The following is a 131,272-nucleotide window of genomic DNA, read 5'->3' as shown; positions in this document are numbered from 1 at the left end:
AATTGCAGCTCATGATTTTTTAACAAAATATATATCCAAGCAAATTTAACACAGTAAATTTCATCTTAACTAAACCATATAATAATAATAATATTAAAATAGCCTTCACCTATTGCAACGCACGGACATTTTTTCTAGTATAAGTAGAATATGAAAAAAAATCAACAAAATGATATATAATCATGTTTTCCAAGCGTTCCGGTGATATTAGAAAAGTTTGATATATAAGGATTTTTAATTATCTAGCTTTCAAACTATATCTCACGCATGTCCCTATTTGATGTCATCATACTTTAAAAGACAGATATTAATTAGTTTATTTAAACTCCATGTTAGTTTCCAATGAAAAGAATGCTGCGTAGTATGCCTTTTCATGGGGAAATGGTAAAAACAAACCTACAATATGACAATATATAGTACGGAGAAAGTATATAAGATATACACTGGTATATACAACTATAGTTGTCAGTAATAGTAAGGGGCTGAACGTCCTTCGGAAAAAAAAAAAAGGCCTGATAGCCCATTTCGAATACAGCTCAATCGAACTTAAATGGGTTCTCTACGTGGCCACGGTGCAATCTAAGCCTTTACCAATTGCAATAAGTTTATATTAGGTCCCTTAATTTGTCACTGAGTTTGAAGTCCATCCTAAGTCCCTAACTGCAATACCAGATATCACACATTCATTAACTTCCAAAACCAGTACAACCAATGTGGTTTGGATGACGATTTCGGCTAGCTACCGTGGTACATACATAGCATTGACGTGGCACGAAAATCCATGGGACCCACATATCAACGAGTGCCAGTTAATTTTTTTTAAAAAAATTACAATGGGTCCCGCCTTTCGTTTATTTTTTTCCTTCTATTTTTCTTTCTCTTTTCACCTTTCTTGCTTCTTCTCCTTTCAACCTCGCCATCCATATCCGCCGAGCAACGACTTGTTCTCCCTCCGCAGCGCGTTCGTCCGCTCCGCGAAGGCGGCCTCGCCGCCGCTGGGTCACGAAGGCGACGGGATGACTAGTAGAGGAAGTATGACGTGGTCTCCCACCCAGTGGCACGGCACGTCGAGGAGCAGTCACCTCCACCGATAAAGCCGTCATCCTACAATGAGTTCCGCCTCTCCCTTAGCCCCGAGCCGTCAAAGACCCTCCTCACGCTGGATCTCACCGAGTGCAGTGACCTCTTCCTCCGACAACAGGGTGCTCCCGCGGCTGAGCGCCGGAGTTCACCGCTGTGCATCTCAAGTTCATCGTCCTCGCCAGGATGGAAGATGGTTGTGCCCGCCTCCGCTTCCCGGTGGCAACCTGAGCAGGTTTATAGTACTAGGATGTTGCACATTTCATGTTAGGTTTGGTTTTTACGAAACGGAGTTAGTAGTGCGTAATTGGTTCTTTTCACGAGCATTGTATTTAGTGAATTTTTATTATTTTCTTAACCTTTTCAATTTTAAAAATAAGCTATTATAAAACTTATTTCTAAAGTCAAAACATTTTAATCACGCTATCTTGTCTAGCGTGACAAGATAATACTATTATATCACCCACAACAGGCGTGGTAGATCAAGCTTGTATGGTCAAAGAACGTAGTCACTTGCCATGCCCGTTAAACTGGCATTAAAAAAAAAAGGCATTCAAAAAAAAAACTGGCATGTCAATATTGTTTCGCCACGCCAGTCTGATTGATGCGGCTAGAAGGTTTAGATTTTAAAATAAATTTTAAAAGAGTTTAAATTTTAAAATAAAAAATTAAGATGGTTTAAAAAGATTAAAAAAATAGCATGCAGCTCGGCGTGGACGTAACTAGCTCTCGCTAAAGACTATCCATATTTTCAACGTTTCCCTTCTCAATTAATTTCTCATCTATGCGATCTTGTTCCTGTTTTACGCGATAACAGGATGAGCGCTACAGCGATTGACGGTGCTAGTAATCAATTAGCATGCATTGCACAAAAGAAATAAGATGACAAATTAAAACGGCAGCACAGCTAGCTGGGATACTATAAGTGCTTTAAATAGCGGGTTAAAATATATTGCAGTACGACCTCTAAAAAAAGTATATAATGAGCTAAATGAAACTATAGTAATTAAATTATACATTAGAGTGCGAAGTGAGTTTAGCTCAACCGGTTAGGTTCCTTGTTGTGGAACCAGCCCATCCGGGTTCAAATTCTAGATTTGACACGATAGCGAGACGTCTATGGTTACTTCGTCAATCTCAAGACATGCCGGTTCAGTCTTCCGGAAGTGCTCATAGGGGTAGGTTGTGAGCGCATCACCTTGAATACAGATACTCAGTCTTTCGGAGGTGCTCATAGGGGTAGGTTGTGAGCGCATTACCTTGAATACAGATGCTCATAGGGATAGGTTGTGCGTGTATGTGTTTATAGGGAGGAGTGTACGCACGTTGGGAGCACATTGGATACAGATACACTGTTTGATAATCCCCCGTTATAAAACCACCATGGTCGATTGCCTCCCACAAGCATGTGCTTATCAGGCGTGTAGCCAAGTTTGCTTACCGGACAAGACATGCTAAACTAATTTAATTAGTACTACTTATTACTTCCTCTGTTTCACAATGTAAGTCATTCTAGCATTTCTCATATCAGTCTAGATTCATTAACATCAATATGAATATTGAAAATGTTAGAATGACTTGCATTGTGAAACGGAGGGAGTACATAATAAAAGCATGATTGTGTTTGTATTTTTTATATATGCAAATATATACAAAGTATTTTTTAAAAAATATATTACTGTTACTCTATTCAATTATATGCCATGGATTTTGGATCGGCGAAACCGCGGAAGCTTAGCCGCCGGTTTCCTTTCGTTTACACGGTGATCGACAAGGGCATATGCTTTCCGAAAAGCCTAATGGATGATTGATCGCCCCGAGCGATTACCCTCTTCTCCACGTGGTTTTCTTTTTAGCACCGTATTACTTTTCTATTTTAGTAAATTTATGCACCTAAAATTTGTACACCTCAAGTTTACATATCTATTTCCTCTGTTTCAAAATATAAGTCATTCTAGCATTTCCCACATTCATATTGATGTCGATGAATCTAGACTGTCTAGATTCATCGACATCAATATAAATGTGGGAAATGCTAGAATGACTTACATTGTGAAACAGAGGGAGTAAAGTTTATACCTGCAAAGTTTAGAAACCCAAAGTTTATAAGTCAAAAAGTTCATATATCCGATTCAAATTTGAATTTGAATTCCGAAAAGCCTAATGGACGATTGATCGCCCCGAGCGATCACCCCCTCCTCCACTTTCCTTTTTTAGCACCACATTACTTTCCTATTTTAGTAAATTTTTGCACCTAAAATTTGTACACCTCAAATTTACATATCTAAAGTTTGTACCTATAAAGTTTAGAGACCTAAAGTTTACAAGTCAAAAGTTCATATATCCTATTCAAATTTGAATTTGAATTCAAATATTATATATATATAGTATTTTCTATACATCTAAAGTTTATAGACCCAAAGTTTATAAGTCAAAAGTTTATATACCCGATTCAAATTTGAATTTGAATTTAAATATTTTTTATATATAGTATTTCTATACATATTTTTTTTCTAATTTTTTTTTATTATTTTTAAAATTTAAGGTGTAGTATGAAGAGAAGAAAAGGAGGAGGAAAGAGGAGAGGAGCCTGTTAGGAGGGAGCAATCACCCGCTCGTCAGCGACACCCTATGTTTTCTGCTGATAGCTTCGTTTACTTGCCGCGACACCACATCAGGCGAGCTGGCGTCGTGAGTGAGAGGGATATGCTGTCGCCATAGCTACGTACTGCGTGTGTTCTATGCATGCATATACTTTATTTTAAAATAAATCAAATTATATACTCCCTCCGGGTTGATAATACTTGTCGTTTTAAACAAGTGTACGGTCTCCAAAAAATAACTTTGACCATTATTTTCTATTATAATATGTAAAAAAGTGTTAACAAATATATGATCTTATTAAAGTACTTTTTAAAACAAATCTATATATGTAGCCACCGTATTTGAAAGACAAATATTTTAAAAATAATTTATAATCAAAGATTCTAAAGTTTGACCTCATCCTTGTCTAAAACGACAAGTATTATCAGTCTGGAGGGAGTACATAATTTAGACATAGCTTTTATTTATATGTAGAAATTGAAGCTGGGATGGAATTAATCGACCAAATCTGACCAATCGATCGACAGGGTGTGAAAAGCGCAGAGCAAAGTACTATATGCTGACATGCAGTATATTGTATATAGGATGGTAGTGCCGCAAGCAATCTTTTATAGAGACGTAAAGATATTACTCCCAGTGAAGGATAGGATGCTTGCTAAAGTACTCCCTCCATTTCAAAATGTTTGACACCATTAACTTTTTAGCACAAGTTTGACTGTTCTTCTTATTTAAAAAAAATTGTGAAATATGTAAAACTATATGTGTATATGAAAGTATATTTAACAATGAATCAAATGATATTAAAAGAATAAATAATTACTTAAATTTTTTGAATAAGACGAATAGTCACACATACTAAAAAGTCAACGGTGTCAAATATTTTGAAACGGAGGGAGCATATATCTAGCCAACCGATGCATCTACATATTCCCAAGCCACAAAGGCAACTAAGTTGGGCCAACCACCACCAAAAAAGGCTAGCTTATGTTCCTCTGATCAAAGCTTGCACCTCTACAATTCCAGCCCCAATTTTGCTTGGCCTATCTTTATGATAACAATTATTTCGTGATTGTGACATATATTAGATGTGATTCATATTTCATAACTACGGTATCTTGCAAATTACTACTAAACAAAACGTGACATATTATATGAATTGAGCATAGTTCAGTTTGCACTGCTCGCATATTTACGATTAATTATTATTTTAATGGTTGGTGATGTGCAATCCATAACTAAGTGCATGTGGTAATAATCTCGTTGATCTCAAGGTACGTGTCGACACAATCTCTCGGATGCGCTCATAATAGTAGGGTGCACATGTTGTTTATATTGCAATTACTTTCGTTAATCTTAAAATATGTGGCACAACCTTTTATTAGCGGTGCTCATAAGCGTACACACATTGTATATGAGTTTTTTTCTTTATTTTACCATGTTTTGGAAAAATATGACTTAAGTTTCATGTAACTCACAAAATTTTGCTAATTATCAAGATAATTCTTGTGGAGCAGTGCTAAACATACTTAAAAACTCGTATAAATATAGCTCTCAACCATTTTATTTAACTAGGCGAGAGTTATAACGAATCTAGATTTACTCATATATATATATATATATATATATATATATATATATATATATATATATATGGAAGTAGTGCATATGCAGAATTCTTGGATGGGTGAAAACATCGTTCTTGGCGCCACAACGTCCGTGGATATGTCGTTTTGGGAGAATGCATGATATGGTGATATCATTTTCCCGGCGATATCCGGTTTGGTGCTAGGTTCCTTTTGCATTGTTTTGTGTTTGTGTGGTTGGCACGTAGTTACTGGGTATGCACTTCGATGCACAACCAATCTCGGTAGCCTTTGGTTGATAAAATGTGTTTCTTGTAACTTTTTTTACTTGATATTAATAACGTGTGGATAGTTCTCATCCCATCACTGTGGCAAAAAAAAAAAGATTTACTCGTAATGTGTCTGTGTGTCACATCAATCCTTGTGAGGGTTTTGTGAGGTTGTTAACTCCATTCCCACTGTTAACCTTCCTATATTTTAGTAGGGTAACTATTAAATACTCCCTCCTTTTCTAAATGTTTGACGTCGTTGACTTTTTTAAATATGTTGACTGTTCGTCTTTTCAAAAATTTTTGTGAAATGCGTAAAACTATATGTATACATAAAAGTATATTTAACAATAAATCAAATGATAGGAAAAGAATTAATAATTACTTAAAATTTTTTGAATAAGATGAACGGTCAAACATTTTTAAAAAAGTCAACGGCGTCAAATATTTTGGGATAGAGGGAATATGTTCTTACCATCCCTAACCTACTCAATCTTGAAGTACCGAAAGTTTCCTCTCTAAAAACACTATATCAAATTTTAAAAAGGTTTCAAACTAAACATATCCGATGCTACCAAAGTTTGATATATAATGCCATGAAAAAGTACGAATTACCCTCTCGAACTATCGAGTTCGACCGAATTACACCCATAAACTCGAAAACCAGATATTCTACACCCTCAACTATTGAAACCGGACAAATAACCCCCCGACTCAATCCGGAGTGGTTTTGGGTCCACATGGCAGTCCAGTCAGCATTTTTTTTTTAAAAAACAGTGGGCCCCACCTGTCAGTTCTCCACCCCTCTATCTCTCTCTACTCTATCCCAATCTCTCCCCCTCTCTCTCTCATCTTACCAACACGGTGGCGGCCGTGCGAGGACGGGAGCAGGCTGAGCTTGCCCGGGCGCTGCCGGCGGCGGAGGGCGGCCGCCGGCCACACACGCTTGCTGCTGCGTCGCCGCCGCTGCCGCCCTCCTCCACGACGTCCTCGGTCGCTGTCACCGCCACCGAGTGCGGGTGCCTGGACGACGTGAACGCGTACGCGGTACAATTCTACGCCGCCGCCAAGAAACTCCTCGAGCGGCTCAACGCGAAGCTCCCCGGCGCGAGCATGTCCCTCGCCGACTGCTACTCCATCGTCATGGAGCTCATCGAGCACCCGCAGAAGTACGGGCTCAAGTTAGTTACCATGCAAGTAAACTAATCACATACTTAACTAACAGCCACGGCAAGCGAGTCTTACGCCACTTCTCGCAACATTGCTGCAGCATGCACAACGTTTAGATGCCATCAAGACTCCACTCCTATTTTCTCGCCGTCTCGCAGCAGGAAATCACATCTCCTTGCTTTTGATCAGGACTGAAGAACTTCTTTCACTTTGTGCTCTGTGACAGCCGCACGGCGTTCGTGTTCTGGGACGCCTACCACACCTCTGATGCCGCCAACCAGGTCATCGCCGACCGCCTCTACACCGACATGGTGAGCGCTAGCGCCGTGCAGGGGAACAGGAACGCCACCACAGCCTCCACCCGCGCGCCTCGCGTTGTCGTCGACGGCGGCACGCCACGCCGCCTCCAAAGCCTTGAAGTACAGACAACAGATCGATCGGCCGCCGTGCGCCGGCACAACGCCGTCGCCTTTTCGGTACGACGACGATGAGCGTGGCGGCGTGGTCTGGGCATGGACGTCCGAGGAGAGGAATTGGCGTCGCCGCCCCACCCGCGGCGGCCGCGTCGTCGGTTGATGAGGAGGAGGTCGGAGAGCACCTTCCGCCTCCGCCTCCACCACCGACTGCCCGTGCGAACTCCGGCTCCCGCTGCTGGCCGCCCGCCGCCCTCCGCCGCTGGCAGCGCTCGAGCAAGCTCTGCATGCTCCCGTCCTCGCGTGGCGCCGCCGTGCTGGCGAGAAGAGAGAGAGAGGGAGAGATTGGGATAGAGTAGAGAGAGAGATAGAAAGGGGTGGAGAACTGACATGTGGGGCCCACTGAATTTTTTAAAAAAATTATGCTGACTGGACTGCCACATGGACTGAAAAACACTCCGGATCGAGTCGGGGGGTTATTTGTCCGGTTTCAATAGTTGAGGATGTAGAATGTCTGGTTTTCAAGTTCGGGGGTGTAATTTGGTCGAGGGGCAATTCGTACTTTTTCCTATAATACCAACACGTGCTACAATTTAGCATTGCCAAAAACATTGATAAGTTTGGTTTTGGCAATAAAGTCAACAAATCCCGTATAATTTTTTTTTGGGGGGTTTTGTATGAAAAAGGTTTGTCCGTATATAGACATAGTCTTTCCCATTCTTGTACGCCTTCCATTTATAGCTTACCGCCCGCATTTGTAAGGTCTGCCCGACAATTTATCATCCCTACACAGAAAGAAAACCGTTATTCTACCCGACCAATTATCATCCTACACCGTACAAGCAGATAGTGAGATAGAGGTACCAACAGAACTGAGATCTCCACATCTGGTACAGGCACCTAGGTGTATATGCATGTACTTTAAACAATTATATGAAAAGTTTACAAAATTTAAAATAAGATAGACTACGATAATATATAAGACACTATACAAACACACAAGTCTAAATTCGATCTATAGATGAATAAACAACAATAACAAATTTTATATGCGTTATATGAGTACTATTCGGGTACTATTCACTGTCTGATTTTATTATTTTTGTTTCTCTATATGTAGATCAAATATAGTTTTACGTGTTTGTGAAAACTTATATCATCACAATTAATGTTACTATTTTTTTTAAAAAAAATCTATAACTATTTAAGTCGTATGTAAATGATAGGTGCCATAATAACTATTTAGATGTAGAAAATCCTTGTCCACACCTGTCGGTGATATGGGCCCGGGGGTTTCATGTTTAGAGGCCTAGAGATTGGACGGAGGAGGCTGCCCCCCAATGCCACGTGGCCTCCCCGAGGGGAGTGAGGCCCGAGGTGGGGTGGCGGCCACTCCTTCCCAAAGACTAGTCGGAGGAGGCCGCCTCCCAATGTGAGCTTCTTCCCCCAGCCGAACTAACAAAAGGGGGCCTCACGGCCTCCCACTAGAGAGGGTCACTCCTCGACAGCTGGCGCGCCAGGTAGGGGGCGCGTTCGTGATTTTTGAGGTTCTTTCGAGCGCCGGCGTGGTGAGTGTCGCGCCGCCGCTACGGGGGAAGGCGCAGCATCCTCAGGAGTGTCGCGCTACCCCAGGCAGGGGGCAAGGCCATCCACATCCCCACCAGGTAAGCTTGGCTACCAGGTCTTTGTGGCGAGTCTTCGGAATGTCCGAGGGCCCCCAAAGCTCCAGCCCTGCCTCACCGAGAAGTACGACGATGGCACCGACCCCTCCGAGTCCCTCCAGATCTGTACGGCGATCATAGAGGAGGCGGGGGGTGGCGACCGGGTCATGGCGAACGTCTTCCCCATGGCCCTCAGGGGCCAAGCGCGGGGTTGGCCCATGAACCTGCTGCCGCCTCGGTTCACTCCTGGGAGGACTCTTGCAGTTTTGAGCTCCGGGTACCGTCAAAGCCCGGGACCCCCTGTGCTGGCTCTTCTGTAGCGGCTGGCTTTGGTCCCGCCGGCTGGCTACGGTGCCCGGCCCAGCTCAACTGATCGTCCTTTCAAGCTTCAAGTATTTTCAATTTTTCAATTCATTAGCTTAAAATCTTATATTTAATTTCCCCCATTCTATTCTCATGGCCCTGCGACGCTCGTGTGTTGCGCATTTGTTTGGCCCTTCGGTGGTAAGAGCCCAACCTCTCTCCCATCTACATGAACGATTCTTCGCTAAGTGTGGGGGCTAAGTCTTCTAGCCTTATCCTAGCCTTAAGTTGAGCTGCGGGTGCCGTCGAAGCCTGGGACCCCCTGTGCTGGCTCTTCCGTAGCGGCTGGCTTTGGACCCGCCGGCTGGCTACGATGCCCGGCCCGGCTCAACTGTGGACGGGGATTGCTGGCTCTAGAATTTTTCGGCTCTCACACTCGTGCGAAAGTAATCATCCATGAAGAAGGAAGAGAGATTGGAAGGAGGCCACCGAAAGGAAAGAGCGAACAAAATGTGTAGCGTTGGGACGCAGGCTCATGGGAGCTTGACCTCGTTTGCTAAGTGGTCGCAGGCTTCCCTAAATGGTTCGGAGCCCTCTTCGAGCCAAAGGTTTGAAAGGTCGCGATGTGTAAACATGGATAAACAAAGGTAACAAAGGAGGTGTTACAATACCCGGACCAAAGCAGACCTCTTTGGGAAAGCTCAGCGTTGGCCGGGGACTCTTTTTGAGCATAGCATTTGTAATACTTCCTTTAAGTATATATCTTCTTTATTCATGCTTATTAGCAAAATTATCATGGCTTATATTTATCTCTCACCCATCTCTTCCTCGCGGTACCACGATTCCCACGTGTCGCATGCTCATTTGCCCCCCTTGGTAACAAAAAGTTTGTATTCACTTCACCCATTCAAATGATTCTTTGCTAAAAGTGTGGGGGCTACGATTCCTGGCTCTATCCTAGCCCTGCGTCGAGCTCTGGACGCCGTCGACGCCCGGGGCCCCTGTGCTGGCTCTCCCGTAGCAGCTGACTTTGGCCCTGCCGACTGGCTATGGCACCCAGCTTGGCTTAATCGCGGGTGAGGATTGCTGGCTATGGAAAGTTCAGTCCTCACACTCACGCGAAAATAATCGTTTGAATAGATGAAGTAGAACATGAACAGAGGTTAACAAAAGGCAGGGGCAAGTGAGGTGCGCAGCATGAAGTCGCGGGCCCGAGAGAATCTAACAACGTTTGCTGAATATATACAGAAAATAAGTTCACAACCTAAGGTACGGGCCGGCGAGTCGCCCTCAAGTTGGGGCGAAAAAGGCGCATGGGCCCTAGTGCCAGCAAAGAATGGAGAAGAGACCAGGCCCACATCGTTAGACTAGGAGAGTGGCGTCAACCCTGGCCACCGGGGGAAGGTTTTGGTTAGGGCTAACGCCGGGGGCTACTGTCGGTGATATGGGCCCGGGGGTATCATGTTTAGAGGCCTAGAGATTGGACGGAAGCCCGAGGTAGGGCGGCAGCCACTCCTTCCCAGAGACTGGATGGAGGAGGCTGCCCTCCAATGCCACGTGGCCCTCCCCCGAGGGGGGTCGGGCCCGAGGTAGGGCGGCGGCCACTCCCTGGCCGAGACTAGAGGGAGAAGGCTGCCCTAGGCGCCACGTGGCCCTCCCCCGAGAGGGGATCGGGCCCAAGGTCGGGCGGCGGCCGCCCCCTCCCGTGACTAGGGGTCGGGCTCCCCCGACCCCCTCTCTAGGTCACTGCGTACGGTGGGTTAGGTGTCCGTCTACAGGTGCCCACCTACCCACATTTATGGTGACCCGAGCGGTCACGCTACACCGCATTTTACTGGGTAGTGCGCCTGTGACCGGTATACTCAACCGGTCTGTGACCAGTCGAATGACCGATGGGACTGGTAGTGCACCTGTGCGTTGCTCGCGTGTCAGGCGGCGTGCAGCCTGACATGTCCCATCAAATAATGATGGTGAGAGGTTCTCATCCTCTTATCCCAGCCAGAGTCGGTCCTCTCGCTCTGGTCAAAGCTAGGCTCCCGTTTCCCGATGTAATAGGAGCCCAGAAGTCTTCACTCATTAAATGGTGAATGACATGGGCGCCCCCCCCCCCCCCTGTGTCAGTCGGCATGGTGTGGTAGGCCCCACGACCGAGGCGACGTGTATGCAGCTTCCAAGTTAAGGAACAAAATATGCATTTAATGCAAAGATTGTAATACTTCTCGACGAAGTTAGGGTGTTGGGCCTATGTGGTAACCCCTTGAGATATAAAAGGAGGTCCAGGCCTAGTAAGAGGTGGGGGGGGGGGGGACTTCCGAGCGAACGGGCGCTTAAATCTCGCAACCCCAAACACTTGTGTTCTCCACTCAATCAATTAAGCACAGGAGTAGGGTATTACGCTTCTCAGCGGCCCGAACCTGTATAAATCCCTTTTGTCTCATCGTCTTTGGGGGATTGAATCCCCTCAAGATCACACAGCTTCGCTCACTGTCGAAACAAGATTTCGGCAATACTAAAAGGGGGTGGCTATCAAGCTAGGAAAGTGGATGGGTTTGGAGACGAAGAATTTTATACAGGTTCAGGCCTTCTTATTCAAGAAGTAATACCCTACTCCTGTCCGGGGATGATTCCGCCGAGTGTATTATTGATTGTATAATCTAGGTCAAAAAAACCGTGTCCCGAGAGGCATCCGGACCCCTCCTTATATAGGGGAAGGGGTCCGGACCCCTCCTTATATAGGGGAAGGGGTCTGCTTTACAAAATACAGTCCATATCCCAAAAGAACATGGAATTACAGATAAAATACAATCGTAACCGACTAGGATCTTGGGTATTTCCTTGACATACAAGTTTAGAATCTAACCCGAGTCCTCATGAAGATATTCTATCTTTATTCGGTATCCTGTACCCAGCTGGAATATGACCGCCATGTAGATATGGGGTATCCATAATCTCCACACTCACCAAGCCTTCGAATCTCACCCGCTGCCCCCGGCCAAACTCTCAAAGGGGGGCCTCACGGTTTCCTGGTGGAGGAGTTCATTCTCCGACAACACCACATCTATAAAATCCATGCACGTAGCTGCGTCCAGTGCACCACAACCGAAAACACAAAATCGCACGGGCTGATCAGTGATCGCTTGTCAATTTGTCATATATACATGGCGGTGGCCGGAGGCGCCGGCGGCGAGCCGTTCCCGGCGGTGGACAAGTGCGACGTCGACGCGTCCTACCGCCGGGGAGGACGACGCGCCGTCGTCGTCGTGTCCGACCTCGACGGCACGCTGCTCTGCTCCCGGAGCGCGTTCCCGTACTACGCGCTCGTCGCCTTCGAGGCCGGCGGCGCGGCGAGCCTTGCCCTCCTCCTGCTCCTCGCGCCGGTGGCGTGGCTGCTGCGCCGCGCGGCCGCGTCAGAGTCCGCCGCCGTCCGGGTGCTGGTGTTCGCGGCCACCGCGGGCGCGCGCGTGTCGGACGTCGAGTCCGCGGCACGGGCCGTGCTGCCCAGGTTCTACGCCGACGACGTGCACCCGGCAGCGTGGCGCGTGTTCGCGACGTGCGGCGGCGGGTGGAGGCTGGTGGTGACCGCGACCCCGCGGGTGATGGCGGAGCCGTTCCTGCGGGACTACCTCGGCGCCGACGCCGTCGCCGGCACGGAGCTCGCGGCGTGGCGAGGGCGCGCCACGGGGATGGTGGACGCCCGCCGGGGCGTGCTCGTCGGAGAGAGGAAGGCGGAGGCGGTGAGGGAGATGGTCGGCGACGGCGAGATGCCGGACATTGGGCTGGGTGGCCGGAGGTCCGACTACGCCTTCATTAGCCTATGCAAGGTCACGTAATCCACGACCGCTAGTACTAGTTTTAACAACGGATACGCGTTAATTTGACGTTGACGTATTTCACTGCATCCCGCCTTCGAACATCGAAAACGGGCCATGACATTTCCATCAATCAGGGAACTGAACGGAGCCATGAGCCATCGTTTCGCTTTTTGCCATGAGCCATAAACAAAACGACATATTTATAAATAAAAAGTAATTTGTAAATAAAACTTTTATATACGTGTTTTTAGCAATTAGAAATTAGAGAAACTATATATTTACAAACAAAAAGTAATTTATAAAAAATAAAACAATTACAAATAGAAATAAAAAAATTTCAAAGTAACAGGGACGTAGTCGCTAGCAATACACATGCTAAGGGTAAGTACTATGGGCATCCAAGCACAATCTATTAGATGCCACATAAGCTAAAATAGTGAGGTGGAGGAGAGAAGAGATGAGAGAGATAAGCAGCCATCTCTCATGCAAGAGTCAACCACTACACAAAATTCAAGATAAAAGTAGAGAGAGGAAGAGTAGATTGGGCAAACAAACATTGGGGCTAGTGTATTAGAATTAGTATAGATGTGATATATTGTACATGTTACCTCTACATTTATTTATTTATGATGTGGTCAAAATTAGATGTAACATTCATCTCTTTTATAAAACTTGCCCTAATGCAGGAAGATTTTATATCTTTTATTATTTCTCTAGCTAAGGTATTATATGGGCCAACCCACAGTAAACGCCACCATTAATGAAATATCAATCTCTGGATCTCATATTATATTAGTACTGCGATAAAAAGAACATCAATAAAATATGTCCAACGAACCAACGCTATGTAGCAGAGAGTAGTTGTTTTGGATCATGACTCGTGACAAAGTTGAGAACTCCAACGGTTGTCGTTTACGTTACTTCCGCCATTTTTGCATGCCTTTCTCCTCACAAGTTTATCCTTTTAGAGTTTTATTAGGTGCATCTAGTTTACACCAACTAAATCAGGGTGCATAACTTTCCATGGTGTGATGAGTTAGTGATGGTATATTAGCTAGCTTAGCTAGGAGTGCTGGTGCGCTATAGCGAGAAAATAATCATACACTCATTGATTGAATTTGAGTTTTCATGTTTCGAACCAACCATGCATGAATTTGCTAGAATCTCCGAGTTTGATCCAGTCTCTCCCTAAGGAGAGTATGAGAGAGAGCTGGGAGCCTGGGAACCTTTTCAGTTTGTGACGAGGGAAACTCTTTTAAATGATCACTCGTTTATTATATATCATTTAAAATAATAAATTTAATTTTAAATATACGTAAACTAATTAGAAGTTTAATTTGACTATGAATAAATGTCCTTTCGGATGATTAAAATCTCTCTCCTATGTGAAGACTCGCACAACAGTATATCCTCCTCTTCTTGCATGTTACCTCTTTATTGTATTTTATAATAAACAATAAGATAGATTAATACATAATATATCAATTCACAAATATATAATTTTAAATTTAACTTTTATAAGTTATAACAAAATAATTGTGAATGTACGTTAACTATTATTAGTTTAATATTTTTTTAACTCGTAAAGTTGAACGTAGTTTTATATGCATAGTAATATATTTTATATTAGTCTATATTAATATTATATTAGATATTTTTAATAACTATTTAGGTGACACGTGAGAAATGATGGAATGATTAAAATTCATCTCTTTTTACAGGATGTCTCGTGAACAGTTCTGAACTGACGAACTGACCCGATTTGATTTGTAACTGCAGGAGGCGTACCTCGTGCCGCGGGATCCCGTGGAGGCCGTGCCCGCGGACAAGCTGCCGAGGCCGGTCATCTTCCACGACAGTCGCCTCGTCCAGCGCCCAAGACCGCTCGCCGCGCTCCTCGCCGTGGCGTGGTTCCCCGTCGGCTTCCTCCTCGCCTGCGTGCGCATCGCCGCGGGCGCGCTCCTCCCGATGCCGTGGCTCCGCCGCGTGTTCGGGGCGCTAGGCGTCCGCGTCGTCTTGCGCGGCGCGGCGCCTGCGCTGGCGCCGATGCCGCCGAGCGCCGGGGACCGCGGCGGCGTGCTCTTCGCCTCCAACCACCGCACCCTCCTCGACGCCGTCTTCCTCTCCGTCGCGCTCGGCCGCCCCGTGGTGACCATCACCTACTCGGTCTCCCGCCTCTCCGAGCTCCTCTCGCCGATCCGCACCGTGCGCCTCGCCCGCAACCGCGCCACGGACGTCGCCACGATCAGGGGCATGCTCGATGGCGGCGACCTCGCCATCTGCCCCGAGGGGATGTCAGGATGTCTGCAGATGGTGATCTGGGCGATGGCAACAGCTCCAAGGAGGAGGATGCTGGCGGGACGAGAAGAAGACTTAAGAAAGCTAATACTAGAGTATCTGGGCCGGAGTGGGCCGTCTAAGCGTGCGTGTGCGTAAGGGCCCAAGGCCTTGTCTGTAAGCAGGAGCAGGTGAGAGAGAGAGAGAGAGAGAGCTAAATACAGAAGCAAACTCTGTTTGTTCATCTATCAAATTAGTAAAATCTAGAGGCGATTGGCGGCGGCGGCGGAGGAGGAATTCGTAGGAATCCCCGTTGATCTATCTGTTCTTGAGTGTTTGGTTCCATTTCTCTGTTGGATTCTTAACAATTTGGTATCATAGCCCTCCTATTTTCTCTTGGTTCCTTGATTCCCTTGATCTGGCCGTAAAATTCCATGAGATAGGTGGGAATTCGCTGCTTGCAGTGTGATTCCGCAAAAGCTCTTGGGGCTCCCTTGATCTGGTTGGCTGGATTCGGGGTGGACCGTGAGAACATCCTGGAGCGACCTCGTTACATCACCAAACAGGCGGCTCAAAACATGGCTCAAGACGGTAAACTCAATCAATTGTTGAAGATGATGGAGGAGGCAGAGAAGAAGAGGGAGGAGATGGAGAGGAGACGGGAAGAATCAGAAGCTTTGAGTTTAGCTGAACTTCAGTCATTGAAGGTGGCGGTAGAATCACGGATTCCGTTGGTGGAAAAGAAGGTGAGCGAGTTGGGAGGATCTGTGAGCGATCTGGCGAAGAAGGTGAGCTTAATTCAGGCTGGGTTGGAGAAGTGTCAACGTGAGGTTCAGCAACGGACTATGTTCAAGGGAGAATCAAGCCAGGGAGCGAACCACGTCCTCACCGAGGAAGACCTCAATGGTAATTCCCCAAATCCCTTCCTGTACACTCCTAACCAAGGTTGGAGAAATCCTCAGTTCAATTCTGTGAGCCCGTTCACCCCCGATAGCTCAAATTATCAGACGTTTGATGCTGGAATGGTCAGTATTGGTGGCAATGTTCCACCCATGTCATGTCCGCAGTTTGATGGAGAGAACCCGCAAATGTGGAGGGATAATTGTGAAATCTATTTTGATGTCTATGGGGTGCATCTGGCTAATTGGGTCAAGGTTGCCCTGCTTAATTTCACTGGTAACGCTTCGTTTTGGCTACAGCCAGTTAGAAACCAGTTGGTTGGTATCTCTTGGATGGAATTATGTGATAAGGTGTGTCGTAAGTTCACGAGGGACAGGTAGGAGCACCTAATTAGGCAGTGGTTTCATGTGGGGCAGACTGGAAGTGTAGCAGAGTATGTGGAGCGGTTCGATGGGTTGATGCACCAGTTGCTTTGTTATGACAATGCATTAACACCTCTCTACTTCTTGACCAAGTTTGTCGATGGACTGAAAGAAGAGATCAGGGGAGCAGTCATGCTTCAGAAGCCGGTTGATCTAGATGCTGCTTGTTCAGTGGCCTTATTACATGAGGAGATTCTTGAAGGCAGCAAAAAGACAAATTATAAGAAAGGGGAAGGGACTGGTTTGCACAGGGTTTTCTCTCGACCTACCCTGAACACTGCTTTTCCTAAAAGTCCTGTAACAAGCCCTGTGGAAGACAAAAAGGGGGTTGATTCTGTGAGAACCAATTTCAGAGATGATAAGGTTTCAGCTCTGAAATCATACAGAAGGGCTAAGGGGTTATGCTTCACTTGCGGAGAGCGCTGGGGTAAGGATCATAAATGTGCACAGACTGTTCAATTACAGGTGGTAGAAGAGTTACTTGAGGCCTTCCAAATTGATGAAATTGATAACACTATGGTCACATCCCCTGAGCCTGTGTTAGAAAACAACCAATTGATGGCAATATCACTCAATGCTTACAATGGAACTGACTCAACTCGTTCATTGAGGGTTAAGGGCTTAGTTCAGGGAACATAATTGTTGATGCTCATTGATTCTGGCAGCACCCATTCATTTTTGGACACTCAGATTGTTCATCACTTGCAAGGAGTAGTGAAGCTTCCTGTTCCTGTTAAGGTTACGGTTGCTGATGGGGGGCTTTTACAGTGTGAAAAACAACTTCCTGATTGTGCTTGGTGGCTGCAAGGAAGATGTTACAAGTCTAATTTTAAGTTGCTGCCTTTATCTGGTTATGATGCCATCTTGGGCATGGATTGGCTGGTTGGGTTGGGAGTTATGAAGATTGACTGGGAGCAGAAATGGCTGGAGTATCTGGACAATGGTTTTCCTGTTAAAATTCAAGGGGTACAGTCCAAGGTGGATGAGTGCCATCTCATTTCTAGGGATCAACTAAAAGGATTGTATAAGGCTGGGGGATTGATGCATCTGTTTCAGGTTGCTCGGGACCATAGTAACTTTGTTCCTGTTATTCCAGATTCTGTGCAGCATGTCTTGACAGAATTTGCTTCAGTTTTTGAAACTCCACAAGGATTACCTCCAAGAAGGCAGTGTGACCATTATATTCCTTTGCTTCCGGGCTCAAAACCAGTTAACATCAGACCTTACAGGTATAATCCAACTCAAAAAAATGAAATAGAGCAACAAGTTCAAGAAATGTTAAGATCTGGAGTCATTTAGCAAAGTATGAGCCCTTACTCTTCCCCAGCATTGCTTGTTAAGAAAAAAGATGGTACTTGGAGACTTTGTGTGGATTACAGGCAACTTAATGCTATTACCATTAAGAGCAAATACCCCCTGCCAGTAATTGATGAGTTATTGGATGAATTGGCTGGAGCAGCCTGGTTTTCTAAGTTGGACTTGAGGGCTCGGTACCACCAAGTTAGGTTGGTTGCTGGAGAGGAACCTAAAACTGCATTCCAAACCCATTTTGGGCGGTTTGAATTTAAGGTCATGTCGTTTGGGTTCACTGGTGCACCTGCAACCTTCCAGGGGGCTATGAATGACACTTTAGCACCCGTTTTGAGGAAATGTGCTCTAGTATTTTTTGATGACATATTAATTTACAGCCCTGACTTGCAGACCCATGTTCAAGATCTTAGGAAGGTGTTGCAACTCCTACAGAATCATCAGTGGAAGGTCAAGATGAGTAAATGCTCTTTTGCTCAGCAGGAGCTTAATTACTTGGGTCATACCATTGGAGTGCATGGTGTATACACTGATGCTAGCAAGGTACAGGACATTATTAATCTGGTTGTTCCAACCAACCTGAAGAAGTTGAGGGGATTTCTGGGCATTGCTGGGTATTACCGCAAGTTTGTGAGAAACTTTGGTGTTCTTAGCAAGCCACTCACAAATCTGTTAAGGAAGGGAGTTGAATTTAAATGGACTCCAGAGGTAAATTAGTCCTTTGAAGCACTCAAACAAGCTTTGGCAACAGCCCCTGTTTTAGCTTTACCCAACTTTAACAAGCCCTTTGTCATTGAAACCGATGCAAGTGATGTTGGCATAGGTGCAGTATTATCTCAGGATAAGCACCCCATTGCATATGTGAGTAAAGCATTAGGTCCCAGAACCAAAGGGTTGTCTACGTATGAAAAGGAATGCTTAGCAATTATGTTGGCTGTGGAACATTGGTGATCTTATCTTCAATATGCCGAGTTTCTGATATTAACAGACCACAAGAGTTCGATGAATTTAACTGATCAACGATTGCAAACCTATTGGCAACAGAAGGCTTATACAAAATTGTTGGGGTTGCAATTTAAGATCTGTTACAAGAAGGGAATTCATAATGGAGCAGCGGATGCTTTATCCAGGTGTGACCATACTGATCAATTGGAAGCTGTGGCTCTGTCAATTTGCAAGCCCACATGGCTGGAAGAAGTTTCTCAAGGATATTTGCAGGATGAGAGAACTGCTCAACTATTGGCTGAGTTGTCTATTCACACTAAAGAAGGATCTCTCTATCAGTTAAGAGATGGCCTCATTAGATACAAGGGAAGGATTTGGGTTGGACATAATCCTGAACTTCAGCACAGAATATTTCTTGCCTTGCATGATAGCTCCATTGGAGGCCACTCAGGATTTCCTGTAACCTATAGAAGAATCAAGGCTCTTTTTGCCTGGTCGGGAATGAAAAAGCAAATTAAAACAAAGGTGCAAGAATGTTCCATATGCCAACAAGCTAAACCTGATAGGTCCAGATATCTTGGCCTATTGCAGCCATTGCCTGTCCCAACTGGCGCATGGCAAACGGTGACCATGGATTTTGTTGAAGGACTCCCGGTCTCCAAGAGGTATAATTGCATTATGGTGGTTGTTGATAAGCTGTCCAAGTATGCTCATTTTTTGGCACTATCCCACCCCTTTACTGCAGCTGATGTAGCTCACTTATATATGGAAGGTGTGTTCAAATTGCATGGGTTACCCTTGGCCATTGTTTCTGATAGAGATAAAATTTTCACTAGTTACTTTTGGGAACAGTTGTTTCAGAGTGTGGGTACTAAACTTCACATGAGTACGGCTTACCATCCACAAACTGATGGCCAGACAGAACGGGTGAATCAATGTTTAGAAACTTACTTGCGTTGTTTTACTCACTCTTGCCCCTCTAAATGGTCCACTTGGTTATACTTGGCTGAGTATTGGTACAACACCAGTTACCATTCCACCCTTGGCAAAACCCCTTTTGAGGTCTTATATGGCCACACTCCAAATCAGTTAGGCATCACTGTCAATTCCTGTGAACTTCCAAATGTGCAGCAATGGTTGTCTGATAGAGGATTAATGATGCAACTCCTGCAGCAACATCTGAACAGAGCACAACAAATTATGAAGGCTCAAGCTGATAAAAAACGCAGTCCCAGGACTTTTGCTGTGGGGGATTGGGTTTATTTGAAGTTACAGCCGTATGTTCAGACTTCTGTGGTTGCCAGGGCCAATCACAAATTGAGCTTCAAATATTTTGGTCCTTATGAGGTGCTGCACAAGGTGGGGGCAGTTGCTTATCATTTAGCATTGCCTGCTGGGAGCTCTATTCATCCGGTCTTTCACGTGTCACAACTTAAATCAGCTCGGGGTTTTAAGGGATTCTCTTCTGCACATCTTCATGTTCAACTTGAGCGGAAGCAAGTTCCTGTGGCTGTTCTGGATACACGGGTGCGTAAGTCAGGTAATGCTGTCATTCAACAAGCTTTAATTCATTGGTCTGATTGTCCAGTTGAGGAAGCAACTTGGGAGGACTTGGAGGATCTTCGTTCCCATTTTCCTCGAGCTTTGGCTTGGGGGCAAGCCAATTTTCAAGGAAGGGGGAATGTCAGGATGTCTGCAGATGGTGATCTGGGCGATGGCAACAGCTCCAAGGAGGAGGATGCTGGCGGGAGGGGAAGAAGACTTAAGAAAGCTAATACTAGAGTATCTGGGCCGGAGTGGGCCGTGTAAGCGTGCGTGTGCGTAAGGGCCCAAGGCCTTGTCTGTAAGCAAGAGCAGGTGAGAGAGAGAGAGAGCTAAATACAGAAGCAAACTCTGTTTGTTCATCTATCAAATTAGTAAAATCTGGAGGCGATTGGCGGCGGCGGCGGCGACAGAGGAATTCGTAGGAATCCCCGTCGATCTATCTGTTCTTGAGTATTTGGTTCCATTTCTCTGTTGGATTCTTAACAGGGGACCACCTGCCGGGAGCCCTACCTGCTGCGGTTCTTGGCGCTCTTCGCCGAGCTCACCGACGACATCGTGCCAGTGGCGACGGAGTGCCGGACGAGCATGTTCCACGGCACGACGGCGAGGGGTTGCAAGGCGATGGACCCGTTCTACTTCTTCATGAACCCGTTCCCAGAGTACACCGTCACGTTCCTCGACAAGCTGCCGGCCAAGCTCACCTGCGGCGGCGGCGGCGGCAAGTCCAGCCACGACGTGGCCAACCATGTCCAGAAGCTCATAGCCTCCACGCTCTCCTACGAGTGCACCAGCCTCACCAAGAGGGACAAGTACCAACACTGGTGGAGAAATGCTTTTTAGTCCCGGTTCGTAACCCCCCTGTAGTCCCGGTTTTTCAACCGGGACTACGAATCCGGGACTAAAGATCGCTATCTTTAGTCCCGGTTCAAATAACCGGGACTAAAGATATTTTTTTCTTTTTTTTTCTGCTTTTAATATTGAATATTGATTTCACACCATCCCCTCCCATATCCAAATCATCACATATCACAGAACATCTCCAAATCATCAAACAAATCATCTCCAAATACATCACAAACTCTTAAAAAAATTACATCACAGGGTTCTAAAAAATTCATCACAGATTCACATCTCACACAAAAATACATCACAGATTCACATTAAAAAAAAAGAAAAAAAAATCCGGCCGGCGGCCACTGCCGCCTCCCCTCCTCCCATCCGCGCCGGCCAGCCGGCGCCGCGCCGGTCGCCGCCGAGCGGCCACCCACCGCAGCCGCCGCCTCCGCGCGGCCCCCGCCGCCGCGCGGCCTCCCGCGCCGCCGCACCGGCCGCCCACCGCCGCCGCCGCGCGGCCCCCCGCGCCGCCGCGCCGGCCGCCGCGCAAGCCACCTCCGCGCCGTCCCCCGCATCGCCGCCTCCGCGCCGGCCGCCTGCACTGTGGTGAAGAAAAAAAGGAAGGAGAGGAGGGGAGTTAGAGATAAGGAAAGAGATAAGAAGTTAGAGAGGAAAAAAAGAGATAGAGAGAGGAGTTTGTTGTATGGACAGAAAAAGAGGATCGGTACTATGGATTATATAGTGTGTTTTGATTTTTTATTCCCGGTTGGTGTTACTAATCGGGACTAAAGATCATAGGGCCCTGACACGGCCTGACATGGAATCAACCGGGACTAAAAATCATCTTTAGTCCCGGTTGGTAACTCCAACCGGGACTAAAGATGATTTTTAGTCCCGGTTGGTAACAACAACCAGGAGTAAAGATCTTCCTCTTATTAACCGGGACTAAAAATCATTTTTAGTCCCGGTTTTTAATGGAACCGGGACTATTATAGATTTGGGTTGACCGATCAAAGATGGTTTCTCTACCAGTGCAAGCACTCGCCGGCAACGACGGCATTGTCGCCGTCAAGACAGCGAAGGCCAAGTAATCAGCTCAGTGATCAGCCTATCTGCCGATCTCCTCTTGCAAGAACAGTACAAATTTATAGGAATAAAAGGGGAGTGTTTGCATGTCAATTATATAGTTATGGAATTTTTTTTAAAAAAAATTGGAAATATGTATTAACATGTAATATATCATTTCACAAACATAAAAATTCAAATTCAACTTCTGCATCTCGCAACGAAAAAAAAATAAACTACAACTAGTTAACGTATATTTACAGTCAAATTTGTTTTTTCGTTGTGAGATGTACAAGTTGAATTTTAACTTGCATGTTTGTGGAGTGATACAACACATATTAATATATCTTCTCAATTTTTTTTAATCATTTGAGTGACATGTAAGAGCGATCAAAATAGTTTCTTGAATAAAAGTATATATGAAAACATGGAATCAAACGATAGGAGTAAGAATAAAATATGTATTTATTATGATTATTAGTCGATTAGTAGTCTGAAACTACGATGTACATACGTTGCAACTCTTCCGGCAGAAGCCAGGGGATTCACTGGTGCCGACCATGTAACCGGGGTTCTTGGCACACTCTCCAGCAGCAGCCCAGCTGGAGCAGAGAGCATGTTCATCCTCGCATTTGTCCGAGGATCTCCGGCCATTTTCGTCGTAGGATCTCACATGGATCCATTTCGTCGCCGACCACTTCTCGCCTTGTATGACAGGGCAGCTTCCGTGCAGGCTGCCTGGGTCGAACGTCGCGTTGGGGTAGAGGCTGAAGAAGAGCACCGCACTGCCTTTGGTAGGTTTCACTGCCAAACAAAATCCAAACATTGTTACAAGCGGACAAAAAACAAAACTGCATGACGAGCCCAACAGTTGCGAGTTCAAACTCTTATCTTCGAAATTGCACATTATTACATTTGAACAAACCAAAATTTGTAAATATAATTTTGGTTTGCGAGTGTCAACCATACCTGCGAAGCCCTGTTCTGCGCAGTCGGACCATGTCTCGTCTTTAGGCTGTGATAACCTAGCCTGTGGGGAGAAGATAAATTGTAATGAAATTTTGCAGCAAAATCAAACGAGGCCAGAAGGTGTAAAATACCTCTGCATCGGGGAAGACGGTCTCTCCACCCATCTTGACATTGGACAGGTACATGAGCACAGTAGCAATCCGATGACCTCCACGAGCTGAGGCTTGCCGTCCGCGAATGTAATCAAAGTGTGGCTCGTATTTCTCACCTTGCCCATAACGTAGCATTTGCATAGATTCACCGTTTTCTGACCGTTCAAGAATCACAAAACGGGCAAAGCAATAGAAGGTGATGCACTCTGAAGAACATTTGGAGCAAGGTCCAATTAAGCAGTTTTCCAGTGTTCTGTGCCCTTGCACCATACCTGCTGGAAACATGGTCCAAGCAGCAATCCTCTCCTCTATTCTTGCAACGACTTCATCCTTCAGATAAATAAAACATTAGAGGGTCAGAAGCAATTTTTATTATCCCACAAATCACTGCAATCAGAAAATTCAGTATAGGTATATGCAACGTGCATAGAACATTGGCTATTTTAGCCCTTTAGGAATACATGAAACTCGATTAATTCCTGCGTATTCACATGGTAAAAGAAAAATCCTATAATCCAAATGTGGACTTTGACCTCATTTTGGAATGAAGAATTTTGGAAGAATTGCACCGATGATCAGTCCAAAACCCCTGTGAAATTCTTACGTTTCAAATGAATCCTTGCTCAACAAAGACTTGAAAATTGAAATTGTTTGGATGCTTATGTGATCCGGACAAGCGACATTGCTTATTTTCCAGCCTTAAAGCGACCCTCGCTCGTAGCCTCACCTGTTTCCTGATGAGGAACATGCCGGAGCTGGTCCTCGTCTTGCTCATCACGCTCTCCCCCGACTTGCCGTTTACCACCGTCGACCTCTCCATCCTACCCTGCTTCGCCTTCGCAATTCACACACGCACACAAAAATAGAAAAAATAACAACTCAATGAACGCACGTATCAGATTTCCCAAGAGGGGATTTGATTTGAGCGCAACCTACCAGCGCGATGAGGTGTTCGCACTCCGCATCCGACAGGAACCCCTCGTACAGGAACACCCTGCCACCTCACAGAATGGAGAGATCAACGGAAAGCCGCCGGCTCGCCGCCGCACCTGAGCCCAGAGATTCGCGGCGGTCGATTAATTTACCTGGGGCTCCACGAGACACCGACTGCGCGGGAGGCGTCGAATCGCCCGCCTTCCCCGCCACCGCCGGTGGCGGACGTCTCGCCGGTGGCGGACGTCTCGCCGGTGACGGAGAGGAGAAGCAGTAGGGCGACGAGGAGGACGAGACGAGCCATGCCCGTGCGACGGCGGCGGCGGCGGAGACGAGCGCCGCCGGCCTATCTCCCTTGGGCGGCGGAGGGGGGTCGGAGACGATGAGGTTGATCTGTGGGGCCGACGCGCCAGTGAGAGTGAGAGGGTGTTTATACCGTGGGGCCCACGTGTCGAGTGCGTCGTCGACGCGTGCTCCGGAAGCTCCGAAATGGCGGCGCTCTGTCAGTAGGGCCCAGTGGACCGAACAATTGGGCTTGACTTTTTTTCTCTTTCGAGAAAACGGATAGTGGGGCTTGGACCTTAAACCCTCTCAACTTAGAGTTGACCTTAAACTTAGAGTTGATAACAACCCGTCAACTTGAAATGGAGTTGCTAGAAATATGGCGCCATATGCTATAGTCGATTTTTTTTCAGCCACTTACACAGTAGTTACACCTTATTTACACCCCACTTACATATGTAATTAGTATGTAATTTTTGAATTTACATATGTAATTTTAGTACTTACATATGTAATTTTGAGACTTACATTGTAAATACACTAAAATTATATATGTAATTTAGGAACTTACAATGTAAATACATGCCGACTATTTTTTGATGAAAAATATGACGCCATAAATATAGCTACACCCACTTGAAAAACAGTACAACTCCTAGAAGAAGGGTGTAACTATATTTATGGCGCCATATTTTTCATCAAAAATTCCCAGAGAAGAGTACTCACAACTCACACAATGACACAAACCTAAATTTCTTGTAAGAATAGTACAAATTTATAGGAAGAGAAGTATATATGAGAGTGTAGCTCAATTAGATATGTTTCTTGTGGTGGAACTAATTCACTTGGTTTTAGGTTTCAAACTTAATATGAGTGCTCGATTATTTATTTTTTTAGTGGTATCTTCGTCAATATTAAGATATATCGGTCCGATCTTTTGAAAGTGATCATATTGGTAGGGTGCGTGCGTTGTGAACGTTCATTTTTGTACTGTATTTTTTTTGAAAAATAATTACTTATTTATTGTGATTATTAGTCAATTAGTAGTATGAAACTACTTTGTACATACGTTGCAACTCTTCCGGCAGAAGCCAGGGGGGTAGTCACTGGTGCCGACCATGTAACCGGGGTTCTTGGCACACTCTCCTGCGGCAGCCCAGCTGGAGCAGAGAACATGTTCATCCTCGCACTTGCCGGCGGATCTCCGGCGATAGCTGTAGGATCTCACATGAATCCACTTCGTCGCCGACCACTTCTCGCCTTCTATGACAGGGCAGCTTCCGTGCAGGCTGTCTGTGTCCAACGTCGCGTTGGGGTGGAGACTGAAGAACAGCACAGCACTGCCTTTGGCAGGTTTCACTGCCAAACAAAATCCAAGCATTGTTGCAAGTGAATAAATCAAAAGTGCATAATGAGCCCAGCTGTTGCCATGGAGGGTACTGTCTGTGTATGCCGAGCTACCAGTTTATTCAAGAAATCGCATAAAGACCGCAAGAAATGATCTCTGCTGGAGTTGCTCGTAGCGAATGCATTGCAATTTGTAACAGATTTTTTGTCTGCCTTGGCAAGTGTCAACCATACCTGCGAAGCCCTGTTCTGCGCAGTCGGACCATGTCTCGTCTTTAGGCTGTGACAACCTAGCCTGTGGGAGAAGAGAATCTGTAGTAGTCGCAATCATTTCATTCTAGTAACAAAATCAAACAATGGTAAAAAGGTGTAAATTACACCCACCGCTCCAGGAAAAACTAACTTCCGAGAATGAATGTGGACAAACGCTAATCTAAATTCATTTCAAAAGGTGTTTTTTTGGGTGGAGAGAGTACCTCTGAATCAGGGAAGATGGTCTCACCACCCATCTTGACATTGGACAGGTACATGAGCACAGTGGCAACCCGGTCACCTTCACGAGTTGAGCCTTGCCGTCCGCTAATGTAATCAAAGTGTGGCTCGTATTTCTCACCTTGCCCGTAACGTAGTATTTGCATCGATTCACCGTTTTCTGACAGTTTGAGAATCGCAAAATTGGCAAAACAATAGAAGATGATGCACTCTGCAGAACATCGGGAGCAAGGTCCAATTAAGCAGTTTTACAGTGCTCAGTGCACCTGCACCAAACCTGTTGGAAGCATGGTCCAAGCCGCAATCCTCTCCTCTATTCTTGCAACAACTTCATCCTTCAGATAAATAAAAAAATTTGAGGGGTCAGAAGCAATTTTTACTACGACAGATCACAGATGTGCTGGCAAATCACTGCAAGTCTGTAAGCAGAAAATTCAGTAGGCATGCGCCATGCAGAGAATTTTCCGGTTACTACGATTCAGAAAAGAGAAAATCATATGATCCAAATGGGGACCTTGGGATCACTTGGAAAGAAGGAACTAGGGATCAATTTTATGTAGAATTAATCACACCAATGCTACTGAAAGTTTTAAACATATTTCACCTAGACCCACGAACTTACAAAGCGCATATCGATGTCTCTAAGCTTGGATTATTGTATCATCGCGGTCCAAAACACGTTTAACCATGATCTTATCTACGTGGCATACCACATGAAAAACATTCTTTTATATGAATTGGACTGATCGCTCTAAAACTCCTATAAAATTCTTACGTCTCAAAAGGAATCCTGGCTTTACAAAGACTTGGATTATTTGGATGCTTATGTAGGACAAGCGACATCGCGACAAGGACATGGATTTTCCAGCTTTACACCAACCCTGGTAGCCTCACCTGCTTCTTGTCGAGGAACATGCCGGAGCTGGTCCTCACCTTGCTCGTCACGCTCTCCCCCGACTCGCCGTCCACCACCGTCGACTTCTCCATCTTACCCTGCTTCGCCTTCGCGATTCACACACACACAAGACGCACCAACCCAGTGAACACACCAACACAGATTTCCCAAGAATAGAGGATTTGATTTGATCCCAACTTACGAGCGAGATGAGGTGGTCGCACTCCGCATCCGACAGGAACCCCTCGTACAGGAACGCTCTGCCAACCCCCACGCAACAGAGAGATCAACCGCAAGTCGCCGCCGCCAGAGATTCGCGGCGGTTGATTCATTATTTACCTGGGGCGCCACGAGACATCGACGGCGCGGGAGGCGTCGAATCGCCGTCCTCCTCCCCCGCCGCCGCCGCCGGCGGCGGTGGCGTACGAGTCGCCGGCGACGAAGAGGAGGAGGAGAGGTAGTACGGCGAGGAGGACGAGACGAGCCATGCCCGTGCGACGGCGGTGGAGACGATCGAGCCCCCACTTCGGCGACGGAGGATAATGATGGATTGTCGGAGACGACGAGATGATTTTGTGGGGCCGCTTCGTCAGTGAGAGTGAGAGCGAGAGGGTGTTTATAAACGTGGGACCCATGTGTCGAGTGTGACGTCGACGCGTGTTTCGGAAGATTCGAAATGGCGGCGCCGGGTAGGACGGTAGGAGCGTACGGTACATGACGCTGGTTGGGCCTTGGTTTTTGGTTGAGCTGGGGGCACTGGCCCGCGTGGGTCAGTGGGCCTAGCGGACCGAACAGTTGATGGGCTTTGAGTTTATCGTTTGAGAACGGAGTAAGTTCACTCTGGGTCCCTTTGTCGCCCAGTCCAACCTCGCCTATGTGATTGTCATTCTTCTATTTGTTTCATTGTGCAAATGTTAATGTACTAACCTAGTTATTTGTATTTTTAAATAAAACACCTTCGAAGGTCGATGGATGATGGTGTTATTTATAAGAATGGATTATGGTTTAGATATTAATACATATTATATTATAAATACAACAAATAGCAACTTGGAATAAGTAGTATAAACAATGTTGTCATGTAAAGTTCGTTTTCTGAGTAATCATATTTTTAAAATCGTGGTAAGGATGGTCCGCGAATGATACTATCCAAAAATAATAAATAGTTTGCCACGGATAATATTTTATGGCAATACCCTTAATGCCACATGCGAGTTATATTCAATGTAAGTAACCAATGAGAACATCAGTTGGCAACTTGGCATAAGAGAAATATATGAATGCACATGCTATTTTTCAATGAAAAGGTGACCTAATCTATTGAAAACCTAAAAAAACTTATTTACACGGGAGCTTTAAAGAAAAGGAGAAATTCCATATTTCCATTGAAGCACTATCAGTCAATAAAGCATCAACCGGATGCCAAAACGTGTCCTGAAAAAGGCAATTCTCGATTTAACACTAATCATCATTATCCTAATAACCATAGAGAAGCATAACAATATTCCAAAGCCAAACAAAGCGAGACTTAGGCTGCGTTAGAACAAAGGGAGTTTGTTTGTTTCGTTTTCCGCGCGTATGCTTTCCAAACTACTAAATGGTGTGTTTTTTGTAAAAATTTTCTATATAAAAGTTGTTTTAAAAAATCATATTAATCTATTTTTAAAGTTTAAAATAGTTAATACCCAATTAATCATACGCTAATGGCTCACCTCGTTTTGTGTATCTTCCCAATCTTCTCAATCACCTCACTCTCAAACACAGCCTTATAGTACTTAAAGAAAATTAAAAAAAATAAAAGTACGAATCTCGAGGCAGCCGGGTGATCCCTCTCCATCCGTTGCGGCTGCCACCCGCGGATGCCGTTAAACCCTAACTCCCTCCACTCCCCCCTATTTCTAGGGTTTTAAGCCTCACCCAAACCGCCTCAGCCGCTCCCCTCTCCCCTTCGACAACAGCAGCGCCGCCGCCGCCGCAGGAGCCGCATCGCCGGTGGTTCGCCGGAGGGAGGGAGTAGCCATGGATCGGTACCAGCGGGTGGAGAAGCCGCGGCCCGAGGCCGCCGCCATCAGCGAGAACGAAATCCGCATCACCACCCAGGGCCTCATCCGCAACTACGTCACCTACGCCACCTCCCTCCTCCAGGTACAGCGAGCCCCCTCCCCCCAGCCGCCGCTCTTCCTGCTTCGCTCCCGCGATGCCCCCCTCTTGCGGGTGCCCCGCGCCTAGTAGCGGGTTCTCCGGTTAGATCTTGCTGTACCTTGTAAGAAAAAAAGGTAGTAGTAGTAATTTTTGGGATGAGGCGAATGCCCGTTGGTGTGGTGCACTCTACGGCTTGGAATATATTTGGGGAAGCATGAGTTAGGCGCGTGAGTAAGACGAGGTGTGGATTTGGTGCATTGTGTGCTGCTGCTGAGTTGCTGATTGGAATCTTGGTGATAAGGGTTGTGTTGAGCTCACAAAGTTCCTGCCTCTGTTAGTTTCGATGTGCAAAAACATGAAAGATATTAAAGATGAGTTCTTTTTTGTTGCGTCAATGCCTAAAGGAACAGCATATGGGGATTATATTGGTGCCGTGCAATGCATTGTTTTTCAACAGTGAGGTAGCAGGGCTGTGACCTTTGTACTCACATAGCAATGAGTGATGAGGGAGCTGTTTTTCTGCACGGCTATAGTAGGCACATGGGATTTCTCTTGCTGTGGCTTGAGTTAAATTTTTGAGATACTCTTGTTATTAATGTGCCATGTGCCAAGTGCCAATTGACGACAAGAACTCTCTGATATAGGTTTATGCATGCCCGATTTAAGTTGAGCGCAATATACAAGTTTTATGTTTAATATGCAAACTAGCGCAACTTTTAATGCCTCTTTAAAGAGCTGGTTGTTCCTATAATTCTGATATTGAATATAGTGGATTGTCACACGGGTATTATCCTTCAATCATGATTTAGTGCCAAAGTTTAGCTCTCATCGTAAAAAAATGATTTCCTAATTCAGCTCCTGCACCTGCGCTCCACACCGATTTCAAATTATAGAAGAGCAAACTAGGAAACAGTTCCCTGTCCTTTCTTTCTGCAGGCACATCAAACTGTATCCCTGCTGGCCCTTTGCCACCCTGTGATAAGTGTATTTGCATTTTGCTCGATTGGATCCTCCTCTTCAACCCCCAGTCTCCAAGTTGACTGCTTTGTTTCCTTCTCAGCCCTATGCCCATGCTAGCTCTATTGCTGTCACCGAGGATCTGCTGCACGACAAGACTGATGTTTGTGGCTGACATACCTTGACCAATGTATCTCCTGTTTTTATGGACTGGGGGGTTCACAGCATTTTTATTAAAATATGAATGCAGAAGATGCATTCTTGTAATCCATATTTCTTTTTAGCAGTGTCTATATTCATCAGGTAGTCCACATGATTGTTCTATTTATAACCACTTAACCAGTACAAATCTGAGCTGTTATGTAACAACTGCTGGAAATATAACCCATTTTGACAACATTTTGCAGTATCACTATTCACTTATTTTCGTGTGAAGTGTTATGCCATTTGTACTGAGGCATCTACCAATTGTCACCGTTTATGTACTCTGGTATGTGCATGCTATGAATCTTATAACCTGTTTGTAGCAGGAAAAGCGCGTGAAAGAAATAGTGTTGAAGGCTATGGGACAGGCTATCAGCAAGACAGTGGCTATTGCTGAGATCATAAAGGTTAGCCTATTGTTATCTCTCTTGCTTTAGGTACCAATATTTGAACTGTTGAGCAATTAACTCACATCTAACTGGCAACTGCAGAAACGGATCCCTGGGTTGCATCAAGATACATCAATTAGTTCAGTCAGTATTACTGATGTATGGGAACCCATTGAGGAAGGCCTTGTACCGTTAAGTTTCTGAGAACAGTTTCATCTGTCAGTATATTCTTGGACTACACTTTTTCTTTATGTTATTTATTAGTGTTATCTTGTGCAGATTGGAGATGACTCGTCATGTTTCAATGATATCAATTTCCCTGTCACCGAAGGAGCTTAACAAGAGTTCAGCTGGGTTTGTTTGATTTGCTCTTATCTCCTCAGTGTTCAATTCAAATAATCACACTACCATAGTTCTGAATGAATGTAGCAACATTTTATCGTCCTTTTGAAGGTATCAAGCTCCCTTGCATGCAGAGCCAATTAAGCCACAAAGATACCAACAAACCCAGCAATATCAACAACAACAGCACCAGTCTAGGCCAAGCCAAGTTCAAACAGGTGAATATCTTTTCACTAATAGAAGTATTTTCGTACCATTATAAGCCGGATTGCTAACTTGTTCCTTTTGTATTGGAGATTCATATGGGCGCGGCCGTGGTAGAGGCAGAGGAAGAGGAAGGGGTTGGGGTGGTAGGGGAGGCTATGGTGGAGGGTATGGTGGATATGATAACAACCAAGGAGGTTATGGTGGATATGGACACCAGGGTGGATATGGACACCAAGGGGGGTATGGCAACCAGGGAGGATATGGCCACAATCAAGGTGGTTATGGAGGGTATGGTTACAACCAAGGTGGATATGGAGGATATGGTAAGTAATATGATGATATGCTAGAAATGTTTATTATGAGATAATCTCTCAATCAGGAATTTGGTGTCCCGAAATTGTTTGCAATCATTTATAGTAACCATTTATCTTTTCAGAAAATGGTGGCTGGAACTACAACCGGAACAGAGGTGGTGGTGGTGGCGGGGGCCGTGGAAGAGGCAACTGGGGATATGGTGGTATGTATTATTTAATAATTGACACCTTATTTTATTCATGACCAAGTAAGCTGTTCTGTGTTCATGCCTCTCATATGTCAGAGGTACTAGTGTTCTTCTGAACTAGCTATTATGTTTTACATTGTTTTAATCGGAATCTGATAATTATTTACATGCTGGTTTACTAAGAATAAAGTCTTCACAATTTACTTCTTGTACCGTAAGTTCAAATCCACCTTCTTGGCTCCCATATATTTGAACGGAGTAACAATTTTTAACACACGCTGAACTTAAAATAGCAACAGTGTCTGTCATGTAACACAATTACATGAAGGTACTTGAAATGAGTGGAAAATGATATAATATGTTGAGCCTTTTCTAAATTATCCAGGGGCATTTCATTTCCAAAGTTATCTGTTTTACCTTCACTTTAGTGGTATCTGTTTTTGTTTGTACCAAAGAATAGGAGACGTTTCGTCATCTTGCAGCGGCATAAAACATCCAATTGTGGAAACTGTTATTTCAGGTCCAGGAGGATATGAACGTTCAGGTCCGGCATATGAACGTGGTGGCAGAGGTGGAGGTAGCCCAGGCGGCAGAGGCTATGCCCGGGGCCGTGGACGAATGGGCGGTGGCCGTGGGCGAGGCAACCAAAACTATTAGATCGACTTTAGTTGGATGTGCCAGCCCGGTCGTTGGGTGCTGTATGAAGAACAAAAACTGTGGATGCGTTCTCCATAGGACGGAACCCTAGCTGTTTCTTTGTGATCAATCGACTAGTCTTCCCAGCTTTTCGCTATAATCATCAATGGTTTCTGCCATTGCTTCGATTCTGTGGGATTTTGACAAGAATGTTAAGTTTTACCTTGGACATATTTTCCTGTATTTAAGAGTGCATTTTTGAATAGCTTGTCTATCTTCCTCCAGCTTCTGAGTTCCGTGTTTGATGTGAAGCTCCTTGGAGTGCACCAGTCAGACTCTTCTCAACCGGAAGAAAATGAATTCTGCATTTGTTCATGGAAAAGCAGAACAGAATTTCCGTTGAATTATTAAGTTTGTTGCAGGAGTACTTCACGATCAAAATCATTAGGTCATCATCTAAAGAAAATCAATAGTTCCTCAACATGTCCCTTCAAACATTTCTCAAGATGGGTTTGGACGGGGTTGTTTGCAGTTCTACGTCACTGTGTTTGATTGACATTTAAAAATGGTTATCATGCGGTATAATTTCTATCTGAATAAAAAATCACCCCATTTGATGCACATACTATTTTTAGGAGTAACACTACAGGCTTTACCCAATAGTTAAATTCTATAGAAAATAAAAGATAATCCATATTTACATCTCTACTATTATAAAAATTGAAATGTTTTTGCTGGTAGTTTGGTACGTCATCCATGTATGAGTCGGTTTTTAAGTTCGTTCGCTTTTGAAGTATGAGTCGGTTTTTAAGTTCGTTCGCTTTTAGAAAAACAGACATGCATTTGAGTCAGGTTTTAAGTTCGTTCGCTTTTGTTTTGGAAAAACAGACATGCATTTGAGTCAGGTTTTAAAGTCGTTCACTTTTCAAAATACAGGAGGAGTCATATGAGAAATCTCTTTAAAGAAACTTGCATGCTAATTTGAGATGATTTGACATTTAATTGCAGCTCATGATTTTCTAGAAAAATATATATCAAGTGAATTCTCACAATAAAACTATTATGAAGATTGAAGATGTTTTTGCCGGTACATTGGTACGCCATCCGTGTTTGAGTCGGCTTTTAAGTTCGTTCGCTTTTGGAAATACAGATCTGTATTTGAGTCGGGTTTTAAGTTCGTTTGTTTTTTGGAAATATAGGAGCAGTCGTATAAAAAAAATCTCTACTATTATAAAAATTGAAGATGTTTTTATCTGTACTTTGGTACGTCATCCGTGTATGAGTCAGTTTTTAATTTCGTTCGTTTTTGGAAATACATATCCGTATTTGAGTCGATTTTTAAGTTCGTTTGCTTTTGGAAATACAGAAAAGACTTCTAATTGCAGCTCATGATTTTCTAAAAAAAAATTTATCCAAGCGAATTTCTACAGTAAATTTCCTCTCAACTAAACCATATAACAATAATAAAATTAAAATAACCTTTATCCGTCGTAATGCACGGGTATTTTTTCTAGTGAATATAAAAATAAAAGATCACATGATTAAATATTGAACAAAAAAGAAAAGAAAAATCACTACAACTCTAAGAATAAGGATTATACTATCAAACTAAGAACTGCTCACTGTTGAGATAAAGATGAAACTCATGTAGATAAGGATGAAGATGAAGATTAATTGTTTTACACAAAACAATGTGGTATTAACGTATGATTAATTAAGTTTAAATTATTATAAACTTGAAAAAAATATTTATCTGATATTTTAGAGCAACTTCCATATAAAAAGTTTTTGCACGAAACGCACCATTTAGCAATTTGAAAAGCGTGCTATTAATATCAAAATTGTCATCCAACTTTTGTTGGAGAAAAGAACAGGCATATATCTTTAAACACATCATCATAGGAACCTTGACTATTGAAGTTGTGTTTAGCTCCAGGGGTATAAAGTTTTAGCGTGTAACATCGGATATACAGACACAAATTTAAAAGTATTAAACGTAATCTAATATCAAAACAAATTATAGAATCCGCTTGTAAACCGCGAGACGAATTTATTGAGCCTAATTAATCCGTCATTAGCAAATATTTACTGTAGCACCACATTATCAAATCATAGCGCAATTAGGCTTAAAAGATTCGTCTCGCAATTTACACGTAATCTGTGAAATTAGTTATTTTTTTCGTTTATATTTAATATTTTATGCATGTGTCCAAATATTCGATGTGGCAGGCTCTAAAATTTGCCAGGGATCTAAAAAGGGCCTGAGTGGTATAGTTCTAAGCTACTCACTATTGAGTGATAAATATGCCTATTATGGGGCTTTGGCAGCTATAAGATCTGTTTGGGAGGTTCTGCAAGCTGCTGTTTTTCATAATCAAAAGTTCTCCAAACATTTCAGTTTTTCATTAGGATTCTGAGAAACTGAAGTTATAGAATCCATAAAATAAACTATAAGCCAAAAGTTGAGTTTAGCAGTTTCTCCATATTCCTAGAAACTGACTGTCAACCGGTTGTTTCTATATCCTTAAACGGAACCTATAATTCCTTTTAGAATCTCATCTATAGTCTGGATCTACACCCTTTTGTAAAAAAATTCTAGCTAGGTTAAAAAACAACCTCCAGTAATAAATCTATATATAGGCTATGTAAGTTTTTATTTTAGGGAGTGATGGAATTTAAAAGTCACCCCTACAAAATACAGAAAACAAAATAATATAGTAGCTAGAAACTAAAGAAGTACTCCCTCTGTTTCTAAAAGCTTAAAATTAAATGAAACACACTATGAATCTGGACAATGTTCAGATTAATAATCCTTAGGAAATATCCTGGTTATTATATTCTTGGTTATTATATTTTAGGACGGTAGAAAGTTTTCTGAATTTTCATTGGTTGTTTATTACTAGCTCCGAGAGGCCGAGTTGCTCCACGTGGAGAGAGAGAGGAGCAGAGAGATGGGGCTGACGTGCCGAGCAATTCCATGGGCCGTGCGGCTACGCGAAACCAGGCGTAGACCATTTCCGCTTGCACAGCACAACACCCATCATCCTGGATCCCCGTCACGCGAACAGGTTAGCTAAGCTACAGTCACACTAGTACTCCCTATTAAAAAAATTAATATAAATAAGAATTCGATATCACTTAAACGAATATAAATAAAAAATTATCCAGATTCGTTGTTATAGGTGGTGGTGTCGTATCCTTATTTCGGTTTTTTTTTTTTTTACGGAAGGAGAACACCATTGGCCAGCTACCGGACACGACCCGATGAACATGCCCGTCTAGGCGTCCATCGAGTCCACTGCTCCAGTACATCCGAACCTGGACGCCTCTCCGTCCAGGTGCTTCGCACGGCCAGATCCATCGTCATGATAGACTGGCTAGACGAGCTACTCTCGTTCTCCCTTCCCCCAACTCTCCTCGACTAGCTATCTTGCTGGTAGGTATATTACAGGGACAGCTCCCCCTCCCCTCGCCGGCCGTCGCGCTCTCGAAGCCGTACGCTGTTCAAAGCGAAGCGAATCGAATAATCGATCATATCCATTGCCTAATTCGTAGCACGTCGATGGATCAGCTGGTCGTCGGCGTGGCGCGGCCGTCGAGCCCCCCGGCGGCGGCGCACGTCGCGTACAAGATCCCGGCCGGCGACGGGCCGTACGCTCGGGCCAAGCACTACCAGGTATATATAAGCTTTGTTTTCTCTCGCCGGCGTTCATGGCTGGCGCCGCCGCGTCCATGGGGAAATTATAGCTCTCTCTATATATGCATTTATTTATATATTAGTAGATGCTTTATTAGGTTAGGTAATTAATCAGGATCTAGTTAGGACCGAGACTTGGTACAAAGGCCTTAATGGTTCTTGCTCGCTTATTTCTTTTTTCGAACGAATTCCTTAATTTGCTAACTTTTTTTTTGAGAGGAAGATCTGGCTAAGTTGTTTATTTGGTTATTACTGCTTAAATTTCGATGAGAATATGCAGAGGAAAAAAATAAAGAACATTACACGGCGTAAGAATACAATAATTAATTTTATAACGTACTCCATATATATACATGCCATATGGTACAGTCTTTACTACAATTTACCAATTAATGGATTTCGCCAGGTTGGCTAACCTCAGCAGATCTAATATTGGGGGTGTTCGTTTGTGCTAGTTCTGACAGCTGTTATGGCTGCAGCCGTAGTTAAATTTTTGATAGCTACTACTATTGTTACAGCTGTGTATAGCTGCAGAGTAGCGGAAACGAACAACCCCATTGTAATCTACTCCCAACTGGTACAAAATGGTATTAAAATATATTTTAGATACATATTTCATATTCTCGGTCCTTTTTTGAAATTAAAGGACCTATATGTCCTCTAGTCATCAATAAAATATTTAGTTTTGGACATCGATCTATCTTCGAACAACACCAGCCACTATTTTCTATTATTGCATACACTTTAACTCAATGATATTTTCATACATTGAATCTACTTATTAATACTTAGAAAATTAGTACTATATAAGGTCAGAGCTTTAAAATATTTTTTCCATAAATATTTCTAGAACCATGCACATCTATACTTTCTATTTAGTCAGTACTCACTAGCAATTTTAGAAGATAATAAAGATTATTATACAAGTATATTACAACAACATCTACTAGCAATTATTGTACTAGAGAGTATCTTAAATCTCATTCAAGTATGAGACATCATCTAGAATAAAATATTATATAATTATGTTAAATCATCTTCCTCATATTATTTTCATAACATTTCAACTTCCAGTATTTCATGATATTTAGCATATATTCATCTATTATTTGTGTAGTAAAAGCATAAGGTATCACCTAGTGGTACAACGGCTTTGCATGCATGCATGCATGCATGGTAACGCACCTCGGAGCTAGCTAGCTAACGAAGTTCACTTTCTTTTCAGCTGGTGGAGAAGGATCTTGACGCGTCCATCGCGTGGTTCTGGAAGGCGATCAACTCCGGCGACAAGGTGGACAGCGCGCTCAAGGACATGGCCGTCGTCATGAAGCAGCGTGGCTACCACGCCGACGCCATCGACGCCATCAAGTCGCTCCGCCACCTCTGCCCCAAGCAGTCTCAGGACTCCCTCGACAACATCCTCCTCGACCTCTACAAGGTATCCTCTCACTCTCGACCTCGCCGGCATGCAGTAATGGCCGCTGCAGGGCGGATCCGGCACGGGGATGGCGGAATCTCGAGCCCCCACTATTAGCGTGAAGACCATGAGAGCCTCCACAAATTCTCCGAATTCTTTTACCATACGTAGATGGGAGAGAGGATTATAGCTTTATCTAATTTGTTCAGACCCTCTGTTATTCAGTAAATGACATTGTTGATGATGCAGGCGAGCGGGAGGACGAAGGAGGAGATCGAGCTGCTGAAGCAGAAGCTGCGGAAGATCTACCTGGGCGAGGCGTTCCACGGGAAGACGACGAAGCGGGCGAGGTCGCACGGGCGGAAGATCCACGTCTCCGTGAAGCAGGAGACGTCGCGGGTGCTGGGCAACCTCGCGTGGGCGTACATGCAGCAGGGGAATTTCATGGCGGCGGAGGTGGTGTACCGCAAGGCGCAGATGGTCGACCCGGACGCCAACAAGGCCTGCAACCTCGCGCTCTGCCTCATCGAGCAGCGCCGCCCCGCCGACGCCGAGGCCGTCCTCGCCGGCGTGCTCGCCGGGAGGTACCACGCCCGCGACGACGACCACGGCGCCCCGCACACCGGCGGCAAGATCCTCGCCAAGGTGGAGGAGTTGATGGCCCGCATCACCGGCGAGGTCGACGGCCGGAGCAACAGCAGCGGCGGCAGCAGCAGCGACGACGACGACCGCGACGTCGAGGACGAGATGGTGGAGCTGCTCGACGTGGTGGTCCGGCAGTGGGCGGCGCCGTACAGGAGGAGCAACCGGAGGCTGCCGGTCTTCGAGGAGATCACTCCGGTCTGCAGGGAGCAGATGGCAGCTTGCTAGAAGATGGTAATTAATTAAGAGTAGTAGCAAATTGTTAATTAAATTAGCAGGTCCATCATCTAGTGTTGGGTAGATATATAGAATTTCATGCACCTATCCGACGTGTCAACGGCTTCAACTTTATAGGGAGAACTAGCTGCAGGTGCATGAAGCTAAGCATGCATGGATGTTTTTTTTTTCTTGTGAGTGTGTGTGTGAAATTAATAGTGTGAGATAGAGAAGTATAATGTGTGTGTGACCAGTTGCATGTTTTGTACTCTGGTTGTGTTGCTGTGTACTTATGTACAGTTGATAAGTGCATGGCTTGGTGAAGGATATAAATGTGTACATAAATGTCTGGTGTATTCTTCTCAATTCAATATTTCCGTTGGAAAAAAGAAAATATTTTCTATCTATAAAGCTTATGCCCATTAAACACCTAAGGCTTAACATACAAGTATAATGTATTTATTACCACTCCTAAAATCTACATGCAAACATGCCACATCAACCCATTAAGGTGGTGTTTGGGAAGGATCTCACAAAAATTTTAGTCTCTACGGGAGGGACTTATGCTTTTGTGAGAGTGATTAAAGTCTAGTCCCTCCTTCCAAAACACCATATAAGTACACAAAACTCAACATGCAAACATATAATAATTATATCTATAGTTTATTTCATTCTAAATTAAACATACACATGCTAAATCATCATTCTAAAATCATTTTCATAATATTTCAATACAAATTATTTCATCATTTCTCCAACACTTAACATATAGGGTTCCCGTAGCAAAGCGCGGGGCATCATCTGGTTTTTATGATGAAGGATAAAAGTCTAATCATATCTATGAATCCGGACATGCATATGTCCAAATCCATTGGTAGCGTTGGATTTTTTTAATGATATAAAGGGTGTATGTATTAACGCATTATATTATCTGGGTATATGAAAATAGTGTGTATATTATTTTAGAAAATCTTCTTTAATACGTCATTTGCTCCATATTACAATTAATGTTTGTTCTAGTCAAACTTTTCAACTTTGATCAAGGTGCAACATTTTTAACCCAAAACAAATATACTATAAAAATATATTTAGTGGTGTATTTAATAAAATTACTTTGGTGTTTAAAACATTATCACATTTTTCTATAAGATTGGTTAAACTTAAGAAAGTTTGACTTAGAACAAAACCATAACGTCTTATAATATAAAATAAAATTTCTTTATACAATATTAGGTCCGTTTTATTGCCTAAGAAAGTTTAAAATGGCTTCTCACTGTATAGTTGCAATAAAAAAATATCTTGATATCATATACTAGTAAGATGAAACTGTTTCAAGTTAAAAAGGGAGGATGCTATGTGGCAGTCAAACAGTCGTTAAATATAGAAGTGCATGGGCCTGGACAATTAGCTCTGTACGAAATAAATTGAAGCAAACATGCAAAATTACCTCTTCTGAATTACAAGAATACTAGTAATATTACATTGTAGAAAGAATATGGACATCCCTGTACAAGCACAGGAGAGGGCTCTATTATATATTGTGAGCCTTTGGGTCCAGAAATAACTAAATAAAAGTTGATGAGCTAGCAACACCATCAATCAAGCTGATAGATTCATGGTGATTTCGCACTCCCTATGTGACAGTTTTGTTTCAAAACAATAACCCTCTAACACGCCCTTTCTCCTTTTTTCTGTGTGCCCTTTCTTCAGCATTATCAGAACTGAAGGCTATAGCAAATATTAGGTGAGGTGAGCCGTATATGTGTTGTGTGTTACCAGCAGTTCAAGTCACGGCAAACCGTCAAGATGATGACGAGGATCAATGCAACTACAATGCCGAAAACAATGAGCTTCATCTTCATATTCTCCCACCACATCTTTCGCCGAATCTTTGTTCCCGCTTTTCTAAAGTCTTGTGCCTATAAATGAAAGAATGAATATCATCATGTCCAATAGACCACATATTGTGCAATTAAGAGGAAATAAGATTATGATTCAATGTGAGAGCAAATGATGAAACCTGTGAGCGGAGATCCTCTGTCTTGTCGACAAGCAGCTCAATTTTCTCACCACGATCTAAAACCTGATGCAACAGATGAGAAGAATACATTTCCAAGGCTTCAAAACCACCATTGTAGGCTGTATGGACCAGTGTCCAATTGGTGACAGTAAAGGGAACACTAACCTTTTCAATGTTTTGCATCATAACTCCTTTGACCTCTGTAACCTGAGCCTTCACTTTGGCAAGCTTGTCAATCTCCTCAGGGTGCGCATCACAGTACTTCATGTGTTCTTTAAGTTTAGGCCTGATAAAAGAAATCCTTTATAACTAGCTTATTCAGATTGTAATTAAGGGCACTCACACCATCATATAGCCATATAAATTATGATAACTCAGTAAAATTTTGCATAGAGGCCATCAAGCAAATTTTTAAGGGAAAATACCCATATTCTCGCTTGAGGCTATTCGCGGTAGCATTCTTTGCTTTTCCTCCACTATATTTCTTGGAAAAATCTTCCTTTACTCTCTCAATGAAGCCAACTGGAAGTTGCCGACCAGCAGACTCGGTAGCAACAACACAGTATGCTGAAAACCAAATGCATTGTCAAATGGGAACTAGCAAAATTGAAACAATTCTATAGCAGTAACTTTGCTGTTCAATTAGTTTTATCTATACTAAACACCAAAGCAAATAATAAAACAATAATTAATAAAGATGTGGTTTTCTTTAACATTCAATTTTACACCAAAGAACATATGGGATGAATCTTTTTTTTTTCCTTATGGTTATATGCGATGAATCTCAATGAATAAAATAGGCGTACCTTTCAAAGACAAAAAAAAAAATAACACTTATTCGTGGCATGTAATGTTTATATAAGGACAGCGTAGGCCATGGTTTGCCTTTTCTCCAAAAAACCGTAGGCTATGGAACTAATATCGCAATGGGAGTACCAACAAATTATCAAAGTGCAAATGAAAAGGTAATGCTAAATTGCTAAGTGGGGAAAAAAAACCTAACTTGAACAAACACTGAAGATCTGTAGGTTTTCAATAACAAAAAAAGATGAAGATCCACAACATCAGATAAATGAAATATATATTGTTGCACATTAAACCCTCTAGAAACGACATTATGCTTATAAAAAAGAAGAGTTCTTTTTGACAAAAGAAAAGGAACTGTACACCTCACTTGTCCAGATCTTAACCACATAGTTAAACGAGCATTTCTAATCAAGTAACAACGAAACACCACATTAATTAAACTGATCAGTCTAACATCAATCAAACAAGACAAACTATGCACTTGCACTCCGAACACGCCCATCCACCACATTGCACCACGACAAACACGGCATTAACCCAGATCCACCATGGAATAGCCCAACATGATCCCAATAAGTCGAGTTGAAGGGACAAATGGTGCAAATGCATGCATTGTTGAAGAAATCCGATCGATTAAACAGATACGACACAACGATCCAGCCAATGCCAAATCCTAAAGCATATCCATGACCATGAGCAGCGAAATGGAGAAGGAAATAGAATCGCATCCTTCAAAACGACGCTAATCACATACTGTCGATTTAACCAAGTGATAGTCATGGAATTTTTAATATACGAGAATCGAGAAGGGGATGGAATTTTTTTTTTTTTTTTTGGGGGGGGGGGGGGGTGCCATTACTGAATCCGTCGTGGACATGGTAGTTGAAGGTGTGGCCGTCGCAGTTGTAGCTGTGGCGGTTGTTGGTGGAGGGGAGCTTCTGGAGGCACTGCGCGGCGACGGAGGCGAAGTTGCCGGAGACCTCGGCGTGGTCGGCCAGCACGACAGCGCCGCGCGCCACGAAGCTGTAGACCAGCGTCGTCCTCTTCTGCGGCGCCATGTCCCCCCTCCGGCCCCGGCCGCCGCCGCCTAGGCTACGCTACGCTACGCGCGCGCGCGATCGGGGAACTCCTCGGCGGCAGATGGAGGGAGGGAGACGGGCGGTGGGAATGCGCGGGAGCGATGTGTGGGAGGCGAGGAGGTTGGGGGTGCTGCATGGAGAGAGGAAGGTGGTGGTGCGGAATGGAGGTGGGGGAGGCAAGCCACATGCTAATTTTGGGTGATGGTTGATTTTCTGATTTTTTTCCCCCTCATGAAATGATTTGCTAAATTTAGGTGTTATTAATATTTGTTGTTTAGAAAATGTTATAATCTATAAAGTTTTTATCGCCCTCGCCTTATCCCGCATCGCAGCCGCCGTCTCGTCGCTATAGCCGTAGTCTTCTCCTGCATCGCAGCCGCCGTCTCATCGTCGCAGCCGCTGCCGTCCTCGCCTTCTCCCGCATCGCAGCCGCCGCCTCGTCGTCCGCCTCATCCTCCTCTCCCGCCTCTCCCCGGTGGCCTTTGCCCCAGCCGCCGGCCGGCTTGTCGGAAGAGAAGAGAAAGAGAGAGAGGAGGAAGGGAGAGGACAGGGAAGAGAACCTGCTGATATGGCACCTGATATATGGGTCCTATGCTGACTTAACCACTATGTCGGATAAAACCGGGGTCAAAACCGCCGAGGGATCTAGTTTACACTGGTTTGTAAGTTGAGGAATACGTTGCATCTGGTTTTACGGTTGTGAGATGATTCTATAACTCGATGATAAGTTGAGGGACCTTCAATGCACTTTTATCCTCATAGATATAGCTACGTGCGGTGACTATGGGTGGTAATGAACATAACTTTTTTTCTGTAAAATATAAGGACTGAGTCGAAAAAAAGGTTCGGCTGACATTTAATAACCCTAACATGGACAAAAATGGATTGTGAAATAGCCCATGAGTTCTGGCCCACTACCACCGATCCGGTAGCGGAAAGAAAGCCCGAAGACTAAAAAATACGGCCCGTCCCGGCCCATGCAAAACCGCAACCGTCTATCTCAGCTCGCCTTCTCTCTCTCTCTCTCTCTCCTCCATCATCTATCTACCACTCCGCCCGCGGCGCCCCGATCTCCGATCCGCACGCAGCAAACCTACCTCCAGAGAGAGTCGCGTGGTGGGTGTGGGACCCACACCCCAAGTCGAAATCGCGATTCGATTGCCATTTTCTATCGCGCACCCTCCCCCCCTCCAATCTCATTCGTTCCCCTTTCCCATGGGCCGAAAGAAGCGAACCCTCAACACCGCCGCCGCCGCCGCCGCCGCAAACCCTACTCCTCCCTCCCCTCCGGCGGCCGGCCACCCCGATGCGGCGGCGGCGGATGGCGGCGCCGCGGTCCGGGCCGTCTGCGAGAAGGCCCTGGCCGCGCTGCAGCGGGGGAACCACGCGAAGGCGCTCCGGGTGGTGAAGGACGCGGTCGGGAAGCACGGGGAGGGATCGCCGCTGCTGCTCCGCGCGCAGGGGACGGTGCTGGCGCGCTACGCCGCGGTCCTCGACGAGCCCGTCTCCCGCGCGCGGCACCAGCGGCTCGCGCTCGAGGCGGCCCGCAAGGCGGTCGAGCTGGCCCCGGACTCCATCGAGCTCGCCCACTTCCACGCCATGCTCCTCTACGAGATCGCCTCCGACACCACCGGGTACGAGGCCGCCAGCAGCGAGTGCAACCGCGGGATGGCCATCCAGAGCCCCACCGACCCGGCGCCCCACTCCCTCAGGCTACCGGCCCCGGACGTCGAGCAGGTCAAGGCCGAGCTCAGCAACCTGTTGCAGAGGTCCAACATGACGTCCATCTCTCTGTGGGTTAAGAACATGAACATGGGCTACACACCTGAGGATAAGGTTCGGGTTTTCCCCATTCGCCGCGGCAGCGCCGACGATTCTTCTGAGGTCCGGCTCCTGCCTGCTGCGCCTGCGCCGCGCCGCCCGAATGAGATCAAGAAGGCTAATAAGACCCCTGAAGAGCGGCGCAAGGAGATTGAGGTGCGGCTTGCTGCGATGAGGCTGATGGAGCAGCAGAAGCACAATGCCACATCGGCCTCATCATCCACCTCCCAATCACAGTCACCGGGTGATGAGGCCCCCTCCTCGTCGTGTCAGTCATCAGTGTCTGGGCATCGCGCTGACCGGAGGAAGGGTGGGTCCAGGAAGGCAGCAGCTTCGCCAGTGTCCGGTCGCATGAATCAGGTGCGTGAGTTCTGGGCCACAGTGCCCATGGATCGGAGGCTTGCATTCTTAAGCACCAGTATTTCTGAGCTCAAGTCACACTACGCTACTGCGATGCATAAGGAGAAAGATGCTGCCAGTTTGGTATCTGATGTGCTTAACGAGGCGATAAGGTTTGCCACTAGGAGTGGAAAATGGGAGTTTTTGGTATGTGGCCGGTGTGAGGAGCATTTTGCTGATGCTGAATCACATGTACATCATGCAATGGAGGAACATGTGGGTGTACTACCTCCCCGGTTGAATGATGTGGTGCCGGAGGAGATTGATGATGCCTGGGCAGAAAAGCTCACTGGTTCAACCTGGAGGCCGGTGGATGCTACTGCGGCACTGAAAATTCTCGAGGAAGAACTAGCTGACAATGTTGGCTCAGATAGGGACAAAGATTCAATGTCATCAGATATTTGGAGTACAAAAGATAAATCAGACACATCAGATTCCTCAACCTCGCCACACAACGAGGAGTGTGAAAGTTTTGGCGCGGTGACAAGGGAAGGTGACAGGAAGTGGCCACTGTCTGATGATGAGGAAAGAGCAAATATTTTAGAGAGGATCCATTCGTTGTTCAAAATCCTCGTGAAACACAAGAATCTTTCATTGAGCCATCTGAACAAGGTTCTACATATTACTATGGAGGAACTCAGGAAGATGCATTCCGCGTCACTGCTGCTTAACCACTCGTTGGATGAGTCACCACTCTGCATTTGTTTCTTGGATGTATCATCACTGCGGAAGGTGCTCAAATTCTTGCAGGAACTTATGCAGGCTAGTGGACTTAATGATAGGAACACAGATAAGGATGAGGAAGTAGCTGACAAAGATAGTTTCCCAAAAAATCGCAGTAACTTGGAGAAGGTTACACTTGATTCTGATTCATCATTGCTTATCCTTGATGGCCAGGCATTTGAAATGATATCTGACCGTGATAATGTTGTTGCTGACCCATTCCTTTCATGGTTATATACTGGACCTTCAGTTGAAGAGCAGCTGTTGGACTGGAACCATATGCTTGAGGTGAGGTCTGATCAGTGCACGCACATTCTTCATGAGCTCGAGAAAGAGTTCTCAGCCTTGCAGAACTCGTACGAACAGAAGCATGACCAGCTGAGCAGTGAGGAGGGCTTGCTTGCTGTGGATAGCCTTTTATGTGAAGAGCAAAGGCGGAGGGACGACGTGGATCCCTATCCATTTCAAGGATATGAGGAGCTCCTAAAGAAGCGACAGGAGCAGCTGGAGCTCAATGCTGAGGAATTGTTTAGCGGTTGCAGATCTGAGCTACATGCTATCTCTACTATCTTAAGGGAAGTTAAAACAGCACCTTTTAGATACGATGAAACCTTTTCTGGCATGACCTCGAACCATCGTGACTATGATGGGACAGAGGAAGATGAATGGGGTTTTTATGACTTTGAACATTCAAACGATTCGGTGGTACAGTTGGTTGTTTCAAGACTGAAGGAACATGTTGCTATGGAGGTCAGTTCTTCTGGGTGTTCAGTATTCCCATAAAAAGTTATATCTATTTCACTTACAGCTTAACACGTAACAACTAACAATATATCCCTCTCTTATCTGTTTCACTTACAGCTTAACAAGATAGACGCTAGGATTATGCGAATTTCAGCCGTGATTGAGCAGCTGAAACTCAAGCTTGGGCCTGCTTCTGTCCTTGATTACCGAACAATTATCCTTCCCCTTTTGAAATCATTCTTGCGAGTATGTGTACACTAATCTCTTTACTCATTCAATTGCTTTAATACCTCCTTGCTTTGTTCATTTCTTAATCGTGGTTATTGTGTGACGATTCAGACCCATTTGGAAGAGCTGGTGGACAAGGATGCTAGGGAGAGATCTGATGCTGCAAGTGAAGCCTTCCTGGCTGAACTTGCTTTGGATGCTAAGAGAAATGCAAACAAAGTGAGTGACACAAAACAATCCCATGATAAGTCAAAGGACAAGAAGAAAGTGAAGGATTCTCGAAAATCTAAGGATCTTAAGGTATCTATGCTTTTGAATTTGATTATATGTGTACTCCTGTTACTCACAAAAGGGTATTTTATCTTTTTCCTAAATTACATCTAAATATTTTCTAGGATTTGAGCTGGAGTGATCAGTACCTCGTCCGCCCAGATAGTGTAGACGAGGAGACATCAGAGCAATCGTAAGTAATGCTTTTACTCTCCTTTTGCTGATAAAATCGCACTATCTAAAATGAATCTGAATGCAATGTGTTGCACATGTTTTCTCAAACGTGCATGGAATGCCTTCTTTTTTCATGTTCCCTTTTCTCTATGTATCCTCAGTTACTTAGTACTGCTAAAGTGCTAATCTAAATCACAATCAGTGTAAGGATTTTTGGTTAGAAAGAACTCATTTCATATGCTGTCTGTGTTGTTTTCTTGTTAAATCTAGTTAGCAATTAAATTAACTAGTTATAACTTATAAGGAAATTGAGAAACTAGTCAGACAGCTCACAGCTGAGAGCTGACCTTTGAAAGCAAGCTGGAACCTGCTTACAATATTGGAGAAAGTAAATTTTGTGCATATAATCTTCTTGACATCATGTGAACACATGTGTTGGAGTTTACTTGATCTCAATCTTTCTTTTGGTAAACCGTTTCAACCATGTAAACCTGCTCAATGTTTGTGCATCTGTTTTGAATACCGTCTTATAGTGCTTCTATTAACGTGGCACGTTCCTTTCACTATTACAGCTTGTTTAGTTGAGTGGTTATCAAATGTTGATGGTTGAGTAATCCTTTATTGAGCCCTCACTAGTTGTTTCGCTCTTTAGCGAAGAGGACCAATTACTATACTGTCATACTGTTTTTCGTTTCCTTTCTCTTTTGCACTGGCTGCTGCATCAATGAATCATAAGAGCTCCAGCCCTTCCTTTAGGGAAAAACAATCCTAGCAATAGTGCCCATGCATTGTTTCTGATCAAATAGATATAAGGCCAGTACCGAACTAAAAAATGCATAACATTATCCTCAACTTTACATAATTACATATTTTGCATCACATCAATCAACCAGCATGATGCAATCCTTTTAAAAAGTGTTTATCGTACAAATAAAACATGCATACTTGCTTATATCTATTCACAACATGAATTATGAACTGAAACCTTGAAGGAGGTATGTCAGAACATATCATCACAACCACCAGCTCCATAAAAAGGAGTAAAGAGGCATGTCAGAACACATCATCACAACCACCAGTTCCATAAAAGGAGTAAAGGACTGTCATTTATCTTGAGATGTCAACCACCACACATTTTAGAATTCTCCAGCAGGCGGTCAGGGACATGAAAATATTTTCGATCTTGTGGAATTCATTGCTTTGAATCATTGTTTATTATCTGCTGTGGGCTTCATTGGAACATACTGCAGATGTTTTCTACCTTCCGTTAATGGCTGCATTGGTTTTTAGTCATGTGCAGCTTGAATTAAAAAAAGAGAGGCAGTAATAGAATCATGAAATGCATCTCCCTTTTATTCTATCCTATTCTGCACATGCACTATATCACGGGTGAGGCTAGTATGCAAGAACTCGCTGGTCGTGAGGGTGCAAATGCATTCCGAAAAATCTTCAGCGAGGGCGCGCCGCAACACACTCGTGTACCATTGTGTAATTAGCATGCTGCCGCTTAATTAATGCACCACCATGTGATTAGCATATAATTAGGGTGCGGTTATTCGAAAATCTCGGCCACATGCATATGCATTTGGCTGATAAAATCCACAAAGTAATTAAGTGTTATTGTGGTGTAGGTTAAAAAAAAAAAGATAGCAATACCTTCCAATCAATAAATTTTTATCCATTTTTTAAAACTTCCCATTGTGATAAACACCTATTCAAATTTTAAAATCTCTACTCATAAGTTTTGTGCAATATAAAAAGTTTGTATTCATAAACTTTCTATAGATCAATATTACCAGGAGACTTTTGCAGTAATTTAAATGATCTACTGATGGGATTTTAAAAAATGCAAACTGTAAGATTCAACAATCTCTACTTATAAACTTTCTATATGATAAAAGTTCTATTTGAAAACTTTTACAGTAATTAAAAAAAAACTAGTGATGGAATTTTTTTTACAATTACAAATTGTAATAACTCAGCGAGTAGAAATTTTAACAATGATTGCATCTGCATGCAAAAGTATTCTATATATGCAAACATGCATGCACATATAGAGCTGAGCGTGGGCCCACCCACGTGCGCATTTGTGCTATCTCGGCTCGCATGAGCGTCGCAGAGTAGCCTTTTCGCTATATCTCCCATCTGGTGATTCAGGACTCATGCAACACCATTTCTTGATATACAATATTTGGTCGTTTTGTTTGAATTTTGGGAGTCTGTCATTCTTTAGGTTCATGTAATGGTGGTCATAGTGCATGCCCCTGTGAAAAAACCATTCTCGAATAGAAGTGTATTCTTTATCAACATTGATATTATTATTTGCTTTGGAACTTTCATGTTTGGATGAGTTCAATTTTATTGACCATGTACACTATTGCAGTCAGACTCTTGTTGATTGTGATGACTTTGTCTGCAGACTTTCAACAAGTGATAATTACTTAAATGATCAAGAAGAATTCAGGAATCGATTACGACTTGAAGCAGAGGAAAGAAAGTTGGAGGAAACTTTGGAGTACCAAAGATGGATAGAGGAGGAAGCAAAGAAGAAGCATCTTGCAGAACAACACAGAAGGACTTCACCAGGTTCCGATGGGTCAGCTTGCCTTCGGACTGATGTGAATTTGAACGGGGATCAGGATAAGCACCATTGTGCTCAAAATAACTCACACACTCATCTTGAGGGCATAAATTTTGGTGATTTTCGGTTTTCTGAAGTTCCTTTGCAGGAAGAACATTCTATTTTGAGATCATGTGATTCTGATCTTCTGCAAACAAAGGAGAAAAATCATAACGAGGTACATAATGGTCTGGGCTATCCTGGTACACACCCAATAGCCAGCAGCGATGTGGACCTTATTAAGCCTACAGTGAAAGTGAATGGAGTTTGGAAAAATGTAGAATATACAAAGGCTACACTGAAAGCGAATGGAGTTGGGAAAAATGCAGAAAATACAAAGGTTCCAACTATTCCTAGCACCCAAAAGTCTAGGAGAAGTACCAGCCAAGCTCATAAAAAGTACATTCAAGGTTGTTGGTTTGTCTTGTCCAAATCAGATATTTTATTTTAATCGTTTTTGCAACTTCAATCCAAACAATTCTTTACCTGTATGTTTTTTAAGGTGTGACAGGCACTTTTCCTGTTGACGATGGTGATGATGATACTAGGCCATCTATTCGACAATCTGGTTCACCAGTTTCAAGATGGAGCAGTTCTGGTAAAGCAGTTGACACTGCCAATCACAGTTATCAAGACAAAAAACAAAATCAGCTACCACTATTGTCTTATTCACACCGTGTGCATGGTGCTCACTCCGCTGGAAGAGAGAATTCAAGTAGTGAGAAAGGTTAGTTGGTGTTCACTCTTATGTTTCATTCTTATTCATTTAACTTGTGCTTGTTTATTCGTTTTAACTACTTTTATTGAAATTGAAGAGTGTATTAACTCCATGTTGCACGAAACTTAACGTGTTAAAACTTTGAGTCGCCAGCACCTAAAATGATCCTAGCCTTAATCTGTCTCCTACTCGTGAACTTCTATTTAATTCAAAGAAACTGGCAGAATGTTTTCCAGCTCAATTGTCACTCGGGCATTTAATTTTTTTTGCCACTTTTAAGATGTGGCAATCAAGGATTTGCCACTCAGTCTATGACATGTGGGTCCAGTGGCAGTGGCAAATCCTTAATTTACGAGTGGCAAATAGTTAAATATCTCTCTGATAGATGAAATACTCTATGAAACATGCAATCCATTTGTTACTATAGTTTTGTTTGAATGCTCAAGTTATGCTAAAGCCTTAAGGTCTGTGAAGTATTAAAACAGAGAAAATGCATAGCTATTCTTCTAGATATTTAAGTGTCTCTTTTCTTATTCATTACTATTGCCATGTCCATGTGTTGGTTCTTTTTTTTTTCTCTATGTTTTCTCTAATCACCTATTATTTTTGGTGGATTTCTGAAGCTTGATTAGATGGTAGTAATGTAGTATGTTAGATTTCATATTTCATAGTTGATCTTTTGATTTGAGATTTTTTTAAACGTGTTGCTTAATCCAGTTGACAGTAGTGCAATCCCATCAACAAATCTGTACATTGAGGATGACAAAAGGTTCAAAGCAGACCTTGAGAGAGCTGTGCTTCAAAGCCTTGGTATACTAAATACCCTTTTTTTGCTATGCTTTTCTTCCCTCTTATCAACACGCTCTTACTTTGGACCTTGAACTGCTGTGAAAATTTCAATATTAGCTAGCTCCATGATAAATGAGTCTTGTATATGTTATCTGTTAATAGCTGGAGATGTTTAGTTGTGATTTTGGTTACTCAGAACAAGTTTTTTTTTATATGAACTGCCAACTAGTTTGTTGTGAGCATATGCGTGGAGATGGTGATGCAGTATTGCTAAAACGAAGACTAGCTTGGCTATAGCCCCAAAGTGAAAACAAAAAATAATTCGATTTTAGGAAATGCATAACATTACCTCCAACAAATTACCGATTTTAAGTTATTTAGTTTGTGGGGTGCATCTTTAATATTATTAATTTTTAATGAGCTGATAAAAGACTGTAATTTCCATTGAAATGATATGTATAAAGTGCAATTTGCAATGCTAAATGTCATACTAAGGATGTTTTAAGTAACAGGAGAATATGCCTTTTGTCTTTTCACTATTGCTTCAATGTCATCATAGATATTTGACTATATGTTGTTAGTTGCCACTTGCCACTGAATGAGGCTGTACATAATTGTTTCTCTATGATCAGAAATCAATATATATATAAATGATGCTTAGTTTTTACTATGATACTAGTGAAGAAAACATGACAATATAGATTCTCTCTAGTCTCATACTCAATGCCAGTTTCTATTCCGGCATTGACTGCAAGTGATCTATTAACACTTAACAAGTATCATTCAGACAAGTGTTGTCTTAATCTCTTTCAAGTTCAGTCCTATTCTCAGTTTAAAAAATTAAGGCCAAGGTACAATATTTCTACTACTGATATTGCAGGCACTTCTAATGAAAAAGAAGTCTATGGGACTGGCCTTAAAAATGCTGCTGGTGAATACAATTGTTTCTTGAATGTGATTATCCAGGTAACGGTCCAGACTTGTGACGCTTAGCAATTGTGGTTAGCCCCCCACCCCCAACCCATATTGTTCCTTTTTATGCAGTCATTATGGCATTTAAAGCGGTTTCGTGATGGATTTCTTAAAACATCATCGCTGCATAAGCATGTTGAAGATCCTTGTGCTGTCTGTGCATTGTATGATATCTTCACTGATCTGAGCAAAGCATCAGAGGAGCAAGGGGAAGCTGTCGCACCTACTTCTTTGAGGATCGCTTTGAGCAAATCCTACCCCAACAGCAAATTCTTTCAGGAGGTACAATCTTGTACTTTAGGGATTTTGGGCACATTCCTAACAGCATTTATTATCCAAAAGCTCGTTATGCATGTATAACAACCTACTAATTCGGATACACCCCCTATCTACTCTGCTTGTTGTCTATAATGCATGCAGTCAATGTTCTGAATCATTGAAGTTTGACCACAAACATACATAAACATTTAGGCTTGTGAGATGTAATTTCGGATACTAAATTTGCTGTCAGAATTAAATTGTTCAATATATCTTCATTGCAGGGGCAAATGAATGATGCATCTGAGGTTTTGGGGGTGATCTTTGAGTGCTTGCATAAGTCATACACTTCTCGTGCTGACTGCCAAGTTAAATCTCATGAGATCAATTATATCGGTTCCTGGGATTGTGCAAGTAGTTCCTGCATAGCACACTGTCTTTTTGGAATGGATATCCTTGAACGAATGAACTGCCAGAGTTGTCGGTTGGAGTCAAGACGACTCAAGTACACTTCATTTTTCCACAATATCAATGCTAGTTCACTTCGAACTGCAAAGGTTAGTATACCCTGGGTTGGATCTCATGGTATTTATTGATTCTATTATTTCCTTTCTTCTGTGATTTTTTGGCATGTTATTTCCTTTCTTGGAACTGCTATGGTTTGTTAGTTGTTACTTGTTCCATGATGCTTTTTTTTTTTCAGGATATGTTTCCAGATCATTCATTTGATGATCTTTTGAAGATTGTGATAATGAATGACCATCTAGCTTGTGATCCAGAAGATGGTGGTTGTGGAAAACCAAACCATATTCATCACATTCTTTCTAGCCCCCCTCATGTTTTTACAGTTGGTAAACTTCTTTATCTTCAATATGTATGGATATCTGCTTGCAACCAGTCGTTTCAGTCCAGGAGGAAGGAGCCATAACAAATATTTAATCTTGCATTTTCGTTGTGTGTTTGTTAGCGTAATGCTACATGATTGCCTGCTCCATTTACAGTCTGACTTGGCCATCTTTAACCAAACAACTGCTATTCCATTGGCTTCCTGCCTGATAACTTCTACATTTGCTATTGAAAATTTTCTGCATGTGCTTGAGGGCATGTAAGTTCTCTGTGTAATAATACTCTTTATTGACATGACTCTTCATACTTTTGCTTTTTCAGTTTTGGGGTGGCAGAACAACAAAGAAAGTGTGGATGACATATCTGGAACTTTGGCTGGTATTTCAACTGAGGTAGACATCAGTACTTTCTACCGTGGTCTAGACCAAGGAAGCAAACATTCTCTGGTGTCAGTGGTATGCCTATGAGGACTCATTTTGTTCTTTCACATAATCACATTTTTGAATGGATAAAAGGGCATGCCATTTTTCTAGGGCATTTCATGTTTGTATAAGAACTTTCAAAATTGACAGTTTGCTAAATGAATGGTACAATAGGATTGGATTTGCCTTTTGTATTAACTATAGTGAATGTGCTATTAGCCTATTTCAAGTTACACAGTTTGCAGTACAACAATATTTCTGTCGTGAAGTAGGTACTACTGGAGTTTACTGCTGGCACTATGGCTATAATGTGGGTACATTGCTAACATTTCTTTTTCCTATTGCCATTAGGTGCATTGGCCAGTGGGTGTAGTAGCATTAGCTCAATATTGTATATTTCACTATATTACCTGACCGCATCTAAATCCAGTCTTCTAAAGTAGAAAAACCTGTCAATTAAATAATGCATCTAGCCTACTATTTTTACGCATGCAGGTCTGTTACTACGGGCAACACTATCATTGCTTTGCTTTTGAGGATGGGCAGTGGGTCATGTACGATGACCAGACTGTGAAGGTAACAACATTATAAACCTTCAGAGGCATACAACTCTGCTGATTCTTACTCTAGCTTATAAGAACTTGGTTCTGGCTCGTGTTCTTACTTGCTCCCTTGTTTGTGCAGGTTGTTGGTAATTGGGATGATGTGCTCGTAATGTGTAAGAAAGGTCACTTGCAACCTCAGGTGCTCTTCTTTGAAGCTGCAAAGTAATTGTTCCTTCAGATAGGCTTTTCCTTGTGGTGTTGTGAAGATTAGAAATAGATACCAAATTCGTTTTGAGCTGTGGGGGATAAAGGCGTAAAGTGGTAATTCAGCAGTTGCACTGATCAGTTAGTTTTGTCATGCCCCGTCATAAATAAACGGTCACATGAGAATACTAGAAATAGAAAAGCCAGTAATCCTTTTGTTTAGGTTTTTTGGAGCTTCGGTATAGTTCTGATCCCTGATCCTGTCAATAAGATTTTGGCATAGGAGTGGGAGGGTGGCCATTCGATCGTTTGCCATCTAGAGGATAGAGAAAATTTCAGAGATTCATAAGCGTTGCTGAATTTATTTTGAAGCTGATCCGAATGCATCGACGATGTACAGAGTTGTGTTTACCATGGGAAGGCTATAGGGGTGGTGTTCATTAGTTTTTGGAGAAGGGCGAGTTGTGATGCAAAACTGGTTGTATTCGTTGGAAAATGTTGGGGAAGGGATATGTTTTTGGGAGCACGGTGCTTACATTGAAATGTTACAGAATTTCCATAATCCTGGCAATGTTAAAATGAATGGTCGCCATGTTCTTTAAAGCGATGTTAAATTGCCTGAGTGTGTTACTCTGGCTGGTCTTTGCAACAGTACTCTTCGAATTCCAAGCTCATACGTTCACTATTTTCCTCAATTATTACCATCATGAAGATGCATTTATTTCTCAATAGATTGTACAGACATTGCGATTTAAGTGGTAGGCTAAATAAGGCTTTCGCTGTTATCCTATGCATTATTGCAATCTTTAGAGTGGCCAGTTTTACCTGGTGCGATCTATTTTTAGTCGTCCCTATACTGAGTTCTCTCTTTCCCGTCATAGTAGTTCCTCTACCTTGTAAATATGAGACTGGGGTTTCCAATTTGTGCGTAGCAGAGCATATTGAAATGGACACCGGGGCACAGAAGGATGTTGAAAATGCGAGACACTGAATTGTTGCAATAAAAATGGGTTATGCAGCGCAATAAGCTTCGGGCTTGTTTAGATTGATGTCCTTTTAAATCATGTCATTATTTGGTAAAATTGATAATTATTTGGTTATACTTAATTTGTTATCAAATTTTGATGTCTACGTAATCTTGACAACATTATATTGAGCAAATTCTACTAAAACTTAGCAATATTATTCATTTGTCAAAATTTTGACATTACCGAATTTTGGAAATGTTCATTCTAACATCAACGTGAACAGACCATTCGTTAAACCTTGGTAATGTTATCAATTTGTTAAAAATTTGATATTACTAAATTTTGAAAATATTCATTTTAACATCGATGTGAATAGACCCTTCGTTAGTAGTACTCCTACTATACGTGAAAGTTGCTAGGATGGTTTGGTGGACAGAGCGCCGCCAGGCCGCTGGAGGCCGGGGTGGACGGTCGCGGCGCCGCGCTAATTGCGGCGAGGCAGGGCGGCGCCGCACGCGGCGCGGTGCCGGTGCCGGTGCCGGTGCCGACGCCTTCGCGTGCGCGGCGCGGCGGAGGCATTATGATGGCCTCGTGACCAGCTTTCTCGCACTCGAAGGCCTTAATTTCCGGGATCCAATGGGCTAAATAAAAGGCTTCGCGGCATCCAAAATGGGCTGTATTCAATTCGGCCTGATCCTACCAAGGCCATTATTAGTTTTCTGGAATGAGAGAAAAAAAAGAGAGAATATTAAATTTTGCAATTGAATTTTGTTTCACTTTGCAGCAAGTTTAGTATTGATTTCACTTTATATTACAAAGGGTATACAGAAAATATGTTTCACTTTAAACTGGTTTGTACTGTCATATAAATGAACAAAGTTTCGTCAAGATTTTATGAAATTTCACAAAATTTATATAGTTTTGATGATGTGTGTTGTTGTAAGGTGAAACTTATTTCCATGCACTTTAGGCCCTCTTCTTTTCTCCAACAAGAGTTGGATGAAGATTAAGATTTTCGTGGCACGTTTTTCAAGCTGCTAAACGGTACGTTTCGTGCGAAAACATTCTATATGAAAGCTGCTCTAAAATATCATATTAATCTATTTTTTAAGTTTGTAATAATTTAAACTTAATCAATCATACGTTAATACTATATCTCGTTTTGCGCAAAAAAACTTAATCTTCATCTTCAGAAGAAAAGAACACCACGCCTTAGTGTAAAATCGTCGTATGTGCTAAATCTAATGCAAAGGGACATAAGATACTCGCTAAGATAAAGGAGAAAGTGAAAACCTGGACATGAGCGGAAGTGAAAAGACTCATGAAAATGTTACCATAGCTTTTTTAAAACATTTGTATAGCTTTTTTATTATTATTTCTGAAGTCTTTGTAAATACTTTTACTCCTACTCTACATTGAAATTGGCACTATCTTGTGTCAGATTGTTAAAGAAAAAGGAGCTCTTTACATGGTGCAAAACGCAATTAACATTGAAATAAAAAAAATCCTTGATTCTACTCTGTACGTAGTCCATATATTTTCTTTCAGCCTTCTTGAGGTTATCGGCTTACTGCACGGGCATTTCGTAGCATGAGCCGTCAAGGTTGAGAGAACTTGTTGGTCAACTAAAAGCACGCACAGGAACTGAGCGTTAGGGCATGTGCACATTTCTGCAGTGGCCGAACGTGATGGTGGTGCCAGATAGACTGCCACTGCCAGCCAGCTGCTAGATCTCGTTTCTGAACCCATTATATAACAATAATACTATTAAATTCCTACCAAATAAAAAATCATACTACCTCCATATTATAATATAAGAAGTTTTAGAGTTAGACACGGTTATTACGGAAATAGATAAAATTTAATGGAGAGATGTTGTAATTGATTGAAAAGTGGAGATAGATGAGAAAAGTAAATGGTAGTGGGGTTGTGATTGGTTGAAGAGAATGTTGGTGAAAAAGTAATTATATTTTGGGACAAATCATATGTGCTAGAAATTATTATATTTTAGGACGGAGGGAGTACTACAAAACTAAGCGCCATTTTCACACACGCCATTGCGAAGGGAGCATAACTCAACTGATTAGTTACTTCTGGTGGAACCAATCCGTCTAGGTATAAATCCTAGGGCCTGTTCACTTTGATGTCATTTTCAACCTTACCAAATTTTAGTAAAGTTGCAAAAAAAGTGGCTACATTTAGTTCGCTGCCAAATTTTGGTAACTATATAAGAAATCATGCTAAAATTTTGGCAAGTTGCCAAAAAAGTGGCAAGTTTTTTTTGGCATCATAGTGAACAGGCCCCTAGATTTTACACGGGTGCTAATATTTACGACTAATTATTATTTTAGTGGTAGGCGATGTACCCATTGACAGCGAGACGTTCGTAGTAACTTTGTCAATCTCAAGATATATCGACCCAGTCTTGTGGAGGTGCTTATAGAGATAAGGTGTACGTGTGTATCTATAAGAGTGAGTATGTGCGCGTTATGTACGCTTGCATTTATATTGTGTTTCTATAAAAATAAAAACTTATGCAAGCCCAGATAGGCAGTACAGCGTAGCAGTACTAGCAGTACTACTCCACTATATACTTAGTACTACTACTACTGTAATGAAACCATTAAGCACCAACTAATAAAATACAAGACAGATTTAGTGAGCACATATACTAATACTAAAATACGTCTCGAGATCCAGATCCGTACAGCGTTCCTCGCTATCTCGCATTAACATTGCAACCGGTCGAAGGTATGGCTATCAATGTCTCTCTCCTGTATGCACGTACCCCCTTCTTCCTTGAAGCACAAACAAAACAAGATCTCCAATGAAAACTTGGTAATTCCTTGCTTCCTTCCTCCGCTCCCCGTCGCCGCGTGCGCGCACCGACGCAGCCGCAACCGCCACTCCACTCCGCCATGCGCGCGACGCCTAAGAGCAGGTACAATAGCAGCCTATTAGCTAGCTGTAAACATATTTTAATGAGATAAAAGATGAGAGAGAAGAGCAGCAGACTATAAATCTGTAGCCAGCTGCAGCGCGGACTCTAAAACATAATATGTGTATGATAGGTGGACTCTAATAAACTAGCGCGGCGGCAGCGTACTGTGCGTAGGGCCTCGTCTCGGTGCAAGCCCACTACTGGCTCCAGAATTCGCAGCGATTAGCGCCTGGATTTCTCGGTTGCAGCTGGCTCGCCGTGCGTGACACCCGATTTTTGCATCGGTGACTCGGTTGCGTCGGTGCGACAATTTCTTAGGTTTATTGGATAAATGGATGTGCCGTAATTTCTCTGTACGTGCTGAGAGGAGCTAGTTGCACGTTGTACGTGGCCGTATCATTCAATTTTAACCACTTGTTTTCCAACCAATCGAGTGGCATGAAGGAAGTTAACAGAACTGGTTTATCCGATTGGCTCTGAACTTTGAATACGCCTTTTCATTAATTTTCTGCAGTTTATTTTGTATGGAATGATAATGTATAATAATAAGTAGAGTAGGATTGAAGGGAACTCCGTTTTCCATTGGTGCTCATGACGGTGTTCCATACATGTCGTACTTGATCGCATACGCGGAAAAACAAACAAACTACTACAAAAACCGTTCCGTCCTACGTACATGCGTGGCATTCGCCTTTGCACTTTTGATGATTGCACGTACTAGTATGTAGTACATCAGTAGGATTCAAAGCCAAAAAAGAAGAAAAAGTTAACTCCTGAGCCGTGATGCAGTGTCGTGCCTCGCGTCGCTAGGCAGCCAAAATCTGCAAAGACCTAAAGAAAAAGAGGTTGGCGCCGACGACGACGAGCACGCGAGATCGATCGATCCGTCCACATTCTCGCTGGGGATTTCTCAGTGACACCATCAGTACGCGCCACGCATGTGATTGTGAATGTGTGTACTAGTCCAACGTCCACTGTCTCTCTTCCAAAGTCCAAATGCACTGGGCCATCGTACAATTGCAAAGCAAAACCGGCGACTCAGATTTTGACCATATGCTGGCTGCTGCTGCTCGCGTTACATGTGAACCAGCATATATATACACATCTCGCTAGCTGGTAAACAATGCATCAGCAGTAGAAAATGCAGGATGCTAGTAGCAACTACTACGGACCACTAGTCTAGTACAAGAGTGTTGTGTTGTCCCCAGCTAGGCAGCCAGGAGGCGAAACGGGGCCTCGTCTGCTGCTCGATCTGCCACGCAGCATGTGGCGATCGATCGATTTATCGATCAAAAGCCTCGCCCTCTGCAGCGTGCGAGGAACACGGATGTGGCTGCCGCTGCTGCTGCAGACGCGACCCCCCCCTTTTCCCGTCCTATTTACCCTCTCGCTCGATTCGATTCACGGACGGTGAGTAAAATCGGGAACGGTGAGATTTTGGACGGAACGAACTGTTCGATCCAGACATCCGGTAACGGACACACGGTAATAAAGTTGTGGAAGCGTTTGGTGATGGTGAGTGAGATCATCCTTTCGGTTTCAGTTTCAGGCTTTCAGAGTTTACAATGCTGTCACGTGTACCGTGCAACAACGCAGGGATGGAAACGGTCAGTCTATTACAGAAAAAAGACGGTAACATACAACTTCGATTTATTAAATTTATTTCTCATAAAATTAACAAGTTAACTTAAAAGAATTTATCACACGAATAGTCATAGTCATTTTGTTTGTAGTAACTATAAGAATAATAGGAAATTAATTCATCATATTTTTCGATTTAACTATTTAAGTACTACCGAACAATACGATGATGAAAGGAATCAGAAAAAAAAGTGTTATGTATGGCCAGAATAAAAAATTTTATCTAAAACAGTATCACTCACAAAACGAGGCTTGAAATTGTGCTCATTTTCGTGATCATTTTTATCCCTCGTGCTTACGAGCGAGCGGATTATCCTGAAGCACATGCCTTGATAGTTGATACGGTCCAGATAAGACGCGTTTCGGTTCAAAATCAGCCGGCCGGTCGCGTCGTCGTTCCATGGCTAGTAGCCTAGTACTCCCTCCGTTTCAAAATGTTTAACACCGTTAACTTTTTAGCACGTGTTTGACCGTTCGTCTTATTTAAAAAATTTGTGAAATATATAAAACTATATGTGTACATGAAAATATATTTAATGATGAATCAAATGATATGAAAAGAATAAATAATTACTTAAATTTTTTAAATAAAACGAATGGTTAAACACGTGCTAAAAAGTCAACGGTGTCAAATATTTAAAAACGGAGGGAGTAATACGTACTAATGTACTAGTAGCTGTAGGTTGTGTTTAGATCCAAACTTTTAACTTTTTCCATCACATCAAGATGTCATACACACACAACTTTTCAGTCATATCGTACCAATTTTAACCCAAAATTTCAACTTTGAAAGAAACTAAACACAGCCGTATACGTGTACTACTTACAAAACAACACGACGTATCCGTTGCAGGCTCATGTCGTAGACGCACCGTCTAACGTCTCGTCTCCGAGAGGGATCAACGCTCCAAACGCAAGCGTCCACGGGAGAAATTTTTGGTGTTTTTCGCCTACCTCATAGTAGTAGGTACGTCTCGTATTTGGCAGATTGTGCTGCATTGCAATGCAGGTGATGGGCCCATGCGTCGTAATCTGCATGCACGCGCCGTATACGCGGAGGGGACAAACGGCGCGTACACGACGCACCGGTACACGTACGGGCGCTGCACAGCGTTTCACGGGCCTTTTCTTTTGCTTCGCTTTTGGCCTTGGGAGCATTCAGGAATCAGGATTCATCAGCAGCTGAAGATATGAAGAAATCGTACGTGCAGCTGTGCGATGAGAGAACTGCAAATGCGGTGCAGTGTTGGGTTGGTTTGGTTTGGTTGGTCCCTCTCCTCCACTATAATCCACTCGCCTACTGGTACTGGTATTACCTCTTTTTCGGCGATGAAATCGCCTGGCTTTATGTAAAGTCGAGTGTCCCCCCCCCCCCCCCCAATGCTGCTTACTGGCTTTATTAGAGTAGGTACAATAGCGGCAGCACGGACTCTAAGACGTAATATGTGTATGACAGGTGGAACCATGTATTAATAGTATAATAAGCAACTATTATATGAATTAACTATTAGATTAGCTATAAATGAATTGAAGCTAGTAGTGGGCTATACTCTTAGTTGGTGGTTAAACATACATGGTTCATCACTGATGATGGCTCATTTAGTCGTTGTGTTTTTTTTTTGTGACATTGGAGTAACCACTGACGCGTTGTAACATTGGCCTGATGGATATCGTGATATTTAAGTGTTCATACAATCATACTACCAATCTATCATGCAAGTTCTACTGGCATTCAGTTGGCATTTTTCGTTCATTGTAAAAGCTAGTAGGTACGGAGTATCATGCATAATATAACTACTCCCTCCCTCCGTTTCAAAATATTTGACACCGTTGACTTTTTAGAACTTGTTTGACCATTCGTCTTATTCAAAGAAAATTTATGAAATATGTAAAACTATATGTGTACATGAAAGTATATTTAACAATGAATCAAATGATATGAAAAGAATAAATAATTACTTAAATTTTTTTAAAAAAACGAATTGTCAAACACGTGCTAAAAAGTCAACGGTGTTAAACATTTTGAAATTGAGGGAGTATATTATAGGCCGATTGGGAACAAGATCAAGTGCTCAACCGCATTTCTGAGCCATATGCCGACTGAATTGAATGGGGCTCCAACTAACCTATTGCGTATAGGCCAGCACGGTTACTGCATAGAAATTGCGATGGACCTTCAATTCCATCCAATAGATGAATCGTGTACTACTTACGCACCGAACAACTCATGGTGGCCTTCCCCCATGCCCTTTGTCCCGGTGGCCTCACCGTACCTACGAAAGATACCTTTCATTTCGTTTTCATTTTACCACTACTCCTACCTTGTACTAGGAGTAACTAACTTGTCAGCCTTCCCGATGTAGAGTGCCCATTTGCTGAATATGGCATTTGCTGATGAAGTGATGACACTGGCTAGTGGAGTGGCATGTGCTGCGTGTGTGTGTGAACTGTTTAGCTGAAGGCCAAGACATCAATCTTGCATAGCATTAAACCTGACAGAGATTGGTATCCATGTTGTTTGTGATGATTTGGATCAGCCATTTTTATAAGAAAACAAAAGCTGTTTTGATTGACAAAGAGCACCACTAATCCACCACTATAGCAAGCTTAGCAGATCATACTACTTGTGCATTTCCGTGTTTGCCCCCCTGGTTGTGTCATCGCGGTTTGCAAACACCTGCACATCACTACGCCGACAGCTTAAAATTAGACAGGTGTACGACTAAAAAGGGCTTAAATCTACTACTGTTTACATAAGGACATCTCTGCTCGATCAGCTATGTACTACTGGCAGCATTCAGCTACCTCCATCTGATTACTCCATGCTCTCAAATCGTAACCTCCAACAGATTATAGGACTCAAACAGCTCAGTGACTACAGATGATTCGACCGAAGTCGCATACAAATGGGTGTGAGATTGTGAGAGAATGGTCAAATTTACTTGGTATACGAGTAAAATAATCTGAACTCCGAAGCATGTTTTGAGGAGGGAAGAAGTGAGATTAGCACCGAGAAGAGTGAGCTTTTGCAGAGCAAGGAGTAGTAGGTAGGACAAGTGGTGACGGGGAGATGAGCCCACTGTCTCAGAGCTCACATCTCACAGGCTCACAGGGTCGCAGTGATGAGCTGCCATCTTTGTACTGTTCCAGTGTTTCTACTCCTCTTGCCCCCACACGGCCACACTCTTTTTCAACTCCTCTCTTTCTCTCTCTACGAGCAACTACTATGGGGTTAAGAGAGAGAGAGAGAGAGAGAGAGAGAGAGAGAGAGAGAGAATGGCCATTATAATAGAGCCATAGGCCGAAAGCTCAACTGCACAGAGCAGCATCAGCAGCAGCTCACTGTCACTCTTCCCAAGAACGGGTGCCAAGGAATCCTAGAATCCAAGAAAGGCAGCAGCTGCTGCAGCAAGAACAGCACAGGGGGAGAGGTGGTGGTGGTGGTGGTGGGGAAGAAGACCACACACATTCGGCTGGGTGGTGGTCTTCTTCTTCTTCCGCTGCTGCTGCCGCTGTTGCCGCTTGTTGGAGTGAGGAGAGTGGGTGAGTGATGGGGAGGGGGTGCCTGGCTGCGCTGCTCGGCGGCGCGGTGGCGGTGGCTGTGCTGGTCGCCGTCGTCCACTGCGCGGTGACGTACGACAAGAAGGCGGTGCTCGTCGACGGCCAGAGGAGGATTCTCTTCTCCGGATCCATACATTACCCAAGGAGCACACCCGAAGTATGTAGTAGTAGTAACAGCATTCTTCAAGAATGTGTGGTTTTTTTTGGGACATTTCGTGGAGGGGAGTTTCTTTTTGGGGGTTGTTCGTGGCGTGGGCTGGCGGTTTCTTGGTGGAAATGCCAATGGAAAGCAAGGAGCTTTGTTCTAGCTTTGTTGGAGGTTTTTCCTTTCGGCATCAGATTATTCGCCAACCATTTTTTTTTTCTGAACGAAATGAGGGGGTTCTTGAGGTTTTTCTTGAAAATGCTGCTCTTTTGGTCTGCTCCTGCAACCATTTTGGGATTTTTGTTGCTCTGCAATGGTGATATGTTCATGTTCCAAGCTATAATTTTTTGGGGGTAAAAAGAGATGAGCTTGTTTGGTCTCGAATCTTTTGGTGCTGTACTGATTTTTCTTCGTGTAAATATTTGTCAGATGTGGGACGGGCTAATTGAGAAGGCTAAAGATGGAGGCTTGGATGTGATCCAGACCTATGTCTTTTGGAATGGGCATGAACCAACTCCTGGAAATGTACTGTCTCTTTCATTATTAACCCCATTTTTTAACAGTGTAATGGCACATCAGGGATTTCAATGGTTTTTGCTGGCTTCGTGCAGTACAATTTTGAAGGGAGGTACGATCTGGTCAGGTTCATCAAGACTGTCCAGAAGGCTGGCATGTTTGTTCATCTCCGCATCGGTCCCTACATTTGTGGAGAGTGGAATTTTGGGTATTCCTCAAGCCTTAATTTGACTGTAGTAAAAACTCACAACTGTTTTTTTTTCTCACTTTTCACCATTTCCTGTTCCTTCTATGTCCATATTTTACTTTGGTTTCATGACTTCTGTTGCCATGTAAATTTGCAGTGGATTTCCAGTTTGGTTGAAGTATGTACCAGGCATCAGCTTCAGGACGGACAATGAACCTTTCAAGGTTTGTGGAAGTATTTCAGCATTTCTGGATCTTACCAGAGGTGTAAATCTTGTTCATATGTATTTCTGACTTGAGTTTTGCTTTGCAGAATGCAATGCAGGGGTTCACCGAGAAAATTGTGGGCATGATGAAGAGTGAAAACCTCTTTGCTTCACAAGGCGGTCCTATTATCCTCTCTCAGGCAAGTGCAAAACTTTGCTTCCCATGTCATGTATATTTTTTTTAGAGAGAGGGCCTCAACCATGTCATGTATATGGATGCAAGCACATTGTATAACATTGGGTTAGTACGTAGTAGTGGTTGAGTAATGTGTTGTTTGCACGATTCATCTTAGCCTGCACATTTTCCTGGGTTGCTCATGGTGCAGTGGGTGTTATTGTTTGGACACAGATTGAGAACGAGTATGGGCCAGAAGGTAAAGAGTTTGGGGCTGCCGGCAAGGCATATATCAACTGGGCGGCAAAGATGGCCGTGGGATTGGACACCGGTGTGCCGTGGGTGATGTGCAAGGAGGATGACGCACCTGACCCAGTGGTATGATGATCTTATCCTCTGTCAAATACTACCACCATCAGGTGTAAATTGTGAAACTATACCGAACATGCTAATACAATTATACAACGATACAGGACATGCTGATTCGTATTTTTGCGAGTTCAGTGGGTTATCTCCATAAGAGGTCATGATTGGTGTTCTAGGTTTCTAGCATATGTATGAGCATATTTGTCGCCTACTCATATGTCAAACATATATTAGAAGAAGAAAAATTGACGCCAACCACATTGATTTTGATCTTGTGAAATTTCAGTCGTGGAATATACAAATATCTCATGACTTCTGTACGAACAAATTATTGAAATTACATTTAATCTCTGTTCTTTAAACAGATCAATGCATGCAATGGTTTCTATTGTGACACATTTTCTCCTAACAAGCCTTACAAGCCTACGATGTGGACTGAAGCTTGGAGTGGATGGTAATTTTTTTTCCCCGAGGAACCAATATCTAGTGTTGCAAGCACAATCCCAGTACTTCCATTGATGTGGTTCATGTTTATATAATTTGATTCTGTTGATTCATAGTGGTAGTATAATTGCTCCAATATGCAAAATAATTCAGGTTTACTGAATTCGGAGGAACCATCCGTCAACGACCAGTTGAAGATCTCGCATTTGGTGTTGCTCGCTTCGTACAGAAGGGTGGTTCTTTTATCAACTACTACATGGTATGACAGATAGAGGCTCACTTATGTTTTCTTTAAGCTTCCTAAAGGGTGATACTCATTCTTGTTGGTTAATTGATTTTCCCTCAACTGTAAAAGTATCATGGAGGAACAAATTTTGGTCGCACGGCTGGAGGTCCCTTTATCACCACGAGCTATGATTATGATGCTCCACTTGATGAATATGGTGAGTTACAAGGAATATGCTTAGAGATGTTTTCTGTATTGAGCATGATTTATAAGTGCCCTTATCAATATTATCATCTTCTGCTGCTGTTATTTCTCTACACTATGAGCATATTTGCAGCTTTTCAAGCATTAAGAGTGGATCTTTTTTAAAAAATAAAATTCAGCTACACCACTATATTCTTCTTACTCAATCCTTTTCTTGTGGGGCTAATACACAGGACTTGCAAGGGAACCAAAGTTTGGGCACCTTAAAGAACTCCATAGAGCTGTTAAGTTATGTGAGCAGCCTTTGGTTTCTGCCGATCCAACTGTGACTACCCTTGGAAGTATGCAAGAGGTCTGTTGTGATTACCCTTTCCTCTCAGTGAAGTATATATATCTTAACCAGCTTGATGTTTCATTTACATATTGAATTTATACTTCAGGCCCATGTGTTCCGATCTTCCTCTGGCTGTGCAGCTTTCCTTGCAAACTACAATTCTAACTCGTATGCCAAAGTTATCTTCAACAATGAAAATTACAGCCTTCCACCTTGGTCAATCAGCATCCTTCCTGATTGCAAAAATGTCGTTTTTAACACTGCAACAGTAAGTTTGGCATATGCTTATCCCATTATAGCATGGTTTCAATTCTGTATCCCTTTTACCAGGATCAAGTATGTGATGACTTTGCTTACCTGATTCAAACTGTTGTAATCTCCACAGGTTGGTGTTCAGACAAATCAAATGCAAATGTGGGCAGACGGGGCTTCTTCAATGATGTGGGAGAAGTATGATGAGGAGGTTGATTCATTGGCAGCTGCTCCATTGCTCACGTCAACTGGTCTACTTGAGCAGCTTAATGTCACAAGAGACACCAGTGATTACCTCTGGTACATTACGAGGTAATGCCAGTCGATAAGTTGCACTTTGCATGTAAAAATTGCAATGTACATAACGATGAATCTGGGAAATGGTGACTATTAGAACCCCTTGTTCGCTGAACTTTGCATTGATTTTCTGATTATGGCAATTGAGAAGGTGTCCTTTGTTCTAAATTTTAGTTTTCACAGAAGTAACGATTATCTAAAATTATTTCATCACCATTGACAGTGTGGAGGTAGACCCATCTGAGAAGTTTCTACAAGGTGGCACGCCTCTGTCACTCACTGTGCAGTCTGCTGGCCATGCGCTGCATGTCTTCATCAATGGGCAACTCCAAGGTTTCTACTTAAATGCTCCCCAGTCTATAGAGTATTAATGTAGTAAAAACTTAGTGAACAAAATAACCCGCAAAAGAAGTAATGAATAAAATGATTATAATTCCCTTTTGTAGGTTCTGCCTATGGAACCAGGGAAGATCGGAAAATCTCATATAGTGGCAATGCTAACCTTCGTGCTGGTACAAACAAAGTTGCACTGTTGAGTGTTGCTTGTGGACTGCCGGTTCGTGCTCTCATCTCTGCATGAATTTGTACATGTTTACAGCAAATGATCAATTGTATGAGTTGGATTTTTCTTGTCCTGCTATATAGAATGTCGGAGTGCATTATGAGACGTGGAACACTGGTGTTGTTGGTCCTGTTGTGATTCACGGGTTGGACGAAGGTTCAAGAGATCTGACTTGGCAGACTTGGTCCTATCAGGTATATTCAGCATACTGGTAGCCTGGTGCGAGTTAACGTAAGAATGAATAAACATGTGACTTCTTCCATTCCAGGTTGGCCTGAAAGGTGAACAGATGAATCTAAACTCCTTAGAAGGCTCAGGCTCAGTTGAATGGATGCAAGGATCATTGGTAGCACAAAACCAACAACCGTTGGCATGGTATAGGGTATGGACAATTAACCTTGCCATAATCATTTGATGATTACTTGCCTCCCATTCTTACGATAGTTTGTTTTTGTAGGCATACTTTGATACTCCCAGTGGTGACGAGCCACTGGCTCTGGATATGGGCAGCATGGGTAAGGGTCAAATATGGATAAATGGGCAAAGCATTGGACGGTACTGGACAGCATATGCGGAAGGTGACTGCAAAGGTTGCCATTACACTGGGTCATACAGGGCACCCAAGTGTCAGGCAGGTTGTGGTCAGCCTACACAGCGCTGGTAAGAACATTCACAACAATATTTGAATTTTCTGGCACCTCTTGCCTTCTCTTTTGCTGTACACAAAACCATCATGTACTACTTGATATTTGGTTCCTTTTCCCTTGTCCATTAAAACTGGAGTGCTCTATCACATCCCTTTTTGGTTCTATTGTCTAGTCAGTGGAGTACTATATTAACAATAAAAATTGAACTCTTGCATTCAGGTATCATGTGCCAAGATCCTGGCTGCAACCAACTAGAAATCTGCTAGTGGTTTTTGAGGAACTTGGCGGTGATTCTTCAAAGATTGCCCTTGCGAAGCGGACAGTCTCAGGGGTCTGTGCTGATGTATCTGAATATCATCCAAATATCAAGAACTGGCAGATCGAGAGCTATGGGGAACCAGAGTTCCACACGGCAAAGGTGCATTTAAAATGTGCACCTGGGCAGACCATTTCTGCAATCAAATTTGCTAGCTTTGGGACACCTCTTGGAACTTGCGGAACATTCCAGCAAGGGGAGTGCCATTCAATTAACTCAAACTCTGTTCTTGAAAAGGTGAGAACGCTGTTTGGTCATTTTGGTCTACCTGAAATTTTTTTCTTTAAATAATGTGGACTACCTGCACCTGGACAGAAAGACCCTTCGCAGCAAATTAACCCTGTTCAAACCACTTGAATTTTTCATCATTTTGCAAAGAAACTATAATCACTGCAATTAGTCCATGAACTTACCACACATATCACTGATTTTTTCTGGTGCTTATTTGAATAGAAATGCATTGGACTACAAAGATGTGTCGTCGCAATCTCTCCCAGCAACTTTGGTGGAGATCCCTGCCCGGAGGTGATGAAAAGGGTGGCGGTTGAGGCGGTATGCTCTACCGCTGCGTAGGGCAATTTCTTCGCCGAGACGAATTTAGAGATGGCACCAAACAGGTGGGCTTGTGCTTGATCAAAGCACACAGAAAGCAATGCAGAGTAGAGTTCAACTGTAAAGTATCGACGCCACATAGCTGTGGCTGGAGGATTAGAGATCGATTCTAGCATTCACTCAGTCGAATTTCAGATTAGAGGATTCTAACTCTACTGCATCTCCATGAATTGTTCAGAGTGACCAACTGCTAATTGAAGTTGGTCCTGGGATGGAGTGCAGGGAGAGTAAAGGCAAAAGATTGGTGCATTCTTTTGCTCGCGTTAGTGTGCGTGTTGTGTTGTTTCATCTTTCTTGAAAGGAAGAAAGATGCCGATGAATTGTGCATGTATCCCATATGAGGAATCGTTGATTGTGCAGTGAGCCTGATATGCTGCTGAACAATTGCTCGTGTCATATTCTGAAGTTCAGAAAAGAGGTTGTCGATTTATCTTCTTCAGATAAACCATATAATTCTTGTGATGAGGCCTCAGGGAGATTTATGCCACAGACATATGCCGCACTAGAAAACAATTTAATCGTTTTAAGGTAGGAAAGATACCATTGTTGTTTTTTCCTCCCCAAAGTATTTTTTGTCTGAAAGTATGAAATGTGGATGATGTATTCAGATAGCATAGGGTACCTTGTCACCAACTGAGCTCAATAATTGAACTTGCATTTCTGGCAATGAAAATGGGGGAGTTTTCCCTTTCACAACAGTAAAAAAAACGGAGAACAATTGAGCTCAATCTGGCCGGCAGCGTGCTAGGCATGATGCTTGCGGCTCAATGACTGACAAAACATTATCCTGAATGAAATTGTGGACCTTGCCCCTTCCGGAACTGATGACCACATGAATTATTAACAGTTGAGAACATAGGGGCATGAATGCAGCAATAGCTCCCAACAGTAATGAAACAAGTAGTAATAATTTTGCATCTCATATATGGGACACCCCCCGGTGCACATTCAGAAACGAACAAATGATTATGCTAAAGAAATACTGCCACAGCCAAACCGACATTCACGCGGCCAAAAAAAAGAGAGAAGAAGATGCAGAGTAACCACAAGACATTCATTCAGCTCTGAACAACAATATATTAGTGCTAAAATGGAAGAGCAAACAAATGCAGCGTAAACAACAATCAGCAAGCAACTGTCTCTCTCTGATTAACTGATCTGATAAAGGTCTAGAACCATAAACTAGGGGTTTAGAAAACGTATCCTGTCAGTCAGAAAAGCAGATGTCGCGCGTCCCGTTGCGCGCAGCAAATCTGCAGCGCAGGTGCAATCCAATAATAAAAGGAGCTTCCTTTTTGACGATGTGCTCCCCCTACCCTTCGACCTCGCCTGTCGGCTGACTGGGATGCGGCTACCGACGCCCGCCCGATCTCCTGAATGTTTTTTCGAGGTTATTTCGTCATGAATTTGCTCTCCAATCTGAGTGATATGGTATCCAAAATCAGTGCAGAATGGCATGGCAAATCCACGGCTTCGACGACGCCAGCGAATGTTGCATGTTATTGATGCATAAGGGCATTAGGGCAGCACATTTGGCATCTGGAACTGGTCGACCGAGCTAGATTGAAATGTCGTTGTTTGTGCAGTGAGCATAGCATCGGTTCGTTGGATTGCATACTGCAAGTCTGCGATGACGGTGCATTTCAACGGCCAGTGTCAGCTGCGATAGGATTCAACGGCTGCTTGCATCCATCTCAGATGGTTTCGATAGAGAAGCACTGTATCGTCTCGAATTTGAGTGATGGTACCCAAAAAAACGATGAAGAAAATCTTATGTGGTGATCTTTGTTGCTGCTCTACCTCCATGTTGCCACGACAAGTCGAAAACAAGCGAGAAAACAAGGGGGACGGAGAATTGAACTCCGACCCCCTACCGTCGCGAATCATGCGCTGCCTTTCCTTTCGTCTTCGCGCGTCTGTTTTGGGCCGTTTCACGGACAACGGCATGTCAAATCCACGGCCTTTCTCGTGCTCGTGCCAAGGCCTCCAGGCGTTACACGCTCGTCATCGGCCCAAGCAGCAAGCCACCGGCCCACCGCTCCTCTTTCCCTACTTCGCCGAGCCCAAGCGCCGCCGTCTTCGACGACGCCAACAAACGCCGCAGAAAACGAGATTTGGGGCATGTTCACTTTTTTGCAAAAAAAAAAAACCTTACCAAATTTTAACAATGTTAAAATTTTAACAGAATTTCTTATATAGTTACCAAAATTTGACAGCAAACTAAATGTAGCCACTTTTTTGACAACTTTACCAAAATTTGGTAAGATTGAAAATGACATCAAAATGAATAGGCCCTTGAAGTGAGAGATGTACCTCCAAACAATTTTTAATAGAAAATTGTGAGTGTGTTTAGAATTGATCACGGGATTTTGGAGTTGAAAGATCATGGGCAGCACAGCACAGCATCGGTTCATTGGATTGCACACTGCAAACCTGTGATGAGTGCGCATCATCAATGGCCAATGACCAGGGATGACTGGTGTAGTAGTACCACGTCTTGCATCTCAGATATGTCTGATGTCTCTAATTCGCCCGAAACAAATGGAAATCTTAGGTGCACATTGGTGATGATTCCTGTTGCAGCTAGCCAGCGATCTTACCGTTGCCTTGAAAAAGAACGATAATATTGAGAAAACAGGGGGTTCGGAGAACTAAACTCCGAACACCACCCGCGCCGTGTATTTGGGCCGTCTCACGAAGATGTCATTGCAAAATGGAATAAGTTCACTTTGACTCCCTTAAAAGTGACATTAATCTAATCCATGATCCTAGGCTGTAAAACCGGATATCTCCAGCCCCAAACTTACTGAAACCGGTACAATTTAACTCCCTTGGTGGTTTTAAAGGGCGGTTTCGCTGATGTGGCGTCTATGTGATAGTGTTGACCTAGTCTGCGGCATTGACGTGGCGTTTAGATGGCATTAGAGTTAAAAACATATATGTGGAACCCATTTGTCATTCATACAAACAAAATTATAGGGCCCACTGACATGTGGACCCTACATGTCATCCTCTCTCTCTTCTTCCTCCCTCTCTTTCCCTTCTCTCTCTCTACTTCAGCCTTCTGCAAGAGGCGATGGCGGTGGCGGCAACGACGGTGGTGGTGGCGCGAGGGTAGGCGCTGGAGGCACTGGAGCGGTGGCGGCGACGGACAGGGATCGGAGTGGCGGCGGCGCTTCGGGCTAGAGTTGGTGTGGATGGAGGCGAAGGCGGCGACAGAGGAGATGGCAGGCGGTCGAGGGCCGGAGCGACGGAGGGTTGGCGGAGAGCCTGGCGGCCGGTGGTGGCTAGCGGGGAGAGAGCTAGTGGCGAAGGCCGCCCCCATCTTCCTCCCTCCTCGCCGGGCTCCGCACGCACCTGCCTCGATCGGTGGAGCGGATTACACGGTTGGGTCCGTACCACGGGCTGCCAAAGGCGGACGGCTTAGGCTTCGCGGCGGACTTACGGATGGTGATGCGGGCCTCGCCGAAGAGGGATGTGGACGCCGCGCGACCATTACTACGGAGGAGAGCGCCGTGGCGAGTGAGTGAGCGTCTGAGTTGCTCCACGGCTCTGGGGTCTACGCCGGCGGCTGCGGTGGCACGGCGGCGGGTGGCCATGGCGAGTTGTTCAGGCCTTGCCTGCCTGCCGCCGCTCCCGCCCGCCGATGCACGGCTTTCCGTCGGGGCCCAGCTCCCTTGACCCTTGATGCCGTCGCCTGTTGCCGCCCACCGCTGTGCGCCCTTCGTTGCCATCGAGCCGCTACCCTCGTTTCTGTCGGATGAAGGTGAATAGAAAGGGGAGAAGAAGAGAGAGATAAGGGAGAGGGAGGGAGGAGGTGGGGCTCACAATGTTGTTTGTGTCAATGACAACTGGGTCCCGCATATATTTTTTAAATTCTAATACCATATAAGCACCACTTCAACACCACGTCGGACGAAGATTAAGTCAACACTGCCACGTAGTCGCCACGTCAGCGAAACCACCCTCTAAAACCACCCGGGGAGTCAAATTGCACCGGTTTTAACACTTTAGGGGTCAAGATTTTTGGTTTTGTGATTCAGGATCACGAATTAGATTCCAGTTACTTTTAAGGAAATCAAACTGAACTTCTCCTTGCAAAATCCACGGCCTTCCGCTCGGTCGGGTCCATGCGCACACCCGCGCGTCGTCGTCGGCCCATCCAAACACCCCAAAAAACCACCGAAATCTCACGAGGCGGCAACGCATCAACCCCAGTGCCCGTGTGCGGCCGTGCCCCGCGCCCGCGCGGCTGTGCCGTGGCGGGCTCGCGGCACGGCACGGTGACGCGCGACCGTACGTGCAGCCACTCGCTCGACACGGCTGCCTGCCTGCCCACCTCCAAGTACATTTAACGTCACCTCCATCCTCACACATGGACTGTCCTCCCACCTGTCTCCCGCCATCGTCTCGCCGCCGCTTCTCCCTCTCCCTCTCTCTCCACTCATCATGTGTGCGGATGCGTCGCCCATGCATCCATCGCCAAAATTATTGGTCACCTGATGACCGATTCTCTCCTGTGATTTCAGTGCAGTTTCAGCGAGATCGATCTACCTTTCCGGGACGCCTCCATGCCTGTGGCTTGGTTGACGATCAAAGCGTGTGCGTGCCGACGCTTTATGGAAAGTACGAGATCTTGATAGCAAAGCGCAGAGAGAAAAAAAAGTTGGGAAAAAAAAGGGGGAAGAGGACGATGCTGGATGCCGGAATAAAGATGCAATTCTCGATTAGATTAGATGGATAGAGTGATAGATAGATAGATTGATAGATACTATTGTTTTTTGTCTCTCTCTCGGACACTCTTGGCCTACCTACCTCCTGTTCATCATCAGTCGGGAGAGGCAAAAGCTACGAAAGCCATCTGTCCCCAGCTAAGCTCTGCTTTTGCAAACTGCAATTGCAATCGCAGTGTAGTGTGGAGTGTGTGCTCTGCCTGTCTTGTAGCCATAGGCACACAAGAATGTGGTTGTTGATCTGGATCGCAAGGCCTGATCGTATCGGAGTAACGGAATGTGACATCAAAAGGCGACGACGCATCGAAAAATATCTCGCCGTCTGATTTTTTTTTTTACTTTACCTTTGCATCTTCTCTTCTCTGTCCCATCCTGCTCATATTTCACCACCTCGTGCAGATTGGAACTGAATTCTGTATAGATCCTGCATGATAAAGAGTTCAGTTTGTATATGCTGCTCATGAACTAAGCCGTACCTGTACGTACGCAACCGAATCAATCATAGAATTTAAGTTCCAAGTGATCACAATATCAGTTGCTACCTCGGGATGCAGTCTTGCAGGCTCCATTGGTACTTTATGCTACTATATAGATAGATGCCTAGATGGTCAATGTTTATCTGCCAATTCTACCACCATCTGAATGTATATATATAGTCAGCCAGAATAAATAGTTGTGGCACATGAACAAACAATCATTGGCAACTGATGTGAACGATGATGATCCACAGATCGAACAGCTGCTGGAACCCGGTTGGCTATCTCCACTAGTAGCAACTTCCACAAGGCTGCTTCGGCGAAAAAGAAAAGAAGAAGTCAGAAAAAGACGACAAGAGAAACAACCCAACTGCAAGGTGATGACCATCTAGACAGACAGGGTTAGGTAGTGCGCTTGCTCAGCAGCTAAAATGTTAATGGCATCATCACCCGTGCGCGTTTCACGTGACTTGACATGGAAAATTCTTCTTTATCCCCCGTTCGGTAGAGAACCATTTTCTGAACGCATTTCCTTTTTGTTCTTGTCCTCATTTAAAGATTACAACGTGCAGTTTTTAATTTCAATATCAATTAAATTGTTAATAAGAGGTGCATATGCTCCTTGTTAATCCCAATCCGTCCTTAACAATGTTGATCTGGGTTAGTTGCATCGTGATTACCTCCGTAATTTTCCTAAAATTATTGGACCTTTTGTCTGAACTCAGCTGTCGTTCATCTAGCGTGAAACTGCCACTTGTTCGTCAGGTAGCTCCTCTCTTCTCTTCTTCCTATCCTATCTTTCCGTTTGATTTTGACAGCCTTGTGTTCGCATGCAGCGATGATTGGCCACATTCAGACTCTTGCCAATTGTCCTGAACAGCGTTCTCTTCTATGGACTGGTCTTGAACAGTCTCTGAAAGTAGCAGAAGTTTATTCTCTATTATCCTACAGTAGCTCAGATGAAAAATAATCATTAGAAACTTCTGTTGGTTATAGGACACCACACCGTTCTAACAGTGTAGCAGAAGAGATTGGCGAATCATGTATCGACACGGCGAATTAAGATAGTCCCAATCACCTAATTCCAGTGACGATCCAACAGAATTGAGGTCAGCTTGATAAAGAAAAGTAAAGTGGACAAGGTGAGTGTAATCACAGAAACGTAAGTACATGAGGACCCTGATGCAATTGCGTTGGGTGGCACAGGCCGATCGATCTGAATGAGTCTGAAACTTCTTCGGTCCTTTTTCTTTTGAGGGAAACAGGAGAGGAGACCCCTCTTCGTTTCAGGAACCGACATGCTAGTATCTGTTAGTAGCTGGGGTGATCCAACCTGATGGGATGTCTATAACTAAATGTGATATGACCTGTGTTTCTTGAAAAGTAAGGATTGTGAACTACACATTTCTGATTGTTATGGGCCTGTCCCTCTAAAATGGAGTACTACTCTCTGTCTTGAATATAGTCGCAAATGAATAATATGTGTATCTTCTCCTCTTTGTAACTGTAAGGTTGTGGGTTCGCGAAAAAGAAGTGAGGTTGTAAATTTCAAACTAGAATTGTAAATGTGGAATTAAATTCGCCCAAATCTATGAAGATCCCTGTCATGGCATTATTGAATAGATTTGTAGTCCATTGAAGACTAATTCGTTTCCTTGTACAGTAACGAGACTTCTAGGTAACACAATCAGATACTGTGTAAAAAAAATAAATGAGATGTGACCTGTGTTTCTTGATAGTAAAGACATGCTAATGACATTCTCAACGATTTCCTAATAGCTTGAACAAAACAAACCTCATGATGAAACTGAAATTACTAAATTATTTATAATTTTTCTGAGAATCATATGCCTTAGAATACATTCCATGAAAATTGTGAACAGTCACAGAGACAACAATACGCATTCCTTGTCCGACTGCATGACTCTACCCTATTAAGGTTCAAATCCCAATGTCTACAAATATGGTTTTGTGCATCCTTATTCGGTATAGAGGCTAGAAATAATCCTCTTTTTCTTTAAAAAAATGCGTTGGTTGTCAATTATACTCAGCTATAATCATCGCATTTTTTCGCCGAATCTCGTCTCTTCGAAGTTGGCCCACATGTCAGCGAGAGGCACCTGCAAAGCAAAGGCAAGGAGTTGGGAGGTCAAATTCATTATTGGAGGGGACCATGAAGACACTTGTCCTTGCACATCACTACCTCATGCCCAATTTCTAAAGCAAGTGTGTGCCACCAAACTGAAATAAAGTTGAGCATTAGTTTTGTGGCCTTGGGGGCCTCCTGTTGCACTTTTAACTAGAAATGAAAAGAAACGAGAGATTTTGGGCAATGCAAATGTATATATGCAGTACATTTTTTTGCACTTCGTCCTGTGAGATGTCTGCATCCTCCCCCTATGCAAATTGCTAAGGAGCATCTCATGATCAGTTGGAGAGATTGGAAGGTTCAGAAGGGAAAAGAGGGTTTAGGTCTACCAACTGGTTGTTAGCAGACTAATACGTCTTAACAGATGCCGTCACCTACTCCGAGTGATCGGCCTCCTAGCAATCAAGAACCACCTAAATATGGCAAGCTGGGTTAGAATTCAGGTAAAAACACACCAAGCAAGTGATAACTGAATTGCACCTACTCTATTTGAATGCACAGAGTGAACTAACTGAACTGCTCAACAAGTACTGTTTGCTGTAAGCGCAAACTCAAGAAGAGTAAAAACTGAGAGTTTTTAGACTGACTCCTTTTTGTGCTACTGTCAGTGGATGAACTGAGTTAATTCATTGGAAAAATCATTACTACTTGATTGTTCAGTCAAAAAAATTGAAAGTGAAAGAATCCACTAGAATTTGCGGCTAGCTCCATGTACAGACTACAAACCAAATTGCAAGTTCAGATTGAGCGTTGGATGATCCAGGGATACTGCAATAGTTGCATTCAGTCAATCTCGTCCGTTCAATTTCCTGCTGCATGTTCGACTGCTACAGCCGATGAAAATTCCAGTGAATCCACGAGTTGAAACCTAAGTGAGAAAATGAGGGAGCGGGGAAAGAGATAGAGAAGAATAATCGAAAGGAAACAGACAAAATGGTGGTGGGGTTTCTTTAGGATTTGTAGGGAGATAGTGTTAGGCAGCGCCTTATTGGTGGCAGCCGTATATTATTGCTCAAGGAAAGAGTGAGGAGTTAGAACAACTCTAGTGTAGCCTACAGAGTGAAACCAAAAGAGAGAAGGAAAAAAAATAACAAAAAGGAGTAGATGCAGTTTTAGTTCTTATTATTCTAATCTTCTCTCTTGTTGCAATTTCTTTTTAGAATCCTTGGGATCATCTCTGTCCCCGTTCTGGGTGGTTTCTGTCATACTCCAGGAACTGTCTTGTTCTAGCTCTTTGCTTGGTCTGAAAGTCGATTTCTGCACAGGTATATAGCCTTATCCTATCAGGTTTAACGTTGTTCTTTGGTTGCATCAGTTTGTCTTTGAGTTTGATCTGAGAAAACCAAAAGGAATTATCTTTTTGGGCTTGATTGGTGTTCATATGAATTCTTGGTATTGTCTTCTGCCTTCTTGCTTGTTGAGCTTTCCGTTTCTTGTTAGCTCCTTTGTGGTTGGTTGGTGTGCCAACTGAAAAGATTGCTTCTTGTTACGTAGATTATTGTTGAGATTGTTTTCTGAATTTCTCAAGCAGCGGTGAGTTTTTGTTGAAATTGAGCTGAATTTCTCTGAGACCAACTATTTCTGGATACATTCGTTTTTGTAGCTTGCTGAGAAATTCAGACTCCTTTTTTTTCCTTTTCATGATTTCACAAGTACTGGTTTGAACTGCTATTTTGTTCGCATTAGATGCTGAATTTATCAAATTGCAGGTACTGCGAAAGCTTTGGGAATAGTATTGCAGAAAGCGCAGCAATCTGAAGCTTACTGTCCAAGGTAGACAGCTGACATAAGCAGTTTAGCACTTGAGCTATGTTGGATTCACTTCCTCGTCTTCCTGACATATTCCAGTTTTTCCTCTTTTCTTTCAAGAATCGGAATTACTTCAGTTGTACTAGGAATTCTGAACTTCGTTTGTAGTTGCTGTCTGAATTTGTGGCTACTGTTTACTACTGGACTCATCGTCACGTCTCTGACAAAACTCAGTACACCATGTTGATGCACGAGATGTTTTTGCTCCTATTAAATCTTCTGTGGTTTTTTCTCTGAAACGTCTGACTCAAGTATGAATGTTAGTAGAAAGCAACAACCTAAAATCAGATTGCAGCAATCCAGCAGTCTGAATTTACTACCTGAAATCATCTCAAAGACGAATTGGTACTACTAGTTTTGAATCCTCACTCGTTTTTTTTGTTCTCTTTTGCAGCCAGTTTGCAGCTGAAGCCAAAGACTGAATCTTTCATCAGGGTTTGATAATATCAAATACCCTTGTGATGACAGAGTTAATCAGTTTGTCTCGTCATCTACGTGATGATTCTTCTTCAGTCTGTCTCTTCTTCTGCTTCTGAAGACGATGGCCACATTCTTCTCCTCTTCCACCAATCAGAGAGACCTCACCGGCGGCGGCGGCGGCGACGGAGGTGACATGTCGTTCCAGCACTACCCACCGCCGTCTAACCCTTACTCGGACTCGTCGGCCGGCGGCCTGATCCCGCTCCCGGCGAGCATCGTGTCGCATAGCCACATTGCGCACGGCGGCGGCGACGAGCCGGCGGCGTTCAGGGAAGCGGCGACGGCGGACGGCGGCGAGATGGGCCTGCAGACGCAGCTGCTCATGGCGCACGGCGCGGCGGCGCGGGGACACCAGGGCGGGCTATCGCTTAGCCTCGGCACGCAGGTGCCGGTGTCTCTCTACCAGTACAGGCCGGCGGGCATGGCGGCCGCCTCGCTGCTCAGCCCGAGCCAGTCGTCGCCGATGGCGGGGAGGAGCGCGCAGAACAGCATCTACGTGCAGAACTCGAGGTTTCTCAGGGCGGCGCGCGAGCTGCTCGACGAGGTTGTCAATGTCCGCGACGCGATCAAGCGGAAGGGTGACAAGAACCAGGGCAAGGATTCCGGCGAGTGCAAGGGCGGTGACGCCGCCGGCGACGACAAGGCCGGCTCGAACCCGCAGGAGCAGGAGAGCAATTCCGCCCCCGAGCTCTCGCCGTCGGAGAGGCAGGATCTCCAGAACAAGGTCACCGCGCTCATGGCCATGCTCGATCAGGTAATGCCTCGATCTCCATGACTCCATGTCACTTCCGAACAAGAAGAACGTGCTCGTCAATGGAGGTTTTGTTGCGTTGTGGCGCGCGCGGCAGGTTGATCGGAGGTACAGGCACTACCACCACCAGATGCAGATCGTGATGTCGTCGTTCGACGCGGTGGCCGGCGGCGGCGCGGCGAGGCCGTACACGGCGCTGGCGCTGCAGACGATCTCCCGCCACTTCCGGTCGCTGCGGGACGCGATCGGCGCGCAGGCGCAGGCGGCGCGGCGGGGCCTCGGCGAGCAGGACGCGTCGGCGCAGGGCGGCGGCGGCCTCTCCCGGCTGCGCTACATCGACCAGCAGCTGCGGCAGCAGCGCGCCATGCAGCAGTTCGGCATGATGCAGCAGCCGCAGCACGCGTGGCGCCCCCAGCGCGGCCTCCCGGAGTCCGCCGTCTCCGTCCTCCGCGCCTGGCTCTTCGAGCACTTCCTCCACCCGTAAGAACCACCTCCGCCGTCATCCATGTCGATCGATCGATCTCAATCTAATCCTCACCAATGGCGCCATGAATATCCATAGGTATCCGAAAGATTCCGAGAAGCTGATGCTTGCGAGGCAGACGGGATTGTCCAGGGGGCAGGTGAGATTGAGCTCCATGAACTCGACGCTCTCATGCAAAGCTGATGGATTCAAATCAAGAAGAGAATTCCATGGTTTTTTTTTCTTTTTTTACGTAGGTATCGAACTGGTTCATCAACGCGCGCGTGCGGCTGTGGAAGCCAATGATCGAGGAGATGTACAAGGAGGAGTTCGGCGCGGAGATGGACTCCAACTCGTCGTCGGAGAACGGCGGCGGCGGCGGCGGCAAGGGCAAGGACGAGGCGATCTCGTCGGAGGACCGCGACGAGTTCCAGAGCCCGTCGAGCGCCGCCGCGGCGAGGCACGCCGGCGTCGCGGGCCAGCTCAACAACCCGTTCAAGTCGGAGGCGATGGGCGGCGCCGCCCTGGACGTCGGCGTCGGCGTCGTCGGCCTGTCCAGCTGCCTCGGCGGCGCCATGGGCACGTACGCCACCGGCCTCAACCTGAACCACCACGTGCACCACCCCGGCGCCGGCGGCACCAGCCTACTGCACGACGCGCTGCACCACCACCACCACGGCGGCGGCGGCGACGCCAGGTTCGTCTCCTACGGCGACATGGCCGACCTCGGCGGCGGCGGCGGCTACGACGGCGGCAGCGTGTCGCTGACGCTGGGCCTGCAGCACTGCAACAACGCCGGCCCCGTCCCGGCCGAGCAGCAGGGCCTGCTCTACGGCAGCGCCGGCGACTTCGACTACATCAACGGCTCCGACGACCGGCAGCGGTTCGGCCCGGCGTCGCAGCTGCTGCACGATTTCGTCGCGTGATCAAAGCACGGCGCGCGATGGATGCATCGTCTGCGGCGGCGGCGGCGGCGCGGCGGCGGGGAATAACGCAAGACGGCGTCAGAAGCCTGGGCCGGCCGGCCGGCGCCGTCGGCGAGGGTATACAGGTATACAAGCAATATACACGTACACTCGTGTGTTGTGTTGGGGGGGTAAGTAAAGTGATCGAAGTAGGGGTGATCAGGGGTGTAATTGTAAAACTGTATATGAGAAGGGGGTGTAGCTTGCTGTAAAGATAGATTGGTATTTTTGCTAGCTTGCAGATTTCTCTACTGATTGATGCATGGATCATTCATATATATATGTGGTGATGTGTTGGGTCAGATTGGACCAGATGTTCAATGGATTACTGTGAATTGCAGCTACAAATGTTTCATGTTTTGTACCAGATGTTATAAAGCAATGCAGATAGGAGGGGGGGGGGGGTGTATGAGTTTTGTAACACTTTTTTTTTACTGTGAAGATGCATGAGACAGATTGAACCAAGCACACACCATGAAAAATTTCAGAAGAAACTCAGAAGCAAATATAAGTGCAATAGTCATTTTAATGGTCATATATCAAACTGGCAGTACTTGAATACAAGAGAATCTCATTATGTCCAGGAACTTATAATGCGAAAGGTCAATCAAAAGCATCTTAATTCTTACACTTGATAACTAGTATATGTAGTGTGCCCCATTTTGCATTAGTATTCAACTTAGCATGCTGCATACCATCTGCCAAACACTTCAAAAGATCACAGAAAACTTGCTCAGGTTGTTTTTAATTCCTCCCCCTAGTTCTTCGTCACATGTTGGTCACTGGTCAGCATTCAATGATGGTATTCACCTACAAAAAAAATGTGAAGGACGGAGATCAGATTATGATCTAATCAGACTTCAGAATCATACTAATCATTGAGATATACCTTTTTAATAGGGCTTTGATATCTTGTTTCAATGCAGGGCTTTCAAGGAACCTGTCCTCGCTATCTGAAACATCCACCGTTGCGAGCTCAAAATCATCACTGCTGCAGAGCTCATTCCACTCGAACCACAGCTTCGACACTCGTTCTTTCTTGAAGGCGGTGTGGTGATCATCCTCCTCAGGCGAATCAGCAGCGACGAGGCGGTAGCAATACACCATTTTAGACTGTCCTGGCCTATAGGCACGGCCAATCGCCTGGCGCATCACTGAAGGGTTCTCATGGACATCCAAGATCACTATACGAGACGCGCCAATGAGGGAGATGCCCTCGCCACATGCCTTGATGGAGCCAAAGAAGACTCTAGCATCTGGTGAGTTGTTGAATCTATGGACTGCTTGCTCACGCTGATCCTGAGTTGAGCCACCAGTAACCCTGAAAATATGTACCTCTGATTTCCATCCTTTCATTCTACTGACCAGCTTTTCCAAGAAAATCAAAGAGCGCACATACTGGCTGAACACGAGTACCTTCTCTCCCGTGGCTTCTGAAAGAGACAACAGATTGTGTACAAACTTGGCCTTCACCCCGTCGTTGATATCAATTCCGGATATGATGGAACCGATCTTCCTATTGGTGAAAATTCCATCATCTGCATCAGCTTTATTGGCATTCTTCAAGCATGGATGAAGAGAAACGGCATTGCATCTCGAGCGTTTCGCAAATTTATTTATTCCATCCAAGCCCTTAATAATATGTTCCTGTTTGCTACTCATATTGAGAAAAACTGTAAAGTCCACAATTCCAGGTAGCTCATCCAAAAGCTTGCCTTGGTAATAGTGAAGCACATCTGCAGTTAGCTCACGAAGATTTTGGATAATCACCGCTCTCATCTTGTCATTTCCATCTTTCTGAAGGTGTTCTTGAACCAAATCAAAGAAGTCCTTATCTGAGATATTCTTTGATCGTGCACTCTTCCCCATCAAGTCCACCTTGCTTAGTATGCAGTTAACAATAGCACGAGATTTGTCCATCTTCAAGAATTTGGATCGGACAAGTTTCAAAATGTTGAAAACCTCCCTCACATGGTTCTGGAACAAGGTTCCTGAGAGGACTATTTACGAGGAGTTCGGATGTTTTCCAGTGAAGTGAGCAAGTCTGTTTCCTCGTTTCTTGGAGTGTGTCCTTCATCTAGAATGACAAGGCTTGGGACCTTCAGTAACTTCTCCTGGCACATGATGGCTTCTGTATCAGAAGTGTGATCAGAAACTATGCATGCAAACTGTTGATAGCCCAACAACAGGATACTTCTGCTCTCCTCCCACAAGTTCAAAACTTTGAGTTGTTCAGACCGTTTGTCAGCTTTGGAGGAGTAGAAGTCATACAAAGGAATATCATCAACTTGCCAATGAAGAAATTCGGTTCTCCATGTTGATAGAATTCCCTTTGGGAGAATAATCAATGGCCTTCCAGCAGGGTATTTGGCTAGGAAGCTGTGGACAAAACTAATTATCAAAAAAGTCTTCCCAGAACCTGGTGCATGTGCCAGAATACAGCCACCAGGGTTGTTCTCATCTGCCAAGTTCTTGACCAGGAAATTGAAACCTTCCACTTGGTGAGGTTTCATATGCTGTGAATGTTGAGGGTGGAGGCATAGAGCATCAGGGACCACTTCGAGAATAGCTCCTGAAGTTTTGTCAATTGCATCTGCATCACTAGAATTTCTGTGTTCTGAGGGACGTGCTCTGTACGATTGCTTCCGCTGACACATGTAACAGATAATGAGAAATATTTTTGAACAAAAAGAAGGAATGTAGAAGGAACATAATGTAGAAGGAGGCTAGGCAAGGAGCTATTTAGTTTAAGAGTAGCAAAATGATTTCCATGTGCATTTCTATAAGAGAATCTGTTTCATCCCTAGGTAAACAGGCCACTAAGAATGTAAGTATGTAACAGCAATATTCCCGAAAAAGTATGTAACAACAATCAGGTGACTACAGCCTACAGGACAGCAGGCAAAATATAACTAGTTTATGTTGTGATGATAAATGGAGCATGTGTGCTACCATGAAGTAATTTTGGAAATGTCATAATTTTAATTCTTTTTCAGTAATTAATTATAGTAAAATAATTTGGACCAGAAATTTCATACCTTTTTCCACTGGTACTCAAAAATATTTACAATACGTTGCTGGATCAGACCACAAACACGACAGACAATGCCCAAATCATCTTTCATCAGGAAATCGTGCTGGCATTCATCCTCTGCTTGTTCACAAGAATTCTCTGATGGGACAATGTTATGATCGCTTCCAACAGTCTGGTGAAGCAAACTAAGTTAGTGAGCCATTCAACAAGAAGAAAGTAATTACAAACCATGAAATAAGCAAAGATTGAGGAGCATTGTTAAAAAGAACTCAGTTGTAAACAAGAGGCAAGTGGTGCTAAACCATACAGAAAGCAAAGGTAGAAGGAGCATGTTAAAAAGAAGGAACTCAGTTCCAGGGTGATGGTAAAGACTAAAGATAAAACATTTACAATTTACATGTTCTGAATGGCAAGGAATTGAGAAGTGAGATAAAACAAACAGAACTTTTTATTGACGGTCAAGCAAAACAGCAGAATGATACTAAATAAAGGCCTGTGCATTAACAATTACTCGTATGAATTTCATACAGTTGGCCTGATCGGCTGCCTTGTTTGCATTTCAGTCAGCCGCTACAGGGAGTTGTATGCACTTGCATGGCTGCGGTAGTTGATTAGGCCAAGTGAGAACAACTTCCTCAGAGTGAGCATGAAAACTGTTATAAAACCTTCCAGAAATAACTATCAGACAATTAAGGGATCTAGGCAGTGAGGTAATTTCTCTCATAGAAACTGTACGTTATATCCTGATCTATCAAAAACCAAACACAGAGACAATCGGAATATAAAGAGAGTCAATAGTCAATGGTGTGCAAATCTTATGCGTATTCCCAAAAAATAAAGAAAAAGCCAATGGTATACCTTTGAACATGCCATTGCAAGGGACATGTCCATCCAAAGTCCTTCCAGCTCATCAACTGGGCTGCTGTTGTCATATTGATCAAAATTTCCATTGGTTGGTGACTGACTGTGCATAACTTCACAAGCTAGTTCATCAGAAGCAACAGAGATGATCTCTTTCTTTAAGTTCCCTTTTATCTGGACATTTTCAGCTTGTGCTTCCTCTTCCCCTATCTCCTCATGACCACTCTGTTGAAATGCAAGAGTGACATCAAATAAATAATTTTCAGCCATTCAATAGTATAAACTTAAATGTTGAAACAACACATTTTGTCATACTAGCATAAGTTTAGACAAACATCATACTTTTAAGGCTGGTATATGCTATACGCTGGTCATGGAAACTAAGGATGATTAGTTTCCACCTCTCTTATAAGTTACTCCCTGTAGTTGAAGATATAAGTTATTCTGGGTATTGTTACGATCTCCGATCCACACACATTTGGCCATTACTTTTTATAGCTCTCTGTTTGCAAAATTTATAGAATATTTCTTTTTGAAGAGGAGAGAGGGATGCCCTCTCCCGTTCTGCTAATAGAAACGATAACAAGCTCATTACAAGCCAAAATGTCATCAGGGGAACGGAAAACAAAAAAAATCTACTGGGAGCCTGCTAACTGGATGCTCCAAACTTGAAGGAGACAGCCACACAAAACTACTAGTTTTCCTTGCACAGCCATTACAATCAGCTTAAGGAACCTGGACAGTTTTGGAGAACGAAAAAAAACAGAGATTTGCTTTTGTGTTTCTTGTAGATCGTCTATAGCTTTTTGAAAGTAATTTTAGTGACATAACTACTGATAAAATTTCATGCAACAACTATTTATTCTCAAAGGTTTCAAACTTTGATTGCCCACACTCCAGGATGACTAATTTTGGATCAGGGTTCAGGGGGTAGTATGAGATTCCGTTTACCCGTAATATGCATAAAACTGCTTAATTCTTGTATACACATTAGTAGAATAAAATTTCAGGAATAATTGAGCACACCTTGTTGTAAATAACATCGTTGATGTCCATACTATCCTTTCCTTTCTTAACTGCTTGTGCTTCAGAACTGATGTTTTCATTATCCAGCATGGAGATTTCCTGTTGTTGGGCATGCTGCTCAGGCAGAACGCTTTCTTCAATATAATTCGCATTTTGCTTGGAATCAGATGATTTTTCATCTACAAAGGATGCAACACTGTCCCCTTCATCAGAATCAACTAAAACAACTGTTGTGTTAGCACCAATATTGTCCACATTAGCAAAAGTATAATCTTCATCATTGTCTGAATCCAAGTCAATTATATTACGACAACTAGAGTTTCTTCCATCTTGCACAAGGCGATTTGTTTCTGATGACTTGAGTGGACTGGCATATGGCAACTGGATAGGTACTTCTTGCAGCTTTTGTAGGATGCTGATAAGTTCAAGCCGCTTCATACTGATTGCCTTGTAATCATTCGTGGAGCTCCCATACTTCAAGTCATCGCATTGTTCAAGCAACTGATGACACAAAATTCTGTTACGACTAAGGATGCTTGACTGGGACTGGACCCGTGAAGAGCTATCGTGACCGCCTTCATGCTTCCGCCTTTTGCAGCTATCAGAATCCATCCTAGAACACAAAGGAAGACTTGTTAGTGTTTTAGAAGGTGCATTGTGCATTTGTGCATGGATGATTGCAATAATAAAATGTTAGTACATTGCAATAACAAAAAAGATAATGTATCATCATGAACAGAACTATCACTGATGCAAATAAAACATGCGGTTGTTCTGAAAATTGAAGAAAAACAAAGCAATACTTCGATCATGGATTTACTACCAACAAAAACCCATCTTTCTGTCTGAATCAAATCCATCTATTCTAATCTGAGCTTGCTCGCAACTCCCAGACAGCCGCTTGCAGTGACCAATACCACAGTCCACAAGGGACCCTAAAAAAAATCGACTTCACGGGAAAAAAAGTTGCAATCAGAACTCGGTTATTCGATGCTTGTTTCACAATCCCCATGTGTAGAGTCTAGACAGTTCAATTGGACCCAACTTGCAATTAGTTTGCCAGGACCATAAACCTTGGGGAAAAAACCCCAAAACCCAAGAAACGCACAAAGCTAGGGATAGAAAGGAAATGCCCAATCTGACCGCAAAAATGCCTAACCAGATAACTGAAACAACAGACGTGCATGCAAATGGGAGAGGGCAAGGAAAAACATGATGAGAGAAAGAAAGAACTTCTATTTAGGAATTAGGGAAAACAAGAACTGAATAACACAGTGAGAAATGCGGAAGAAACTCACCTAGCTTCCTTCTGGGTTGAGTGATCGATCTCTCCTCCTTCTCCCCCTCGGAGGGACAGAGGAATCTGAAGAACCTTGCGAGAATCGCTATGAGGGGGAAGAAATCAATTCACCAAAACTTCATGTGAGCACTGGAAGTTGGAACGCATGATGTGCTGTGCTCTTCGTTATGATTCTTGTGAAACACACCACTGAACTTCCAAAATGTGAAGTAGTACTCCAGGCTCCAGTACATATACACTGAACTTTCTTAGACTGTGCAGCTGGGACCCACGTGAGTGGGCCATGCATGTCATAGAGGAATTGACATGGGTTTTCCCTGACATTTGGGAGGATCCGAACGGTTCACCTTCCAGGGTGCTTTCGAGAGGATATGGCGACCGGCTGGTGGTCCAACTTCGCCGCCTCTCTCTCCGACTCCTCGTCGGCAGGAGACACCGCCGATGCCGGCCGCGCCGGCGAGAGAGCAGGCACTCTCCGGCGGAGTCGCGTGAAAAGCTTCTCGAGCGTCTCGCCGGTTCAGATGGCATAGAAGCAATATGCGGCAAGCAACGCGGCCTCCAAAATCTTCACATTTCTCATTTTTGTGTACGGAAAGCTAAGGTCATGTACAGATGTGTCCTCAAAATCTTCTCACATCTCAAATCTCATTCAATAAGCCAATACATACTTATATACTCACTCTTTTTCACAATGAAAGTCATTATAACATTCCTCACATTTATATTGATATTAATGAATCTAGATAAATGTGAGAAATGCTAGAATGACTTACATTGTGAAACGAAGGTACTACATATGATCCAGTTGTACAACTCAAATAAACATACAACTATAAATCAATTTAGAGAACATGTATAATGCACTGTGACCGTTTATAATCGTCGATCAAATTTAATTGTACGTGAGTCCAACTGTTGGGACGTATGCATAACAATTTTGTTTTCAACTTCATGCGCGTCAAAGTATTGTGTTTGTGGTGGGTCAAGTTCTTGCCTCTTGTGTTCTCGGTCGTCTTGGGCCTCGGCCACCTTACGTTTGTTCGCCATGGCCTCCTGCTGCTGCAGCTCCTGCTGCGCGGCCACCTGTTTCGCCTGCGCCTCCTCCATGGCCTGCTGCCGTAGCCGCTGCTGCGCGTCCACCTGTTTCGCATGCGCCTCCTCCACCTTCCTCCGGTACCACGCACGCCACCTCGGCGTCACGGCCTTGTTCTTGTGCATCGCGACGAACCTCTCCACCAGCATATCCCCGCCGTCCTCGAGGGCCTCCCGCCCGATCTCTCTCGCCCGAGCGATGAAGAAATCCAGGATCACGTCGAAGAATTTCTTGTAGGAGGGGGAGTTGTCCATCACCCCGTGGTAAATTTTGCGCAGGAATTCGGAGTACTTCTCGTCGTACTTGTCGCCGCCGGCGACGAGGCCGCAGTGGGAGCCCGGCGACGAGGTGGCCGCGCACAGCCTGAGGAACTCCAGCTCCACGGCGTGGAACGCCGGGCGGAAGTTGGCGCCGGCGCCGCGGTGGCCGCCGCCGCGGAATGCGAGGTCGAGGCGGTCGTGCGCCAGCGCCGCCGCGTGCTCGTCCGGGAAGGCGCCCACGAGGCGGTGCTTGGTCGGGTTGGACGGGTCGACCACGCATGCCGCCCATTTGCCCGTGCCCTTGTCTCGCTGCACGCCGACGTAGTATCTCTGTGTCGACGGCTGAGCGGTGGCTTGCGCCGGCGGCCGCTGCAGTGGCGTCGCGGCGGCGGGAGGAGTGGAGGTCGCGGCCTGAGAGGATGGCGGTGGCATGGTGCGTGCTGGTGGTGGTGCTCCTTCTCCCCCGGTGTTCGGCAGTGGCGCGTGAGGCTCCGTGGGCTGGATGGGGGCTCCGATTGCACGAGAGCTCGTCGGAGCGGGGTGCCTCGCCATTGCTGCTCTCTGTTGCTGCGACACGTGAGGATTCCCGGTCGGAGTCGGGATGGTCGGAACGCCCGGCGACATTGCCATTGACGGAGCTCCCTGAGCGTTCGACAATGGCGCGTGGGGCCTCACGGTGGACAGTACTGCTGTATGAGAGCTCCTCGGAACCATGGCCTGCGCCATTGCAGCTCGCGCTCTCCGCATCCGCTTGTGTTGCAACGGTGCGGCCGGGATGCCGGTCACAGCTATGTGGGAGCTCTGACCTGCCGGCACCATCCCAGCCGGCGAAGCTCCCTGCATTGGTGGCGCCGCCCAGGGAGCCCTGATAGCGCCTCTCATCGACGGAGCGTTCTGCACGGGCAGTGATGGCGAAGGACCCCTAGCGGTGGTAGCGGCAGCGCCGGAAGCTCCAAAGCTCGCCGGCCGCGGCACGCCGGTCATCGGTGTCGCGTTCTGCCTCTGCATTGTCGGAGAAGGCGAGGGAGCCCTTGCGGCCGTACCACGAGCAACGGGAGCCCCAAGGTTCACCGGCCGCGGCCCGCCGATCATCTGTGGCGCGTTCTGCGTGGAAGGGGAAGGAGATGAAACCCTCGCGGCCGCGGCGCCAAAGCTCGCCGGGCGCGGCACGGCGGTCATCTGTGGCGCGTTCTGCACAGGCGGGGAAGGCGTCGCGGCCGTAGCAGCGCCAAGGCTCGCCGGCCGCGCCGCGCCGGTCATCGGCGGCGCGTTGTGCGCTTGGGAGGAAAGCGGTGGAGGCTTCGCGGCCGTCGGAGCACCGGCGCCGGGAGCAGAGAGCGCCGCCATGTTCGCCTCCGTGATCGTGGTGAAGTGGAAGGAAGGATACGTGTTGTGTCACGAAACGTCGAGGCCGTGTTGGCGACTTAAACCGAAGCCATGTCGAAACCGAGTTGATCTCGCTATGCTCCGAGTAGGATTCCAGCTTGGCACACGGAAGCCGCGAACGAAAGCGTATTTTGTGATTACGTTTAGGGTGGCTCTATTTTGATTTCTACGGAATACGTATTCCTTGTTTGAACACGGCTTTAGTTAGTAACACTCACCAATTGGGACGAACACCTCGACTCCTCGAGTCACCAATGGCGATTCCCCGTCGCCTCGCCGCCGCCGCGGCCGCCGAAACCACCAAACGCTCGGCGGCAGGTCTCGCCGCCGCCCTCGGTGGAAGCGGAGGGAAGCCCGCAACAGCCGACCTGGCCGCTGCCGCGACGGCCGCGGCGGCCGCCGGTCGCGCCTCCGAATGCCAGTCCCTCCTCCTCCGCATGTCGCGCCGCCACGGCGCCTGCCGTCGCGAGATCGTCTCCTCCCTCCTCGGCTCCTCCCCCACCCCGCAGCCGCGGGTGTTTGACCTCCTAATCCGCACCTACACCCAGTCCCGCAAGCCCCGCGAGGCCTTCGAGGCATTCCGCCTCATCCTCGACCACCGCGTCCCCATCCCCGCCGCCGCCTCCAACGCCCTGCTCGCCGCCCTCTCCCGCGCCGGATGGCCCCATCTCGCCGCGGACGCCTACCGCCTTGTCTTCTCCTCCAACTCCGAGGTAAACACGTACACGCTTAACATAATGGTCCACAACTACTGCAAAGCCCTGGAGTTCGACAAGGTTGACGCTGTCATCTCCGAGATGGAGAAGAGATGTGTCTTTCCTGATGTGGTTACACATAATGTGATGGTTGATGCTAGATTTCGCGCTGGGGACGCGGAGGCAGCAATGGCGTTGGTTGACTCAATGGTTAGTAAAGGGCTAAAGCCTGGGATTGTGACGTATAATTCGGTTCTGAAAGGGTTATGTAGGAGTGGGATGTGGGATAAAGCACGGGAAGTGTTCAAAGAAATGGATGATTTTGGTGTTGCGCCTGATGTTCGGAGTTTTACCATTTTGATTGGGGGATTTTGTAGAGTTGGGGAGATTGAGGAGGCGTTGAAGATTTACAAGGAGATGCAGCACCGTGGTATTAAACCAGATTTGGTGAGCTTTAGTTGCTTAATTGGATTGTTTGCAAGGAGGGGGAAGATGGACCATGCGATGGCGTACTTGAGGGAGATGAGGTGCTTTGGATTGGTACCCGATGGTGTGATTTACACAATGGTAATAGGCGGATTTTGTAGGGCTGGGTTAATGTCAGATGCTCTGAGAGTTAGGGATGAGATGGTTGGCTGTGGATGTTTGCCAGATGTGGTAACTTACAATACTTTGTTGAATGGGCTCTGTAAAGAGCGCAGGTTGTTAGATGCAGAAGGGCTTTTGAATGAGATGAGGGAGAGAGGGGTTCCACCAGATTTATGTACCTTCACAACTTTGATTCACGGGTATTGCATAGAGGGTAAACTAGACAAGGCGCTGCAACTGTTTGACACAATGTTGAACCAGCGTTTGAGGCCAGACATAGTAACATATAATACTTTGATCGACGGAATGTGCAGACAAGGTGATCTTGACAAAGCCAATGATCTATGGGATGATATGCATTCTCGTGAAATCTTCCCCAATCATGTTACGTACAGTATCCTAATCGACAGTCACTGTGAGAAGGGACAAGTGGAAGATGCATTTGGTTTTTTGGATGAAATGATAAATAAGGGCATTTTGCCAAACATCATGACATATAATTCCATCATTAAGGGCTATTGCCGGTCTGGAAATGTTTCAAAGGGGCAGAAGTTCTTGCAAAACATGATGGTCAACAAGGTGTCACCTGATTTAATTACTTACAACACCCTAATCCATGGTTATATCAAAGAAGATAAGATGCACGATGCTTTTAAGTTGCTTAACATGATGGAGAAGGAAAAGGTTCAACCAGATGTTGTCACATATAATATGCTCATAAATGGGTTTTCTGTACATGGTAATGTGCAAGAAGCTGGTTGGATTTTTGAGAAAATGTGTGCTAAAGGAATTGAACCAGATAGATATACATACATGTCTATGATAAATGGTCATGTCACAGCTGGCAACTCGAAGGAGGCATTCCAGCTTCATGATGAGATGCTTCAAAGAGGGTTTGCTCCTGACGATAAATTCTGAGGGTCCTCATTTTCTTCTTTATTGGATTCCGTAGAGCCATTGGATAATTTAGGAAAGAGAAACGCAGGGCTGCAGGCACTGTGCAGTTTGTGAATATTCAGAATTCTGCTGAAAGTCTGAAACAAATGCCTATGGATTTGAAGGTGAGAAATTTTAATATTCTGCAGTTGGCACTATAACATCTTCTAGTCTCTTCATGCCACTCTTCTACTTATTGACCTAGTGGAACCAACCATGATAAATGATACCAAGTTACTATTTTGAGTATGACTTGGTAAGATGTAATGCTATCCATTTTCTGACCAGCAAGAAGCTAAACATCTACTGAGTATTATTTTTCTCTTGACAACAGTGGTGCTTGGTTGAGTTACTTTTTTCCTTTTCTTTTTTTTTTTGCATTCCATCCCTCAATAATTTTGTTTGAGATTTGGTACCATCACACTGAGGCTGTGTTTTGTTCCATGCTAAAATTGGAAGTTTGAAGAAATTGGAGCGATGTGATGGAAAAGTTGGAAGTTTGTGTGTGTAGAAAAGTTCGATGTGACGGAAAAGTTGGAAGTTTGAAGAAAAAAGTTGGAATCTAAACAGGGCGTGACTGTAATTTCCATAGGCTGCTGGTTAATTTTGTGGAAGTCTCTCCCATCAGGTAACATGTTCCATATACTTCTTCGCCAAGACCCAGGAATTTGCTATCCGGGGTTGTGCTTTTGTTTTCGGGGCACTGGAGAAATCAAGTACACCTTTAAATTTTCAGGTACTCTTCAAACCAAACTCGTCTCTCTCTCTCTCTCTCACACACACACACACAAAAAAAAAAAAAAAAAACTGTGCTTCCTCCCTTCTATGTTTTGTCAAGACATTGTGTAGTGGTAGTACATTGTGTAGTCCCACAGTGATCTGAACCACCGTTTGAGATCAGGAAAAGGATTCAATTTGGCAATGACTGTACAGTTTATTCTCACTTGTATTAATTACTTATCTTCACTTCAGTTGTTTGTTCCTGTTCAGGGAACCAGAAGTTTGGAAGATCACTGGAAAATCCTAGTTGGTGAGAGATATTAGTACACAAAGCATCGTGATGTCTGAGATATCTACATATAACATACAGATTCCATAATGATCTGCGAGGTTGCTATTACTGGATCTTCCTTACGTCAAAGATGTTTCTTTAGTCATGCCATGATACAGACAGACGAGTACTGCTTGCTAAGGAGTCACGATCAACAGAACGTGATTGATCAGAAGGAAACGGCAAGTGAGTTCAGGAAAAGGTAACATTCAAAACAATTATAAAAAAAATGTCATATTGAAAACAACTCTGCACAAATCAGGGCAACCAAAACTTCTGTACAAAAAGAACAAATGAATTGGCTGTGGAGGGTTAAAAGGGCTCCTTAAGAATAACCTCTAGAAGAACAGGAAAAGAACAGAAAAGAAAGAAAAAAAATGAATATTGTACATGTACATGTTTCAAAGCTCTCATGGTGTTTGGCATCTTCTTCCAGGATTGTTAGGATCATTGGTGCATCCAGATGCACCTGGCTTTGCTGAAGTTAAGAACACCGTGCTTCCCTGTCGTGGCTGCGATCTCGCTCCCAGCAATCTGGATGCATGACTGATGGTGATTGTGGTGCTGAAGATCAGCATGAAAATGAGAGCTAGAGGCAGAACTTGCTGTCTTCTGATCGGCATAGTTGAGCAGCTGACCTCCTGGTATGTTCTGAATTCTTGTGGAAGGCGAGTTACGAAGGCTGAAAAACTGGGGTGAATATAAAGACTGTGTCAACACGTATATGTTCATATGTTGTATAAATTTATAATGCTCTTGAGCGCGTTTGGTTCCTTGTGTGTCCAGCTTCGATGTGCCTACCCGAGGGCTCGACGCGTAGTCGCGGTCAGCTACGACTTGCAAAACCATTCATCACGTGGTTGTCATGTAATTGTAAACCTTGACCTTCGCATAAGAGAGCTTGACCTTTGGCATAAGAGAGTCTTCGTGTAGAATTCATACGAAATCCCTTTCACAGTTTCAACATTCCAGAGTTTTAAGTGCATGATCATTCAATACTATTCCGTGCTCTCCAAGGCTCAGTAAGGAATGCTAAATCTCTCGTTTTCTTCATGTTAAAGAGGATGCAGCTTGAATGGTCGAATTCACAATTGACGGCTCCACCCCAAAAAAGTTCAGGATGACTCGAAGTCGAATCCGCGTAATACGCTGGCGAAAATTGAATGGGCCAAATGTAGCCCATATCCATTTTATTCATGGGCCTTTGAACAATTGAGCTCGAAAGCCCAGCTCTCTCTCGTGAAAAGCTTAACCGACCTAGCTCTCGAGAGCGCGCTCAGAACCAAAAATTTCGAAAAGGTAAGGCCGAAATCGCCGCCTCCTCCCTCCGGTTTCTCCCCCTCCCAGAGCGTAGCCTGCGCCTCCTCTCGCGATGCACCACGGCGGCGGCGGCGGCGCGATCCGCGTGCTGAATGTGGCGGAGAAGCCGTCGGTGGCGAAGTCCGTCGCGGAGATCCTGTCGCGGCCGTCGGGCGGGATGCGGTCGCGGGAGGGGCGGTCACGGTACAACCGCGTCTTCGAGTTCGATTACTCCATCGGCGGCCGCGCCTGCCACATGCTCGTCACCTCCGTCACGGGGCACCTCATGGAGCTCGAGTTCGACGACCGGTTCCGCCGCTGGCACTCGTGCGACCCCGCTGATCTCTTCCACGCCCCCGTTCGCAAGTCCGTACCCCAGGTACGGCTCTCTGTTTCCTGCTACCCATTTCTCCGAACAGTTGGTGCGCAACGCGCGGTGTCCTGTGAATTGTGCCCTCACCAGTCACGTGTCGTTTTTTGCATGGTGTGGTCTCTTAGTGTCTTGCGTCCATGGAGTTGGCTGTGTTTAACTCACGGTGAAATGTGCGGCACTGAAATTTCGTTGACTAGTTTATGTTCGTGCGTTTGGTGGTGTACTGTACCTGGATTCCAGTTCGTGGGGGCCTGAGGGTCTAATAATGAGTACCTGATTTGTACTATCAATGGATGCGTCTGCTGATTTTGTTTAGGGTACTGCACTTAAGGAACTCTATTCTAGGGTTCTTCAGGAGCTTGATCGGGGGACATTGCGTGATTGCTACTCGTTTTTGAATTGGGAACCACTAGTGCTGCTGGTCATTTGCACTGTTGCGCAGCAGCAATCTGGTTCCAGTCATATACGTCTGTGTGTTGTACTATACATGTGATACATTAAGTTATTGTTATTGTGATAGGAAGAGGGATACAGTAATGCATAAACTGTCCTATTTGGTTATTTTGAAAAACTGAAGGCTATACTTGCTATTGCTGGTATAAGAGGGTAGTTGTATGCCGGGCTGGCCGACCTAGTATGATTATATGAACACCCTGGCAGATACTATTCTCAGGCCTCAGGAAGTCGGGCTTTTGTTCTGAAATTAAAGTTTATCCTACAACATCATTTATCTTGCAGAAAAATTACTAAACTAGAGGCAGAAGTTAAACAGCTATACAAGTTTCCTCTCATTCTTCCGTTCTTCCAGCATCAGGAGAACAAGATGCTACTCTTTTTGTCGGTTGCACTGCCACAACCATGCTGGAGCTTGCTTGTTGTATGTGATTTGGTGTAGCAGTATGTTTTCTCCATAGTCATCATTGATCTGATAGATTGCCTATGTATCTTTTCCTTTTGTCTTTTTAGAATCTCCTATCTTAGATGGATTTATTGGGTAACATGCAGGCATGCCTTAAATTGCTGAGAATGACCATGCTCATTTGTCTATTTGGCCAAACACGTGATCTGTTTTTGTGTTTTGATGCTAGTGGTATGGTCTGATGGTAATGAAGTTATAATTACTGCTCCAGTTTCTTTTTTTTTCAGCTGAGGTATATTCATTTTTTTAATTAATTGCAGGATAAGCAAGACATAAAAAGAACATTGGAAGAGGAAGCCAGGAAGTGTCAGTGGCTTGTGCTTTGGCTTGATTGTGATAGAGAGGGTGAGAATATCGCATATGAAGTGATTGATATATGCGCAGGTGCCAACAGCCGCCTCAACATTTGGAGAGCTCGTTTCTCAGCTTTGATTGACAGGTATTTGTTGCTACTGATGACTTTCTCTTCTTGATTGCAAAGATGGCATATCCATCTCCTGCATCGCACGGGTATCCCCATTCACTTCACATCCGGCCCGATTGGTGTTACTTTGAGTTAGTTGTATGGAGATGAACTATGGTGTTCAAGTTGACTGGATAAACCCGACCCACAGTCCCACACTCATCCCAAATCTCCTGTTAATGTCTTAAAGAAATGAAACTGCAGGGAAATCCATGAAGCTGTGCAACATCTTGACAGACCCAACAAGCTCTTTGCTGATGCTGTTGATGCAAGACAGGTAATTAAATTATCATTCCAACCTTTGTTGATGTTGCATTCTCTTGCATCACATCTACTGAGAAGTACTACAGCAACTCTAGCAAACTAAGGTCCTCGAAGAGCCTCTGCCACATGTTCTGACTATAATATTATAGCTTTTGTACTGGTATAGGAATGGAATGGGACGACAGTATATTTTCTCCTTCTTATATTATTCTTCTCAAATGAAAAGCATTTTCTTGCACCTTCTTACTGTCTTGAAGATCTCCGATGATTATTAAGAATTTTGTACAGGAAATTGACCTTCGCATCGGTGCCTCCTTCACAAGGTTCCAGACAATGCTGCTGAAAGATGCATTTGTTCTTGATGACACTGGTGATGATAGGAATATAATTCTGAGTTATGGTCCTTGCCAGGTACTTCACTATAGAGTATGAACAGAAGATACTAAATGATGCCTACTTTCATCTTGGTGTAACATGTTCTTTGCATTGCAGTTTCCAACCCTAGGATTTATTGTTGAGCGTTTCTGGGAGATTCAAGCTCATGAACCTGAAGAGTTCTGGACAATAAATTGTTCCCACACTTCAGATGAAGGCACTGCATCTTTTGGTTGGATGTAAGATGCACTCGACATGTTGTACTGATTCTTTCATTACAAACGTCATCTGAGATTATTTCTTGTTTGGCAGACGTGGTCATTTGTTTGATTACTCATCTGCTGTTGTGATCTATGAAATGTGTGTTGAAGAACCAATGGCGACAGTGAGCCCTTGACATCTTTTATTTCAACACCAGTGTTCACGAAATAATAACGATAAGTATCTTTGATGACAGAACAAAAGTACCAGTTTAGTTGTATTTTTTCCCTGCAGGTGCAAAATGTAAGGAATCAAGAGAAACTAAAATACCCCCCATATCCACTAAGTACCATAGAGCTTCAGAAACGTGCCTCTAGGTACTTCAGAATGAGTTCCGAGCACACAATGAAGGTGTTAAAAATAATTCTATTTTGGTAACCTTGTATACCTAGAACAGTTTTGCTAGCCAATTATGGCCACATATCACTGAACTGATTGTTTTGCTGAGTGCTCTCTTGTCCTGTCTATATCAGGTGGCTGAGGAACTTTATCAAGCTGGATTTATTAGTTATCCCAGGACAGAGACTGATAACTTCTCTCCAAACACTGACCTACATGTATGTTTTCAAATTTACTAGTTCCTCTTGTCCATTCTTATTTCATGGTTTGATGATTCGGATTACATGTTATTGAATATTTGCACCTATAACTTTCATTTTTACATAATTTACATGATAAAGAACATGTTCTCAAAGTCAAATACTCCCTCTGTTCCTAAATATAAGCATATATAGCAATTCAAACTTTGTACACAAATATAAGCATTATCTTGGACACAGTTTTCAAAGTAGGGGAATCTAAGCAATTTCAGCCAGTCAGATGATTGGGAGGGAATCCAAGCAAGGGCATTTGAGTTTCCCCTAAACCCTTAATCTTTTCTAAACAACCTATAAATACTTATATCTGGGAACAGAGAGAGTAATTGGTTTGTTACTTTTTTTTTTGGTAATTGGTTCCCCTTTTCATTTTGTGTGGATATGCTAACACATGATGATCCCCGTCACGTTTAAATATTTGATTTATAAAATTCTAATCATATGTCATTCATGAAATGCCACTAGAAAATATTAAAAGCGTTTTCTACACTCTGATAAATACCTGCGATGGTTATACCATTTTAACCTTCCCTTGTTTGTTTGTTTTTTCAAAAAGAATATATCTATTTTTTCCGACATGTTTGGGTACTTTTGATGTAGTCCATCGTACATGAACAAGTGGCTCATCCAAATTGGGGAACATATGCTCAGCGTCTTTTGGATCCTGAAGCAAGACTTTGGAGAAACCCCAGCAATGGTGGTCACGATGACAAGGCACATCCTCCTATTCATCCAACAAAATTTTCAGCTGGGGAAACAAATTGGACTGATAATCACAAAGTATGTGTCTTTCCTATATAGCAGATACTATAGCATTTTTAATATTTTTTAAAGGCAGTATTTCTTATGCTCTACAAGTGTGTAATAAAACTCTTCATATTTGTCTTCTTGTGTCCAGAAATTGTATGAGCTTGTTGTTCGCCATTTCCTTGCTTGTTGCTCCCAACCTGCAGTTGGAGCTGAAACAACTGTGGAAATTGACATTGCTAGTGAACAGTTCAATGCATCAGGGCGCGTTGTTCTTGCTGTGAGCATCCTCAAACCTTGCTGGAATCGTCTATTGTTTCATAGGTGTTGCAAACGTGTAAATAGGCAGTATCCATACAGGACATGTAAATATGTTACATATCCTATACCTCTAATTCTGCTTGTTCTTTAGTTCTTTAAACACTTTGCTCCACTAATAAATCTGGTAAACAAGAGTAGGAGAAAGTGTATTTCAATCAGTAATAGAAACAGCTTGATCTTATGTACAGAGGTGACATAGTCTTAACTTTTAAGCTCTGAGAAGCGTCTTCTTTGTGTTGAAGCTTCAATGTGAGTCTTGGGTTGCCATTCCTCCTTTAGTTTACATTAATTGGTTCTTTAATAGCATTGTTCTGAAAAAAAAAATTCATAAAACAATTAACTGTGCCAGTTGTGGTGCACTGCAATTAATATTTATTGGGAAGGGAAACATAAAGGATGATAAAATGTTTAGTCAGTAAACAAGAATGAAATGCTAGGAGAACTCATGAAAAATTTAACTTTGCCAATTTTGATGTACTTTAACTGCTTTGATATTTATTGGAAGGGAAAGAAAGGAGGAGCATTTAAATAGAAAGTGAATTACACAGCCAATATGCTTAACTGTTTACATTGCCAGGTATTTAGGTAGCATATTTAGGAAATGGACCTTCTGCTGGTACAGGTGGAAATGCTGTGCCCAGGAGTTCAGGAATGCAGTGTCTTTAATTTAATACTCCAGAATACATTTTCCTTTCTAACGTTAGTTCTAGTGCAATAGGATTATTTCATTTCTGGGTTACTTATGGCAAAATTCCTTTTCTGCATGTCCTATAAAATATGTTATATACTCTCTTCTAGAAAAATTATTTGGACGTATATCGGTTTGACTCATGGGGCGGTACATTACTTCCGACATACATCATTGGACAACAGGTTTGCTTCATTTGTACCAACACTTTCTCATTCATTTTATAGTGTCTTCTGTGCTATGTGGGTAAAAATACCTGTGTGGAATGTTCTTATAAAAGCCTGCAATTTAAGGATGACTGTAAATTTATATTCCCAATTAAAAAATTGATCCTTCTGATATGTTGTAACAGTTGGTGATTTATAGGGAAACTGTGCAATTCTGTATAGCAGTGTATTAGTCGCTACAATTTGTATGCATTGCTTGCTCAATATTTAGTAACTGCAGTATATATGAATCAGTTGTTCATTTTTTTTGAAAGAATATTCTGGTTGCTTTTTAGTTGTTTACCATGAGGAGTTGATGACCTTGCAGTTTGTTCCAACAACTTTAACGCTTGATTCTGGAATGACTCGCCCACCTCCTCTGCTTGCTGAAGCTGACCTCCTTGGTTGTATGGATAAAGTACACTTCTTGTCAATCTGCAACATAATATTTTCTTGTGGCAATATCATATGTATATTGAGTTGTGCCACTAAAATATTTGACTGATTGACTCCTTTCGCTTCCAGGCAGGAATTGGCACTGATGCAACGATGCATGATCACATAAAAAAGTTACTTGACCGTTGTTATGCAACCAAAGATGCAAATACACGGTTCTCCCCAACAAATCTAGTATGTTTCATCACAACTAAGTTTTCATTAGATCATTGCATGTAGCACAATATTCATTGTTTGCAATTATTTACATGTTAGTGTTATTATGACATGGCATCTAACAGAACTTCAGCTATCTAATCTCATCTTATGATAATACAATTTGTTTGATTACCTGGCTAGAATATTCTGAATATAAGTTTTTGCCCGCATTGAGAGAATTATATTAAGCCTGTGTGCAGATAGTCATACCTTAAGTCATAACATAAGATAAATAAACAGAATTCCCATTTCAAATATAATACTCTGTAGTAGCATGTTGCCCAGATGATTTTTTTACCACAACAACTCCATTGCTTTTCTGAAGAAATCTCTTATTATCATGTGGGCACTGCTGTTTGGTATGAAAGTAAGGATTCTATTGAGAACCAGGGCTACCAACCAGGGCTTGAACATTGGTTCTCACAGAAAAAAAATGCCCCTTGTTGTTGTGTTCCCCTAAAGTACAGGTTAAGACACGGGCTGTGTCAACGAGTTCCCGTACGAGTAAGACCCGGCTTTTGGGGCATTTTCTTGACCTTAAATGCAATGCGTTTGGGACGTCTCTTCCCTTGTGTTGAGCTTTTCTTTTGAATGTCAGATTCATCAACATTTTTCATGCTTATAGTCATACGTAATGCATCCACACTTTTGGAGAAAATAGCTGAAAGTATTACTTCTAATGACATATTCTATTTATTTCCGTTACATATACCTTCTGTGATTTCTATTGGACTAGTCCTGATAAGACAGTTTTGGGGGTTGTGCCGACCCGGCAAAAGTTTAGTGGGTTTTTTAGCCAGGCCGGCCTAAGATAGGCGGACCAATTTTACTTAAGAAAAGGAGTATTTACAAGTTTCAGACTTCGACAAGAGGCTGTCGAAGTGAAAGGATGTTGCCACAGCGGCAACTTCCTAAAAAGAAAAAATACAAGTTACAGAAGGTTGTTACTCTCCTAAAACATTGAAAACCCCAGCTTCTTTCCAGATCGCTGCTTCGTCTTTAATTGCGCCAAAAAGGAACCCCGCTGTTCGGCTCTGATTCTGGAATACTCGCGTGTTTCTCTCCTTCCAAATCATCCAACAGACCAGCAGCACCAAAGTGTCAAATGCGCTAAAAGTTTAGTGGGTTGTAAAATATATTTATCCGGTTCACAGGAAATACTGTTCTCTGTAATATATTTTTTCTCCAGTGCAGATAGTACTTGTCCATGAGATACTTTTTCTCCATTGTACTGAAAATGAAGCTCATCTGCTAATTTCACACGTGTCTTTTGTTTCTTTTTTCTCTAAATGCAGGGCGAGGCATTGGTGATGGGTTACGATGAAATGGGGTAAGTTGATTCTTAAACCTCACTTACTGAACCCATGTAATATGTTTGGTTTCTTGAAATAATTTAAGTCATTTTAGGTATGAGCTTTGGAAACCTTATTTAAGATCAATGATGGAAGCTGATATGAAATCAGTTAGCATTGGTACAAAGAGTAAATCAGAAGTACTTGAGAATTGTTTGCAGCAAATGAAGGCTTGTTTTCTTGATGTAAGTTCTTTTTTATGTATGTATAAAAGTAACAATATGGCGCAGGAAGTGAAGCATAGAAACTGTTCATCATCTATTGAATTGCTCTGACCTCTGAGTTTATATCTAGTAGTTAACCACTTATCATTGGTATAATGCAGGCAAGGGCAAACAAGGTGAAACTCTTTGATGCAATGGGAACATTCTTTGCAAGGTTTGATTGGATCCATTTGGCTTTCTTCTTTCATTGCTACAAATTTCTAGCTTCACTTTGACTTTTGATCTAGGTCAAGTAGACCGGTCAATGAGACACAGAACTCCATAGAAACTGTGAGACCATGTGCTGCATGCAATGAATCTGAAATGTTTCTGAAGCAAAGGCCGGTAAATTATCTTCCCATACATCTTTTCTTTCTTGAAATGGTTCTGAAGCTTAGGCATATTGGAAGTGTCGCACTATGTCCATGCTTGAGCTTTGCTTTTCTTTCCTCAGACTGGCGAATTTATGGTTGGGTGTCGGGGCTTCCCTCAAGTGAGTAACATGTGTGCTTTGCTTAGTTACCAGACCTCTTGTTAGTAAAAAAGGAAATAAGAAACAATTCATTAATCTTGCCAGAAAAGAGCATATGGAACTAATAATGCAGCCAAAATAATTGAACTCCGACGAAAATTTTGATATTAATAGTCTTCCTGAACTTTCAGTGTAGAAATGTAGTTTGGCTCCCACGATCTCTTTCAGGGGCTGCTGTGACTGATCAAGTTTGTCCTACCTGTGCTCCAGGTGAATAATTTAGTTCCCCAATTATTGAAATTGTACCACTAGTATGATCAATGATTTTCACTGATGGACTGTTCCTTTGCTGATTCTCCTTTGAATATTGATAATCTGTTAAATTTACAGGTCCGGTTTATAAGATTCAATTTAAGTTTCGGCGAAGGGATATTCCACCAAATTTTGATGTCGATCACCTCGGTATACTCTCCTATTTCAATTGAAGTTCCATACTCACTTTAGTTTTTCAGTTAAAACTTATATGACCAAAAAACAAATCCTTCTTTCCTCTCAACACGTACACATCTTTTGTTTGGTTACATACTAAGGTGATTCGGACATATTTCATGCTGTTATAGGTTGTATTGGTGGATGTGATGACATACTCAAAGAGCTCATGGAATTAAGTAGATTTGGAAGTCATAGCCAGACTGCAACACCAGGTATCCGCAAAATGTTGAGTTCATCTTTTTAACCTCTACAAGTCAAGTTGTAGAGAATTAGATTCATTAGGGGTAATCGCAATCTTATGCTTATTGCAACTCAAAATATATAGAATCTAAAACAGGCTTGTTTTGTGGATTCACCTTATTTTGTCTCCCATGTTTTGCTTACTACTTCCTCCGTCTTTTAATAGATGACGCCGTTGACTTTTTCTCACATGTTTGACCATTCGTCTTATTCAAAAAATTTATGCAAATGTATAAGATATAAATCGCACTTAAAGTACTATGAGTGATAAAACAACTCATAACAAATAAATTATAATTACGTAAATTTTTTGAATAAGACGAATGGTCAAACATGTGAGAAAAAATCAACGGCATCATCTATTAAAAAAGGGAGGTAGTATATCGAAAGTAGGTCTTGTTGTCATTTGTTAAAAAACATGTATATTTTATGATCATATTTGTTGTTTCACAGCAAGAAATCAGAGCCAGACTGCAAGTGGTGTAAGGCAGGGGTCTTCAAGGCAAGATTTACATACTAGCTTTCATCCAGCCGTGCAATTTACTAACGGACAAACACCTGTTGTGAATTCTCAAGGTTTTCGTTCAACCCATACCCAAAGCTCAGGAAATGCATCAGGTGACTGTACTACTCAGTAATGTCTACAAATTGTTATGCAAGCCAATCTTCAGCTGGCCTGGCAACGAAAAAGAAGAGGTAATGCAAGCTCATGAATTGATCTTGAGCTATTTTCACACGCAGGTCAAGTACAGTGCACATCATGTCGAGAACCCTGCGTATTGCGAACTGCTAATACAGAGGCTAACAGGGGGAGGAAGTTCTATAAATGCCAGAATCTTGCATGCGGCTTTTTCGCGTATGTGAATCCTTTTAGTAACAGTGTTATTTTATCACACGATATTGATCTGCAGGGTGCATTTGCATCTGATCTATCCACTTGAAACTATCTAAGCATGCAGAGTATCACTAGTTATGCAGCTATCTCAGTTATGTTTTTCATAAATCTTATGTGCACATACTCCTATTCCAAACTAGGCAATAAACAGATTTATCTTAGCTTTCCCCCTGGTGTGATATTTTGCTCTAATCTCTATCAAGTTAAATAGCTAAAAACATAATAAGGAATATGATGCGAAAAGAGAAGCTGTCAATTATAGGGGTTTGTTTTAGCTATCTATGCATTGCGTTGCCTGATGTCTCTGTGTGCAACGCAGATGGGAAGACGATGTGGAGAACTCTGCGCCGAGGGGCCGTGGCGGGCGTGGGCGGGGCGGGCGCAGTGGCAGCAGGCAATCATCTGCATCTGCATCTGCAGGGCGGAGAGGCGGCACCCAAGGGCGAGGCAGGAGGGGCAGAGGACGGAATGCTGATGGCATGATGTTCGTTGCGGCGACGGGCGAGCCCGTTTACGGCAGCTGCTTCATCTGCGGCGACCCTACCCACTTCGCTAATGTCTGCCCCAACCTCGGGAGATAGATCTCAGGCCAATTGCTCCGCGATGCCCGTACAGATTGGCAGCGTAACGGCGTTGGCACGGTAAGTTGACCCCCCCCCCCCCCCTCTTATGCATTAGTAATAATCATGATGACTAGTTTATGGTAAACTTGTTAATGGTTTTCTGGAAATTGGGAAAAAAAATTGAGTATTTGTACTGCCGCCGATTCAGAACATATGTGAAGGTACTGCTCGGAACTGTCATGTGGCTATACAGGGCACATAGCCACAATGGCAGAAGGCAATGTCAACCAGGACCTGTACCTAGACTTGCAAACACGTGATGCGAGAGGGAAAGGCACTTGCCCACGCTTCAAAGTTGAAAAATGCTGCAAACCAAAAGCTGTATGAGATGATCAAATGATGGTATCTTCGAAATGTACCCACGGTGGGCTGCGATGCACGTATGCAGCCTTGTAAAGTCTTTCCAAGCAGTACCCAATCCCCTCATTGCTCCTGAGAAATTTCGTCACTCACCAAAACTTTTTAGTCAAAAGTTCAGCGGAAAAAATGGATCATGCCGTCACTCTTTTCCTTGCCCTATTACCATCAACCCGCTGTTTGTTTCGTCTTGTCACTTTCTTGATATATGACGAGTTGTTTCTCTAAATGATATGTTTATCAACTCTTTGTTACTGTAGGTCACATCGTTGTCATAACACGGCCCTCTTTTTTCTCAGATCACACGTACAAGCATGAAGCATCACTCGCAGGAATAAAGCCAATGCTCAAAAAAGCACTGGGTTGATGAGATCGTTCAGATGCTGGTTGAACGGTTAGATCAAGGTAATTGATTAGCATATCTTTTTTCTTTTGTGTTGAATCTTTCTGGTGTGACCAATCTCAGTTTGAACTCCTTGAATAATCAACTAAGCCTCCTTTTTTTCAACCTTTGCTCTTAAAACTAAGTATTTTCTTTAGCTAGCTAATTAGAGAGAAGAGAGCATAAAAGAGGAATGATTGCATACGTGAGGGGCTTTGCATGCTTTGGTGCTTCGGCTCCACCTAACGGTGTCGGCAACGGCATGGCTTTGCAGAGATGCTTCAGTTGTCACACATGCATGTAGTCTAGTTACTCTAGTAGTCTACTGAAAATCTTGGAAGCGATCTTTCCATGATCGGAAAGATTCGTAACGAGGACTACACGAACCGATCAAGCCCTTTGTTTACCATCATTGCCCACACGCCCACCTAGCAGCTGATAGCATATATGCTGCTGCACTGGCCTTAACTTTGTTTGCTACTACTATCAGCTGCTATGATTATAGGTGCCAAAAGGGGCTTTAAGTTGCTTATCATGTCCTAGTTAATCTCTCTTCCCTCTCCAGCCTCTCTTCCCTCTATCCACATAGAGGCTTAATTAGCAAATAATGAGGGATCGGATAGACTATCTAGTGAAGCTTCATTAATTCCTTAACGGGTGAACAACTTCCCAATTAATGTATATACACTGGGAACACCAATATGCTGAGTTTCTGAACCTTTTTCAAACTCCAAGCAACCAAGAACTTAACCACCAGCAATTAGTCTACCAAGACGAAGATGACGGAAGGCCATGAGACAATTCACTGGTACTCAAACACAACCATGGAACAACATCAACTGGCACTACACATAAGTTGATCGCTTGGTCTCGGTGCATATGTACACATCCAACCGAGTCTGGGATAGAGTTATAGGAAATGGAGAGCACTTACCAGTGGGCGAGATGAAAGATATATATCGATGCATGGTGATGGTGGATGGAGCACGGACGGCTGGCTGCACGGCCAAACGTCGTCCTACCTGCAGAAGCTTCACGCTGGCAGCGTCGCCCGCCGATTTGTGCCGAAGCCGAAGAACTAAACAGTTGAGTTGGGGGGAATGAAGCCTGGTCCGAAACCCCCCACCTAGCTTGCTTAGCTGCAGCTGAATCCGCCATTCCGCCCGGTGTTAGGTCTCGGACCAGACAACATTCCCCTCAACTGCCATAAAAATGAATGAATGAGAGGGAGACAGAGAGATATATATAGAGATTTTCATGTATAAGCTAGGAGCTTGTATATATATGGAGGGGCAGCTTGTTAGCTCACGGCAGATGACTCTGCTTTGAGCAGCTTTATGTCATACAAGTCCACATGCTTCTTTTGGCACCTTGTTGCTTTCACATTTACAGCTTGGATGAACAACGGTTCATCCAACCTAAACTGTACTGGCTACTTAGTCTTAACCACTGGCTAGTGCACTCAGTCTGACAATGCTATGTAATCCAAGTCAAACTTGCAAGACGTGACATAGCCATCTGTTCCAACATGAACGTCACGTCATCTATTCCAACATGAGCTCATGACCACTTGCTAGCAGCTAAGGGCAGCCACTGAATTAGTCATCTAGATTCACAGGATCATCTCAGACAAGAGATCAGCATTCAGCAAGCTATATGAGTATTATGATTAACCAAGTGGATGCAATGCATACATGAATATATAAGCTAAGCTGTTGAAATTAATTCACAACGCACAGCTGTTGCTGTGACATTTGCATGCGTGGTACATGATTTTATTCGCAAGCAAAGGATTTCTTTTGCTTTGCATGTACCGTGTTGCATAGCCAAGTTGTTTTGATTCCAATCTTAGCACTTAAGAAACTGTCCACCCCGGGCAACCTGCAGCTCTGCAACAACAAAGAGAACTTTTTATGTGGGGATGTGAAAGAGATCTAGCTTGAGCAAATGGATTTGATGGGGAGATTGAGAAAAAAGACCCAGGTGACTGAATCCAATAGTTAATTGGGATTGTGCAGGTGTAACCCGTACTGAACTACTAATCCTTTTTTCTCTTAGCTCATCATGAAGGTCAAAGATGGCCGTGTGAATCATGGAATAGTAATGCCAGGTTCTGGCAGTTTGGCTGGCTCTTTTTATGACAGAGGCTCATGGGAGAGTTTCTTGATTGATGTAGGGTAGGAATTTCTATTGGAAGATTGTAGAGAGGAACATGTTACATATGCTATATTCCTTATGGGCACGGTGATCTGTCGCATACCTATGTCTGCGAAGAATAAGCTGATTGGTTTGCAACTAACCGGACCACACAAGGTGGAGGTCCTGGAACACTGGTCTCCATGCCTGATTACTAGTTCTATTATTTAAGGATTTTCTTTTCTAAAATAATAGCACCTGTAGCTCTTACATTTTCAGAATTGCAGAATCTGATTATCAAACTTTAGTGTCTTTGGTTCATTGCCTCAAATTTTCAGGGAATTATTTGAAAATAAAATGAACCAGTCATTATTTCTTCAGTAGTTCAGTTCTTCTGGCTCCTTATCAGCTTTGATGGTTTTCTTTACCATAACGTGAGGCTATGCTTAAATCTCTCAGCCTCACATCACATGCAAAGGATTGCGTTTTGGGAAGAGATGGAGGACATCTGTTCCCCTCTTCTCTCTCCTCTCCAATCGTACAGTGTGAGGGGAGAATCGTTTTGCCTCCTGTGCAACCAAGAACCATTTTTTTTCCAAATTTCATTTGGGGATTTTTTTTTTTCATTTCTGGGCCTTTTGGTTGATCTTTACTACACGGATTTGTTCTGTTCCTCTCCAATATGCTCCAGATTTGGTGATTATGGGAATCGCAGCTTCTTGGTTGAAGATCTGCTGCATTGGTACGTTCCAGATATACTCTTTTATTCTGAACAATTTTGTTTGTACATGACACCCTGCATGTTCATCTGTGCAATTATTTGCAGGGAAGATTGGATCCTTGCTCCAATTGGTAAAAAGATTAGGTTATTGCGATCTATCCGTATGATCATTGGCATATGAAGAAAAACTGTCCCGTTCTTGGCTTAGCGCAGCTGAAGGTACTGCTGCATTGTAGCATTGTGAACTTTTCTAGGTGAAAGGCCTCATCTTCTGGAACCACACGTTGGTATGGGTGACCATGATTTTACAAGCGCTTCCTCCTCAACAATGTGGTTTGATCTGATTATCTTTGTGCCACATTAATAGGAATTTTGTGGAAAGGATTTGATTTTTAATCAACCTACATGCAAATCAGCGGTGCATTGATCTTCGATGGCAGCGAAGGCTCGTGCAAGGTCGCCGGACTTTGCACGGCAATTCTGGCCTGTGCTGTGCCATGCCTTCAGCGAATGCAGCCTGATCATAATGCTCTTTGTGACCGCCGTGGTGTCATTCACGGCCACAAGGTTTGCACGCATCTGGAGCCTACGACCACCGTGCATCCTGTGCTCAAGGTTGGATCGCCTCCTGCATGGAAACACCTGGTTCTCTGAAGATCTGATCTGTGCTGCACACAAGTTGGAAATCTCGCAATTGGAGTATTGCCAGAGTCACAACAAGCTCGCACACTCTGATGATCTGTGTGAAAGGTGCCTACTTTCATGTGCTGGTTTGGATGGTAAGCCCAATAAACTGAAGAGCATGAGAAATAAGGACAAGGTGAATTCTCAACCGAGGTCCAGGCATACACATTTATGCTCTTGTTGTTCAGAGACGTTTAAGAAGACACGGCATGCACACAAGCTACCTGAGCTTGCAAATGGCATAGTTCCAGATGATGTGAGCACAGTGAAGGAGAGAAGCATAGACATGACTAGTGTAGGGCATTCTTCAGATGAAGGTTCTGAGGACTTGTCTTATGGAGGCTACAGTAAGCTGAATGTCCGCCATGATTCAGAGTCTGAGAACCGCATCTCGGATGATGATGAAGATGAAGATGGTAATTCAATGATTCACAAAGCTACGCAGAGAAGCAGAGACTTCTTATTTCATGATTCGCAACTACAACCTATGATCAGTGACACCAACAGCTTGTCCATGCATCCTTCTGAGAATGTTGTTCTTGCAGAGCCGATGAATACCGCTCCTGTGCCAGTGAGTACTGCAGCAAAAACTGACAATGTGGCCACTGGCACCAACCTTGTTAGTGCAGCGAAATCTTCAGAGCATATTGCGCAAGGTTCAAGGGAAATTAGCTTGAGCAATGTCAATGTAAGTGGAAACAATCATGACGTGCAACCGAAGATTGTGCCTGAACAAGTTTGCGCAGAGCTTCCGAAAGAGAAAAGTATGTATCTTTATCCAAAATGCTGCAATCCTTATATAATTTGAATTTATCTGAGTATGTCAAATTTGTTCTGTAGCTTTTCTGGTTGGTATTGAGGAAGTTGGCGATTCAGCGGGTATTTCAGGAAGCCCTGATGAGGAAGTTGCTAAGGGTTTTGTTGCTTCTGCAAATGCAGGAATGAGTTCAGTTTTAGATGCCTGTATCAACCGCAAAAACAGTATGAAGAGTGCTTCTCGTCGTAGAAGCAACCTTCAATCTCCTCGATGGTCTGAAATAATCTCTGCTAAGGATAACAGTTCAAGAACTAACCAAGAAGTCAAGACATTCCTGTCCCAGATGTCTTCTGCGCGAGGCTTTGATGGTCCTTGGAGTGAGGTGGCCGCTAGTCCTAGAATCACACAGATTGATGATAAACAATATGATGCCACTGGGAGCAGACAATTTCTTGAGACTAACTACTCAAATATGGAACCATTTGATGTCCATGCTACTAGTGAAGATGAAGGTGATACCTCACTCGAAGGCCTGAAGCAGAAGGTTGAGCTTGGCAAGAAAAAAATGAGTATCCTTTATAAGGAGTTTGAGGCAGAGCGGAGTGCTTCAGCGGTGGCTGCGAGTGAAGCAATGGCTATGATCAATAGATTGCAGGAAGAAAAGGCTTCAATGCACATGGAGGCACTTCAGTACCTCAGGATGATGGAAGAGCAGGCTGATCATGACCAAGAAGCAATTGAAAGGCTAAATGACTTGCTTACAGAAAGGGAGAAAGAAATGCTTGACCTGGAAGCTGAACTTGACAATTATCGGAGGCTTCATGAACCATTTGGTTGCAAGTTTGATTTTACTGATGGAGATATGGCATCTGGAGTCTTGGATAGCTCAGATTTCATGAGGGATACCATGTTTGATTTTGAGGATGAAAAGGCAAATATTTTGAAATCCTTGAGCAAATTGGAGGAAACACTGGGCATGTCTTCCACAGATAGGCATAATTTTGGTGGCACATATGATAGTCTACAGAACATGTCAGTATTGCATCCGGAACACTGGAGCGGTGAGCCGGTTTCTTCTCAACAAATTGATGAAAATCAAAGTGTTGATTCCGGCTCATGTTCTCACCTAGATGATGGCAGAATCAGTTCTATGACGAGCGTTAAACATGAGATTTCACTTCTAAATACTAGATTCACGGCACTTGAAACAGATCAAAAGTTTCTCAAACAGATATTAAGCTCTCTAAAATGTAGTGATGATGGCGTACAATGTGTTCAAGAGATAACTGCACATTTGAGAGAGTTGCGAAGAATCATGACTGAGCAAAGAGAGAGGGCAGTTTTATGATCTCATAATTAATCTCTGAAGGTAACAATAGACCATAGTAGTAGTTAATATGAACATTGCTTCCATGATGTACATGCAATAGGTTACTCTTATACTCCCTCCGTCCCACAAAAAGCTAACCTATTATTGAATAGGTTTTTCCTGGTACAAACTCCTGTCTAGATTCGTTAGGAAACATTTCATTGAATACTAGGTTGGTTTTTTATGGGACGGAGGGAGTATATTGCAAATATCTGCTTTGAACTGTGCCATCAGAGTTTTTATTGACGATCCTCTACTTTCGTCAAAATTCCTTAGAATGCATGGTTAACTAAAAGGACACTAAAGTGTCTTTTGAATCTGCATTTTCAGCGCTAGCTACTCTATCAACTTCATTGACTTAGTATTATTTAATCTTCATATTTCCCCTTCTTTTAGAGAAATACTTTTCCTTGTATGCATAGAATCACGCTAGTTATGAAATGTTAGGCCTTGTTCTTTGTTCACTTATATCACCTTTTGTAATCAAGATATCCTGATTCGGTCTCTTTTGCAGATCTGAAGTTGCTGCCACTGATTGTTACAGCACCATGATGCCTTCATGGTGGCATCTCGCTCGGAGATTTGACAGGGTCATTTGTGACCTGATCTCCCTGAACATAACATGGGAGAACACAGATTATATACACACCGATCTTGTTGGATGAGATCTTTCTTGTACAAATTGAAACGGTTGTTATTAGGATTTAGGAGTAAAGCTCTTCGCTGTAATTATAGTTTCCGGCTTCTGCCGAGATGAGGAAGGAATTCACTTAGTAAGCCAGCTACTGTTCATGTCAGATAAGTTCATACCGTCTTGAATTTATCCAACCACTTCTGGAGACAATCTATAGGCTATAGCCTAGATGAACTTGAAAATTTTTAAAGTCTAGCGGTTGCAGGAGTGCTGGTCACAGGTTACCTCTGATGCTCGGAGACTCGGACGTGTACAGACACTTGCCATTGATCAGCACAATTTTGCAGTAACGAGCAAGGGTTCAAAACTACACACGAAAGTAAACCTTGCAAAGTGTTGTCTTGGCTACAGTCAACATCGGCAAAATTTTCCGTTATCATAATAAACTCGTTGATACTTCAGAACAAAAACAAGTTTGGTTCAAGAACCAGAACAGATGGCTCCAGAAAGGGGCAAAATATCATTGGCGCAAACAGATGATCAGTCGAAGATAACTTGGTTAGTTAAAGGGACACCATGTTCCAACAAATAGTGCAAAAGTTAGGGTAAAATACGATGTTTCTAGGCGAGACCACTACTGCACATTTACTAATAGCTTCCAAAACATCTTTCCAACAAATAGCTCTCCCTGGTGGCCAGCCTCCAACTATCACTCGTCACATGAAATCAGTGTGACGGTCTGGCAAAAGAAGAATCTATATGAATGATTTAATGGCAAAAAAGGGCCCCCATATACCATTCAAGATGGGATTAAGCCTGAACTGTGCTTCGCTCTGACACTGCCTCAAGCATAGAAAGGAGGTTGGAAACCACATTGCAAGTAGGAACATGCACAAGGCGGTCACTGAAACTATTAACTGCTGTCTTAGACAGCACTGAAACTTCAGAACAGAATGAACTTGCTTCAATCAACTCGCTCCACGGCGTATCGTCCTCGTTGATATTGGATTCTCTCAAGAGTTGTAATACTTTATCCAGGTGAGCAACATTCCGACCTGCCCCACAGCCAGTGGCAGTTGCAGCACCCACTGCATTTGCTAGTGTCAGTGTGCTAACTGCTGGCAAGTTGTGGAGGAACCCAAAAGCTATAGCAGCAGTAAAGCTATCTCCACATCCAACGGTGTCCACAACGTCAATCTAATGAAAGTACAGCACAGTGAATATTGACAAATGCAGGAATTACACAAAGATCCTTTATCAGCAGAATAAACATACCTTAAATGAAGGTGCACTGGAGACAGCACTCTTCGTAACCATGATTGATCCCTTTGAGCCCATTTTTATGACAACCCACTTTGTGCGAATCCCCCTCTTCAGCAACTCTTGCCCTGCCTGGATTGGGTTTCTGATGTTCGTCAGGGACTCAGCCTGTCAAACCAATAAACAGATTTATGAGTGAAATGAAGCAAGAATACAACACTAAATACACCACATTGGGTTCGCTGTTCTCTAAACAGGCCAGATTCAGCAAACAGGATTTTTTTACAAAAGCAGATTAGTGTTAGGCTGTACCCTTTAATCTTATTTTGGCATAAATGGTTTATGGTTGAATTGTTAAGTTTGGAGAAAAGGCAAAGCTGCAGATGTGAAGTCAAGATCAGCCAGCTCAAATATCATTATAAAAAAACATGCCATTTATGGTTCGCTTGGCTTTTACTAATTACAATTGAAGCTCACAAAGCAAAAATAAAACTGTAAGGCATCTAACCTCGTCTGATGTTAAAAGCAGAACATCACTGAGCCTCAGAGAATGCTCAAGTGCCCTCTGTTCATCAAGGGTACCATGTAAGAGAGATTTTCCTCGAGGACCAGGATCAAAAAATACTGCTGTTCCCGCATCAATTGCACAATCAATAGCGGACGAGATCACATCAGGGAAAAGTTCATCAAAAGCATAGCCATTACAGAACAATATTTTGGAGTGATGAATAGCTGTCTTGGTTTCAGCTGGGAGTTTACGTATCCAACTGAAAGCTGGCTCATCACTAAAGTCTGCTCGGCTGGCGTAGATGAAAATTGCAATGCAAAGCACAACAAGAATATTAGCTCATGAGAATTTGAAGCTGAAGTTGACAATATTCATGATGAAAATAATAAGAGCAGTAAGGCATGCATGAGAACATGAAGTTCTAACCTGCAAAATCCATGTCTCTGAAATGGGTCTACAAGAACCCAGCAAAGAAGGGTCTCATAGGCATTTTGGCATGCACTAGAATCAGAGTTATCAAGCATCCCAACAACACTAATGCCCTCCTCCTCAAGCACATCAAGAAGAAACTTCCCATAAATTTCCTCTCCTACATGCCCCAGTGTGGAACAGCGAAGCCCAAGCCTAGCTGCAGCAAAGGCCAAGTTGCAGTTTCCACCAGCCTCCCAAAATTTCTGCCAAGTGACGAAAGATAAAATGTTCAGAATAGCTAATAACCACTGATTGATTGATCATAATGTTGTTCAATTTATAACTGGGTTTCTTTTCTGGGTTCTCCATCTTCCCAAGCAGATAAAGTGCAGCAGAATAAGTAATACTAAATAACTAAATTGTCATAAAAACATTCTCATTTTCAACACAAACAGAACAAATGCAAACATTCATGAGATGTGTACATCTAAAACCTTCCGTTACTCATCGAAAGCCTCCACATTCCTTCCAATCCCCAAATTTATCAGTAGATACAATTACGATACGATCGCTTGAATCCTTCCTATCACAACACAAGCATTTTGAACCAAACCAAAGTGACTAGAGCTATAAATCTCCCAAAATAAATCCGGCTTTGTGGCATCTAATGCTGAATTCACCTGATGAATAACCGAGCCCCTAGATTTCCAATCCCAACAGGCGAAAGCTCTCGGCCCCTTACCTGGTCAGGCGGCGACGCGGCGAGGCGCTCCATGTAAGCCTCCCGCTCCTCGCGCGGAGCCGGCGGGAGCTGGGGCACGCTGAGCACGACGTCGACGCAGAGGTTCCCGAGCGTGGCGAGGTCCGTCTCCTTCCCCTCCTCCCCTCCCCCCTCCGCCGGCGGCCACCGCCTCCTCGCCTCGTTGACAGCCACCGCCACGGCCCGCGGCCGCGCCGCCCCCTCGAGCCTCCGTCGCGGAGGCGGCGGGCGGTGGAGCACGCGGGGCCGCGGCGCGCGCCGCCGCGGCAGCGGCAGCGGCAGCACGTGCCGCGGGTTTAGGGTTTGGAGCGCCATGGGAGAGCGAGCGAGAGAGAATGGATGGATCGCGAATTCGAGATGGGTTTGCATAATAATATAATTTTATCATTATTTCTCGGAATAGATTCGATTAGAGAAGAAAAAGGAGGGTTTATTATTATTTTATTCCACGAGATTTGGAATATGTTGGGAACTTTTTGAAGTTTGTGGTTAGGATTTGGAAGTATTTTGCTACAAGTCGTCAAAAGTAAAACTGTGCTCTTGCTAAAAGCAGTGGCCGAAAGAAGGGAGGAATCGCACTCAAACTCAAGGTCTCAATGACAGGTTCAAATCCTCCTTTTTGTGAGAGAATGGATGGCATCTGATCTGACTCCACGGTGCAAATCAGACGATTTGGTGGTGGGGAAGCATCAAAGAAGGCCCATGGGCCATCATGGCCTTCCACAACAAGGAAAAAGTACACCGAAGGTCCCTCAACTTGTCATCGAGATACAAAATCATCCTTGAACCACGAAAACGGATACAACGCATCCTCCAACTTACAAAACCAGTGCAAACTAGGTCCCTCGACGGTTTTGACTGACGTGGCAGCTGACTCGGCGTGGGACCCACGTGGGCCCTACATGTCAATCTGTCTACGTCATCACCCATCTCTTTTCCTTCTTCTCTTCGTTCCTTCTCTCTTCTCTCCCTGCGACGATGCGGGGCGTGGCCTTGCGGCGGCGTTGCTCTGCGGTGGCCGGCGGGGGATAGGTGGCGCCATCGATGCTGTCTCTCCCCGTTCCCCTTTTTTTCTCTTTTATTTTTGGCTTGTTTCTCTCCCCGATGCCGCCGCTTTCCATGGTAGCTGGCATGGAGGTTCGCGCTGGCACGGCCGAGCTCATGGCGTGGCGGCTGGATGTGGCCGAATGCGACCGGAGGCCAGGACGACACCGCTCGCAGCCGTCAAGCCCCCACGCCGTCAAGCGGCTCGTTGGGGACGTACCTCGCGGATAAGCAAGGGCAAGAAGGACAACGGCGGCTGGGGCGGCGGCGACAGCGCGTCGGCCGACCAACTCCCTCCTCGCTGCCTCGTCGACTGGGGGGACTTCGACGGTGCACGCCGCGTCATGGACGCCGTGCTCGCCGCTGCAGACCCTTTGGGTGAGGAGACAAAGGAGTCCATGGCGGCGCCCGACCGCGATGTGCTCCTCTACATGAGTCGCGGAGGAGCCCGGTGCGGCATGGCGCCATCCACGGTGGAGACGTCCGCGACGCGAAGACGGCCTCGGACGCAACGACCGCTGATGTCGCACGCCTCTTCGCCCTCTACCTGCCGGCGCTCACCTACGGCATCCACACCAACCTCCTCCTCCGCCTCCCCTTCTCCCGCGTCGCCGCCGCCGACCTCATCCTCTCCTGCCTCGCGCCCACCAGCTAGCTGCCCAGACTGGATAGAGAGGAGGAAGGGAGAGAAATGGGAAGGAGAGAGATGATGTGGACAAACTGACATGTGGGGCCCACGTGGGTCCCACGCTGAGTCAGCTGCCACGTAGACCAAAACCGGAGTCAAAACCGTCAAATGACTTCGGGTGACCGATTTTGTATAGTTAAGGGACCTCGCATATCTGGTTTTGTGGTTCGAGGATGTTTTTTATCCGATGACAAGTTGAGAGTCCTTCGGTGTACTTTTTCCCCACAACAACGGGGAAGCCTCCGGGACACGCGGCCCAGCCACCGAAAGGCATCAGCACACAAGCCCAATTACCTCCTGGGCTTTGCCCAGCAACGCCGGAGTCACACGCAGAATTCGATCAAATCGACCAGTCCACGCGACCAAATCGATGGGCAGAACGAGACCGACCAAATTCGCAAACACCAGCGTCACGTCATGCGCTCGTGTGAGAACAGATACGACTCATTGTTATTGCACAAGTATACACGATAACGGTTTCAGAGTACTAGTAAATTGGTCGAACTGTCGAAGTAGTCGCAGCCGTTACGATCGAGGAATGAATTCATGTGGTCGATTTGATCGAAACGAACGAACGAACGTATAGGTATGTATGTCAATTCAAGATTTCAAGGCCGCACGGTCGGAGTCAAGATCGAGTTGCTACATGGACTAATCAGAGTTTCATACACACGATGGACGCAGTCAGTAAGCTCATATAGTGATATATAGGCCGCATGACTGGCAATGTCTGTACTTACACTGCTACTGCACCTAACTAATTAATTATAATCATTCAACCTTAATTAGGATGCATGGATCGACCGAGCTGAAAACCGCGTAGTACTAGTACGTAGGAGTACGTACTTAACGCTGAACCGGGAAAAAAACCCCACGAATTAGTTAGTCGTAGTAAACACTAACGAATAGACAATAGACCCGGTCCTTAATAATTTGCTTTTCTGATTTCTACTCCATACATACGCAGTTGAACGTACGTGTTGGCCAACGTGAGTATATACAACGAGTTAGTATAAAAGGAAGCCCTTCATGTCCCATCACCCCCAACACAAACCAATATCCTTCCTTTAATTAAGATCATTCCACGTACTTAATTAATTGTCTGCTGCATTCAGCTCACGTACGTACTCATCGATCGAGCTTAAATTAGTTAGCTAGCTAGCTAAAGTTGAAGAGCTAGAGATCTCTCACATACATGGCGTCGGCGAAGTTGGTCATGGCGTTGGTGGCGGCGGCCGTGCTGATGCAGTGCTGCGGCGTGCTCCTCGCGGCGAGGCCGTTGGAAGGGGACGTCGCCGGAGGCGGCGGGTGGCGGCCAATGCAGACCGCCGGCGGCGGCGGCGGGAAGATGCCGGTCATGCAGATCCTACAAGCTGTCCCAATACCGCCGGGGAACGGGTGCAAGCAAGCCCCCAGCCCTCCCGGCGCACCATGCTTCGGCAGCCGCCGGTAGCTTAATTAATTAACTAATTACTGCTTATATAATACTCCCTCCGTTTCAAAATGTTTGACACCGTTGACTTTTTAGCACATGTTTGACCGTTCATCTTATCAAAAAAAATTTCTGAAATATCTAAAACTACATGTGTACATGAAAATATATTTAACAATGAATCAAATGATATGAAAAGGGTAAATAATTACTTAATTTTTTTAAATAAGACGAATGGTTAAACACGTACTAAAAAGTCAATGGTGTCAAACATTTTGAAACGGAGGGAGTAGTATTAATCAATCTCCTTTCTCGCGAACACGGTCGTCCTTGATCAAGCTGGGTTCCGATCGAGACCGGTTTTACTTAATTGCGTAGATGTTGGCATGCGTGTGTGTCTGGAGATTGTACTTCGATTTATTCGTTATTATTTTGGTTTGGTCGTTTTCATGATCTGCAGTTAGGATGATCGAGCTTCTAATATTAATTCCGTGCAAAATTGGAGTGCCGGAAGATGAATGTATAGCTGATCAAAGTTAGCTAGAAGTAGTCTATAATCAGTGCATGTCGTAATGCATGGGGCATTGTAAGTTGTAATGTTGTAAGCAAGTGAAAATTGTTTAATTAATTAGCTACTAGGCTGTTCTGGCCTGTGCAATATGGTCCCAAAAATATGGTTTATCCCTGTCGCAGTGCCGCTGCAGGTAAAATAAAGAGAAAAATCCAAGAAATATCATTACAAGTACCTAAATTCAAGAAACACCATTGGCGAATGCAAGTTTTCTAAAATACCATCATACAAACAATTTTTTTCTAAAAATGTCATCACCGTTATGATCCGTTCATCCTACGCCGTTAAATACACCGTTCATGCATCCTATAGAACTTAACGGAAGGTTGCTAACGTAACTCTAATGGCGATGGCGTTTCTGGGACAGCCGTTAAATACACCGTTCATGCATCCTATAGAACTTAACGGAAGGTTGCTAACGTAACCCTAACGGCGATGGTGTTTCTGGGACAAAATCACTTGTACGATAACATTTCATGTAACTTGTATTCGTCGATGGTATTTTTTGGATTTGAGTGTTTGTCAATGTCATTTCTTGAATTTTCTCTAAAATAAATGACATAAGTTCCATTTGACTAAAATTTAAAAATCGTATTGCGGTTTCTGTGTTGCTGTATGCCTTTATCCATTGTTTGTGTCATATATATAAAAACAAAAACGCGCGTGTCTATGTTCTCATTTTTTTTTATAAAAAATCTACTTCCTGATAATATGCAATCTATACACCAAACATCTTTCACACCATTTTGTTTGTACTGGCCTATATACGTTTGTTATACAACAGTGCGTAGGCTAATCATAGTTAGGTTCTTTGTGTGATACATATCCACCCGAATTCAGGTCCCCGACGACGTGCTCGTTAACAGTGAGACATCTCAAGATATGTTGACTAGTCTTTAGAAGATGTTTATAGGAGATGCATGAGCGTGCACGTGCGGGTATATGAGAATCTACTACATTTAGTCTGTGTTCGTTAGCTAAGGTTGTGAATCTTTCCTCCTAATACGTGAAACGGAGCGGCACATGATTAATTAAGTATTAGTCTTAAAAATTAAAATGAATTAATATGATTTTTCAAAATAACTTTTTTATATTTTTTTTTTAGAAAAGACACACCGTTTAACAATTTAGGAAGCGTACGAGTAGAAAATGAGTGAATGAAACTTGGGAAAGTGTTAAAAACACACAGCCTTAAGAAAAAAAAATGTTACTGTACAAAACTGGAGCTCAAAAAAGAATAAGAAAACATCGAGGGCCCCTTACGCTGAAAATGGAAAGATCGAGGTTTTCAGCGGTGAGCTAAACATATTATTGCACAAGTGTGCCTTGCCAGTTTCAGAGGGAACTACCAGTAAATTGGTCAAGTCCCAGCCGTTTGCGAATCGAGGAATTCATCGGCCGATCGATCGAAACGAATGTGTCAATTCAAGATTTCAAGGCTAGCTAGCTGCACGGTCGACTGTCGGAGTCAAGATCGAGTTGCACATACATGGACTAATCAGATAGTCATACGCACGCAGTCAGTAAAGCTTGGTCATTATTATTGTTGACACATATGAGTATGAACATATATACGAGGTTTAATTTCTACATAGCACATGTATATATGCGGCTTTCATATATACATCCATCTGTACAATGCACACTACTACTGCACGTCCGCACCTAACTAATTATTCAACCTCCGGATATGCATGGACCGCGCTGAAAACCGCGTACTAATTAGCTATTAGTCATAGTAAATACTTACGAATAGACAATAGACCCGGTCCTTTGTTTGTTTTTCTGCATACTCCATATGCAGTTGAACGTGTGGCCAACGTACGTATACCTGTACGATCGAGTTATCTATAAAAGGAAACCCATCCTGTCCCATGTCGTTCAATTAAGACAGTACGTCCACGTACTTAATTAATTGGCTGCTACATTCAGATCATCACTTACTCATCGATCGATCGGCACTAGTACTCTATTAGGAATACTCTAGCTGATTACATTGTATAGGCCTGAGATTAATTGTGGATCTCTATATTCCTTGTATTCCTAATAGTTTCATAACAATCAGCTTGATCGATCTTACAGCTTAATATAGCTAGCTAGCTAAAGTTCAAGATCAGAGATCTCACAAACATGGCATCGTCGGCGTCGGCGAAGTTGGTGAGGGCGTTGGTGGTGGCGGCCGTGCTGATGGAGTGCTGCGGCGTGCTCCTCGCGGCGAGGCCGTTGGCCGCAGCCGGCGGCGGCGGCGGGGAGGAGATGTTCGTCGTCACGCCGGAGATCCTGAAGACCACCGGCGGTGGCGCCACAACGACGCCTACGGGCAATACGTGCAAGGAAGGCCCGACCCCTCCCAGCAGCCCCAGCCCACCATGCATCGGCAGTACTCCCGGCCGCCGGTAGCTAGCTAGCTTAGCTTGTTACTTAGTTTTAATTAATTTTCTTTGTCGCGAACACGACGACCTCGATCGATCAAGCTGATTCCGGCCGGTTTTTAATTGTTTTCTGTACGTAGATTTTTTTTCAGTTAATAGAATAAAATTTCTGTCTTTCTGCTTAGTATTAATCAGTAGTGCATGTAATTAACGATACTAGTAATGGATGTGACACATTCTATTATCACAAATCTGAATAGATGTTAGTTTTTTATGGGACGGAGTGAGTATGTATTGGTATATATTGTCTTGAAATAAAAAAAAAACACTGAGACTATCACTCTAGAGAGAATAAGAATGCATTTTTCAAATACAATTTGTTAATCACCATGTTACGGAGTACTCCTATGTAGCAAGGGCTTACGGCTCATTGATTTAAGGAGCTGTTTGGTTGGGCTGTTTTCGGCCCGTATCAGATACCAGCGTGAATTGATTCTCTTACATCTGTTTGTTTTAGATGGACCGTAATCGGTTAGCCCGCAAACGAATACCAGCCCAATACAAAGTTGATTATGCTCCAGATCGGGCGTTACGCGTTACCGATACGGAGGCGGAGCGGAGTGAACGTGACCTAGCCTTGAGCACCGCTACCTTGCAGCGCACCGTCGCCGGCGCCGCTCCCCCTGCCCGGCGTGCGTCGTCGACACCGCTGCCCCCTACCCCGACGCCGCTGCCCCTCCCCTCGCACGCTCCATGACCGCCCGGAGATTGCCCGCCTCGACAAGGCCGACAACCCACTGCTCTGCTACCTTCAGTCCCTCCTCCATCTCCCTCGAGTTCCACATCCCTGACGACTGGATCTGCAAGAAGGACGAGGCTGTTGAGCATCAAGAAGGCATGGCAGAGTTCTTGAGGCACACGAAGAAGGCACCAGCCACCAAGGAGGTTCTTCTGTCGTTTCCGCCGTCGCCGGTGAGAACCCTCCCCTCACTGATACCACCACTCTTTATGATGATATACTTGTGATGCTGATGATTGATGATCTTTTTCTTTTCATTAACAAATCATGAAGTAGTTTATACTATTGAATCATTTGTATTCTTGATTGGTTGCATGTATTCCTGCCTCAGTTCTGTTTGCTTTATAAGTTTACATGAGTTTTGTAGAATCTGTTTTTCCCGATTGCAGGAAAAATCTGGAATAGTAGTTGATGGTTCTTTCATATTTGTTTTCGAGTCTAGGCAAGTTCCGAAGTTTTGTCGGACCAACTCATTTTGCTCTCTAGATTTTGAGAATTTTGAATTTCATTACTGCCAGGTGATATATTATTTTGCAGAGTGTCCGATTGGAAAAAAAAAGGTTTGTCGTGCATTGCCTTTTCGACAGAATTGTCATCTTGCATATATATAATCAATTTACTTATGTTTCGCAGCATGGACTGTTCCAAACCAATCTACTCGCTGAATCTGAGTCTACTAATCTAGTAGTTTCACTCATGTCAATTGTTCATCCATATATTTCCTCAGTACTTTATTTAGACAGATCACAATGTATCCTCTTGTTGTTTAGTTCATTGAACTTCTGAAGTTCTCACTCCCAGCATGGGTCTTATATTTACTCTTGAGTATTCGGAAGCTACATCTACAAGATCTTGTTCAGAGATCTTCCAGGATGATGCTAGGCTGATATTAGATACAAATTCAAGAAACTAGCTGCTTTCAAATATTTTCATGTCAAAATGGATCCGATATTTACTCTTGAGTATTCCGAACCAAACACCACCCTAGCTTGAGATCGTTGGATCGAGATTGAACTATTGGAGTTCTACTGCTCTCATCGTGATCCTTCCACAAGGATTCAAGTGCCAATTATTGCTTATCTCATGACTGCTGCGAAAATTAGTCTCGCGGTGCAGCTATTTACTTGTTGGTTAACTGCCTATATATCTGGTATGTGCATAACTGTCCCATGGGCAATTTATTTCTTTACTTGTTATATTCCAAAAACTTTGTTAGCAAATATTTTTTTTGCAGCTGCTGTTGACATTGTTCAACAAATATTTGCTCTACTTTCTGATTAGCATTTAATTTTCTCTTGTCCAGGAAGTTGACTTCAGATGGCCCTGCTTTCCATTTTCTTTTAAAATTCACTTTGCAGAAGCAAATGGAGGGTAAATTTGCAGGTGAGCTAACTTATATTTCATGAAAAGTGTATGATTGGAAACCATAGAAACTATTCCACTTGTTACCAATTGCGTAAGTGGAACACATATTTTTGGGTTTCGTGCTCTCCTTTAAACTCACAGTGGCATCTTTTATTTCTTTTAATGTAGAAGTAACATTATAAATTGGATTCCTTGCATCTTTGTTTGAGCATGAGAACATATTTACATGCATGTGTGCTTCTTAACTTTGGAGTCAATGCCCTTTTTAGAATGAAGCGAGGACCTGCCCGATTATTCACTTTCAGTAGTTTCTGGATGCATATTGTCCAATTATATCACTTGAATTCTAAAGCCACATGACCTTTTCTTGAATTATTCCTGTACATGCCCTAGCTAGAGTGCTATCAGGTATTAAAAAATACACATTTCCCTTCTTTTCTTTATTTTGGGCCAGGAAGCATGTCACAAAATTTAGGAGTTTGCCCTATATGAGAGCTACTATTGCATATCTTAATCACTGCCTTTTTAGATTGTTGTTGGATCACTTTTGAAGACTGTTTGTGCTAGACTCCTTTAAGGTATTTTTAGACTTTTTTTTTAAAATTATTGCATATAACTGTTCAGTCACTAATTTCTGAATTATTTCATTATTACCACAGATGAAGCAATGAAGAATAACCGATGTATTAGCTCAGTCACAATATTTGGAGCTTGTTCATTATTATATGACCACTATCCATAATTTCTACTTGAGATTATTAAACTGATGTTCACATTTTCAAGACTGTATACACTTCCCAATATGTGATAGTATCAAACAGTTGCATGTTATAAAATTGTGAATATTTTTACATAGCTTTGATGTGCTACACGTGTTTGAGAACACTGCTGCTATGTAGCTTGTAATGTGCCTTAGCTTTGAGCTGCGTCACGTTCTAAGCGCTCCCTGCTTCGGAAGCAACCGTTACCCGTTACCATGTTCCATCCAAACAATGTAATGCAAACATGAGACGTTACAGCGGCCAACCAAACAAAACCTGTAAAGTGATACATTTTCTTCCCTTACCGCTGTAGCTGATCCCATTTAAGTTTGTATTTCCTGACCTCAACCAAACACCACCTAAATGTTTACCATCGTTGGTAAGCCGAAATGTTTTAACCATATCCAACAGTCCAGCTTACACGTGAGACGTGACTTGCCTTGCGGAGGTTCACAGCCAGCCCATTAACTTTCGGAGTGGGCTAAATAACCTAATAAATCGTTCAAGGACATGGACCGTGTACTTACACGGCTGGACCGGGGGAAAAAAACAAATTATTTACTAGTAGTGCCTGCTTACGAATGGAATAGAAAATAGACTTGTTCCTTAATTTTTTTTAGTTTCCAATGCATGCAGTTGAACGTGGCTAATATACGAGTTCGAGCGTTTTTAACAGTCTTTTCAATTGATTTTGTAAACCAAATTTTAATAATTTTAGAAAAAAAAAATCCTCCTCTAACACCTCTCCATCCAGATGACCAAGATAATCCACCTGCTAAAGTTCTCCCCTCATTGGCCAAATTGGCTAATCATGGGCCCCATGTCATAGATGCTCATTTCCCTTCTCTCTATACCCGCCCTCTCTACATCCAAGGGAGGGAGGGCGCCATTGCTAGGGCGGCTCGACGGCGAGAGAGGAGTGAGGGAGGAAGGCTCGATGGCTTGTCAGTCGAGCCTGCCTCGTGCACACGGTTGTCGAGGACGATGAGGCCAATAGGAGGGGACCCGCCATTCGCCTTGCCCTCACGGATCCATTGTCGCGTGCATCAGTCCGCCTTGCACATCCGGATCTGTTGTCGCTGTTGTCTCCTACTGTCACTGTCTCCCTTGCAAAGCGACACTGTGCGGGAACGTCGTCCCCTAGCAGAGGGAGAAAGCGAGGAGAAAAGGATGAGGGGGAGAAAGCTAACACATTCTTTATTATTTTGGAGATGTTTCATAACCGTATTGGATTGATCAACTAGTTTGACTACCTAAATCAATTAAAGAGCTGGGTATACACATATTTAAAAAGTCTAGATTTTAGGCAGGTACCTATGAAAAGAAACCAGTCATGTGTTCAGTGGTGGATCTAGAAAGAAATAGCAGTAGAGTCTGAGCAAACTAGATAGAGTTACCGTTCCCCCTCCCATTTACATATGGTAAAAAATTTTAGTGAGGTCTTCGTGGGGACGTTTTCACCTAATAGTGAAGGCTCGAAACCCTGTCGCCTTCGTGCTGGATCTGCCCCTCATGCCCCCATCTCCTTGTCCTTAAAAAAAAAGGGTAATTTAAATTATAATGAGATGGTTTCAATTTTTCCTTAAAAAAATCCCCCAGCCGCGGCCCCAAATTCTCAGCCCAGTTCCCTATCCGCACTGGACGACCGGCCTGGCCGAGCAGACGCAGAGCCTTGTGCCACGGCCTGCTCTAACGCATGCGCAGCATCAGTCTGATCCCTGCACCACGCGCGCGCGCGCGCGCGCACGCAGAATTCGGCGAAAACTGCAGCACTTACACATGAATTCAACCAGTCGTCCACGCGCCGCGACTAGCTAGCGGCAGGCATCAACTTAATTAAACCGCTGAATTAGTACTCCCTCCATAAAAGTCATTTATAATAACGACACGGTCTTCAAAACATAAATTTAACTTCTTTTTTTAAAAAAATATTTATTGAAAAGTGATATATGTATACTTTTATGAAAATATTTTTCAAGACAAACCTATTCGTATAATTTTTATATTTTCAAACTTAACAACTTGAGAGTTATTCATGATTTATATTTCTAAGATTTGACTTAAACATTGTCCTAAACGATTTTTTTATGTGTACGAAGGTAGTACCTAGCTGAACAGAGCCGACCAAATCGCGTTCGATCGATCGATGGGCGATACCGAGCCGTGCGTATGTACACAACTCGTATATCATTCTTTTCTTTTGAAACCCACGCAATCGTATCATGAAAACGTCTACACAACTCGTCGTATACTCGTATGTGTGTAAGTAACGGTCCGGTCTTTCGGCGAGGCGTATAGTACGTGCGTGTGCGTGTGTATGTACGAGCTTACTAGTAGTAGCTACTGATCGATCGAGTTAAGTTGCTTGTTTTAGAGGGAACTAATTAATTAACTGGTCGAACCCGGCCGATACGATCGAGGAAGATTCACCGGTCGGTCGGTCCAAACGAATGTGTCAATTCAAGGGCATGGACGCTCGATCGATCGGGGTCAAGGTCGAGTTACACACGGATTAATCAGAACGTCCGTACGGTCCTACATAGGCACATGACTAGTACTCCGTATGTTTTAACTTTGATCAAAATTAAACTGCTTTAACTCTGATCAAGTTTGTAGAGAAAAGTAGTAGTAACATTTTTAACTCAAGACAAATTTATTATGAAATATATTCAATTATTGATTCGATGAAACTAATTTAGTATTATAAATATTACTATATTTGTCTAGAAACTCAGTTAAACTTGAAAGAATTTGACTTTGACCAAAGTCAAAATATCTTATAACTTGAAACGGAAGGAGTATCATACACACACTACCTCTATCTCAAAATAAGTACAACCGTGGAGATTCATGTCCAACGGTTGACTATCTGTCTTATTTAAAAAATTTAGTCACACATAAAGTAATATTTATATTTTATCACCTAATAACAATAAAAGTACTAATCATAAACTTTTTTTCAGATAAAACGAACAGTCAAACGTTGAATATAAATAGTGTAAAACTACATTAATTTTGGGACGGAGGGGCTACTAGGTCTTTGTAGGAGTGTAACTGTATATACATGACTGATTAACTTAGGGGCTGTTTGGTTTGTTGCCACACTTTGCCACGCCATACTTTAGTCATACCATAGTTTTTTAGGCATGTGTTTGGTTCGCTGCCACAATTATGTTATGCCACACTTTCTTAACTTTGGGACCCACATGTCATGCTCTCAAATTTAGAGCTAAGCATGCCACACTTATAGCCAACTATTTCTAAGCTACATTTGTGCCGCCATGCCACAACTAGCCTAAACTAAGTTATGGCAAGATTAAACATCAACCAAACATCCCCTTAGCTTCCATAGTAATACTCACGCGTAGCAGCACTACAACTGCTGCTGCACGTCTTCTTGCACCTAACTAGCTATTCGTGTTAAACCTTGGACATGGACTGCGCTGAAAACCGCGTACAGTGGCATGTTATGTTGTTAATTAATTAGTAGTACTACTGGTAAACGCGTACGATTAGACCCGTTCATCTGTTAAGATTTTTACTAGTACATGCAGTTCAACGTGTGGTCAAGTCACGAACATATATGAACTGTACTACTATAAAAGGAAGCCCATGTTGTCTGATTTCCTCCAACAAATTAAACAAGCTATTACTCTTTTCTTTAATCAAGCTAGCTACCCATTCGACGTACAGCAAACGCACTTTCTGTCTGCTATATTCAATTCACTCGTCGTCTCACTGAGCTTTACACCATTGCCGAGCACCTAGCTAGCTAGCTTAATTAAGAATTCATCAAGAAATCATATAATTAATGGCGTCAGCGTCGGCGAAGACGATGGTGAGGGCGGTGATGGTGGCGGCCGTGTTGCTGCAGTGCTGCGGCGTGCTCCTCGCGGCGAGGCCGTTGAAGGGCGACGTCGTCGCCGCCGCCGGCAGTGGCGGCGGCGGTGGCGGCGAGATGTTCGTCATGCAGATACTGAAGACCAGCACCCCAACCACGCCGGTAGGCAATGGGTGCAAACAAGGCGAGACCGGCGGCAACGGCGCACCATGCCACGGCAGCGGCTAGATAGCTTAATTATACTACTCGATCGCCATCTGCTGCATGCGGCGATCTGACACCGGCTGCTTCTCTGTTTAGTTGTATGTAGATGTCGACATGTATGCATGTAAATATATACTAGATGATCTGTAGAGATTGTTTCATTCATTATTTGGTTTTTAATGATATATGCAGTAATTAGGAGCTTCCATATATGTAAAGATGGAGTGTACGTTGGAAGAAGTCGAATGATGTATATATAGTTCATATTATTCATAATCAGTGTAGTAGTCAATAATTAGAGCATATCATGCATGCAAGTAGTATCTCTGTTTTTAAATATAAGACTCTATTGACTTCTTGATAAACACTTAACTATTCATCTTATTTAATAATTTTGTGCAAATATAAAGAACATCGGATGATAAATCAAATCACGATAAGATAAATGGTAATTACATAATTTTTTAATAAAACAAATGATCAATCTATTTTAAAAAATTAACGGATCATATATTAAAAAAGGAGAGAGTATATAGGAGAGAAAATAGTCAGACAATTGTAATTAAATTGTGTAAAGTAGTTTTCGCCAGATGATAAAGATATATAGTTTTATTTGGATTAATTCAATTAATTTTGGTATTTGATGATGATCTATATATGCATTTATATTAGTTGACCGTTTCAACTTTGAACACTAATAATTATTAAATTGTTAGACTACAATGAATGAAAGTACATATATGTATTGTGTAGGACGTAATATATATATATATATATATATATATATATATATATATATATATATATATATATATACTTTGATACGTATTTATATATTTATTTAAAAAACAATTTATCAAAGTGATTGCAAACAGAATGTAACAGCAAGGAGAAGAACAAAATGTTATGGATTTTCATCTCTCAAGAGGATATCCTCTTACATGTCATCTAATAGTTATAAAAAAATTAAAAAAAGTTAACAACATAGATTAAATATAAAATACATCACTCCACAAACATGCGAAACCAAATTCAACTTTTACAAGTTGCAAAAAAAAAAATTGAAAGTTATCATACATTCACGGTTATATTTGTTATCTTTATTAAACTTGTAGAAGTTTGAATTTCAAATTTTATGTTTGTGAAGTGATATATTTTATATTAACCTATTTTGTTAATTTTTATAATTTTTTATAACTATTTAAGTGACATATATAAAACGAGGGGATGGTGAGATCTATATAATATATCCTCTTACGAGATGAAAACAATACAACATGAGGTTGTCTGGCATGTAACGTGCATGCATATATAATATATATTAATTGTTCTTACATATAGCAAAACATGCCTGCTACATCTTACACAATTTGACTTAACTATAGTTAGACTTGGTCAACATTGAAATATATAAAGGTCAACATATATATGTACTCAAGACATAGCATTTGACCGTCAGGACATGTGAGACGAGATCGAGCTAGGTAGTAATTAAACAAGCAACTATAGCATGCGTCAAATGGGAAAAATTTTCTAAACTCTCAAGGGACGTCCCCATGTTATTTACATATCACTTAAATAGTTAATTTTTTTAATAAGATAGATTAATATATGATAGATCACTTTGCAACCTGCACGGTAACTTCAACATGTTGCAATGAAAAAAAAATATTTCACTTAACCAGATATAGTTTAATTTATCTTTCTATAACTTGCAAAAGTTAAATTTTAACTTGTATGTTGTAGAGTGATAACATGTTAACACTTCTTCTATTTTTCTACTTATTTTTTTATAACTACTTGAGTAACATAAAACAACGAAAGGACATCTTCTAGAGAGTTTAAAATCCACTCTCTCTGCGTTAGATTAAGATCTCGATATGTGCAACGTAGCAGGCTAGCTAATTCAGTTTTTTTAGATCGATCGATCAATTGAGTCGGTGGTGAATTGGTGATGAGTCTGCAGCAGGTGACTCATCGATCGATCGATGCGCGTAAAATAAACCTGCCCATGAAACCAAACCAATACTAATATAATCAAAATCACCGCCACTTTCTCGGAAGTCATAAGGACTAATTTAGAGCAGATACAATAGCAAGCTCTAAGCTAGCTATAAACATATTTTAAAAAACTAAAGGAAGAGAGAAGAGGAGTGGGCTACAGATCTATAGCCAGCTGCAACATGGACTCTAAGACGTAATATATATATGACAGGTGGGACCAAGTATTAATAGTATAGTAAGCAACTATTGTATAAATTGGCTATTACATTGGCTATAAATGATTTGGAGCGAGTAGTAGACTATATTATTAAACTTGCTCTTGGCCTTCAGTTTGGCCGGCAAGGCAGCCAGCAAGTCTGATAGAGCAACATGGACCGACGACAGCGGCCGGGCTAGCTTGCTTCACCATTCATATAGTCATGCATATGCATGCACCAAGTAAGTTCGCTCGTAACTGCGTACATAGCTAGTAATTAATATTGTAGATTATGTAAAGTACTACGTAGTAATCAGTCAGTCAGTAATTTGGTCATATTATATCGCGATATCCACGGTAGACTAGCTCGTTGAATACGACTAGTAGCTAACTAGTTCATCTCTTCATCGATCGATCGTACGTGTCGTCTCGGCAAAATTGTGTGTAGTTACGAGATCGACGTAAGTTATATGCAAGCCGGGAAGTATACGGCCGGGGTCGATCGGTGGATTGGTCCAACAACGAGAGCTATAGCTCGCGCAGGCAAAGTTACTATTTTATTAAACTCATTAAATTACATCTAGATGATATATTTGTTCTACATATAACTGAGATGCACACAATTAAAAAAAAAGATTACTAACGAGTACGTACGTATACATGCGTACGAACATGGACACACATGGTTTTATTTTGATCGTACGTATGAATATTATCTTGAATGAATGGTATTTGTACTTGTCAATGTCAAACATACGACGATTGAATTAAACGTGACCGCGGCTCGCTCGCTAGCTCAAAAAAACCGCGTTTTTCCGCGAGGCGAGGATGACAATAAAAAAAGGCTTAAAAGTAGCGCCTTTTACATAGCGCCGACGAATAGACCCGGTCCCTTTTGTACGTTACGTTGCATACCAAACTCTCTTCCCTCGCTCTCTATATATAGCCAGCCCATCCTGTCTCTCTTCCAACAAACCGCACTATACACTAGCTACTACCTTCTTCAATTCATCCATTTTCACGTAGTAATATATACGCAGCAAAATTAAGAGGATTTAATTCTTGTCTGCCATATCTCTGAAACAAATCTAGTAGTTAGTACACAGTAGTAATTAACTGCAGCTGAATTCGATCATGGCGTCGTCGTCGGCGATGGTGAGGGTGGTGGTGGTGGCCGTGCTGCTGATGCAATGCTGCAACGCGATCATGGCGGCGAGGCTGCTGGAAGGCGACTTGTTTGGCAGCAGCTGGCTGCAGGGCGAGGGCGGCGTCGCCGCCGGCGAGCTCATCTTGCAGGTGCTCAAGGTAGTGCCATCGGGACCACCAGGCAATGATTGCCACCAAGGTGGCGCCGGCTCCGGAGGCCAGTGCTACCAGCCGCCTAAGTAGCCGCGCCGGCCACCGGCGCACCGGCCGGTGCCGCCATGGACGATATGGATCGTGGCCCGGTTTTGCTCGTAGAGTAGATCGATCGATCAACTGTTCATTTGATACGATTTATTTGTTCTATATATACGCCTGCACACGTAGAGCTAGTTAGCTTCCATGCATATGCAGAAAATGGAGCTTTGCAAAGCTGTTCATAGTTGTAGTTAGGTTAGTCAATTTAGGCGTATTGATTTGTGTAATAGTGTACTAGTCCGTGACATATAGCTAGCTAGGTTGAT

The 131,272-nt window shown here is 43.6% G+C and overlaps 14 protein-coding genes, 1 long non-coding RNA gene and 1 pseudogene across 29 annotated transcripts; 9 read left to right on the top strand and 7 right to left on the bottom strand.

Annotated features, from left to right (window-relative positions):
• The first annotated feature begins 12,241 nt into the window (after nucleotides 1-12,241).
• LOC127768825 (glycerol-3-phosphate acyltransferase RAM2-like) lies at nucleotides 12,242-22,217 on the top strand. The gene is made up of 4 exons (XM_052294479.1): nucleotides 12,242-12,904; nucleotides 14,675-15,208; nucleotides 20,779-21,105; nucleotides 22,161-22,217. The coding sequence occupies exons 1-4, from the start codon at nucleotides 12,242-12,244 to the stop codon at nucleotides 22,215-22,217; spliced, it is 1,581 nt and encodes a 526-aa protein (XP_052150439.1).
• A 460-nt stretch (nucleotides 22,218-22,677) lies between these two features.
• On the bottom strand, nucleotides 22,678-24,626 carry LOC127768004 (probable prolyl 4-hydroxylase 7). Of its 2 annotated transcripts, XM_052293504.1 has the most exons (7): nucleotides 24,398-24,626; nucleotides 24,249-24,306; nucleotides 24,040-24,147; nucleotides 23,585-23,642; nucleotides 23,292-23,467; nucleotides 23,161-23,221; nucleotides 22,678-22,995 (listed from the first exon to the last, which is right to left on the bottom strand). In XM_052293504.1, the coding sequence occupies exons 1-7, from the start codon at nucleotides 24,547-24,549 to the stop codon at nucleotides 22,691-22,693; spliced, it is 918 nt and encodes a 305-aa protein (XP_052149464.1). In that variant the 5' UTR covers nucleotides 24,550-24,626; the 3' UTR covers nucleotides 22,678-22,690. The 2 variants fall into 2 exon arrangements, with proteins under 2 accessions (XP_052149464.1, XP_052149463.1); XM_052293503.1 differs by having other exon boundaries at nucleotides 23,292-23,642.
• Nucleotides 24,627-25,581: 955 nt separating this feature from the next.
• On the bottom strand, nucleotides 25,582-27,767 carry LOC127768078 (probable prolyl 4-hydroxylase 7). Its single transcript, XM_052293594.1, has 7 exons — nucleotides 27,601-27,767; nucleotides 27,464-27,521; nucleotides 27,261-27,368; nucleotides 26,644-26,701; nucleotides 26,351-26,526; nucleotides 26,109-26,169; nucleotides 25,582-25,886 (listed from the first exon to the last, which is right to left on the bottom strand). The coding sequence occupies exons 1-7, from the start codon at nucleotides 27,747-27,749 to the stop codon at nucleotides 25,582-25,584; spliced, it is 915 nt and encodes a 304-aa protein (XP_052149554.1). The 5' UTR covers nucleotides 27,750-27,767.
• Nucleotides 27,768-29,153: 1,386 nt separating this feature from the next.
• LOC127765013 (uncharacterized) lies at nucleotides 29,154-32,903 on the top strand. 2 transcript variants are annotated; one of them, XM_052289810.1, is made up of 8 exons: nucleotides 29,154-29,406; nucleotides 30,888-30,971; nucleotides 31,056-31,144; nucleotides 31,233-31,307; nucleotides 31,407-31,513; nucleotides 31,592-31,825; nucleotides 31,939-32,019; nucleotides 32,525-32,903. In XM_052289810.1, the coding sequence occupies exons 1-8, from the start codon at nucleotides 29,281-29,283 to the stop codon at nucleotides 32,659-32,661; spliced, it is 933 nt and encodes a 310-aa protein (XP_052145770.1). In that variant the 5' UTR covers nucleotides 29,154-29,280; the 3' UTR covers nucleotides 32,662-32,903. The 2 variants fall into 2 exon arrangements, with proteins under 2 accessions (XP_052145770.1, XP_052145771.1); XM_052289811.1 differs by having other exon boundaries at nucleotides 29,156-29,406; nucleotides 30,891-30,971.
• Nucleotides 32,904-35,883: 2,980 nt separating this feature from the next.
• LOC127768082 (protein SULFUR DEFICIENCY-INDUCED 2-like) lies at nucleotides 35,884-38,956 on the top strand. Its single transcript, XM_052293602.1, has 3 exons — nucleotides 35,884-36,316; nucleotides 37,563-37,775; nucleotides 38,004-38,956. Exons 1-3 carry the CDS (start codon nucleotides 36,203-36,205, stop codon nucleotides 38,622-38,624), a joined length of 948 nt encoding a protein of 315 aa, XP_052149562.1. The 5' UTR covers nucleotides 35,884-36,202; the 3' UTR covers nucleotides 38,625-38,956.
• A 1,080-nt stretch (nucleotides 38,957-40,036) lies between these two features.
• On the bottom strand, nucleotides 40,037-42,647 carry LOC127767738 (putative vesicle-associated membrane protein 726). Its single transcript, XM_052293176.1, has 5 exons — nucleotides 42,299-42,647; nucleotides 41,058-41,199; nucleotides 40,798-40,918; nucleotides 40,633-40,695; nucleotides 40,037-40,531 (listed from the first exon to the last, which is right to left on the bottom strand). Exons 1-5 carry the CDS (start codon nucleotides 42,495-42,497, stop codon nucleotides 40,385-40,387), a joined length of 672 nt encoding a protein of 223 aa, XP_052149136.1. The 5' UTR covers nucleotides 42,498-42,647; the 3' UTR covers nucleotides 40,037-40,384.
• Nucleotides 42,648-43,701: 1,054 nt separating this feature from the next.
• Nucleotides 43,702-54,854, top strand: LOC127765256 (uncharacterized). 2 transcript variants are annotated; one of them, XM_052290121.1, is made up of 14 exons: nucleotides 43,702-46,211; nucleotides 46,323-46,451; nucleotides 46,545-46,733; nucleotides 46,829-46,896; nucleotides 49,297-49,907; nucleotides 50,009-50,224; nucleotides 50,933-51,025; nucleotides 51,885-51,970; nucleotides 52,049-52,258; nucleotides 52,519-52,791; nucleotides 52,938-53,085; nucleotides 53,402-53,535; nucleotides 53,998-54,078; nucleotides 54,187-54,854. In XM_052290121.1, the coding sequence occupies exons 1-14, from the start codon at nucleotides 43,734-43,736 to the stop codon at nucleotides 54,271-54,273; spliced, it is 4,803 nt and encodes a 1,600-aa protein (XP_052146081.1). In that variant the 5' UTR covers nucleotides 43,702-43,733; the 3' UTR covers nucleotides 54,274-54,854. The 2 variants fall into 2 exon arrangements, with proteins under 2 accessions (XP_052146081.1, XP_052146080.1); XM_052290120.1 differs by having other exon boundaries at nucleotides 50,000-50,224.
• Nucleotides 54,855-63,107: 8,253 nt separating this feature from the next.
• Nucleotides 63,108-69,356, top strand: LOC127766940 (beta-galactosidase 5). Its single transcript, XM_052292114.1, has 19 exons — nucleotides 63,108-63,519; nucleotides 63,937-64,032; nucleotides 64,119-64,231; nucleotides 64,368-64,434; nucleotides 64,523-64,615; nucleotides 64,825-64,968; nucleotides 65,322-65,410; nucleotides 65,554-65,659; nucleotides 65,756-65,843; nucleotides 66,064-66,182; nucleotides 66,271-66,432; nucleotides 66,550-66,728; nucleotides 66,937-67,046; nucleotides 67,160-67,269; nucleotides 67,359-67,469; nucleotides 67,544-67,657; nucleotides 67,733-67,935; nucleotides 68,142-68,475; nucleotides 68,692-69,356. Exons 1-19 carry the CDS (start codon nucleotides 63,352-63,354, stop codon nucleotides 68,809-68,811), a joined length of 2,526 nt encoding a protein of 841 aa, XP_052148074.1. The 5' UTR covers nucleotides 63,108-63,351; the 3' UTR covers nucleotides 68,812-69,356.
• Nucleotides 69,357-77,145: 7,789 nt separating this feature from the next.
• Nucleotides 77,146-81,045, top strand: LOC127767222 (BEL1-like homeodomain protein 7). 2 transcript variants are annotated; one of them, XM_052292487.1, is made up of 6 exons: nucleotides 77,146-77,473; nucleotides 77,918-77,981; nucleotides 78,412-79,251; nucleotides 79,346-79,728; nucleotides 79,811-79,871; nucleotides 79,969-81,045. In XM_052292487.1, exons 3-6 carry the CDS (start codon nucleotides 78,559-78,561, stop codon nucleotides 80,635-80,637), a joined length of 1,806 nt encoding a protein of 601 aa, XP_052148447.1. In that variant the 5' UTR covers nucleotides 77,146-77,473; nucleotides 77,918-77,981; nucleotides 78,412-78,558; the 3' UTR covers nucleotides 80,638-81,045. The 2 variants fall into 2 exon arrangements, with proteins under 2 accessions (XP_052148447.1, XP_052148448.1); XM_052292488.1 differs by lacking the exon at nucleotides 77,146-77,473 and adding an exon at nucleotides 77,519-77,600.
• A 127-nt stretch (nucleotides 81,046-81,172) lies between these two features.
• Nucleotides 81,173-87,075, bottom strand: LOC127767221 (protein CHROMATIN REMODELING 35-like; annotated as a pseudogene).
• Nucleotides 87,076-87,414: 339 nt separating this feature from the next.
• On the bottom strand, nucleotides 87,415-89,597 carry LOC127768817 (vegetative cell wall protein gp1-like). Its single transcript, XM_052294472.1, has 3 exons — nucleotides 88,453-89,597; nucleotides 87,932-88,353; nucleotides 87,415-87,524 (listed from the first exon to the last, which is right to left on the bottom strand). Exons 1-3 carry the CDS (start codon nucleotides 89,595-89,597, stop codon nucleotides 87,415-87,417), a joined length of 1,677 nt encoding a protein of 558 aa, XP_052150432.1.
• A 252-nt stretch (nucleotides 89,598-89,849) lies between these two features.
• LOC127768733 (pentatricopeptide repeat-containing protein At5g01110) lies at nucleotides 89,850-93,982 on the top strand. 2 transcript variants are annotated; one of them, XM_052294368.1, is made up of 4 exons: nucleotides 89,850-91,980; nucleotides 92,315-92,591; nucleotides 92,828-93,108; nucleotides 93,343-93,982. In XM_052294368.1, exon 1 carries the CDS (start codon nucleotides 89,891-89,893, stop codon nucleotides 91,835-91,837), a length of 1,947 nt encoding a protein of 648 aa, XP_052150328.1. In that variant the 5' UTR covers nucleotides 89,850-89,890; the 3' UTR covers nucleotides 91,838-91,980; nucleotides 92,315-92,591; nucleotides 92,828-93,108; nucleotides 93,343-93,982. The 2 variants fall into 2 exon arrangements, with proteins under 2 accessions (XP_052150328.1, XP_052150327.1); XM_052294367.1 differs by having other exon boundaries at nucleotides 92,846-93,108; nucleotides 93,343-93,981.
• Nucleotides 93,983-94,195: 213 nt separating this feature from the next.
• LOC127767870 (DNA topoisomerase 3-alpha) lies at nucleotides 94,196-111,532 on the top strand. 10 transcript variants are annotated; one of them, XM_052293341.1, is made up of 28 exons: nucleotides 94,196-94,584; nucleotides 95,758-95,803; nucleotides 95,882-95,936; nucleotides 96,165-96,237; nucleotides 96,513-96,635; nucleotides 96,717-96,838; nucleotides 96,912-96,984; nucleotides 97,095-97,211; nucleotides 97,334-97,417; nucleotides 98,057-98,236; nucleotides 98,355-98,483; nucleotides 99,323-99,397; nucleotides 99,747-99,836; nucleotides 99,944-100,048; nucleotides 101,368-101,402; nucleotides 101,480-101,609; nucleotides 101,750-101,802; nucleotides 101,876-101,972; nucleotides 102,082-102,120; nucleotides 102,291-102,369; nucleotides 102,490-102,561; nucleotides 102,720-102,803; nucleotides 103,285-103,449; nucleotides 103,573-103,687; nucleotides 104,046-104,367; nucleotides 105,006-105,111; nucleotides 106,976-107,966; nucleotides 108,051-108,379. In XM_052293341.1, exons 1-25 carry the CDS (start codon nucleotides 94,279-94,281, stop codon nucleotides 104,305-104,307), a joined length of 2,709 nt encoding a protein of 902 aa, XP_052149301.1. In that variant the 5' UTR covers nucleotides 94,196-94,278; the 3' UTR covers nucleotides 104,308-104,367; nucleotides 105,006-105,111; nucleotides 106,976-107,966; nucleotides 108,051-108,379. The 10 variants fall into 10 exon arrangements, with proteins under 10 accessions (XP_052149301.1, XP_052149295.1, XP_052149297.1 ...); XM_052293335.1 differs by having other exon boundaries at nucleotides 95,758-95,936; nucleotides 106,976-107,071; nucleotides 107,147-107,966; XM_052293337.1 differs by having other exon boundaries at nucleotides 95,758-95,936; nucleotides 107,916-107,966.
• LOC127767872 (uncharacterized) lies at nucleotides 106,224-106,743 on the bottom strand. Its single transcript, XR_008016525.1, has 2 exons — nucleotides 106,398-106,743; nucleotides 106,224-106,289 (listed from the first exon to the last, which is right to left on the bottom strand). It is a non-coding gene; the product is annotated as an uncharacterized LOC127767872 (long non-coding RNA).
• A 394-nt stretch (nucleotides 111,533-111,926) lies between the features above and the next one.
• LOC127767871 (probable fructokinase-4) lies at nucleotides 111,927-114,817 on the bottom strand. Its single transcript, XM_052293345.1, has 5 exons — nucleotides 114,311-114,817; nucleotides 113,584-113,831; nucleotides 113,158-113,449; nucleotides 112,665-112,817; nucleotides 111,927-112,586 (listed from the first exon to the last, which is right to left on the bottom strand). Exons 1-5 carry the CDS (start codon nucleotides 114,695-114,697, stop codon nucleotides 112,200-112,202), a joined length of 1,467 nt encoding a protein of 488 aa, XP_052149305.1. The 5' UTR covers nucleotides 114,698-114,817; the 3' UTR covers nucleotides 111,927-112,199.
• Nucleotides 114,818-121,188: 6,371 nt separating this feature from the next.
• LOC127768803 (uncharacterized) lies at nucleotides 121,189-121,756 on the top strand. The gene is made up of 3 exons (XM_052294452.1): nucleotides 121,189-121,407; nucleotides 121,624-121,676; nucleotides 121,753-121,756. The coding sequence occupies exons 1-3, from the start codon at nucleotides 121,189-121,191 to the stop codon at nucleotides 121,754-121,756; spliced, it is 276 nt and encodes a 91-aa protein (XP_052150412.1).
• Nucleotides 121,757-131,272: the final 9,516 nt, after the last annotated feature.

The sequence above is a fragment of the Oryza glaberrima genome, chromosome 3, assembly GCF_000147395.1.
Source record: "Oryza glaberrima chromosome 3, OglaRS2, whole genome shotgun sequence".
NCBI lineage: Eukaryota > Viridiplantae > Streptophyta > Magnoliopsida > Poales > Poaceae > Oryza > Oryza glaberrima.
Note: the sequence above shows the minus strand (reverse complement) of the source record. Positions and strands in the feature narration are given on the sequence as shown.

Bases quoted from the DNA above. Each gene is read 5' to 3' on its own strand.
- LOC127768825 (XM_052294479.1), top strand. From the start codon at position 12,242: ATGGCGGTGGCCGGAGGCGCCGGCGGCGAGCCGTTCCCGGCGGTGGAC. The intron at 12,905-14,674 runs GTCACGTAATCC...TTGTAACTGCAG, and splicing joins CCTTCATTAGCCTATGCAAG to GAGGCGTACCTCGTGCCGCG. The intron at 15,209-20,778 runs GTGATCTGGGCG...GATTCTTAACAG, and splicing joins TGTCAGGATGTCTGCAGATG to GGGACCACCTGCCGGGAGCC.
- LOC127768004 (XM_052293503.1), bottom strand. From the start codon at position 24,549: ATGGCTCGTCTCGTCCTCCTCGTCGCCCTACTGCTTCTCCTCTCCGTC. The intron at 23,643-24,039 runs GTGAGGCTACGA...ATTTATCTGAAG, and splicing joins TGTTCCTCATCAGGAAACAG to GATGAAGTCGTTGCAAGAAT. The intron at 23,222-23,291 runs GTATTTTACACC...TTCTCCCCACAG, and splicing joins CCGTCTTCCCCGATGCAGAG to GCTAGGTTATCACAGCCTAA.
- LOC127768078 (XM_052293594.1), bottom strand. From the start codon at position 27,749: ATGGCTCGTCTCGTCCTCCTCGCCGTACTACCTCTCCTCCTCCTCTTC. The intron at 27,369-27,463 runs GTAAGTTGGGAT...TGAATCGCGAAG, and splicing joins GCGACCACCTCATCTCGCTC to GCGAAGCAGGGTAAGATGGA. The intron at 26,702-27,260 runs GTGAGGCTACCA...ATTTATCTGAAG, and splicing joins TGTTCCTCGACAAGAAGCAG to GATGAAGTTGTTGCAAGAAT.
- LOC127765013 (XM_052289810.1), top strand. From the start codon at position 29,281: ATGGATCGGTACCAGCGGGTGGAGAAGCCGCGGCCCGAGGCCGCCGCC. The intron at 30,972-31,055 runs GTTAGCCTATTG...TGGCAACTGCAG, and splicing joins CTATTGCTGAGATCATAAAG to AAACGGATCCCTGGGTTGCA. The intron at 31,826-31,938 runs GTAAGTAATATG...TTATCTTTTCAG, and splicing joins AGGTGGATATGGAGGATATG to AAAATGGTGGCTGGAACTAC.
- LOC127768082 (XM_052293602.1), top strand. From the start codon at position 36,203: ATGGATCAGCTGGTCGTCGGCGTGGCGCGGCCGTCGAGCCCCCCGGCG. The intron at 36,317-37,562 runs GTATATATAAGC...CTTTCTTTTCAG, and splicing joins CTCGGGCCAAGCACTACCAG to CTGGTGGAGAAGGATCTTGA. The intron at 37,776-38,003 runs GTATCCTCTCAC...TTGATGATGCAG, and splicing joins TCCTCCTCGACCTCTACAAG to GCGAGCGGGAGGACGAAGGA.
- LOC127767738 (XM_052293176.1), bottom strand. From the start codon at position 42,497: ATGGCGCCGCAGAAGAGGACGACGCTGGTCTACAGCTTCGTGGCGCGC. The intron at 40,919-41,057 runs GTATTTTCCCTT...TTCTTTTATCAG, and splicing joins AGCCTCAAGCGAGAATATGG to GCCTAAACTTAAAGAACACA. The intron at 40,532-40,632 runs GTTTCATCATTT...TTTCATTTATAG, and splicing joins CAGAGGATCTCCGCTCACAG to GCACAAGACTTTAGAAAAGC.
- LOC127765256 (XM_052290120.1), top strand. From the start codon at position 43,734: ATGGGCCGAAAGAAGCGAACCCTCAACACCGCCGCCGCCGCCGCCGCC. The intron at 46,897-49,296 runs GTAAGTAATGCT...CTTTGTCTGCAG, and splicing joins GAGGAGACATCAGAGCAATC to ACTTTCAACAAGTGATAATT. The intron at 49,908-49,999 runs GTTGTTGGTTTG...ATGTTTTTTAAG, and splicing joins TCATAAAAAGTACATTCAAG to GTGTGACAGGCACTTTTCCT.
- LOC127766940 (XM_052292114.1), top strand. From the start codon at position 63,352: ATGGGGAGGGGGTGCCTGGCTGCGCTGCTCGGCGGCGCGGTGGCGGTG. The intron at 64,969-65,321 runs GTATGATGATCT...TTCTTTAAACAG, and splicing joins ATGACGCACCTGACCCAGTG to ATCAATGCATGCAATGGTTT. The intron at 65,660-65,755 runs GTATGACAGATA...CAACTGTAAAAG, and splicing joins CTTTTATCAACTACTACATG to TATCATGGAGGAACAAATTT.
- LOC127767222 (XM_052292487.1), top strand. From the start codon at position 78,559: ATGGCCACATTCTTCTCCTCTTCCACCAATCAGAGAGACCTCACCGGC. The intron at 79,729-79,810 runs GTAAGAACCACC...GAATATCCATAG, and splicing joins TTCGAGCACTTCCTCCACCC to GTATCCGAAAGATTCCGAGA. The intron at 79,872-79,968 runs GTGAGATTGAGC...TTTTTTACGTAG, and splicing joins CGGGATTGTCCAGGGGGCAG to GTATCGAACTGGTTCATCAA.
- LOC127768817 (XM_052294472.1), bottom strand. From the start codon at position 89,597: ATGGCGGCGCTCTCTGCTCCCGGCGCCGGTGCTCCGACGGCCGCGAAG. The intron at 88,354-88,452 runs GCACGACCGCCT...GGAGTTCCTCAG, and splicing joins GAGCACGCGGCGGCGCTGGC to GCTGTGCGCGGCCACCTCGT. The intron at 87,525-87,931 runs GTAAGGTGGCCG...AGATGTGAGAAG, and splicing joins GGAGGCCATGGCGAACAAAC to ATTTTGAGGACACATCTGTA.
- LOC127768733 (XM_052294368.1), top strand. From the start codon at position 89,891: ATGGCGATTCCCCGTCGCCTCGCCGCCGCCGCGGCCGCCGAAACCACC.
- LOC127767870 (XM_052293337.1), top strand. From the start codon at position 94,279: ATGCACCACGGCGGCGGCGGCGGCGCGATCCGCGTGCTGAATGTGGCG. The intron at 99,398-99,746 runs GTTTGCTTCATT...ATGACCTTGCAG, and splicing joins CATACATCATTGGACAACAG to TTTGTTCCAACAACTTTAAC. The intron at 99,837-99,943 runs GTACACTTCTTG...TTTCGCTTCCAG, and splicing joins TCCTTGGTTGTATGGATAAA to GCAGGAATTGGCACTGATGC.
- LOC127767871 (XM_052293345.1), bottom strand. From the start codon at position 114,697: ATGCAAACCCATCTCGAATTCGCGATCCATCCATTCTCTCTCGCTCGC. The intron at 113,832-114,310 runs GTAAGGGGCCGA...GTCACTTGGCAG, and splicing joins CCGCGTCGCCGCCTGACCAG to AAATTTTGGGAGGCTGGTGG. The intron at 112,587-112,664 runs GTATGTTTATTC...TACTTTCATTAG, and splicing joins CCAGTGCACCTTCATTTAAG to ATTGACGTTGTGGACACCGT.
- LOC127768803 (XM_052294452.1), top strand. From the start codon at position 121,189: ATGACCGCCCGGAGATTGCCCGCCTCGACAAGGCCGACAACCCACTGC. The intron at 121,408-121,623 runs GTGAGAACCCTC...TCCCGATTGCAG, and splicing joins TGTCGTTTCCGCCGTCGCCG to GAAAAATCTGGAATAGTAGT.